This window comes from Aythya ferina (genome assembly GCF_964211825.1).
Source record: "Aythya ferina genome assembly, chromosome: 1".
In the NCBI taxonomy this organism is placed as follows: domain Eukaryota; kingdom Metazoa; phylum Chordata; class Aves; order Anseriformes; family Anatidae; genus Aythya; species Aythya ferina.
The window spans coordinates 134,638,649-134,779,062 of record NC_140296.1 but is presented as its reverse complement, the minus strand read 5'-3'; the positions used below and the strand labels follow the sequence as shown (position 1 = coordinate 134,779,062).

The window sequence follows — 140,414 nt, the reverse complement described above, 5'->3', positions numbered from 1 at the left end:
TAGCACTGGTGATCATTGCAAGACAGAATAACAGTGGTTTTATTCTTTCATTTTATTTGCTTTGTCTCAAATGACTATGTAAGTATTCAGGCAAGAGTTAGGCCCATTGAAGGCCATTGACTTTGTCGGAAACAGGAACCAATCCAACTTAGATAAAATATTTTACATTATGTAGATTACTTTGGACATACTCTGTCCATCAAAGAAAATGAAAACTAGCAGGCAATTGGCCTCTCCTCATAAAATAATCAACCATGTGTTTGTTATTCTTGGATGTCATTTATTGATGTGTAAAATGTACTCTTAATTCCATGGTCTTATGAATATTAAGATCTGTATTTCCATACTGCAATTGAGATGCATTTGTTCTGTAAATAAAGGTTTTTAATAGTGAGATCCTGTTTTATTCTTCATGATCATTTTTATTGCTGTATCCTTGTATCATTATAATTATTCTGATATGCAGCGCTAGGCAGTCTGACTGCCTTTCCCATTAAACTGTCTTGTGGACATATCGTCATGTATTGTAGGAGACAGATGGACACTGGGCATTGAGGAAGTTGTAATTTCTTAGGAAGACCAAGCCTCAGGAGAATGGGAGATGGAAATTAGAAGTGAATTTCAACAAAAACTGAGTTTTTCATCTAAAATTTTCAGTTAATTAGCAACTGGCAGTTACAACTGAATTCTAGTATGGAGTCACATCCTGTTCTTTTAAAAGGATTCTTTAGATTTTCAGTTCATTTAATCCCTGGTTTAAAGGATTAAATGAATCCTTAAAGGATTCATATAAAGTCTCTGAATAGAAGAGTTCTGAAGGCTTAATAATGCAGATGAAAATGAGAGAAGCAAACCGCCTTCTTGTAACAATTGCACGAAGCAGAAAATAAAGGCTGCAAGTATGTTTTTAACCAGTTTGTCTTACATGATATTTCATGACCTCAAAGGAAGTGTTCAGAGCATCGTTTCAAGCTCAGAATGTCTTGTCTTCAACATTTAGTGAGGAAAGCAAACAGCATCCACCCTAGACAATGGCAGGAATGGCAACTTTGACTGGTAGAGGGAATCACAGAATCACAGAATCATAGAGGGAAGAGAAGGAAGATGGCAAGTAAACCCTGTACCTGCCTTATATTACCTTATGTAACATATGCACCAGACTGGGACAGAAGCAGGCACAGCCTTAGATGTTTTCAATGCATGCAACAATCTTTCATGAAGACTTAAAGCAAGATTCTCATGACACAAAGTGCTGAGATGACAACACTGCAAACAGAGTGCAGTGTATTTTATCCCTCACAAACTGCAGCAGGCAAAGACCCATATATGCTACTCCAGTTCCCTCAGATTGTAAATACCTCCAAGCAACATGACCAAACATTGGAAATATATGAAGTAGAGCTGCTTGAAGGAATACCTCACCATATCTAGCACAACCAGAGGCTTGTGCTTTATAACTAGTAATTCAGGTATACAAAGGGATAGAACCAGCTTCTTTGGCTGCACCACAATTCACAGCCTTCCCTTCCAGCTCAGTGACTGTTTGTCTCAAGTCTCTAAGGGTCCAGCAGGTCCCTACCTGAGGACCTATCAGAAGCAGAACATGATTTTTTCATGGGGTGTGTAGGGGGCAGAATGAAAAATGTTGGAAGCAAATGTACGAATGCTATTTCTGTTTTTATGATGTGTATTGTGTGCTCAAAGCATTACTGCTAGTTAAGATTTGTACATTAAATTCATTATGGAAATTAAATATAAACAGTGAGATCCTTATGAGAATGAAAATCCTCCTTGTAGCATTTTTGCAATGCTTCACTCTTTTAGGAGTACTAAGGGAAGAAAAAAAGACTTTAACATCCTGAAGTAATTTAAAAAGCAACTCTTTTTGTACATGCTGTGTCTCCTTTCAAACAGCCAGTTTGTCTTCCCAGTGAGAAACAGGAAAAAATAGATCTATTAAGTTTTGCCTATATTACTACAGATTTCATGTAACCATAGAATGGTTTGGGTTAGAAGGAACCTTTAAGACCACCTAGTTCCAACCCCCCCTGCCCTGAGCAGGGACACCTCCCACTAGACCAGGTTGCCCAAAGCCCCAACTAATCTGGCCTTAAATGCTTCCAGGGATGGGGCATCCACAGCTTCTCTGGGCAACCTGTTCTAGAACCACACCACCCTCACATTAAAAAATTCCTTTCTAATATCTAACCTAAATCTTCCCTTTTTTAGTTTAAAACCATTACTCCTCATCCTACCACTACAATTCCCAACAAAGCATCCCTCCTCAGCTTTCCTGTAGGCTTTGTAGGCTCCCTTTAAGTATTGTAAGGCCTCTGTAAGAAGTACTTGCTCTCCCTGAAACCTTATCTTCTCCAGGCTGAACGACCCCAGCTCTCTCAGCCTGTCTTCACTGTCTTCATAGGAGATGTGCTCCAGCCCTCTGATCATCCTCGTGGCCCTCCTCTGGACTCATTCTAATAGGTCCATGTCCTTCTTGTGTCAGGGCTCCAGAGCTGAACGCAGGGCTCCATGAGAGCAGAGCAGAAGGGGAAAATCACATTCCTTGCCTTGCTGACCACACTTCTTTTGAAGCCCACAACATGGTTGGCTTTCTGGGCTGCAAGTGCACATTGGCAGCTCATGTTGAACTTCTCATCCACCAACACCCCCAGGTCCTTCTCCTTAGAGCTGTTCTCAATTCATTCTCTGCTCAGCCAGTATTTATACTTGTGACTGCCCTGAACAAAATGCCAGACCTTTCACATGGCACTGTTGAACTTCATGAGGTTTGAATGGACCCACCTCTCAAGCCTGTGAACGTTCCTCTGCATGGGAAGCCCTCCCTCCAGCATGTTGACCACACCATGCAGCTTGTTGTCATTGGCAAACTTGATGAGGGTACACTCACTCTCACTGTCCATGTCACCAACAAAGATGCTAAACAGCACCAGTCCCAGTACTGACCCCTAAGGAACACCACTCATCCCCACTTGGATATTGACCTGTTGACCACAACTCTTTGAGTGTGACCATCCAGCCAATTCCTTACCCATCAAGCGGTCCATCCATCAAATACATGTCTTTCCAATTTAGAGACAAGAATATCATGGGGGACAGTGCCAAATGTTTTGCACAAGTCCAGGTACATGAAGTCAGTTGTTCTTCTCCTATCCACCAATGCTATAACCCCACCATAGAAAGCCACCAGATTTGTCAGGCATGATGGACCCTTGGTGGAGCCATGTTGGCTGTTGCCAATCACTTCCTTATTTTCTATGTGCCTTAGCACAGCTTCCAGGAGGATCTACTCCATGATCTTGCCAGGCACAGAGGTAAGACTGATTGGCCTTTAGTTCCCTGGGTCTTCCTTTTTTCCCTTTTTAAAAATAGGTATCATGTTTGCCTTCTTCCAGTCAGTGAGAACTTCACTGGACTGCTACACCTTCTCAAATATGATGGATAATGGCTTAGCAACTACATCTGCCAGTTACCTCAGGACCTGTGGATGTATCTCATCAGGTCCCACAGACTTGTGTACCTTTAGGTTCCTTAGTTGGTCTCAAACCTGAACTTCTCCTACCCTGGGTGGTTTATCATTCTCCCAGTCCCTGACTTTGCCTTCTGGGGGCCAGGCTATGTGGCTGGAGCTCTTGTTGGTGAAGACTGAGGCAAAAAAGTCATTGAGTACCTTGGCCTTCTCTGTATCATGGGTGATCAGGTCTCCCATTTTCTTCTGGAGAGGGCCCAATTTCTCTAGTCTTCTTTTAATCACCGATGTACCTATAGAGTCTTTTCTTGTTGCCCTTGATGTTCCTAGCCAAATTTAATTCTAATAGGGCTTTGGCTTTCCTAATCTGATCTCTGCTGCTTATATTTGCCTGTATGAAACTCTCTGATGTACTAAGAACAATTTTTTAATGTGAGAAAGACAATATAGCAGATGCTTTTTGGCAATTGCCTGAATTCAGACACATATTATCTGCTGGCAAAACAGAAATTGTTTGGTTATATTGAAAGTGGCATACATTACTTTAAGAAATAAAACTCCAGTGCAGCAAGGAATTTAAACTTAAGCATAACTTTTTAAACACTTGAATAATGCTCTTAGCTGATCACAACAACTCTTGTTTATTGTGACAAACTGCATTGAGCATCTTCCTGAATGAATGCCCACTATACAGGAAGTGACACACTCTGTCTTATGATTCAAGTAATATGCTAAACTATTAAAAATGCTAGATGCCATCAAGTAAGCTGGCTAATAAAATTATTTGTTAGAGGCAGAGAAAGAAAAAAAATCAAAAGAACAACATGATGATCTACATTTTTTGTATTTTAGACTTGATTCTTGGACACATAGAAGATGGTAGCAAAATTCTTAATGAGTTTTCCCTCCTTCATTCAAAATGTGAGAAATACTATTTCTTATTCCAACTCAAGAATTTTCTGTGGTTTTGCACTTTATTATTTCCTAGATGTGTAGACCAAGAAACAGGCTGTTGTCTACTACCTCATATTGTTATACTGCACATGAATCTGACATTAGGAATTAATGTGCTGCCCTTACAGAAAATTACGATTATTGAGAATCAATATACACTGCAAACAGCAAACAATATAAGCAAATGCATTATTGTAGTGAACAAATTCCTAATTTTATCAGAAATCTTGTACTAGATTGCTACGTATACTATATATATATATATGTATTCATTTTCTAATCAGTCAGAAACAGTCTTAGGTGGAATTCAGAGTGCTGGTGTGATAACTAAAAGACTTATTTAAGTATGAACTGAGGCATGCTAATGATGGGCAGTGTGGTAGTATCTGGATAGACAGTGAATTACGAGATTTTTCACTATTTAGCCCTTCATTAGTAGATTTATGCTAATGTAACAATATTATTTTCAAAGTCCTAAACCTGTATAAATCTCATGAAGTTGAATTAAAAAAAAAAAAAAAAAAAAAAAGGATTAATTGCTATAAGAGCATTAAGATGAAGCTGATAATGTAAAATATACTCTTCTGAAATCCCTGGAATTCATTAAAAAATGTTATGCACTGTAGCTGTGGTGGACTGAATATTAATCTAATGCATATGCTTTGGAAACATCCATTCATACACAAAATCTCAGACGAAATAGTTGAAAACATTAATATAATCCTGGACATCAACATTCTTCTAGACCTTAAGTTGATTAGTTTGAGGTTTTAATAAATACATGCATTAAAGAACCACATACCTTTTTTGTTGAGTCTTAGCTGAACAAAGAAAAACAGTTGATTCTTCAAAAAAAAAAAGACATTCTAAAGACTTACACATTCTAAAGTGTCATAAAAGCCTTACTGAATCAGCAAATGCAGAGAGCACTATTCTGCTTGAATGAACAACAGAGCACATTTATAGAACAGTCATGTTTCCTGGAAAATCAAAAATCATTATTAAGATCAGATTGGTTTTGGACAATTTGTGTTTGTTTGTTTGTTTGTTTGTTTGTTTTTTCTCTTTCTAGGCTTTGGGGATGAAAACTTAAAACAGAAACATGAGTTTCTACTCACCCTGTATTGAATGTACAGCAGCTTAATAGTCTTAGAGAGTAAGAAAAGAGATGAACACCTAATTAAAATAAAGAAGTCAACATAATTTAACTGGAATCATAATTTTCTAATATTCCTTGTATGATACTTTATGCCCCAGTTTTCAAGGATATCAGATACAATTAAATATCTAAATGTACTGCAATTCAGTCAGATTTGGAATCCAGGCTCCCTGCCTTTTCTAAAAATATCAACTCTAAGTTATTTCTTTGATATCTGTGCAGCCTAGTAACACAGAATACTGCATGCCTATTGATCTCTAATTAGGTACCTTTTGTCTTTATTGTTTTTTAAAAAGAAACATGTTATTTGCACTTCAAATATTATGAGCATGAGTGCTCAGCATCTGGAGCTGAGAAGAAGAAATTCATCTGTAGATTCAAAACAAGTGTCCACTTAGCCTAGCATCTTTTTTATAGCCATAAATGGATACTCAGAGAAGAGCAAGAGAAGCACCAAAGCAGACTTGCCTCTCCCTTTAATAGTGCTTCAGCCTCCAGCATTTCCTGAGCTCAATTGAGTTTTTGTATTTAATAATCTTCAGTGGGTTTCTTTTCGAAGTGTTTATTCACTCTCCACCAAGATACACATGAATTTAAAGCATAGACAACGCTTAAGTGACTTAGGCTGTTTCATTTGATGGATTTCAGTTCTTGTCTGACAAGAGACAGTGAACAGCTGATCCCCATAGACTATATCCATGAAATTTAGGATTCTGTAGATCTCTGTCATCAGCCCCCTAAGTCACCATTTTTCCAAATTAAAAATACCTTGCCTCCTAATCCATCCCTTCAGTAGAAACTGATCCAGACCTACAAAACCTTTTTTGCCTTCTCTGAACCTTTTTCCAGTTTTAATGTACTCCTTCCTAAGATCAAGGGATCAGAATTTACACAGTATTCAAAACATGGTTGAACTACAAATGCACAGGGTGGCATAATGGTGTTCTGTTCTGTTTTCAGTCCTGGAAATGCCTAACAGTTGATTTATTTTTTGAATGTCATTGAGCAATGAATCAATGTTTTCATGAAGCTAAAGATCATAACCTCAGAATCTTGCTCTTGAGTAGTTACAGCTGGTTCAGTTTTACATACAACTCTAGAGCTGTTTTCACCATGTGTATCACTTCACATCTATCTACACTGAATTTCAAGTCCCATTTTATTACCCTCTTTATAAGTTCTTTACAATTTTCTCTTCTCCTTTATACTTTGAATAACTACTTACCTTGAATGACGAGTGTCTTTCACAGACTTCTCCTCATTGTTCACCTCCACTTCCAGGTTATTTGTATGTATGCTGAATACAGTAGATCCTAGCACAGACTACCAGTGACCAACGTCTGTTGCGAAATTGACTTTGTACTCTTATCCCCCTTATTTGATATTTGCTTAACTATTTAGCTATTCAAGGACCATCTTTTTTGTTCTATGGCTGATTGATTTCCTTAAAAGCTTTCAGTGAGGATTTCATTAAATGCCATTGTCCACAAATATATTGATCCTCTGAAAGATCACTCAGGTCTGCTAAAGCAGGACTTAGAAGCCGTACTGAGTCTCTTAGGTAGACCACGTTTAGTCAGGTTTCCACTAATTTTCCACATAGAACTTGAAGCAATTTACAAATGCTAATAAATTAATTAATTTCCAAATGCAACAGGTACTGTTTTTATAAATATGGAGGGGAGGAGGATGGCAATAAGGCAAAGAAATAAAAGCAGTGACTTTAAGGAGTGTCAGAGGATGCATCCTTGGCATGCTTCTGCTGGCCCAAGGTATAAATGATGGGGTAATACCTTATTATCCTGCTAGATTGACAGGACAATAATTATGGTTCAGAAAATCTGAAAATCCTTCTTGCTGTCTTGACACTTGAGGAACCCAAGTTGACTTATGGGCCAAACTAGTTGTAAATTAGCACCATTGTGCTAATGATGAGCTCAGCAAATAGCTCAGCAAAGCTACGCTTAAATTACACAAAGTTCCTCATCTATGTTTAGGCTGCCTGGTCTGAAGGGGAGAAAATCAGTATGTTGCGCCTTTCACTTTCTTATCCTAAAGTTAAGAAAGAAGTAGAATGTCTTGGTGCATTTAACTTTACATAGATGTGCAGTTGAATTTTATCTTCTAAATTTTCATACAGATTCAAGAAAACTTCGAGAGATTTTGTTATTCAGTGAGTGAGGTTCTTTAAAGCAAAAGCTGTCATTCTGTGCTTCTGAAACCCACATACACAGCTCAAACATAACATAATACCATCTTCCAGAGCAGAGAAATGGTTCTACTAATCTTCAGTCTGTGTTAGCAGTTTTGCTATAGCTTTAGCAATGGCCATAGCCATGCTAAAAAAAATTAAAAAAAAATAAAAAAAAAATAGTTTGTAAAAAAACAGTTTTTATGGTGTTAAAATATTAGACTTCTTACTGTGCAAAAGTAGCTAAAGCTATATTGATATTTATCAATCAAATTGGTGTACCACTATTATACCCTTCACTCTGGGAATACTGATTGGCTTTTACTTTATCAGAATGTACTACTCTATGAGTTAAAATCACAGGTTTTACAGCAAATGTACAACTAAATTAATCGTTCTTTTTCTTTAATTGATAAGAAGGGAAAGAAATAAACAAATAATTATGTAAACCTAGAAACCTGGAAAGCTATAGCTGTCTGACAAGCAAGCTCATATAGCTATTACTTGAACTTAGCCAAACAAAAGGTTAGTTAAAATATATATGAAAAATCTTCAAAGAAAAATAGAGCACTTCACTATGAATCTTTTTCCTCCTTCAAATGGTATGTGATTTAAAAATAACTGTGCTAACTAAAGTTACTTTTTAAAAGTGATACCCACAGTGAGTGTTCTACAGCCAGATGTACTACCATCTAACTTCCATATATCTCAGTGGCTCAAAACTCCTAGAAATCTCATTCTGAACAGACATATTCACCATAAAGTGAATTTAGGAGGAGTACAAGGACAACCAGCAGTAGTGGAGCTGCCACAGATTAGTGTCCTGGGTGTGGGCAACAGCTTAACATACACAGAAAAGACTGATTTCAGTTTATCCTGTTTTAATGAAGACTACTTTACTACAGATCTTCCGCAAAAATGAACTGATGCAGGAGGCAAGGAGTAAGGGACATGAGTTTGTGAAGATGTGTTTTTCATGTTTTTTGGTAATAAACAGTCTGGTCAGCACTCATGTGTGGAAACCATATGGTACACTTCACAAACACTCTGAAAATACTGCTGTAAAAACTATTTAAGACAGCAGGGAGCATGTTACAATTACAGCATTCTTACTGTATGTTTCAACAGCATGAACGAAAGAGGTAGCTATAGCAACAAGATGAAAATCAGAATATTTTAGGGGCAATTGCTGGGTCTTTGGCAATGGAAGCTGTGCATATGAGCAGAGAATTTTTTGCCCTTTAGTGGTTGTAATAGTAACAGATGTTACGATTATATATGACTATATAGAAAAAAAGTAACAGAGTGATAAAACTTCCAACTTACTGTAATCGCTTTAGATTGTAATGAGTTGTGGGTTTGATTTCTATACATGGCATCTCAGTTAAAAACATCTTTAGCATAGATAGTTTGTATAAAATCACAGCAAAACCCAATATCAATTCAAATGCATTCAAATAATTCAAGTGTTGAGGCTAGCGTCTGTTCCACACGCAATCTGCTGTAGAGCAAAGTAGGCATTCAGTAGCCCATAGCCTTTCATACCTAGATCTAAGAACTAGGTGGTGGAAACGTAATCCTTTGCTTTTAATGCCATTGTATGAGCACAAAGCCTAAGCTACAATTCTGTACCTATAGATATGCTTATAGCTAGACTAAACTGCTTAGCTGATCCTGATAATAGAGGCTTATCTCCAATGAAAGTTTGAAATATGATTTACCTGCCTCTTCAGTGCACCTTGTAATTGAGATTCAAGAAGCTTCCAAAAGAGAAGAATCTTCTTAATAGTGTTTTTAAAGTTCAGAATCCCATTGGAAATCTCTCTGTTCTCCATAAGAACACTTAAACTCCAAGTATGAATACTGTATCACAGTATCAGATAACAATTGTTCTCTAGACCATAGAAAACTCAGCTATAAAAATCTAACACATAGGAAAGTGATCATGAATTGCCTTGGTAAATAACGGCAAATTCCCAATGTGAACTGATGCTTCCCTGGGTACACTTGGGTTGTGTTACATTTTAGGGAACTAGTGAAAGGTGACAACGTACCAGATTGGTGTATTTGCACATTGGCAAATTTGAATTTCTTTTTTACTATTTTTTTTCTATTACCTTGGCACATTAGAATTCCCTACCTGCCACTTATTATTGCTCTATGTTACTCCAACTGCATTCCTGCTAGTTCCTTTTGCATTCAGCTCTCCTGCTTGATTTCTAGCTGGACTGGCATAATCTTCATAGATAAAAAGTCTTCTAGGGCAAACATGAAAGGCTAAAATCTAAAAAGCAGGAAACAAATGAGGTCAGATTGCCTAAATTACTTTTTAAAAAACTCAATTAAATTACTCTTTTGCTTTCCTAATGTAGTTGCACTACTGTCTCTTCTACATTCCTCAATTTGTGCAACTTAGACCAGATTCAATAGACACATGAATGTCCAAAAAACAATTAACTTCCATTAAGACCTGTGATGACAGGTACTCGGATAAAGAAGGATCCTATCTGATCCCAGTTTCCTACTTAATTAGATACCAGAGAATTCTTACCTAAACAAAGTAAAGCAATGGGAAACCAAACTAAGAATCAATCTTTGTATATTACTCAGAACTGGCTTACACATTGCATGCCTCAATAGTCATCCAAATGGTCTGGAAGTCACGCTTTGCAATTATATTGTACATAGCTGACATACGGATTCTCCATCGTTCCACTGAATGTCACATTGATATTTAGATGAAAAGATGTTTAGATATACAGATGAAAAATTTAACTGATTTTTTTTTTTTTCCTGAAATTTCACTTTAATCATAGTCAACTCTTTTCTCTTCCAAACTTCCACTTCCTTTCTTGTTTTCTTCTCATCATTTTTCCTGGACACTAAGTAAATATTAAGACAAGTCACACTAAAATATCAAAACTAACATTTGATTCCTGATCTTTTTTTTTTTTTTTTTTTTTTTTCCCATCACTATTTGAAGCAGATGTTTAAAAAGATACAAACTCCATTTGAAGTGTTTCTTGTGGCTGAAGAAATTATTTTTCCCCTCCTCATGTAATTTTTTTGGGGTTGAATATAGCTGTAGACTTTTCTTCAACAAGACCCGTGAAAGATTTTTTTTGTAAAAGAAAAGAACTAGTTACTCATATTAAAATTTATGGAAACTTTTCAATAAAACCTTTCCAATCATATCAAATATCATTGAAAATGCCTAAGGAGCACAGACTTATCAGGGGAGCCATCCAGATAAAGTCATGCAGAGAACTGCTGTATACACCTTACTCCATAGAGACCTGTAATTACATTCTGTATTCTTATTCTCACTTGCTAAACTTTGCCTGGTTAGAATATTATATTGTCTATCCAATTGCACCTGACAGCTATGAGGAGTGCAGCCTTCTGCCATTCCCCATAAGTTAATATGCCATATTAACTTTTCTGCATTGGAAACTTACAAACTTTTTCATGGTGATTTGCTGGATATCTTCACCAGGAAAGCTCTGAATGCTGCTGCAACTTCTTACGCTATTTTCTTTTTTATTTTTATTCTATGTATTTATTTATTTTAATAAATGAGCCAGGAAATGAAGTCACAGAATTACAGAATGCTTGAATTTGGAAGGGACCAAGAGGTCATCTTGTCCAAACCCCTTCTCAAAACAGGGTCACCTAGAACCTTTGTATAACTCACTCAAAGGAGGGAGATGCCACAATCTCTTGACAACCTGTTTTTAACTTGGTTATCCTTGTGGGAATAACTTGCTACATACAAAAGGCCAGCCCCATTCAAAAGTGGTAGTGTTCTATTTTATAATAAAGTATTAATGTTCATGCAAAAGCAGAAAAGCTAAAACTGAAAATTAATGTTGGCACTCAAGTAAGCCATCACAAGAATACACTGTTCATTCTACTTTGTATCTACTCAAATATTCATAATTATTAACACAGAGTCTTTTCTCAACTGAACAATTTCAGTCCTTGTTTGTTCTCTGTAAAATGAACATGAAGATATTTCTATATATTTGTACCATCATATCATTTGATAAAATTATAAGCATTCATCAGAAAATAAAGGTACCAAAGGCATCAAGATCCCACTACTGACTTGAATGATTTTGGATGAGGACATTTAACCACTTTAAACTAAGACTCATGATGTCTGTTCAATATACATCTCTCTTACAAGACAGATCTCAGTTTAATCAGGTGAATAAACTTGTATATTGATGCAGCACAACAGCTATTGTGCATGTATTTTCTCTAGATGTTCCAGAAAATACAGCTAAAAGTTCAAAACACAACTATACTTTCTATAAAGAACAAAAATACATGCGTGAAGACTTCTATGGTATCTAATTTGTGCCCAAACTACTCAGGCCTTAAGCTTCAGCATTCAAATCTCTTTCTCTTGCACATAGTCCTAATTCAGATCACAGTATGACAGTGACATGAAGCAAAATGATCAGAATTTGATTATTCTGTGCATCTAGGATCTCACATTTTAGCATATTAAAGCTATTAACATGGCTCCATTCTGAAGATAAACAACAGTTTCTAGACACAACAACAGCTTTTGTTTGCATAAATGCTTTTTGCTGAAACTGAACAGCATTTGAAAACCATACATTCTTTGTTTAATGTTACTTGCCAAGAATGAGAACATTTGGGCTACAAGCTTAGTGACATCATTGCTGAAGAATGAAATGACTTTCCCATCTACTTTAAAAAAATGGATGCTACATAATGTTTAAAAAAGGCAATCTTCATTATCTGTTTATAGTATGTAAATTTATAATAATTTATGTTTTCTAGAGGATACATCTATTTTTAAGAGGTCAAACAGATCATGTAGAAGGTAGGACTCATAATTTCTTTTTTGTCTGTGGGCATTAAAGAAAAAGGAAAAACAAGAGTACCATCACAAAACAGTTAGAGAAAAAGACCAAAACAAACTACTTATTCAATCAGAACATTGATTCATCTATTGTAAAGTACTGCCTTTAACAGTAATTTGTGCTATTTATTTCAGGTAGAAGTACAAGAAAGACAAAATAGACACCTTTGAAAGAATCTTCCCAAAGAATCTTCTTTGAAAGAATCTTCTATCATTGAACTACTGGTTTCTGAGCTGGTAAAACAAATGCGTAACATCTCTAATAGTTCCATTACCTTGAATGAAACTATACATGTTCTTAAAATACTTTAGTGATTTATCAGATGGTTGTCTTAATAATTAGCTTAAGCTTTGACACACAACTGTTTACACAGTAATTTTCACATCATATCCAAAGCAGTTCCATAGATTCTCATTAACCATATAAACAAATGATTTTAGATTTTATTAAACTGTCTTAAAGATTCTGTTTCATCACTATATGTGATGAAACTGCTTTCAGACATTTCCTTCTACAATTTTAAATGCATTGCCTTCCAATTTCATTATCTACCATGTACAAACTAGGACTAATTTAGATTGCATTTCTGTATGAATGTAGATGCTCTACTTTCAAGACTTGCTGTTTGTCAGAAGCAGTTGGTGTCCCAGTTTTCTTTAATATCTTTATCAATGATCTGGATGAGGGGATCGAGTGCACCCTCAGTAAGTTTGCAGATGACACCAAGTTAGGTGCGTGTGTCAATCTGCTGGAGGGTAGGAAGGCTCTGCAGGAGGATCTGGATAGGCTGCACTGATGGGCTGAGGCCAATTGTATGAAGTTCAACAAGGCCAAGTGTCGGGTCCTGCACCTGGGGCACAACAACCCCAAGCAGAGCTACAGGCTGGGAGATGAGTGGTTGGAAAGCTGCCTGGCAGAGAAGTACCTGGGAGTATTGGTTGATAGTCGGCTGAATATGAGCCAGCCATGTGCTCAGGTGGCCAAGAAGGCAAACAGCATTCTGGTTTGTATCAGAAACAGTGTGGCCAACGGGTCTAGGGAAGTGATTGTCCCCTGTACTCGGCTCTGGTAAGGCCACACCTTGAGTACTGTGTTCAGTTTTGGGCCTCTTGCTACAAGAAGGAAATCACAGAATCACAAAATTTGTAGGGGTTGTAGAGGTTGGAAGGGACCTCGAAAGATCATCAGGTCCAACCCCCCCTGCCAAAGCAGGTTCCTCAGAGCAGGCTGCCCAGGTAGACGTCCAGACAGGCCTTGAATATCTCCAGAGAAGGAGACTCCACAACCTCCCTGGGCAGTCTGTTCCAATGCTCCGTCACCCTCCGTCACCTTCACCATGAAGAAGTTCTTCTGCATGTCAGAAGAACTTCCCGTGCTCCATTTTGTGGCCATTACCCCTTGTCCTATCCCCACAAACCACTGAGAAGAGGTTGGCTACATCCTTCTATCCCCCACTCCTCAGATATTTATATACACTGAGGAGATGCCCTCTCAGTCTTCTCTTCTCCAGGCTGAACAGACACAGGTCTCTCAGCCTTTCCTCACAAGGAAGATGCTCCAGGCCCCGTATCATCTTTGTGGCCCTTGTGGCCCTCTGCTGGACTCTTTCCAGGAGATCCCTGTCTTTCTTGTACTGGGGAGCCCAGAACTGGACACAGTACTCCAGGTGAGGCCTGACCAGGGCAGAGTAGAGGGGGAGGATCACCTCCCTTGACCTGCTGGCCACCCTCCTTTTAATGCACACCAGGATCCCATTGGCCCTCTTGGCCACAAGGGCACAGTGCTGGCTCATGGTCAACCTGTTGTCCACCAGGATCCCCAGGTCCTTCTCCTCAGAGCTCCTCTCCAGCAGGTCGTCCCCCAGCCTGTCTGGAGCAAGTCCAGAGAAGGGCAACACAGCCAGTGAGGGGCCTGGAGAACAAGTCCTACGAGGAGCGGCTGAGGGAGCTGGGTTTGTTCAGCCTGGAGAAGAGGAGGCTCAGGGGTGACCTTATTGCTCTCTAGAGGTACCTTAAAGGAGGCTGTAGTGAGGTGGGGGTTGGTCTATTTTCCCATGTGCCTGGTGAGAAGATGAGGGGGAATGGGCTAAAGCTGCACAAGGGGAGGTTTAGGTTAGATTTTCAGAAGAACTTATTTACCAAAATGGTTGTTAGGCATTGGAATTGGCTGCCCAGTGAAGTGGTTAGGTCACCATCCTTGGAGGTCTTTAAAAGACGTTTAAATGTGGAGCTTAGTGATATGGTTTAGTGGAGGACTTGTTAGTGTTAGGTCAGATGTTGGACTAGGTGATCTTGGAGGTCTCTTCCAAACTTGATTCTGTGATTGTTATCACATGGCAGAGGGCAGGTAAGAAAGGTCCTCACAGACCTGATACCCACAGAGAACTACAGAAGTAGTAACTCAGAATAATACGAGACCTGCAATGGCTCAATGTGTGTGTGTATTGGCTTAGATGTTCAAGCCTATGAGATGCCTGATAAACTTGAAGCCCATTGTACCTATCAATTTTTTAATGATGTTTGTACCTTTCCAAAGTGACATACAATCTTTAGTATATTTAACCTGCTATAGTCAGCTCTTCTGCTTCAGTTGTCTTTATCATTTGATACAACAATCTTATGAAAGTAGTGCTGTGCAACAATCTCTTTAAATTTCAAGTGAGCACAGAAAGTAAGAGTAGGTCTAATTTATGTTTTTCTCTACACTATCATTCTCATTTTTCATGCTAGAAATATAAGAGGAGAAAGCATAAAGAATGTTCTTGTGGTCAGACGTGTGGAAGACCAAGTATATACAATCATGGTCTCCCTTGTTCTAAGCCTTTGTACAAAACTATTTTTTAAGATTCAAATACATACATATGTATTTTTTTCCTCCTTTCTCATCTCCAAAATCCCTCCCTCTATCTCCCTCCTCTTTTAATTTTTTTGAGAGGGTACAATCAGAGCCAAGCACAATGTATTAGACTGAATGCTACTGAGTTACAGGACTTGTTAATCTATAGTTTAGATATGGGGGAAGAGGGCAGTATCAAACAGTAGCTATAAACTTTCCCCCATCTGTCTGTACTCATCTTCAGGGTTGTTTTTTTTTCTTCCAGTGGTTGAAATTTCTAATTTATAATTTTCATTATTATTTTTAGGATGCATTATTACTTTTCAATGGGTTAAAGTATCATGCTGCTTATTGACTTTAACAGCAAAGTGTTCTAAAATAGTTACTATTATACAAAATTACTTCATAACGCATCTTAACATTTTCAGAGATGTGGACTAGGGAATGTATAATATTTATGCTATGTTCACAGGTTAACATGAGTTGCTCCTTTTCTGTAGAAATAACACTTGCACAATCACATTGCCCAGATTGCCTCTTTTCACAGTAACATTGAATCTCTTGCCAGTTTCAACCAAAATAAGAGGAAAATTTGCAAATATAGATTCCTTTGAATTTCACAAGTTTGGCTTAGAGGAAGTGGGAAAAAAAAAAAAAAAAAAAAAAAAACACACACAAAGTTAATCACACCATTTAAGGAAAGGATGCAGCAGAGGCTCAACATTTCTGCTGAAGCTAGCTGTGCAGCTACTCAGTCAGCACACCTGTAGTATCATAGAATGGTTTGTGTTGGAAGGGACTTTAAAAATCATATAATTCCACCTCCATTGATATAGGTAGGGACACCTCCCACTCCAGGTTGCTCAAAGCCCCATCCAACCTGGCCTTGAGCAATTCCATGATGGGGCATCCACAACTTCTCCAGGCAACCTCACCACCCCTGAGTAAAGAACTTTTGAATATTTAATCTAAATCTACCCTCTTTTAGTTTAAAACCATTCCCCCTTGTCCTATCACTACATGCCCTTACAAAGCATCCCTCCCCAGCTTTCTTGTAGGCACCCTTCAGGTAGTGGAAGAGCTCTGTAGCTCTGAATAAACCATATAATTTGTGGTTAAGTGACATTGGAGGGAGACTGGGAGTTTTATTACAAATATGAATTATGGTATGATAAGTTTAAATACCTCTACTTCATTAATCCATGAAGTATTTTCTATAACTGTGTCATAATACCTCAACGCCATAGTTCTCATATGGTAGAGATCTATCATACAAACTCATTTTTAAGTAGAAAGGCTAGCATCACTCAAATAGTTTATCTTGACATTTACTCTTATTATTTACTCTTATTGCAGAGTACCAGCAATCTAGTATTTAGTCCTAGAGTAGTTAGTTACATACTATGAAATTTTCCAACAAACTGAAACATTGGAATTAATACACATAATGCAACTGAACAAAAATTTAAATTCATAGTAGTAAAGGAAGATCAATAAACCCTGTGACAATGATTATTATACAGGAAACTTTGACAGCCAATCTTATTAACAAATAATACTAGAATAACTAGAGAAGTTATTTGCTAAGTTGGCCACACTTCATACACTTTTGTTGTTCGTTAGCTTTTTCTGATAAGCTGACATTTTGTATTGATCAAGGAGAGTGTAATACTCTTCTAGTATGTAGTAGGGCACTGATGAAGGAGACAATATGAATACATTTCTTTTTCCCCAAGCCTTTGGGATGTTGAGTCTTAGATTATTGTCTTCAGTGCATATAGGTTATATCTGACAGAAATGCAAAATATGTTTTCCTTAGTGTAAGGCATATTTCCAGAAGACAAAAATATCTGTACTATTACTTTAAAGCCTTTTCAGCCTTTCTCACGTCTAACAGAGGCTTTTTCTTTTTCTCCCTCCACTCTGATACATTTCCTCAAACTGAATTATTTCACAGTTCTGCAGCACATTTTATAGACAGGCTAAATTTAAAACTAAGGCTGTCTTTCAGACTTCAGATGGGAAAGAAAATTGCAAGTCAGAATAATACTGCTGAGAGTTCTTCTCTTTTTCTATACTAAAGATACTTATTATTTTGCTTAATTTATTGACATTAATATTAATTTATTAACATGAAATGTAACTTGAAATACATGCCCATTGTTTGCTTGTGTTCTTCCATCTCTATTGTATAAAGTTAGATAAGGGATGCAGAAATAAATTTGAAGATTTCTGTTTAATCTCTCAAAAAAAAGGATCTAGACTGCAAGAGGAGCAACCTTCCCAAATGTCCTTCTGTGTCAATTGAGCCTGTATAGAATATGTAATTTCTCATCAAACTGGCAGGTATAATAAACTAAATCAGGAATGAGCAAGGAAGAGAATGTAGTATGTGTGTGGCAATACCTTAAATATTTGCAAAATACTAATTAATCAATGCACCTTGTAAACTACTCCTTGGTCAGAATAACAGGGGCAAATTTATTTCAGAGAGAAAGAGGAGTTACAGGAAGTGTAGCCTTGCAGTATCTCAACCGTGGTACATGCTGCTTCTCATGTTTTCAGGGAGTGGTCTGTAGCTGTACAGGTTTTCACTTTCACATGATACCTGCAACCAACAAGATCCATATCACAACTGGAACCTTAGTGAACTCTATTTTCTTTATAAATTCATCTCAAGAGGCTCAAAAGTGCAAAGTCATTAGTTTCATAGCTTACTAATTTTCATACTGCCATCCTTTACAGTTCCTGCTTTTTTCCCACCAATATTATTGATTTTTATTTTCAATTCTGTTTCTTGGTTAGATATCTGAAAGCATAAAGGATTCTAGTAAACTACTGTAAAATCTGTTTTCCTTTAAGACAAACCTTCTTGGCACTAACCCCTGAATCAATGAAATTATCCTATGACCCTACAGAAAACTATGTTTTTTCCTAGTACTGACTGACAAGTAGTAATGAAAAAAATGCTGCTTTTTCCATTTGTTGACAGTTGCTGTTTTTTGTCATTAGTTAGTTGTCTAGCTGTAACTAACTTCAGAAAGTATGTTAATATTTTTCAGGAAACGTAAGTCCTTTATCTATATATTTCCTCTCTGCATACAATTTTGCTAGCTAACTTAAGTGCAGCAAGTACTTTTTGAAATGAAAACAGAGCTTCTTGAGCTTATAGATGAAGGTATTCATAATGACACAAACTTTTCCCTACTAACAACATTAGCACTCATGTTAATTTAGTGGCTCTTTGAAAGATTTATAGAGATTTTTTCCATCTACTTTTCATTTTAAACGTGGTTGTTTGTTTGTTTGTTGTTTTTGTTTTAAATTTGTGCATTTTTATTGTACTACCATTTCTTGATGGTTTGGATCTATTTCCTTTTCTTTCCAGAGCTTAACATGTAAACTGATTTCTTCCCAAGCCTATGTTACCAACTCTCTGCTCCATTTCAGTCTTTTATCTTTTCACGTTTCTTTCCCATCATTAGATATGTCCAATCTAATAAATGAAGTTCTACTAATGATGTCTTCTCCCTTTAATTTGTATAAAATATACCTAATGAAGGCTCTAGGTAGAACTTGGAAGGCAGGGAGGGAAGGGAAGAGGAAAACAGAAAAACAAGGAAAGATACTGAATGGAACTCTAGTTCCACTCAGGGGTTAGGTTTTCACATATTATAAACCTTTCATACATACATACATGCACCACTAGAGCTCATTTGTTTGAGCCATACATGACTAATGCTCTTAGTTTTGTAAGAATTTTTATACATCCTACTAACGCCACAAAATATAACAGCCAAGAGCCTTGAGACGCTTCCTTAATGTAGTTCATAGAAGAAATAAGCCCTTTCCCAGCTCTACACCAGCTGTGTAACACTTGGCTAGCCTTGGCAGAATCTCTCATTCTCTAGTCATTGAAGCTTTCAATGAAAAACACTTTTCTTTATAGAAAAACAAACAAACAAACAAACAAACACTTATGATCTTTGTCAGAATGAAGCCCAGTCATTTTTCATTTATTTAAAGTCAGCAGGAGCTAAACAGATGGCTTTGAAAATTGCCCTTTCATTTACATTTCTTTATGTGTATTCATCTACATGCAGACATTACATTCTCATACATATATATATACACATTCTCATACGTATATTGATAGGCTAAAATGGTAAGTATACCATTTATATATGTATACATATTCTCATACATATATACTGGTAGGCAATTTCAGTAATCCTGAGTCCACAGATTTAGGACCCAGAACTGAGCTGGATTTGGGTTTCTACAGTTATAAGGAGATCAGAATCTCTCAAGAATTTGTAAGTCAAACTTTTCATGAATTGAAACTAATTAGCCCAGCAAAAGCATAAACCTGGGAACTGACAGTGGCTCCTTCTGCACGTGACAAGGCAGATAGCGTCTTCCAGCTAGATGGTTTGTGGAGGCTGGTCACTGAGTAACAAATAGGTAAAACAATCAAAGTCCAACTACTGTAAGAAACTTCAAAGTAACGTAGCACACTTGTCACATACTACATTAGTAAACTGTTCACCCTTTCTACTGTTTTCTCACCCACTTTTTTAGTTATTTACTCATTCATCCTGTGCCAGAGCAGTGTTGTTGGTTTCAAGTATTCTATCCAATTTTCCTAACACCTGTTTTAATATCTCATCACGTAATTGCTAGTTATAACAATAAAATAGGAAATAATATTTTAATATTACCAAGGAAATCTTTTGTTTTAAAAATATTTAACATCTTTATGTAGTTGGCTATCCCTTTTGGTCAATTTCTCCTGCATATGCAGTATTTCCCAATCATAACTTCCTTTCTAGAATTTTCAATTAAGGATGGAGTACGAATTAAGATGTATTGATGGAACATCAGAAAATTTAATAAAGCTTAAAGCCGAGTAATTTTCATTTTTATATACTGGCTCACCAATAGATAGCTAGGACTTAGAGTAGTCTTTCTTTTTAAAACATATTTCAAGCACCACCACAAAGACAGGAAATATTCTCTTGGGAAAGCCAAAGTACATATTGGACTGCTGCTTTGTTTCAAGCTTGTATAAAGATGCATCAGGATCCTCAATACTTGCACTCTCCTTTTTTATTGAAAAATGTCATAATTAGGTTAGATCAAGTATTATTACAAAATAATTACTTTAAGTAATGCCTATTCAACTTTTCTAAGGATTGAAAGAAGAGGGCCTTTGGAGTTTAACTTAAGATTTTTTTGCTGTGCTAACTGCAATTGTGCTATTTCTACTGTGATGTCTAGTGGCTGCTGTTTATTTTCTGTGGTTTCTTTTACAGACAAAATTTTTGTGGTTTCTTCTGTGAAGAATTAGGATTGCTAATATGAAGCCACAGGAATTAGATTTGTCAAGGTCAAAGTTCACTGTAATTTTGCTAAACATTTGTGAGTTCGAGTATCCATAGAAAGAAAAATTCAAATAACAACGTCCTCCTCTCCCGACTATCAAATTCTTATGCAAATACTTCACTCTCTACTTACCAGTAAAGTATCTAATGCATACTTTTCTAGAACAGGGACATATCTATATTATGGCACTCACTTTTCATGGCGACTCTCTTGTATACATTTTAATCAATTCTCCTGGCTGGTAGTTAATCAGAAAGAACCATTGCTTTGAACTGCAGTAATGAATATCTTTCTGAAGCTAACTCTGTAAAATGCAGGTAATAAATACAATCAGTAAGGCATCTGCCTGCCCAGTGCAGTCACACTTAATAGCTTTTGTAACAAAGCTTGACGAAAAGAACACAGTATCTTTTAAGAAATACTTAAACCAATAGAAAGTATGCTTCAGTCCTACAGAAAATTATCCATATTCATGCAGAAAAAGCTACAAAAATGTCTTTAACAGCAGAAACTTACAGAACAATAGTGACAATGTAGTTGAAATTAATAAAAAAAGAAAAACAATAACCTAAAACAACCCTTAAACGCTGAATAATTTCCTATATAAATAAATCTCTGCTTTCAAATATACATATATATAATCCTGATCACATTTCACATTTCCTTTATATTTTCAGCTTGTGAGTAGAATGTCTGCTAGATAGTCAATTTCTCCTGGTTCCATGTGCTGCCACTTGAGAAGTGTTTCACTCCATTAGTAGTTGCAACACCGTACAATTGAAATACCACACACAGTTTACTGGAACAGACTTAACATTAAATTTATCCGTAATTTATATAGAGTATTTCCTTGCTTGAAGAATTTGAAGTACATTTTTATTGTATTAGAGGTCTGGGAACAAACACAATACTCTCAGGAAATAAGTGTCAGGTATAAGAAAGAATAAAGAACAGTATAATTAAAGTAATAAACAGTAAATAAAGAACAGCACAATTAAAGTAGGAAAAGAACTGACTTGGCTTCCCCCATTAAGTGCTTTTATTTGTTTATTAACATTACTAAAGTAATGGTAGATAAGAAGAAAGTACCACCACCATTTCACTATTTGCTTATGCAACTTGCCAAAATAACAGCAGCAATTAACCAATACTGAAAAGTGAACTCTTGCAAATCTGTATTAGTACACTGACTTCACACATGAACGTTTGTAGTCTATCAGGACTGTTCGTGCAGAAATTAATTACCTGTGATGATATGAAGAGAATTTATTTTACCCAATGAAATAATAAATTTAGTAGTGTAATATACTTAATTCTGATTGATTCAATTTAGAGGTTAATTTTACTCAAGTCAATAGATGAAAAATACTGATGACAAAGTTTAGTGAGGCATCATACTTGAGTCAAGATAACACTAAGAAATTATTTTGTAAGTCTGTTAATTCCTGTGGATTTTTGGTGTTCTGTTTGGACTTTTTTTTGAAGGAAAACCATGATTTGTTTTTCAACATGTTTTTCTTCGGTAGGTGATACACTTTAAACATCTTTCCTATGCTATGCAAACACATTAATGTTAATAGAAGTATTAAATCTTACTTTGAAGCTATCCTTCATTTACTGTCATGTTTAATTGCACTAAATTGTGATACTAGGTTGACCACAAAAAGAGTTGAACCTTGTCTATTCTGATCCTAACCCCACTAATACCTGTAAGACTATTAGAATCTTTTTTCTGAAGCTTTTTTTTTTTTAAATAAACTGGGGAAAGAGAAGATATTACATTATCACAGCTTAGTACCTCAGCCAAATATTCATGTAAAATATCAAATACAACAGCAGAGTTACTTTTTCTTGAACTTTTCATTAATTAATAAAACTGGGAAAATCCTGCATTCTTGGAAGAAAATGTTCTCATGTCAGTGGACAGTTTAAGAGGAGGTGGTTTTTTTTTGTTTGTTTCATTTATGTTTAGAGTGATACTGAGTGATGGGGAGACAAAATGGTAGGTGAACTTCACTACAAAGAACTCTTAATTGACGTATTGGCGAACGTGGGAGGAGAGAGGAAAGCAACAAAACCAAAAATATATTAATTTTGGTGGCCTTGAACTAGCCACTATCACTGAGAAAAAGACCTCTGAGTTACAGAATACAGTTCTATGAAAATGTTTCTCAGTGATCAACAATGGCCAAGAAAACACGAGATTAGGAATTACTGTGGAAAATAGGGAATAAAACAGAAAATGTCATTGACATAATCTTCTGACCCCACGTTTCAAAAAGGATATGTTGTAAAATTTGAAAAAGTACAGTAATGGGAAACAAGGACAGAGAAATCCATGGAATAGCCTTTTAAAGAGGAATAACTGAACAAACTAGGGATTCTTCGGCCTTGAAAAAGGGGAAGTTAAACTGTGATATAGCAGAAATCTTAAAAAAAAAAAATGTAGATAACACTTTGAAAAGATGAAGAAGAGCTGCTTCCTGTATTTTGATAAAAAAATTATCAAGCATGAAATGAAGCTAGAAGATGTCAGGTTCAAAAACAAACTGAAAAAGGTGCTGAGTCAGCAACAAGGCATCACAGATGCTTAATTTATGTGGATTCAAGAAATGCAAGACTGCTATCACAATTACTAGATGCAATGCCATCACCTATGGCTTTGAGTGTCCCTGAGAAAGCTTGCTGGAAGCTGGCTGGAATCTAATATTCCTGCCATCAGAAAGGATGATTGCTTAGTGGATGCTTGTTCTGCTGCATTTCTTAGTCCTTCTTTTGGGAGAGAAAATGGAAGAAAGGTAGATATACACAGAATTTCAAACACTTATTTGGTCATTCCTATCATTTCAAAGCAGTAACTATGCATTTTGCACAACATCACAAATAGCCAGATACACTGAAAAATACACTTTGTTTACATATAATTAGCTACCTCATGTTCCAATGAAACGTAAATTGGATTGGTATAAATCTTTTTAAGTACTATTAAAAAGGTTAACTGATCAATACATAAATGGGTCTATATGCAGTGTTTGCACTGCTGTAGCACAGATTTGAAATCAACGATGTTAAATGTTTCACAACAGTAGCTTTATAGCATCTGTTAAGCACACATATACGAAGACAGCATAATCCTGTATATTTAAGCAATTATACTATATTGGCATAATACACTATTAGTATATCGTAACTCTATCCATACTAAGGGCTGTTCCAACCAAACTATGCTGGTAAAAAATTGAGATGTCTAAATCAGAAGACCACCAGTACATAGACACTAAAGAGCTTTGAACTGATTCAATTCATTGATTGCCATAAGAATCTTCTATAGTGAGAATTTGCTTGTGTTGGATCTTCACTTGAGATTTAGGACAAAAAGTCCCCGCAGCAGGGAGAGATGACATTATTTCTGTTTTCTTTTCCTGAAAATAATCACCCTTATTTATATAATATATATATTTATAATCATAAATATATTATTTATATAATATTTATAATCACCCATTCAGCTCAACAAAATCATGGACACTTTGCATGTATATTCTACCAATACCACTTCACCTTTTTACCTGCATGTTTATGTTCATCTTTTTTTGTCCAACTTTTTTTTTTTTAATGCATTAATCTTGTTTATAGCAAAACTAAATGCAAATAGAATAAATATTTCACAATGAGCAAAATTGTATTACAAGGCAGTGACCTGCACATTAAATTTAATACTTGCCGTTGCAGCATGGAAGTTAAATATCAACATTGTTATATGCGATGTTCAATACAATGCTTAATGCCAATGTTATAAAAGTATAACCATGTAAAATTAAAAGCAAGTAGATATTGTTAAAAGGATACCACAGACATAACTCAGGAAGAGGAGATGGAACTAAATGATCTTTAACATGCCCCCCAACCTAGCCATTCTATGATTCTAAAGTAGATGAGAGAACAACTAGACCAGACAGGGAATAATCTAGTCCTGGCAGTATTAGCTGTGCAAATTTTGCTTGCACGAACATCCATAAATTTAATAGTATCAGAATATTTTTTCCAAAAAAAAGAAAAAAAAGTCTCTATACAAAGATCAATCTCACGTTAGTGATCCCTTCAAAGAAGGTAAAAAAAAAAAAAAAAAAAAAGTTAACCTATAACATAGTATCGACATTCAAAGAAATGTAAAATTAGTAAGAAAAAGGCCTGTAACATGAAGTTACGTGTTCCAGGGAAGACTACTGAAGAGTAAGAAAAAAACTTTTGTGCATACATTGCATGATATTATGAAAAATATCATTGTACAAAAATCTGAAGAAAAAAAAAAAAGGACTCAATTCAACCACTGTACATTGTTTTTTAAGCTTTAAACGCATACCTTTTCCCAGATTATTAATTCAAAGTATTACTAGTACAGAAAACTGTGATACAAGAAAAATTTTGAATACAAATGTAAACATGATAGGAACTAATCACCATTTTCCTCCCTGAAATCAAATCCTAGAGCCTACTCCTTACCCTAATTACTTCAGTGATGCTCCATGAAGACCGTTTAAACGTGTGGATGATTTTGTAGTACCAGCCTATTAAATAGGCTAGTCATAAGGACAATAATAGGAACTGAAAAGTGTTAGGAATGTCTTATTTAGTACTTGGATGTTTTTAAAAAGAAACAACAACAACAACAAAAACATAAGGTGGTTGCTAGCCCTCTAATTCCAACAGCTGTTATATTTATTTATTTATTTATTTAAATTTATTCCAACTAGCTATCCAAATCCTCATATGGAAGATACGGTCTTTTACACTGCTGTATTTCTAATAAATATCTATAAATATCAAAAGAAAAGAGGATCTCAGTAATGGAAATCAACAAACATTATCAAACAGTTCCTACAATTAATTAATGCTCTTTTAATACACCTTGTCTATTTATTTCAATATTCAGCAGTGACAATTACGAGAATGACATTTTAAAAGTACTTTTAAAACCTTCAGCTAATGGCTGAATACAACAGTCAACGTCTTGTCATACAGCCACACAAGATTTTAATGAGTATCACTTACTCAGGTAAGATAAGCCAATGTGTCTCACTTTGGTAAAAATAAAGCAAATTTGTATAAATAGCCGAAGCAATGGGCTCCGGGGCAGACGCGTTCTGCAGCGGAGTGGGGTATCAGACAGGCAGGGCTAATGTTTCCGGCACCGAGCCCACTCGAGAGAGCCACCAGGACCCGGCAGCCCTCGCGAGGGAGGTGAACGAGGCGATAACGAGGCATAGGCGGAGCCAGAAGTGCCCCCTCCCTGGCCGTTCAAAAGCCGCTCCTTGGGAGCGTGGCAACCAGGACGGGCAAACAGGGCGTAGCGTGTCAGTTCGCGCAGGAAGGGCAGAGCGTTCCCCCCCACCCATACGAACACCTCCTCTAACGGCGGTCTACCGCTAGCTCAGCTGCAACGGTGTACACCAGGCACAGCGCTCTCTTCAAGTCTGTACACACCCAGACTGACTGCCCGCTCAAAAATGCAGCAGTTCAGGTCTCCCGGTGCAGGGAGTGCCTGAGCCTGTTGCTACCACCTGCGGGGGGCAGAGAGACTGTGGGCGTGAGGTGCGAGCAGGTGGACGACCTGGTTCGCCTCGTGGCAGAACTCAAGGAGGAGGTCAAGAGGTTGAGGGATATCAGGGAGTGTGAGCGAGAGATAGACTTGTGGAGCGACTCCCTGCACGGCCTGAAGGGCAGGCACCAGGGTGAGACACCCCAAATGGGGGTTGACCCCCTGCCCTGTTGCTGTTGGGCCGAAGCAGGGGACCTAGGAGTTGAGGAGGAATGGAAACAGGTCCCTGCTCGACATCGCAGGTGATGCCCTCCCCCCCACCCCCCCCGGCCCCGCCTTCCCAGGTATCCTTACGCAACAGGTTTGAGGCCCTGGAGCTTGAGAGACCAGTAGCTGAGGAAGAGGTAGTAAGTCTAACCAGGAAGATGCCTAGGGCGAGGAAGTCGACTCCACGCCTCAGGACTGCCTCCACCAGGAGAGAAAGAAGGGTGATTGTTGTGGGTGACTCCCTTCTCAGAGGAACAGAGGGACCTATTTGTCGGCCTGACCCTACCTGTAGGGAAGTCTGCTGCCTCCATGGGGCCAGGGTCAGGGACATTGCCAGAAAGCTTCCCAACCTGGTTCGCCCCTCTGACTGTTACCCTCTTTTAATAGTCCAGGCTGGCAGTGATGACATTGAAGAGAGAAGCCTGAAGACCATCAAATGAGACTTTAGGGGACTGGGACGGTTAGTGGATGGGGTGGGAGTAAATGTGGTGTTTTTGTCCCTCCCTACGGTGGCAGGGAGGGGTACAGAGAGGACATGGAAAGCCCACCTGAAAAACACATGGCTCAGAGGCTGGTGCCAACACAGAAATATTTTTTTTTTGACCATGGGGCGCTTTACTCGGCACCTGGCCTGATGGCCGCAGACGGGTCCCTATCTCTAAGGGGAAAACGGATCCTGGGCCATTAGCAGGCGGGGCTCATTGAGAGGGCTTTAAACTAGGTGAGAAGGGGGATGGGGCTGAAACAAGGCTTCTTGGAGCTGTGAAGGGGGGAACAATGGCAAGGCTAGGAGAAAAGGCAGTGGCCCAACTGAAGTGCATCTACACTAATGCATGCAGCATGGGTAACAAACAGGAGGAGCTGGAAGCCATCGTGCGGCAGGCAGGCTACGACTTGGTTGCCATCATGGAAATGTCGTGGGACCACTCTCATGACTGGAGTGCTGCAATGTCTGGCTATAGGTTCTTCAGAAGGGACAGGCAGCATGGAAGGGGTGGTGGTGTGGCTCTCTATATCAGAGAGAGTTTTGATGTCGCAGAACTTGAGGCTGGGAATGATAAGGTTGAGTCCCTATGGGTTAGGATCAGCAGGAAGGCCAACAAGGCAAGCATCCTGGTGGGGGTCTGTTATAGCCCACTGAATCAGGATGAGGAGACGGATGAGGAATTCTAAAGGCAGCTGACAGAAGTTGCGAAATCATCAGCGCTTGGTCTTGTGGGGGACCTCAACTTCCCAGACATATCCTGGAAGCACAACACAGGCCAGAGAAAGCAGTCTAGGAGGTTTCTGGAGAGCGTGGAAGATAGTTTCTTGACGCAGCTGGTTAGTGAGCCTACCAGGGGAGGTGTCCCACTAGACCTTCTCTTCACAAACAGAGAAGGACTGGTGGAGGATGCAGTGGTTGGAAACTGTCTTGGGCAGAGCAACCATGAAATGGTAGAGTTCTCCATTCTTGGAGAAGCCAGGAAGGGGATCAGTAAAACTGCTGTATTGGACTTCCAAAGGGCCGACTTTGAACTGTTCAGGACACTGGTTGGTAGAGTCCCTTGGGAGGCGGTTCTGAAGGGCAGAGGAGTCCAGGAAGGCTGGGCGCTCTTCAAGAAGGAAATCTAAATGGCGCAGGAGCGGTCTGTCCCCACGTGCCCAAAGACGAGCCAGCAGGGAAGAAGACCAGCCTGGCTGAACAGAGAGCTGTGGCTTGAGCTTAGCAGGAAAAAGAGGGTTTACAATCTTTGGAAAAGAGGGTGGGCCACTCAGGAGGACTATAAGGATGTTGCGAGGCAGTACAGTGACAAAATTAGAAAGGCCAAAGCTCATCTGGAGCTCAACCTGGCTACTGCTGTTAAAGATAATAGAAAATGTTTTTATAAACACATTAATGCAAAACGGAGGACAAAGGAGAATCTCCAGCCTTTACTGGATGCGGGGGGGAACTTAGTTACAAAAGATGAGGAAAAGGCTGAGGTGCTTAATGCCTTCTTTGCCTCAGTCTTTGTGGCAAAACCAGTTGTTCTCTGGATACCCAGTACCCTGAACTGGTGGAAGGGAATGGGGAGCAGAATGTGGCCCTCACTATCCATGAGGAAATGGTTGGTGACCTGCTACGGCACTTGGATGTACGCAAGTCGATGGAGCCAGATAGGATACTGAGAGAACTGGCGGAGGAGCTGGCCAAGCCACTTTCCATCATTTATCAGCAGTCCTGGCTATCAGGAGAGGTCCCAGTCGACTGGTGGCTAGCAAATGTGACGCCCATCTACAAGAAGGGCCGGAGGGCAGACCCGGGGAACTATAGGCCTGTCAGTTTGACCTCAGTGCCAGGGAAACTCATGGAGCGGATTATCTTGAGTGTCATCACGCAGCACTTACAGGGCAACCAGGTGATCAGACCCAGTCAGCATGGGTTTATGAAAGGAATGGTCCTGCTTGATGAACCTGATCTCCTTCTGTGACAAAGTGACACGCTTGGTGGATGAGGGAAAGGCTGTGGATATGGTCTACCTTGACTTCAGCAAGGCTTTTGACACCGTCTCCCACAGCATTCTCCTCAAGAAACTGCTCACAGCTTGGACTGGCATACGCTTCGTTGGGTTAAAAACTGGATGGGTAGCCAGGCCCAAAGAGTTGTGGTGAATGGAGTCAAATCCAGTTGAAGGCCGGTCACTAGTGGCGTTCCCCAGGGCTCGGTACTGGGGCCGGTCCTCTTTAATATCTTCATCAATGATCTGAATGAGGGGATTGAGTGCACCCTCAGTAAGTTCACAGATGACACCAAGTTAGGTGCGTGTGTTGATCTGCTTGAGGGTAGGAAGGCTCTGCAGGAGGATCTGGATAGGCTGCACTGATGGGCTGAGGTCAACTGTATGAAGTTCAACAAGGCCAAGTGTCAGGTCCCGCACCTGGGGCACAACCCCAAGCAGCACTACAGGCTGGGAGAGAGAGGAGTGGTTGGAAAGCTGCCTGGCAGAGAAGTACCTGGGAGTATTGGTTGATAGTCGGCTGAATATGAGTCAGCCGTGTGCTCAGGTGGCCAAAAAGGCCAACAGCATCCTGGCTTGTATAAGAAGCAGTGTGGCTAGCAGGTCTAGGGAAGTAATTGTCTCCCTGTACTCGCCTCGAGTACTGTGTTCAGTTTTGGGCCCCTTGCTACAAGAAGGACATGGAGGTGCTTGAGTGAGTCCAGAGAAGGGCAACAAAGCTGGTGAGGGGTCTGGAGAACAAGTCTTACGAGGAGTGGCTGAGGCAGCTGGGTTTGTTCAGCCTGGAGAAAAGGAGGCTCAGGGGCGACCTTATCACTCTTTCTAAGTACATTAAAGGAGGCTGTAGAGAGGTGGGGGTTGGTCTATTCTCCCATGTGCCTGGTGACAGGACGAGGGGGAACAGGCTAAAGTTGCACCAGGGTTGTTTTAGGTTGGATATTAGGAAGAACTTCTTTACTGAGAGGGTTGTGAGGCATTGGAACAGGCTGCCCAGGGAAGTGGTGGAGTCACCATCCCTGGAGGTCTTTAAAAGATGTAGATGTTGAACTTAGCAATATGGTTTAGTGGAGGACTTGGTAGTGTTAGGTCAGAGGTTGGACTTGATGATCTTGAGGTCTCTTCCAACCTAGACAATTCTGTGATTCTGTGAAAATATAAGCAATTATTAATTATTTCACATTAAGCATATTCTCTACAATTCAATTGTGCCTTTTTTTTTTTTTAAGATCTAAAATAAATTTAATTTTTTGTATTCTGAAAGAGATAGAATGCAGCATCTTTTTTGTTGCAAATATGATTGATGATACTAGAAGTTTTCTGGGAAATTTAAGGATGTCTGATCTTACCCAGTTATTGAATTGTACTCTTACTTGAATTTCTATGTAAAGACTTATTCTCAGTGTAACTGGAGAAGTGTATCTTTGTAACTTCAAATAGTTTTCAAAAGTTTCAAACTAACTTCAAAGATCTTTCAAGAAAGGTAGTAGGTAAATACTTTTTACAGTTGTGAAGACTGTAGACACCTACTCAAGGAAGTTGAACAAATGAAGACAACAACAGCATGAACTTTTCAATGCTTCTTTATTCATTTTTTCTGTCAGGTAACTAAAACTTAAGTAAGGGGGAAAAAAAAGGAAGAAAAAAATAAAAGAATCAGAGCCTGAAATATTCAACACAGATCAAGAAAAAACTTTAATTAAATGAAAGCTATTGTTTTGTCTTCCCACCCCATTTGGTGGCCTTTATTTTAAGACAACCAAATCAACTCCCTAGTTTGATAACTTAATACACTACAGTACTTGGTAATAATATAAAGATAGCCAGCCATGTCTCAAACCTAGCCTGACAAATCAATTTTCAAATGCTGTCATATTAGCATCTCTTGAACACACCATCCCTTCTTAATTCTTTTAAGTCAATCTCATCATTAACAGTGCAGTGTGTTCCCCCTCAGATTTATCTACCAACTTTTCTGAATAGCACATTTTCAGTTCCTGTTTTCTAGCCACACCCCTTTTCTGTCTCACTTCTATCTATATCACAATTAGTTTCAGTTGTTTTAATAAACTAACAATGACATTTCTTCTTGCTATGGGTTATCGGGTACTGAGACATTTCTTTATGCATTTTCATGTTATACTTACTTGATCTTCTTTCACCACTCCACCTAGTGGGATCAAACATAACAGACATCTCACAACTTCTGTTATTACATGATTCAGAACAGTAAATAGTTGTATTAGCCTGATCCCATGGGGCCAAAATTTCAGCTAAGCAAATAGACCTGTTTGAATACAGTCCTTTCAAGAAATTCTTCCTTAAACAACTCAAAAATCCTTCTAATACTATCTACCTTGAGAACCTTGCTTTTCACAAAGTATTTTCACAAAGATGAGAGTTTACCTCTGCCTCAGTTTCTTTAAACATCTTTCCTAATTAGCATGCTGGAGTCATCTTCAACCTGTTTCACCAGAATTTGAAGTTATCACTTATCTTGATACAAAGAAGAATCAGTGGACTCTGTGCCAATATCATCAGGATGCTTCTACCCCAAGTTTACATCCCAGATTCTTGCAAACTACACGTTCTTATTTCAAGACTAACTCTCATAAACAGCATCTATTTTTATTTAGAACACACTATCTCTTAAAGGTCTTAAATGTTTATCTGAATATCTGCCTGTCTTTCATTCTTCCTGCTACTTTAGATCATTGACTTCTAACTCTCTTTCCAGTCTTTTGCATATCATCTCCTTCCCTCACAGATTTCTTTTTTTTTTTTTGGATATTCACATATCCATTTATCTTATGTAGTTCCTTACCTTGCATCTCCATATATTCTTCCCATATGTTTCACTTCCCCATTTTTCAAATACCAGTGCCTGGCTCTTCAATCGGTAAGTCAATTCTTTAACCATAAGGCAAACAAACTGTTTCCATGAATTACCCTACACACAGAGAACTTTTACTCCTTGTTTTTGTTTGGTGCATACCTACTTCCTCCCCCTCTTTCATCACATCTTTAAGCTCTCCCTACACTTTCCCTTACAAGCACATTGCTGTTTAGGTTTCTCCATTATGTCTAATGAATGATGGTGTATGTAGAAACACTTTTCTCCCATTTACTGTAATTCATTACATTTCTGTAACATGCCTCACTGCTATAATCACTTAGGTAAATATACACATTTTTTCTTCTTGTTTCTGCTGTTCAGGATCACTTTATCCTCTGCACTTCTGATCACCTTGTTCATTTCTTCCTCATTTTTTTTTTTTCCAATTTAAAAAACAAAACAAAACAAAAAAGCCTTACAACTTTACAACTTTCTACCTAAGCCATCTTTCTTCCCTCCCACAGAATGTGGCTAAGTTTCTGTCACCTGTGATCTACATGATCTATGTCAGGCACCGTTCTCTCTGAACGAGTAACTCTGATCAAGTAACATCACATTTTAAATTGATGCTTTTCCAGAAATTGATTTCTAAATACAGCAAAATATAATTATAAAAAAATATAGCAAGTATTCCAGTTAAGCCTCACACACAATGGTCAAACAACCTAACTATAGAATCAACTAGAACTTTTTAGAAAAACAATCATGTTTAAAATTTATTAGTGTTTTCCTGTTCCTAGCACAAATGTAGTCTAACAGGCTGTCCTCTAGTTCAAGTGCACTGTTTAAGCAGCATAGGGAATACATACAAATAATGAGCAGCGGCAGCAACATGAAGAAAGACTGCTCAGTTAAAAGATTTAATAAGTCTACATACTTCTATGTATTTCACATTGATGCATCTAGGATGTCATCGACTGGTTGTATTAAACTGTGCAAAGTACTGGCTTGTTGGGACATTTGAATATTCTTCTTCTTTAAGATAAATGTTCCTAGCAATAACAAAAACAAAATATGCAGTTAGTATGTTTTCTCACTGTATAGAAGAGAAACATAAAGATGTAAAGTATAAACTCAGAAATGCCCATAAAATCCAGAATTATTAGAAATGGAATTAAACGTAAGTCTATCTTCAAAACGTATACCATATCTTGATAGAGCAAATTTTATTTCTCCTCCTAAAATAACCTTCCAGATGTCTCACAGTGAAAAGCTAAATTAACACAATTCAGAATGTTTTGCTTGTATAACAAGAAAGCTCCAGGTACTGGATATTCTTTTGCAAGATATATGCATGCATTCATGGAAAAGGAGAAGAAAAAAAATCAGACTGGAAGATTAGAACACTGAATCATTTAGCTTGATTTTTGGTTTTCCTTCATATATTATCTTCCCACTTTCTCAGCACAGCAGAAACACCTACACACCATGTCCACTGGTTCGCTAAAGAATTACCTGGTTTTGTCATACATAAAGGAAAAGCTTCATATGTGCTGTTAGCCCTAACGTATCAGAAACTAGCAGTGCTTATTGAAGGCAGTTGATACCTACCCTTGTTGTTTCAGAAAACTAAGGTAAATTAAAGAAACACATTCTTTCAGAAGCAATAATATAATTTACTGTCCAACTGTATTTACTTGCTACTTTGTTATTGATATGAACTTAATCTGTTTTAAGTGGAACGCTTAAGAATCATAGAATCATAGAATATCCTGAGTTGGAAGGGACCCTTAAGGATCATCAAGTCCAACTCTTGACACCGCACAGGTCTACCCAGAAGTTCAGACCATGTGACTAAGTGCACAGTCCAATCTCTTCTTAAATTCAGACAGGCTCGGTGCAGTGACCACTTCCCTGGGGAATTCCAGCTATTATTCCATATACATGTATGCAAGTCAGTAACCATCATAACCTACACTTTGAAGGTTTTTTTCAACAGTTCTGAAAAACATTCTTAAGCTGAATTGTTGACTTTTTAAAAAGTATAAATTTGCAGTTAAGTTTATTAGAAAAACAACAAGCTTAATTAACGCAGAAAAGCTCTTCTAAGCAATTGCGTTAATAACAGTTGTGTTTGAAAGTAAGAAAACACTTTTGGCACTTACTTTGATTTTTGCTCCTGGGATAGCTCTGCATTTATGCTATCCAGAGCTCGGCAGCGTTCCCGACTCTGTCGTTGTTGATGCCGCCCTAAAATCAACTGTGCTCTTGCAGCCTGTATACTTCGCCTGTCCCATTCAGCATCTCTTCTGTGTTCTTCCTCTTTTAGTCTCTACAGGAGGGAAGAGTTTTGTTTTGTCTTTATTCAAAGGTGAAAAAGTCTATATAATGTTTTATTGGTAAATTCACTCCAACAACAAACTTGCTTGTCTTTACTGAATGTTAGGGGTAGTGCTCAAAATAGGGAGGAAAAAAATAAACACTTCCAAATAAGGTAGGAGCCCATGCATTAGGCAGAAGTAAAATACTTCAGATTAGGAAGCTGTTTTTTTCCAGGAAGCAAGACAAACTGACTCCTACTTCTGCACAAGGTAAGTAATTTAGGTCTGCTGCCTAGCAAAAATACTATAGTGTCAGTAAGTTCATCAGTAGACTACTGTTTCTCTCCAATACGTTAGCTCTCCCCAAACCAAGATCAGCACAATGGACTTTTCTTTCTTTAAAGAAGTTGTTGGCAGGAGTTAACACAACCTCCTGAGTTCAGAAGTTAGCAATCATCAGTATGGCTTACAATATTGCTGACTCAGTGCAATAACTGAGCCATCCACACCAGATGATAGATGCAAACCATTTTCTTTTCTGCCATCTCTCTGTTATACCCTCACTTCCACACTTTGTGTCTGACATTACAGCGAACTGACTCAAGAAACCAGGCCTGCAAAAACCTTCTCACCCTTCTTGGAAGGGCTCACGTTCTGCCACCTTAGCTATTTGAATGGGTTTAGTGTAGGATCAGAGGAGAGCCAGTGCAAGTCTCATAAATACACCCTTAGAGAAATGACAACTCTATTTTCAGCCTTAATAATAGAGTAGACAAGACATAGCATAACATAGGACATTGCAGGGATTCAAAAACAAAAAATTGAACACCTGTTCAATTCATTAAGCTAATTCAACCTCTGCACTAAATAAGGTTAGCAGTTTCTTACATTACAGTAACTGCACCAATATACTCATCACTGCAAAGGAAATACAGATTTCTTCATTCTGAATGCCTGCTTCCATCCACCTGTAAAGCAGCAATTATCATCAATATTTATTTTTTCTATTGTAACCCCATCCCAAAGCGTGACTCATAGTTGTGTAGGATGGTAGAAAGGAAGGTCTACTGCATTCAGAAACATCTAAGACTAAGAAATATGCACAAGTAGGTTCACTGGACCTACTCTCTTTGCCTTGCTGAAGTAACCTTGTCCATTAGGCTCTGCTGCAGCCTGTTCTGCAGTCATCCTCAGCTCCTGGCTCCTCTTCCCCTATGGAGCAGACCACACCTGCTCATCCCTTGCAGGCAGCTCATACTGTCTCAAGTCCTAAACCAAGCGCTGTGAAGCCTGGCCCTCAGGCTCCGCAGAACCTTGCTCCACTGCTGGGCCACCAAGGACCATGCTCCAAGACTCCTGGGCCCCTTAGCCCTAGGCTCCCCAGCAACCTACCTCCCAGTCCACTCTTGCTGCTCCCTGCCATTTCCCAACTCCTTTAGAGACATTGTGTTACGTTTGAATGATTAAAGTATCTCTGTTTTGTCTATTGTTCTGATTTTCCATCTCAAAATGAAATGTGCATAGTAAACAAATATATTTTCTTCTACACATATTGCTTATAACACTATCACAAGAATACACAATATGCAAATGAGCTTAAATACCAGCTTCTCCAGAACTTGTTGCTGTTGAGATGAACGGATTGCCATCAGCTGATCCTGATTCATTCCCTTCCACCGATCCGTAATCACACGATGCCTACCAAAGGAACTGATGGCTTGCTCAGGGTTTTCAGAAAGTAAGTCTCCCTGAAGGAGGCTGGAAATCTCATCCATGTCATCTTTCATTTTTTGATGTTTTTCCCGCTTCTTTCTCTCAGCTAGTTCAGCAGCCTGAAGGCAACAAAAGGAGCGTACTAATAGTTTTTCCAAGAAAAAAAGTTAACTAAAGGGATGCAATAGTTAGCACATCACAATAGTTTTCTTTTCAACTTGCATACAGTTGTCAACAGCATCACATGTGAACATTATGATCATGACCCTACTGGCTAATAACATTGAAAATCTAAAGGTATATATTTCTTTAATGTCAACAGATCTCCTTCTGGCAAGGGAACAGAGCACAGGGTGTCAGACCTGTTTCTTGCACATGCATCTTGACTGCAACAGACCCATCTCTCTAGTTTGTCCAAGACTGTTTCACACTCTGTTTAAGACCACTGGCTTGAGAATATTCACTTTGAAAGTGAAAAGGTAAAAAATGAGAGGCAGAATAGATAGAAGTTATTAACAACAGAGAATGAAGCATAGGGAAGCATAGAGATTCATCCCACTAGAGGAGACTGCTAACCTGGCTGGGTTTACCCCTATGTTTGTATTTATGGACTAAGTTTGTACGACAGCAGTTCTGCCAAGTATCAGGCCTGTAGCATACCATGTGGTGGCCTTTATTTGATACAGGCAAACATAGACAATGAGCCATCAGAGATTGGACAGAAGAAGAAATAGCAAACAATACTAAGAATTTATTGATCTAGGATATGGTACCATGGCTGAAAACAGCCTTATGGTTTCTATTAAAATAACAGAAGTATTTCATGTGCAAACAAACTAATAGAAGATGAATTCTCTTTTTCTTGAATGATAAATTAAGCTTAAATTTAACTTAGACTACAAAGAAAACTTTTATTTATTAGATGGCTGGTAAGTATTTTTAAGACTGAACACTAGAATAAGAAAAGTCTACATTTAAACAAATAAAAAAAATTTTGAAAAAAAAAATGAAGCAAACCAAACTTCAAGTGCCAAAATGTAACTTGAGATCTAGCTGTTACCTGCTCTGCCATCATAATCTGGAATAATAAATTAGAAACTAAATGTCACTTATTAATCTCACAGAAGTTAGTATAATTTTTACCAGAAGCTTAAGCAATTTTTTAATCCAAACATGTATGTTAATTAAGTTTTCTTTTTCTCCAGAAGAGTCAATAACAATTTGAGGGGAAGACTGCAATTACCAACAAAAAAAGAAAACACGAACACCAAAGATTTTTAAAGTTATGACATTTTTCAGTATCATGATATATATCAGAATACCTTGTTATGTACTTTTAGTTTATTGATACTACAAATTGATCAATTATTTTTAGTTCCAAAAATGCTCCAAAGTAAATTACATTTAACCAAAAGTCATTTCGGATGGACCTCACATAAATAAATACTAGACTATGATGAAGACTTATTGAAGTTTGTTCTAATTTTTATTTAGATCACCTTATTAATGTAATTCTAGTGTGATCTAGCAACAGATCCAAAATCCTTGTAATCCTAACCTTCTCAATAAGAGGGAGAGCCTAACATTTTCTAAGCTGCCTGGAATCTTCGTGGAAGAAACTCCTAGCTCTGTGCATAGCCATGCATATAGCACTACAAAAAAAAATGATTAATGACATTGCAAAAGAAATACTTTAAACTGGGTAAAATCTGATACATTTTCCATTGAGTCAAATCCCCAACAAAATGTAATTCATTGGTGTAGCATGAAAAACAAAAACAATCAAAAAAACACAGATGCACATATACATGCTCTTTCATCTATTTTAATTTGTGGTCCAACATTCATAGGGTATCTTCTCTACTACTATAATGCTTCCACTCTGTTGATTCAAGTCATAAACCAAAAGAAATTTCCATGAGAAGCATTTCAAGGCCAAGAGTTCATGTGCTTAGAATAATGCCAAGTTCTGCATGCACAAGCAACTAACTGCTGCCAACACAGCGCTAAAGGAATGCACCACAGCTTCTGAAGTCCTTATAACAAGTCACAGAGCTCACAAATGACCAGAGCAATCTATCCAGGGTCTTAGGAACCTGCAAAAGAAGCATAGATGAATAATGCAATTCCTTTGGCTATATTACACAGATATTTATGTCACAGTAGAGAACTGCACACCCAGCCCATTCAAGATGGGAACTTCTGCTTAGCAAGTACATGCAATGTTTCTTCATGCATGAAGATATGGTAAAAATGTAGAAACACTGATTGTTCTAGACACTGAATACCAAGAATAGGATGTGAGTGATAAAAGACATTTGTACAGCACATCTCAAAGAATGCTTAAAAACAGATCTACCATTCTTCTATATTCAGGCACACATATACTTAATTTCAGGTAAATGAATAAATAAAAAAAGGTTCCATGGTAAACATACATTATTTACTCAAAGCCTGAATAGGTATTTATTCGAAGTGGCTACTGGCTCTGTATGTGTTAGTAATGGCATAATGTCAAGTGAGTAAGGAACCAGAATAATTCCATCCTACCCTTCAAAAGTCCCTAACAACAACATTGTCAGGAAAACTGTCGAGCTATTGAGCTATTGTGGTGTTCCCAGGAATAAATTCTGTCTATATGAAATCTGCAAGACTGTTTAGAAGTCTATCAATATGAGTTAAAGATCCTCTGTTATCATGTCCTCTTATTTTCTTAGCATAATCTCCAAAATATCTTGGCAAAGATTCAAGTCCTGTGTCAAAGTAAGAGGACTGTCTGATTTCAGGAGCACAATCAGTGTATCTATCACTGCAATGCTGAACTGGGCATTCCCAAGTCTTCTTGTTCTTAGAGAGGAATCTCTTTGTTTTTGATTATTGCATAATCACATGTCAAAAGAATTGTAAATATATATACTCTAGTCAGAACTCAAAGTAATTTTAATTCCTGCTACCTTGCTTTCCAAATTGAAGTGTTTACTACTTACGAACAAATGATGTCAGCAGGAATAACTGACAGTTTAAGCTTGTAGTAACAGTTATATCAAGGACAAAAGCACCATTGGCATTTCTGGTAAACACATGCTTATTGTGAGAGAAAATCTGGGAAGAAAGGTAGCATTAATCTTATAGCCATAAAACAATTAAGTTGTTTACAGTCCAGGATCCTTCAGGACTGAGAAAAAAATGGTACCAGATATACTATTAATTCATTGTTCTGCTAATTAATTCCGGAATAAAATGATCATTAGCAATTAGCTTGTCAGCAATAAAGTCACTGTCAACAGTAGTACTGTAAGCATAGGAAGCTGAACCACTGTCACAGGGGGCAACACATCAAATTCACTCATGAAGACAGACTTTACTAAACTGAGATACCCTACTTTCAGTCAGATGCTAGGATTCTTTTCTTACTGACTAGAAAAATAACAAAGGAAAAAAAAATCCTGGAGTACATGACTTGTGTTTTTTTTTTTTGTCCCGTTCCTTCCCCTTTCTCTTTTTAAATTTCCCTACAGATACCAACAGCCTTAAAGACTAAAGATGATGCGCTTGGAGATAATGATTGATCAAAAGTCATATTCTAGGGCATTTCATCCTCTCTCAGGATGCATTGTCATATTACACTTGATCCAAATTACAGTAATCAAAGATTGCCTTACAGAGTGGTTTTGCACCACCACAGACTGTGCACTCACTCCTATGTCAGATCTAGCAGTCACATTCTAGACCACAGTTTGTTTTCTGTGAGTTTTGAGAAATGATCTAACACATCCTGAAGCTTCGTGACCATTAGATCCACTTCAAGAGACAGCTGAAACAAGTGCATGAAGCTTTGGTAACAGGAAAAGGGGTTCTTGTTTTGGAAGTCACTCACAGTCAGAGCAAATTATATGCAGTATGAGACCACACCCTCAAGTGGTGAAGGTCTTCAAATTGGCTACTCAAAACACTAGAATTGATGGAGGCTCCTGATCAATATATTTGAGGTCAGATACAGAGATTCCTTCTGTAAAATTCATTCTCAGGCTAAATGCCCTAGTTTTCTCTCTCAGGAAAAGGATGTACAGAATATCCCTCTGTAACATAGCTTTCTTTAATAAACAAACAAGTAGAAAAACAGGCCTGGCAACCTGAAACTTCTGTCTTGCATGTTTAACAAAGAAAAGCAGCAATTGTATCAGTACATCATTTCAGGGAAAATGAACGGCTCTTCTCAACCACTCTAAGAAAAAAAAAAAAAAAACACCACCAAAAGGCTGAAAAGTATACTATGGTATTAAAAAAAAAATAAACATAATTACCTACCTCAGGAGGAAAGAAAAAGAGATATCAAGACAACTCTGATCTGTACAATATAGCAAGGGACAGTAAAAACCAACTAAATAGAGATTGTTGTTGCCCCTGTCTCCATTATACCCTTATTTGGAAAAACAAAACACAAATGGGAAAAAAAAAGAACCAAAGAACATGTCTTCATATACATCTAATATGAATAACAGTAAAGTAGAATGTATAAGCCTAAACTTTAAAAATAATAAAAAAATAAAAATAAATCACACCACATGCATACTTATGCCCACCTCACTCCATTTCCCTAGCCCTGTCATAAACTCAGGAACTATTACATGGAACAAATGGATATGACAACGATTATTTTGGATACTACTGTAAACCTAAGCGCACCACCCACTTCAGGTACTTTTGCAGCTACTAATGTAAAATACTATTCAGTAGTCCTGATTTAAAGCAGTAAAACCTTTTTTAGTTACCTCCGTCTAACTACACATACACACAGACACACACACACATATATATATATAAAAAATCATGAAGGGCTCAAGCAACACTTACAGAAAGGCATGTATACTTATATTCTTTAATCCCAAAATACCATACTTTACATAGGTAATGTAAATGTGCCTTATATTGATGTGACTAAATAAAGTTAATTCAAACCAAATATGGTGTAACTGAAGTAATAGTGTCCAACTAGCCCTTTAAGCTGTACGTAGAAGCTGAATGCAGTAAGAGAATCTCTACGGTAAGATGAAGAACGGGACCGTGACAGATAATGGTACTAAGATAGACTAGAATAGAATAGTTCAGTTGGAAGAGACCTTCAAAGATCATCCAGTCCACTGACCGTGTAGTCCTGACCCCTTCAGGGCTAAGCAAAAGTTGAAGCCTACTATTAATAAGGGTATTACCTAAATACCTCTTGAGCACTGACAGACCTGGGTCAAACAACTGTCTATGAAGCCTGTTCCAGGGTCTGACCATTTTCATGATACAGAAATTTTTCCTAATGTCCAGTCTGAACCTCCCCTGCTGCAGCTTTTTGCCATTCCCTCATATTCGATGATTCTATCACCAACTGCCTTGACACGGAAAGGTTTTTGTTATGTTTCAGTAAGTTCCGAAGAACGTTTCAAAAACAACCAAGAGACACAGGTACACAGATATCAAGGAAGTACTAAAAACAACACTCTCAGGGCACTAACGTAAGCAATAAAGACTAAAAGCTACTGGTAGTAACATTTCCATTCAAGCAAAAAGAAAAGTAGGCAGAGAGCTTAGATTATCAGATGACTGAGATAAAACCAGAAGGGAAGCATGGAAGGCTTTTGTTGTAGCCCATTTTACAGACTAGAAGTTCCAGAAAGACTGGGGAGTTGTGGCTGCCTGCTAGTCAGCAAGCTGAGAACCAGAAGGGAGAATTTTGATAGCAGATAACTAGACAGAGGATAGCTAGATCCTTGCAGAGGACAAAGAAGTGAATAAATCCTGTCTTCTGAATCGACATTTAAAGTCAGCTTCTAGGAAACCTCTGTGAAAGCATCACCACTCATTGTACCTGTACACTGGTCATCTGACTTCCTTTCACCCACCCTTAACGAGACAAACAGCAATAACAAAGACCACCAACACAAATTTACTTGGCTTCTGTTGAATTCTTTAGTAACTGCACAGACAGCACGACGGGTTTCTTCTTCTGTTTGTTGTTGCTCCATAGTCTTTCGGTCAAGTTCAATCCTATTCTTGTCATGAAGATCATCTAAATTACATTAAAATGAAATTTATTCAGTTTTTATGGAAATAACGTGCCATATGACTAAGCTACTGGGAAGGGTGGGACTACACCTACAGTAAACTGAATTACACAAATATTTCCAAATCCTACCACTGAAGCTTTCCATTTTGGAATTTCAGTGACTGATTAAATCAGTTTATTTTGTGATCAATCTTGTCTTAACAGCTAGACAAAAAGTTAAACTGAAAAAAAAAAAGTATGTTAAGCATCACAAAAAAATGTTTCATGACAGGCTGAGAAAGAGAAAAATAGCAACTACTTTGTATGCTGTAGAAAAGCAAAGATTAGACAATTTGTCCTAGTATCATCAAGCATGTAAACTACAGATGTTTTTTTCAGAATGCTCTGATAATTCACTTGAGGTGTAAAACTGAAATGAAGTCTAGGTAGTAATAAAATCACCATGTTATTAAATACAAATTTCTGAATTGATATATTGAATGTATTAGAAGTTGAAACATAAATACTGCTGCATTTTTAAAGCCTAAATATTGAATACACTTAAATACTGCTACGCCAGAATCTGATGTAATATGCTTTACCACAGTAATGTCATATACACCTGAATTTCAGAAAAAGCAGATAAAAACCCTGTTATTTTCTGTCGATACCTAAAAATTTTTTATCAGCTAGTGCATTCTTCCAGTCTCTCTGTTGCTGAAGAGACCACTCTCTTAACTGCTCCTTCTGAAATTTCATCCTCAGAGAATAGTTTAAGTCTTCACCCATAAACTTCTGCAAGCCAGATACAGTACATCGAGGATCACTGTCTGAAAGTCGAGCAGGTCTATCCTTCTTTAGGGCTTGGGGATCAGACAAGTCAAATTCACGTCTTGTTTCTGGCTTCTGAAAATTCTTCTGAAAGTCACTGAAAGCCTTATTTATGTTTCTGATATCATATTTCTGTCGTTCTTCTAACATACACATGATCTTGTCATTTTGCTTAATTTCATTAGCTAGAGAAAAATAAGCACAATGAAAATATAATTCTTAGAAGCGTACATGTATCACTTAAGAAGGAAAATCAAACTTTGAAAAGGAATAAATAGAACACATATATTCCACATTTAATACGTTATGAAAATGTATTTTATATACAAAGCACTATACTAGCAAAAACTAGAATTTCTAGAAATCTTTGCTTATAAAATACTTTCAGTTTTTTAGGAATAAATTTTCTTATTAATGTTACAAATGAAATACGTTTGTGAAAGGAGACAATAGTAAGTACTTCCATAACTATGACATTAAATCCACCTATATCTTCAAGTGTCTAAACAATGCTATTTGTCTACATTTATTAAAAGCAAACATTGTAGATTCCAACCTACACAGAAATATATACCCGTTTAATCACGTCAATATGAAAGTGAGCTCCTACCTCAGATACTGAGGGAAACACATACTGTATCAATGTAAATGTATAAACATAAATAGGAGTACACAGAGGATTCAGTTTGTATGCCTGAACGTAAACAAAAGCCTATAATTGCACGCGCACCTATAGATAGATAAATTCAAGATTGAAAGAGAAATACTCTATTTGGAAATTAATACAAATGCTCGAAAGACATGGACGGCAAATCTGTTTACATTTAACTCTTCATAGAAATATCAGACTATCTACAAGTATACCAAGTTCTTCATTTCGTGCTTTTTCAGCTGCTTCTTGAATTTTCCTATCCTTGACCTGGGCATCCAACGCATCTTTATCAACCTATTAAAATGAAGAAAAACAAAACAAAACAGCTCTGTAGGAGATACTGTTTGAAGGATTAAAGGCAGGAATTGCTGAGCTCTGTTGCTTTACAGTTGTTTTAGATAAAATTTGCTTCCAGCAGAATACATATACATCACTATTTAATACATATAAAGGAATATCCAGAAATAGCAACATTCTTATTGGCTTTGTTTTAATACTGAAAGGTCTATCTAATCAGAACAAAACAGTACATTTATTTAATATGAGTATATACATACATTAGCTGCATTATACAGAACATAATTCCCCATTATAGTAATTATTTTGCCAGTCAAGATGACAAGAAGTTGAAATAGTTCAGCTTTGAAAAAAATACAGTTGGTTGCCTAAACGTACACTGAAGAATGAACAGGGAATGGGAAGCAATATTCCAGTCGTATCAGAGAAACAAGCTATGTTGGGGGCTTGATATAGTCCCCAAAATGCAATATTGGGTGCCGCTTGAGAAACACCCAGACAACTGCAATGAGCTGACTTGCTAAAGGATATTCAGTATAGCCCTGGATAGTAGTTGCTGAGCAAGGCAGTGTATCCTGTTTAGCCAAAAGAACTGTCATGTTTGCTGACAGAAGTGACAAATTCATATGCAGAAATCAGGATTTTATTTTTTACTGTCACTTGATGTATTTAAAAGCTGTATCAAATAACAATGATACAATTCTTTAAGAGCGTGGTACTCTGAAAGTCCTTGCCTGAAAACTATTCAGATCAAGATAGAGTGACTTAACAGATAACAGGTGAAAACACACATTTTTAATGCTGTAAAAGGCTTACTGACTACACCAATCAGGCAGAGAGGTAAATTTGTTAACTAATAAGGGTGAAACCATGAAGAATTCTACAGTATATCATTGTCAAATAATAATAATAATGTAATTTTTAAGAATGTAATTTTATGTAGTATAGTAGGCTTTAAACTCATTTAGAGGACTCATTTTAGAAACCAAGCTTTCAATATAACTATGGGATTAACTGTTAGCAGAAATTCAATTTAACTCCATTAGCAGTTACTGGGAATAATACAGATAAGTCAATGTTTTCAGCCGTGTGTCTGATTTCAGATTTACATTATCAGCTGTCTCCCATTTGAACACATTTCACTTGACGAGAATACATCCCTAAAAAGACCATTCCTAGTCACGTAAAGCTACAGATTGAACTTGTGCATTCCGGAACAGTAACCTGTCTAGCTGAAAAATTAGCAATTTTAAGACTGAGAGATGCAAATAGGATTAAAATTATAAATTCCATACTATGAACAGTTGGAAGCAGTTGATTTCTCATATACTTGGATTTATGCATAACAATTCATATACAAATGGAATGTGCTATTTTTCATTAGAACTATTCATCTGAACTTTTAAAAAATTACTCATTTACTGAGGATAAATTCTTAGATCTGTAAATGAAGAGAGATGTATCTTATTTTTCCATTTCTCAGATGAAGAAACATACAGAAGTCAAAGCAACTTGTAATAATCAAGGAAAAAATGTCTCAGTTCCCATTCTGCTTTCCAGTCAGTATGATTTCCACATTTTTAAGTTATTCACATACCACTTAAATATTTTTGCATCTATGCCAAACATTGCCTTGATTTTTAATTGAGTCATAGACAGCCACTCAGCTAAATTAAAAAGGGAATGAGAAAACAATGAATTGAAAGCCACGCTGGAAATACTGATAATACGATATCACTGAACTGCTTTGTTGACTCCTTGTGTTTTGAACTTGGCTTAATTTCAAACCACAGGAACAGCCCCTTCTGTCAGCAGTCATTGTTCGGCCAACAAATACTGAATGAAATTCATGATAACATGGACAGAGTTCCTCCAACTCCTCTTCCACTTTAGATGTTTGTCTCCTGTAAATGGATCTATCAAAACCTGTCTGGTAAGTTAGTTCTACAACAGAGTATTTGGGAAAGACCTTCAGATGTTGTAAAGAAGTATTGCTCAACAAACTGCACTGTGATACAAATTCTCAGCTAGTGAAGGTCAGCATATTTCACATTTAATTTTTAAGGCTCCAGAAAAGCTTTGCAGAGGAAAAAAAAAAGTTATTAGCTCCTGTCATTTACTTGTAGTGCTGGCTACCATGTGTGTCAGGATGCTTCGTCAAGGGGACAACCTGTCCAGTTTGTTAAGTGGGAACTGCTACTTGACCACGCGGGTGACTGTTGCATACAAGTCACAAGAATAAATCGGAGGTGCTGACAGAAATAATGTAAATTTATCCTTCCACTGACATAGGAAACATGTTTCAGTACTAGAGAGGATTTAGACGAAATCACTGCAACCCTACCAGCACAATGAAGTTAACAGATTGGATTTATTTCCACCAGTTCTAAATTTGGTTCTGCACTCATTAACACTACAGCGTATACTCATGATGTATGTATGCATCAGCAGAGTAGTCTAGAATAACTTACAAGCAAGATTTAAATTTATTTTCCCTTTTGGCATTCTTTTTTCCTGCACAGACACACACAGAATCTTAATGTGCGCCTTTGGCCACATCGTCGGAAAATTAAGTGTTGTAAACCCTTGCATGGACTCTTAAAATATCCTGGGTCGGAAAGGACCCACAAGGATCATTGAGTCCAACTCCTGGGTCCCCAAAGAACGCCTAAAATTTCAGACCACACATCTGAGTGCATTGCTCAAGTGCTTCTTGAATTCCATCAGGCTCAGTGCTGTGCCCACTGCCCTGGGCAGTCTATCCCAGTGCCCAACCACCCTCCGGGCACAGAACCTGTCCCTAACCCCCAGCCTGACCCTCCCCTGTCCCAGCTCCTCGGCCGTTCCCTCGGGTCCTGTCGCTGTCCCCAGAGAGCAGAGCTCAGCGCCTGACCCTCCGCTCCCCTCGTGAGGGAGCTGCTCTTGCATCGAGAGTTTAAACAGCTATAATATATAACTTAACCTCCTGACACTCGGATTGCAAGTAGCATAGCCGACCGAAGACAACACCCACTAGGGCGAAGCTCTCGCCACCACAGACTGAAGGGCGTTCGCCTCCTGGCTCGGCCAGACACGGACTCCCCTCACCCCGTGCTTCGGCCTCACCCCTATGGTCCGGAGCCGCGCGCTGAAGATGCGGCTCTGCCGCTGCAGCTCCCGCTGCCGTCGCCGCTCCAGGGCGGCCGCCGCCGCCTCCTGCGCCTCCCGACCCAGCCCCAGGCCGCTCATGGCGCCGGGCACAGGCGGCGGCAGCAACACAGCGGGTCGCTAGGGCAACCGAAGCCCCACCTGTTAATGGCGGCCGCTAATAACGCCTCTTAACGGCGGCGCTGTTCGATGCCTACTGAGGGGCGAGGCGGCGTGAGCTTTTCTTCTCCTCTCGGTCCCGGGACGTAACCTAATTAAAAAAAAAAAAAAAAAACAACGATTATTTAAATCTTGTGCGGGCGGTTTGTGGGCTGTGTGTGTCCCTGCAGGGATGGGCTACCTGAAGCTGCTGGTGATGAAAGACTTCAAGTCCTGGCGGGGGGAACAGGTCATTGGCCCCTTCATGAGGTTCAACTGCATCATTGGGCCCAACGGAGCAGGTAGCGGTGTGCTGCAGGGCTTGGGGGCAGACAGTCTTCTTCACTGTAGATACAAAGATAGAGGTTTTGGTTGCTCTGCTTGCCCACGTTTAGCTCTGGGGGCCTAATGAGGAGAAAGTGGTAGGTGTGTTGGTAGAGTAGTAGGGGCTGAGTGGATAAGGATGGCAGTAGCAGGTTGTTGAGTTGCAAGGTTTGGCCCAGGGCAAGGTAGACCTTGTGGGCCTGCTTCAAATCCCTTCACATACACCTTCTTCTGGAAGCTTCTGAGCTGCCATTGCTTCTTCAATTAGAGAGGTGGATTTCTAGTTTTCCCTATTCTTTTCCTGAAGTAAAGGCATCTTTAATGCTTAGGGTTGTAAAGTGTAGTAATGCAAAGACGCTTCTTGGTTAGAATATGTAGTCTTTGCATTATGAGTAAGCACTTCTGGAGGGGAGAGAGCAGCCGTTTGGGATGGCTGCTACTTTGCTTATGGTATTTTAGTCCACAAGAGCCTTTGCTTGTAGATGTGACTAAGCGTTGTTATGCACTGGGTGGTGGAACTTTTCAGCAGAAGCAAACCAAATTTTGAAAGCTGCATTTGAAAAATGGGATTTAATCTTTTATTTGACTGAGAGCAATGTGATATGCAGTGTGAGATGTCCTGATGAAGAACCACAAAGATGGGGATAGGTTTTGGTCTTAGTTCCCCAGTATATTAGTGATTTAATTTAGGATTTAGCTTTTAGATCCTTATGTTCCTTTTTTTCTTTTAATTGGAGTGTGTTCAATGAATCTAAATAGCTAGCTATTGTCAGTTAGCTTCATTATCATATCCTGAATCATCCTGACTTATCCTCACTTTTAAATATTTGCAAGTCTCAAAACTGCATATTTTTTTCCGGGCACTGTTTGAGGTGAATCTTATAGACGATTCAGGAAAAAATAATGGGAAAGTTGTGTGATATCTGAATTATATTTTATTCCTTCTATTTTCACTCTGATATTAATCCCTTTTTGATATTCTGGTAAATGAGTCAAATTATTGCTAAAGTAGCAAGGTTAAAGACAGATGCTAATTAAACTGTCAACAGAAATGATCAATACTAAAGGAAAAAGGATTCAATGAAGAGATTTCTTTTTTAGTCTAAGGAGTATTTTCAGAAAACTCTATTGTTGCGGTGAATGGATGTGGGAAAGTACTTGTGTTCTCCAGAACACCATAGTCCTAGGGCAAAGGCTATTGCTATGTGAAAGAGTCCTTATGCAGCAGAACTCTCTGACAGCATTATATAATAATTATATAATAGATATATAATAATATATATAAAGAAACTGTAGAATAATATATGCAAAGGAAACTGTGAGGATTATGATGTTGCTAGTTCAGTTTAATGACCTCTAGAAATGCCTGTGTAAAATTGGTTCAACTGGTTCTAGCAGGCTGGATGTAACAGTTTAGTTGTGATTTTTATTACAGATAGGCTTATCTGCTGCCAGTATGTTGCATCTTAGGAATGGATTTCTTTATTCTGTATAATATTATTTTTTTTCCTCAGTGGAATGCAGAATTAGAATTAATATAGAATTGTGTATCTACATGTGTTTTTTTTAAGTTAATTGTTAATCAAATCTCTTAATTTCTGCCATGTTAAACTCACTGTTTTATGTTTTTCATGTGTGTTGTTTTTTTTTCCTTTAGGAAAATCTAACATAATGGATGCTGTTAGTTTTGTGATGTGTGAAAAGATATCTAACTTGCGAGTTAAAAGTGTTCGAGAACTTATTCATGGAGCGCATGTTGGAAAACCAGTTTCTTCTACAGCAAGCGTAAAGATAGTATATTGTGAAGAAGATGGGGAAGAAAAAACATTTTCAAGAGTTATCCGTGGTACGTAGTAGATTCTTCTGGAGGTACATTCTGTACCTGACTGATAAATAAAAAAATGGAGACCAGGAATTTTAACTTTCAATTTCAAATGCCTAATACTCTGTCATGTTTGGTTAAATTGAGCCCATGAGTCTTGAAATACTTCTTACAGTCCATCAGCAGCATCTTGATAGCATTGAAAAGTGCACTGAAAAACTGCATGGAAAAAACAGTAAGGGCAAAGTTAAAAATTAACCAAACCATGAATATGCTATTTGCTCTGTACTTTTGATCTGTAGAATTTTCATTAGGAATACATATATGGTGTAGGAACTCCATAGTCTAGAAACTAGAGTGTGATGCCTTGCTGGAAGTACAAGCCCTTAAGCATCTGTTACCTTTTTGTAAGCATGCAGCTAGAATTTCAGTACAGAAGAGTGAAGTTACTGAAATGACTAAGGGAAAAGTTGAAATCCATTTTCTTCTTTGAGGAGGTTGCTCGGTTAGGGGGAAATATAAGCGGAATAATTTTACCTATGTGTTTTGTGTTATAGCCGTTTTACAGTGATTATTTCTTCTTTCTTCCTTTAGATAGTTGTTCTGAATTTATTTTCAATGATAAAACAGTCACCCGATCTACTTACATATCTGAGCTTGAAAAAATAGGCATACTTGTCAAAGCTAGGAATTGTCTTATTTTTCAGGTGAGCATTTAAGGTATTTTGTAAAGCAAACAAATTTCTGAGATTATTTTATATCTGTAACAGGTATCTATTTAATAGTCAAGCTAGTTTTCTAATTTGATAGACTTAGATAGTTTAAATCCAATAAACTTTATCCTGATCTCATTTAAGAATTGTAAGACTGTGAAATGTAAATTACGGATTTTTGTATACATGAGTGTACTAGTAAGAAAGAAAGTATTTTGGAAGAAATTCAGGACTTGGATGCTTAAAACTAAAGACTTCTAAACTAAAAATTAAAAAAAAAAAAAAAAAAAAACTAAAAATTAAAGAAAACTAAAGAAACTAAAGATTCTTAGATTTTGAAATGTTTATTTTATGAATTTAGAATTTAGTGCTAGAAAAAGATTATTGCATCACGTAACTTCCTTGTTAGTCAAGATAAATGAAAATTTATACGTCTGTGTTAAGATTTAGGGATTGAAAATGCTATTGATTTATTGCTTCAGAAGTATTTAGTGGTACTGGTCAGAAATGTCACGTGCTTATGATAAATACATTTCATGAGATTGTTTTCCTTATATTTACTGAACTATGGATGTAAAATTCCAAAGGAAGAACTAATTTTTTCCGTCTTATAGAAGGAGTAGGTATAGGTGCTTCTTGTGATAATACTTACTGTGGTGAGGGCATTTGCCCACCAATAAAAAAAAATAAGTCATACAGTTTACTGAAATTCCTTCAGATCAGCAAAGATTTGACTAGCTAATGTATGGATAAAAATTGTGCACCCATTAACTTTGGGAGTTAAAAAATTTTCTAGTGCACTGACTTCAGCTATTAAGCTTTTGAAACTGTTATTTAAAATCTTTCTTGTTACCTTATTTTTCATTGAAAATTACTTTCAGTTCCTTTAAAGAGACTAATGACATTTAATTTTGGCTTTCTGATACTGCTCACTGATTTGTTCAGGTAGATTTTGTTTGAAGGTGTTTCTGTTAGTCAATTACTGGTATTATAAAATTATGCAATCAGATGAAGTGGCTAGGTTGTAGTCCTTTTGTTTCTATACTTCGGGGTTGAATCTAAAAGTACATACTTACAATTATGCTAACCCTTAAAATATCAGGAGATAAATCTTCATTATATACTTATGGAGAAGAAATTCACATTACATAGCATAATAATCTGCAGGTTGTTTTTTGTTTGTTTGTTTGTTTTTTTCAATTTTGTTGTAGGGAACAGTAGAACTGATTGCAATGAAGAAGCCAAAGGAAAGAACTCAACTTTTTGAACAAATCAGTAATTCATGGCAATATGCTGAGGAATATGAAAGAAAAAAGAAAAAAATGGAGCAAGCAGAAGAGGATGCACACTTTAATTATAACAAGAAAAAAAGTATTGCAGCAGAACGCAAACAAGCAAAGATGGAAAAAGAGGAGGTAACTCAAATTGCCTAATTTTTCTGCATAATTTTACATCATTTAGGAATTTAGATATGTTTTTTAAAATTCACTTCATTCATACAGTATTTTTTCAATATACTTTAATATACGTAATTTTCTGTACTTTTAAGTATATAATTATAAAAATGTGATAATTTAAAGGGTAGATTTGCCAGGATAATTGATTTAAGGGTAAGACTTAGGTATCTGAGTTTTGATTAGTGCACATTACATGAATTATAGCTGTTGGTATGTTAGCCAATACCACTTTGGACTTGAAATTAGACTTCTGGTTATTTTAAAATCTTGTTTTGAACTAATAAATTTAATGTTGGTAGGCAGATCGTTACCAGATGCTCATCAAGGAAATGCATGAAAACAGGATACAGCTACAGCTTTTCCAGCTTTATTACAATGAAAAAAACATTGACTTTATGAAAAAAAGGTTGGATGAAAAGAATATGGAGGCTAGTATCAAGAAAGATTCTCTTGCTACAGCAGAAAATGAATTTAGAGCCAAGAAAAAAGTGCTTGGTGTACTAAATAGAGACCAACAGCGCTTGGAAGGAGAAATGAAGTAAGTTTTCCAATCAAGTTCTCTGATAGTTAAAGCACAGTCTTTAAGGGAATTGCTTGGAAGGCAGGCATTTCCTGCTGAAGCAGGTAGTGTGGTATCTCTATGCTACTATGGAAGTCAGTTCGTAGCAGTTAAAGTAATAACTAGATATTGGGGTCGTACCATCCTTCCCAAAGTTTTCAGTAATTTTATTATAGAAATAATGTGTTTGCCATGAGATTTTAGACTGTTGTACTTCACTGACATTTATATTTTCCATGGATATTAAAATAAAAAAAATCATCTGTGGGTATGTAGCCTTGCAGCTGGCAACCATTTTTGATTTGTATGTTTGTTTGAGGGGATGGTTTTGTTTTTTGTTCCTTTAGGACTCTTCAAGTGTCACTGGTTCAGCATAGAGCCCTCTATGTAAAAGCAAAAGAAAACACTTCCTACCAAATCAAGAAAATAGAAATGTCTAAAAAATTTCTGAGGGACAAGGAGAAATACTGTGATAAGGAAAAGCAGAACATAAAAGACCTGGAGATAGAACTGTATGAAACTGAGAAGGCGTGGAGAGAATTTGAGAAGAAAACTAAAGAGGAGATATTGCAGAGAGCAGCAGATATTGAGCTGAGAGAAAGTCAGGTGAATTGGGAGAACAAAAGCCAAAGTGTTGTTTACTAGTGAAGTCTGAAATCCACACTGATGAATCTGTGATTTCTAATGTTCTTGCTGTTGAGTTCAAACAAAAACAAGATTTTAGCTTTTATTCAGAGACTCTTAATCAGATAAATAGAAATGATGCTGCAGTCTTTTGGGGTACTGAGCTGTCTCCTTTCTGGTAGAAGGGGAAAAAACAGGCAGATTTCTGGGAAGTTCCAAGCAGTGAACAGTTCTAGGAAATCTGAATATTAGAAATGTCCTGTTCTGACATTAGATGTGGTACATATCTCAGGGTGTGTAGTCTTCTAAGCAATAGGAGAAGGTATTCTATTGAAAGAAGCAATGAATTTCAAGTGAATAAGAAGTTGAGAAGAGTTTGATGGAAACTTTCAGAAGAGTTGTAGGCAGGGACTTGCCTCTATGGGTTAGGGTTATAGCTGCATGTAATTATCCATGGTTAGGCTATTTTATCTGTTTGGGGTTGATTGGTTGGTGTTAGTGTTTTTCTTTCTTCGTGGAAGTCCAGAAAGTACAGTATGGGAGGGTAGGTGAGAAAATATCTTGTAGGGTCTTGGGCTGAGGGGATCCATTTTGAGAAATTAAATATTGCTGAAATCTGTTTTCAATTCGGAAAATGAAAACAAAAATGCAAACAAGATCGTGTTGTAATCCCACCCAATGTGGGTCAGAATCTAAAATTGAGATACTCAAAAGTGAGCTTATTTCAAGTTTTAGAAGGGAAGTACTGAATCATTTTACAGTAAATTCACATTTTAGAAAGCTATCTTTGCAACCATTTGGTGACAAAACCCTCCTAAAACCAAGTACTAGCTTCTCGTCTCCACTGTCTCTTCCTTAAAGTATTTTCTGATCAATTAATGGAGAACCTGAGGGATTGCTTATTTTAGCATGTGAATCTTTGTGTTTTGCACTTTAGACACATTTGTCAAATTAGTTGTAACTTTGCGGCATTGCTTAAAGTGTTGTTTCGTATGTTAACCTTAAAAGTATATATTTGATAATGTAGAAATGTTGTAATAAGAATGGTGTTATAGTAAATCTGCACAAATTTTGGCCTGTGCAAAGACTTCTGTGTTACCGTTTGCTGTAAAGTACTGTCAACTTTATGAACTTTCCTGGAAGATAAAAATTGTTTTAAGTTTAAATATTTCTTGTCTGTGGTCTTAAATAAGTGTAAGCTTTGAATTGACTCTTCCTTTAATATAATTGCTGATAATGGAATTAATAGCTGGAATGACTAAAAATTATTTGGCTTTTGTAATATTTTTTTAATAAGGTAGATAATTACTAACTGAGGATATAAAACCATGAGCCATCCCACTTTCAGTGGTGTGAAATTTTTTGTTATTTTCCCAGTTGGAGCGCTATAAAGAGCTAAAGGAAATAGCAAGAAGGAAAGTGGCTACGCTAACCCAGCAGCTAGAAAAACTTCAGTGGGAGCAAAAAGCGGATCAAGAAAGGATGAAACTTAACAGGAGAAAGAAAAAAGAAGTTGAGGTACTTGTATCCAGCTAGAATTACGTTTAAAAAGAAAAATGTTCTGTTTCTGTACCTGTGCCACTGGTTTAAATGTCTATATAAATACATAAAGTGCTTTATCGCAAATCCTTAGCAAAGGAGATTGATTGTGAGTGTTCGTGTAGTTTTCGTATTGCAACAAGTTTAACAAAATGACTTGTATATTTGTTCAGAGAATGGTTGCATGGGCCCATGCAACCAGATTTTATTTTGTGAACACTGGCTGTAGCATTTTACAGTTGCTCAGAATTCAGAAAACTCAAAAGTCCATCAGACAGGATGTTACCATTTCTAGAGGTCCTTACATCTAATTGTTCTAAACGTAAATTTGCTTGTATAGAAAAGCCTACATTTTACATGATAGCTTGAGGGTGTAAAGTCATTCTTGCCATCATATTTAAGTTAATGCTTGTACATCCATTTGCTGTTGATAGGATGCTTTTTTCATTGAAGCACTAGGTACCAGAAGAAACTATTCACTAACTAAAAGTGAAATTCTATTCCTTGTGCACCACAAATTCTGTTTTAGTGTTGAGAAGGACATAAGGGATGCTGAGAGTTCATAAAATGTATGTCTTACCATTCAGAGTTGGTATTACTCATGTGTGTATATATATGAAATTCCTATTAAAATAAATTGGAACTTTGTGCTTCTCTATTTTTGCATAACAATTCTCTTACCTCCTTTAAATATAGATATCAAAATATCATTAGTGTGCATTGCTAGTAAATGTTACATGCCTTTAAAAAATAGAAAGGAGTAGAAGGAGACCAATAGATTTAAAATTAGAGATGATAGAGATACATAACGTACTTTGAAACAAAACAATAGGTCACAAGGATTTTGGAAGTTATGACTTAATAAAATGTGTATTTTTTTTTTCACTTGATGTAGTATGTGTTTTTATTAAGTTTGAGTAGTTGAAAAGGCTTGTTTTGTTGTTGGTTTGTTTTTGCTAGTACTATGTTTTTGTTTGGGGTTAGGAAAAAGCTTTTATTCTTGCAAAGCACATTTTTTGTTTTAACACCTGTAATTTACTAACACTGTGTGTAAAATTATCCCACTGATGGTGTCGTGATTCTTTGTGCTGAAGAGGCTTTCTCTGAACTGTTGCCAAACATGAAAAGTACAGTAACGTCTCCAGCAAGGTAAAATTATTTTTGCTATTCATAGTGCAGCTTAATCTGCTATTGAAAATAGATGCTGTTGCGTCAGCATGAAATACTTACAAGGAAGAAAAGATGCATCTCAGTACTTACTTGGAATTAAGAGCTTTATATATTGCTGTGAAATAAATAAGTAAATAAAATCATTTGATCCTTAACACATTCTATATGTGATTTCTTAGGAAAACATTAAACAGACTGTGGAACGGATAGAAGAGCATAAAAGACGAATAGAGAAGTTGGAAGAGTACACCAAGTTATGCATGTATGTTTAAAAAAGTAAAAGCTAATTAGATTTCTTGTATGTTAACGTATTTTCAAATTCTTCTGCTGTGGTATTAATTTTTCCTGTTACTTTAGCTGTCAAATTAAGTAGGAAATATGATGACACCCATATGTTGTTTGAAACGTTATTATAATCGCTTCTAATTTCTTGTATGTGTGCAAATTACATCACTACACATAGGGTTTGGGGCTATTAGTGTAGAAATTCTGAGAGAGAGAATAGGGGCAGTGTTGTAGTTGTGCTGCTCTAGAAACAAGTTAATATTGACACTGTATTAGGAGCACAACTCAGTTCTTGTTCTGTTTTCTACCTGATTTTCACTCTTTGTGAAATAAAAGTACATAAGCCCTACGTTGACCAACCCGATCTAGCTTTGATGTTAGCCCTGTTCTCTGCAGGTCAGAATAGATACCTTCAGAGATTTCTCCCAGCCTGTTGTCTTCCTATGCATCTGTATCGTGCACTTTGGCTTAGCGGTGCTGTGTATGCACTGAACAAAGTTTTGCTATGGTCAGATAGCAGCAAACCCATTGCAACTGTGATACAAAATTATTTTAATTAAGTATTGTGTAGTGGAGTTTAGCAAAGCCTTAATGACTTTGCATTGGCATGAAGTGAGTCATAGTTTTGAATGAGAATCTTCAGTCCTTCATAGTTTTACAATATCAGACCTTTTATTGATGGTGGATACAATAATGGCGTTTCATATTGCAGTCATAAATTCACACTGGAACTCAATTTGGAAACCTTAGCAATAGCTTGTGCTATAGAATGCAACTCAGTAAGTGACTTCTTACAGATTCTAAAAGACTTCAATGATTGTTTTGTAGTCTGTGGCCTTGGAATGATTTTAATTTTGTAAACCAAAAGCTTGTATACATGAAACAGTAAACTGCTTTCCTCCCTTTGCTTTGGTTCAAAGTGAGTCATTGGCAGAGAAGAAACGTCAGGAAGAAACACTTACTGAAGAAATAAAAAACTCAACAATACGAATGGCTGAAGTGAATGAAGAATTGAACAAAATAGTTGGTGAACTGCAGAATGCCAAAATCGATTACCATGAAGGAAAGCGTCAGCAAATGAGAGCAGAGTTGCTGGAAAGTCTCAGAAGACTGTATCCAGATTCTGTGGTAATTGAATGACCTCACTTAGATGCCATATATTACAATTCAGAACTGAGAATTCTGCTTAAGACTGTGTAAGCAGCTAGAGTAAAGTGGACTCTCTTGTATGTTATGTTAAGCTTCAGGCCTGCTTCAGTGCACGTGGCAAAATAGTACTACTGGAAGAGGAGCATTTGCTGTCATTATTTTTCAGAGATTCCAGTAACAGACTAGTACTTGCATCAAAAAAGTTTTGATCGCTTGTGTGCTTTTTATGGAGTGTGACTTATTTTTTTTTTCCTATTCTAAACTGTGATTGTCTATACTAAAACATATTGACTTGCTTACTTTGAACAAATGAATGGGAAGATCAGCTCTAAGCCCATCTATCCCAGGAAGAATACTCCAGGTGCATTTGTTCCCATTTTTTTCCCCAGATTGTTCTCGATACTCCAGACTTCTGTTCACAAATGGTTTGTTTATCAAATACTATGCTTTACTTAAATCACCCACCGATAATGTCAGTGTTTTGTGTATTCTGAGTTATCACGAGATCTCAAGATATTTACCAAGATTGATTGAATGCTTTATGAGGCATGTCTACACCACTTTTATAGATACTTTTAAAGATAATTATTCTGACTCTGGAAGCAACTCCAAGTAAGAACTCTTTAATAAATCTAATCAACTGAATAGTTGCTCCCTGGGTATACCTCAGTATACTCAGTCCTTTTTGGTATGCATACTCATTTGAGATTTACAAGCTGGGAATTCCATTTTGGAAAAACAACAAAAAAAAATGTTTAGAAGTTGACATCTCTACTTCCTAGTGCAGCCATAATAACATAGTATTTTATTTTTTTCTCAGTTATGCTCTGCTTATTTGTCTTTGACAGAACCTCAGCATGTGGCAAGTGTTAGCTTTTTATAATACGTGCTCACAAGATGTTCAAAAAGAATCAGAAGAATGACTGCATGTCTCTTTTTGCTTTCTCTTTACATTGTATCCCTATATGACAAGAATTGGACCATACTGGTGATACCTTGCTCGCCTAGGGGAGAGCTGGTGTCCTAGGTGTTCTGTCATTTTCCTTCAAGAGCTGCAGACTTAGAGTACTCACCAATGCAATGGCTTTGGAAATAGAAAGTGGATAACTTAAAACAGCAGCATGTGAGGCAGCAGAGTTGCTTTGAGCTGCTTCCTTTGATGTATTAATTCTAGATTACTGAACACAATCCAAATTAAAGTCTCAGGATGAAAGGTCATGACAGGTTTCATCTGATTGATAGTCCACTAAGTCCTCAGTCAGAACTAGAGGAAATTTTGGTGTTGGTCTTTTGGATTTCATAGGCAAAAAAAAAAAAAAAATACAAATGCCTTATTGTTTCAAAACATTTAGTTCTTAAATCAGTGTTAAAGTTTATATTCTGGAAATATATTTTTTTTTAATGGTCAGTGAACGTTCCAGGTACTGGAATAGCCACCCAGCAATCTTGAGTCCTGCTGTGTAAAGGCCACATGGCACTTCTCATGGTTTTGTCTGATTAACATAGTGAACTTTGCAGCTTACTACAGTTTTTACAATTTTATTTTCAAAATGTCATTCCTACACTAGTAGTTCTAATTGGCAAGGTTACTGTTTTTAGATTGTTAGGCGGCTGTTATTTATTCCCATAGAAATCTGGCATTACACCTGGACTCAAATGCCTCTGTGTAGTTCTGAGTGTCTGAAACATCACATGCCTGAGTTGCAGACAGGAACATCCAAGTTGATGAAACTGAGGAAAATGAGGAAACTAAATGAAGGCGTTTATAGTGTTGTGTGTTATCCTTGCAATTATTCTTTTTGTTTCAGAGAATTGAAAGCATTTACCAAGAGAAGGGTAAAAGAGCAGATCATAGTAAGCTACAATTTGATCTGCTGTAAATTATATTATTTATACTATGGCATCAGATAATGCTATGGATGACCTATCACATACAGCTCCTCACATGCTCACATACAGTCTTCCTGTTATCATTTGATAATAAACATAAAATCATAGAAATGCAGGAGACCAGTAGCTATATGTGAACAAGCAGGAAAATTGTTCTTCAATAAAATTATAGATTACAATGTTCAGAATGTGCATTGGCTTTAATTTTTCAGGGAAAGTTCAACTGTAACTAAAATTACAGGAACAGAACTAAAGATCTTTAGGGAACATACACAGCAAAGAACTGAAGTTCTTGTAGGTGAGAGTTCTCATGGGTGGGAACAGCTGTTGAAAGAGCAAAAGCGAGTGTATTACAGAACTTGAAAGAATAGTTAGAATTTGTAACTGCTTTTTGGTAGTAGGTGGTTGTTTATTGCATCACAGTGATAATCTGATAATACCTGTATCTGATCATACTTTTTTTTTTAATATGTTTTGATCTGTGGCAAATAATCTTGTTATTGTCATTTAGATTTACTGTCATTCTGTGGAGTTAGTATGCACTTGGAATAAATTTTATCTCTGGAGGTGATACTTCAATATAAGGCAAAATAGGCTTAATTATTTGGACTGCACAGTACAAGAAAAGCAGTTTTGACTCTTTTTCATGCTACTATTATAAGAAGTTAACTTATTTTTTGAGTTGAAGCTACAGTAGGCTGTTTAGTCTTTCTTGCTGTCATTTTCCAGTTAGCCGTTCTATTTATATAGGATCTTATCAGTCAAAGATCTTATTGTATTAGGCACTTTCATTCCAGCCAAAAAAGATGCTTAGCCAATTTTACTATTGTCACTCTGTTGTACTTCTAAAAGTACATGCTAAAGATTGCAAGTAATGCAATAAGATGTATGTAACTGTCACCTTAGGGGAAGAAATTAAACGTTTTCAGATTTTGAAGTCATACTTTGCCATTTGGACTGATGACTACTAATTACATTTTTATTTCTCCATATTTTTTATCTTCAGTTTGGAAGACTGCTTGACTTGTGCCAACCTATTCATAAAAAATACCAGCTTGCTGTCACCAAAGTGTTCAGCAAATACATGACTGCTATTGTTGTTGCCACGGAAAAAACAGCAAGAGATTGCATTCGGTTCCTAAAACAAGAACGAGCTGAACCCGAAACTTTTCTTGCTTTGGATTACCTTGATGTAAGTACATTTTTCTTTTTCCTGTTATCAGCAACTTAATACACTTGTAAATCTTGATACTGTCTCCTTTAAGCTAACTAAAACAGGCTTAAGTGCTACAGTAAAGCAAACATGGTTTGAGAACGACTGTAAAGCTCAAAACATTACATGCTCTTGATGAGATTCAGACCCTTCTTCTGCCTATATATTTAGATGTTTTATGCCTTGTGAAGTATTATCACAGACCAGTTGAGGTTGGAAGGGACCTGGAAGTGTTCTTGTCCAACCACTCTGCTAAACCAGGGCCATGTAGGGCACATTTCCCAGGGCTATGTGCAGACAGCTCTTGAATGCTTCCAGGAAGGGAGGCTCCACGAACACTCTGGGCAGCTTAGTCCATTGCTCTGTGACCCATAGCACAGAAGGGCTTCCTAGTGTTCAGGTGAAACCTTCTGTTATCTGTTTGTGCCTGTTGCTTCTTGTCCTGGCACTGGGCACCTCAGTGCAAAAACCTGTCTCTGTTCTTTATACTGTCTCTACAGGTATTTGTACATGCTGTTGAGATCACCTTGAGCCTTCTTTTCTCCAGGCTAAACAGATCCAGGTATCTCAGCCTTTCCTCACAGGAGAAACATTCCAGTCCCTTTAATCATCTTAGCAGTCCTCTGCTGCACTCCAGTAGCTCTATATCTTTCTTGTCCTGGGGAGACCAGGCCTGGACACAATACTTCCCACAGCACTGCTGAGGGGAGGAAAAGGATAATCTCCCTTGACCTGCTGGCCACAGTGCTGTCAGTTGAGTCTAGGATACCATTAGCCTTCTCTGTTGTAAAGGCACTTTGCTGGCTCGTACTAAACTTGGTGTCTACCAGGACCCCACGGTCCTTTTCTGCTGGACTGCTTTCCAGTTTTTTAGCCCTCGGTGTGTTGCGGAGCATGGGATTATTCCTCCCCAGGGGCAGGACTTAACATTTCCCTCAGCTGAATGTCATGAAGATCTTTACTGCCTGGTTCTCCAGCCCGTCCAGCTCTGTCTGGGTGGCAACATGACCCTCTGGTCTGTCAGCTGCTTCTCCCAGTTCTGTGTCATTTGCAGACTTGCTGAGGGTGCGCCCTGCCCCATCATCCGGGTCATTAATGAAGATGTTCAGCAGGAACATCCTAGTGCTGACTACTGGGATACATAGCTTGTTACTGGCCTCTGGCCTCCTCCATTTCGAGCCTGGCAGTTCAGCCAGTTTTCAGGGCACCTCACTGAATGCTCATACGTCAACAGCTTGTCTGTGAGGATCGTGTTGGGTACAGGGTTAAAAGCCTTTACTGAAGTCCAGGCAGACAGTATCCACTGCTCTTCCCTCATCTACCAGGCCAGTCGTTTCATTGTGGAAGGCTATCTGGTGAGTCTGTGCTGACTGCTCCTGGTTACTTTCTTGTTCATGTGCCTGGAAATGGATTCCAGAATTAGTTGCTCCATCACCTTCCCAGGGTTGTAGGTGAAGCTGTTTGGCCTGTAGTGTTGTGGGTCCTCCTTCTTGGTCCCTTTTGAAGATGAGAAAGATGTTTGTTCTCCTGCAGTCCTCAAGCATCTCTCCCAGTCATCATGATTGTTCAAATGTTATTGAAAGTGGCCTTGCAATTACATCAGCCAGTTCCCTCAGCTCTTGTGTGTTCATCCCATCAGCCAGTTCCCTAAGCTCTTGTGTGTTCATCCCATCTGAGCCCGTGGACTTCTGTATTTCTGGTTTGCTTTAGCATTCACTGACCTGATCTTTCACCAAGGGCATGTTTTCCTTGTTTAAGCCTTCAACTGATGTCTGGGACCTGGTGTTCCTGAAGGTTGGTCTTGCTAGTATAGTCTGAGGTAAAGGAGGTCTTCTATCATACCATTTGACACCAGGTCCTCTGCCTCATTCAGCAGAAAGTGTGTGTTTTCTCTCATCTTTCTTTTGCCATCTATGCACTTACCGAAGCTCCTCCTTTGGCATCCCTGGACATACTCAATTCTGTTTGGAATTTGTTTTCCTTAACTGTAATCTGTGTGCTTGCGTAGTGCCTCTCTTTTCCTACCAGGTCTTGTGTCCATGCTTCTATCTTCTGTATACTTCTGTTTGTGTTTTGTTTTGTTTTGTTTTGTTTTCTTCCTTGTAGCCTTCCTGCCATTTTTACTTGACTTCCTGCATGTTGGTATAGACCTCTCCTGGAGGGAGGGGATCCTTGAAATTAACCAGCATTTGTGAGCCACTCTTCCCTTCAAGGCCTTGTCCCATGGGACTCTTCCAAGCAGATTCTTAAAGGGACCAAAGTCTACTATCTTGACATCCAGTGTCATCATCTTGCTTTTTGACCTAATTTCTCCTCTTAAGATCCTGAACTCTCCTATCACAGGGTCACTGCAGTCGAAGTTGCTTTCATCTTTTGCATCAAGACTCTCCTTGTTGGTATGAGGTCCAGCAGAGCACCTCTCCTCACAGATGCCTCCCACACGTGGGTGAGGAAGTTGTCTGTGATTTTCAGGAGCCTCCTATATTGCTTACGTCCTGCTGTGTTGTCCATTGAGCAGAGAGCTGCTTGGTTGAAGTCCCCATGAGCACAAGGGTCTGTTGAAAGTGAGGCTTTACAGGTTTCAGGACTGTTTTGTACACAGAACATGAAAAACAGATCTGTTTCTACTTTTGTAGTGACTGAGTGACCCATTATTTTGATTTGTACATCCTGTCCCCAGACCACTGAGATTTAGATATGGTTTGCTATTACAACGTGAATTTTAAACACTGCATGTTTGCATTACAGGTTAAGCCAATTAATGAGAAGTTAAGAGAGATAAAAGGAGCTAAAATGCTGGTGGATGTTGTACAAACTCCATTTGATCCACTGAAAAAAGTAATTCAGTTTGTGAGTGGGAATGGCTTGGTCTGTGAAACAGTTAAAGAAGCAAGACAAATAGCATTTGATGGACCAGTGAGGTTGAAAGTAAGAAGTTGAATTTTGTTCTATATGTTAGGTATTTAATGCCATTTAAATATTTATTCTATGTACATCCTACAAAATACTGCAGATAAACAAAAAATGATGCTGTGCTCTCTAGTCTATTCCCACATAAACAAATAGCCAGGTATTTTACATGCTTGCATTTTTCTCTCTATAGTAGTATATTTAAATGATTTCCTAGGTAAAGGAGGCAAATTAGAAAAGATTGTTAGTTAGCGTTCAGACTTGTTTCTTGACATAGTCCTCTGTTGATAAAAGGAAAGATAAGGAAAAATGGATAATCCTGTTCTTAAAATAGTTGATTTTAAAAATACGAATATCTTGATAGCTTTTCTGTGAAGAAATGCTTTAAAAAAATATTTTAAGAATCTGATAGTTGCAGATACAGACTGTAGACAGATGAAACAGCTTCTTTGTATCTTGCAGTTTTTTCTTTTTTTGCCATATCTCTATTTCTGTCACTGTCTGTGGAGCACTTTTATACACTTACTAAAGCTTTTAAAAATCTTGGTTAGAACAGCTTTAAGTTGAAGGTGAGCGTGGCATCTGGGTTGCTTGAAATTGAGATGACTCACAAAAAAAATGTTCCTTACTAAGACCGAAGCTTACTAAGACTGAAGTTTTCTGTTTGTAATGAGGTGGTCACTCTTCCAGGTGTAGAGTTTTCCTTCCATTATCACCTTGCTTGTTTTGCTCTACTGACCTGGCCAGAACCTGAATTACTAACATACAGGAATGTCTTAAACTTCTTAAATGGAAGGAAATCACAAGATTTCATTTCCTTTTCCGATCTGTTGTAATAATAACAGAATGTGACCCAAGCCATAAACAGCAGGCTTTTTTGTGGCTTAGTATATTTCATATCAGTGGGTTTGGAATACAGAGTCCAACGAGAATATGTTTGTCACTTGTTTAACTATGTTATTTTGATGCACTAGTTCACTGCTTTGTGTTAAGAATTTATTTAGTTACTTATTAATTTTTACTTGCAGACGGTGGCGCTTGATGGAACTTTATTTTTGAAATCTGGAGTGATTTCTGGAGGATCAAGCGATTTAAAATTCAAAGCCAGATGTTGGGATGATAAAGAAATGAATAAAATGAAAGAAAGAAGAGAGAGCTTGATTAATGAGTTAAAGGTAGGCCTCTTAAAGAGCACTTAACTGCAAAAGGCATAAAGTCTAATTTAATTTAAGAGTGGGAGAAATGAAGGTGATTCCTTAAGCAGTAAACAGGACATAGTAGTTGTTTATACTCTTCTAGTTTTTAGTAATATACTGTGAGTCCCTGTCTTCAGGTGGTGGGTTGGCTCATGTATCACAGAGGTGGAGAACAAGGACAGTGTTGTTAATATATATACATATATATAATATTCATATTCCTTCAAGGAAGAAAATGGGGTTTAAAGTACCCTACAACTTGTAGCAAAAAAAGTCAATACATTCTGCTAACATGAAAACATTTGCACAGACCAAAACCTGTCAATATAAAATGATTCTCAAAACCTCTAGTTATTGGGGGGGGGAATGAGGAGTCTGGGCAGAGAGTAGGAATTTGCAAGTCTGTGCTTTCTTTTAAGAAATAAATCTATGTGAAATGACACATGAGTGTGACCAATGATATCAGCATTTACTTTGAACGTGGCCGTTTTCAGTGAGGCTAGCGTTAAATAGTTAACAAACCTGAAAAACAAATAATTTCTCAATACATCAAATTTCATTTTAAATGCTTTTTCTCTTCTCCTGTTGTAATATTTTTCTAGGACTTAATGAAAATCAAACGTAAGGAGACTGATTTGAAGCACTTGCATGCTCAGTGTCATGGAACTCAGATGCGACTTAAATATTCACAAAGTGAATTAGACCTTATTAAAAAGAAACATCTTGCTAATCTCTACATGGTGTAGTACTAAGCCTTTATAATTTTCATGCTTAATCATTGTATTTTTGTATATATCTTCATAAATTGTGATTACCAGCAGTGATGTATTGCTTCCTAACGTAGGGTTTTTTACCTTAATTTGTTTCACATACAGCAGTTATGACTAAAGAATTACTAAAACGTATATTTTTTAAATGACAAAATAATCTAAATGAGGCTTTTTCTAAATTAGCAGAAATTCAAATTGATTTAAAAACTAAGTTTGGCCTATCATTTAGTAACTTCCCAATGTCTGGTTTAACTCAACAGACACTTAAATGATACTTATGTAATTTGCTTCTCTACTGTAACTATTGCATGTAAATTAGCAACAACTGTGAGTAAGTAGCATTTGAGAAGAAAATAGTATTTCTAACCAGAAAAGTACAGTTCATCTGGATCAGAAAGGTGTTAGTTTCTAGGAAGTTAACCATCCTGTTAAGAAAAATTAGCATCTTTTTCCCTTCTATGTAGGAGAAATCAAAGCTGGAAAGTGAACTAGTAAATACTGAGTCCCAGCATGATATGATAAATGAAGGAGTACTACAGAGAGAATTAAAAATAAAAGAATTTCAGAAGAAAATCAATGAGGTAGGTCCTTCTGTCATAGTCACACAGTTTATGTTGTTATTCTACAGAAACTTCTTTCTGTACCATATTAGAGTTTGGAAAACTTCAAACTTTTACAAACCTAGTCTACAAAGTAGGTTACAATTACTCCAGTAATCATCCCACCTTTTCTACCTTGGTCACCTACCAAGTGAACTGAAATGTCCTTACTTTACAGTTGGGTGTTAGTATGTATGAAGCATAGCTTCGCAAATCAGTTTCCTTAAAATCAAAATTCTGTGATTTACATGTGCCAAACACAAACCCAACCAAGGGAATGCATATACTTTGAATACTAGATGATGCTATGCCTAATCTATATGCTATAATTCCAGTTGATACCTGAGAAAATAATTCTGAGTTTGAAGAATAGGGGTTTTCTTCTCTTTCCCCTTCCTCCTCTGCTATTAAATATGATTTACTCTTTGTATTGAGCGTAGATGGTCTACCAAATTTCACAGCTTTAGAGCTGTACAGTACAAACTTCCAGTGTGGATCAAATCACAGAAAAATACTCCAGCTTTTTCATGTCTGAGAGTATAATTTCAAAAGTCTTATCTTACTTGTTCTGAGACTCCAGTGTCTAAGATTTTGGTAAGAAAAAGAAAAAATCATGTACGTATTTTAATGTAGAAAGATAAGTATAGAGTGTGATTGCATGACTAGACCATGACTACCTTTTGCCATGAAGTCTTCCTGGCTCACATGGGTCTGTGACAACATACACATACATGAAGCCCAATTTTAAACTCTCCGTACACCTATACACCTACAACATTTACAAATCTCTTGGTAATCAGCACTAAGCAGATGTCTGTAGAGGTATCTCTTCTTCTGGTATCTCTTCTTCTGGTATCTCTTCTTCTGGTATCTCTTCTTCCTTCTGGTATCTCTTCTTCCTTCTGGTATCTCTTCCTTCTTCTGGTATCTCTTCCTTCCTTCTTCTGGTATCTCTTCCTTCCTTCTTCTGGTATCTCTTCCTTCCTTCTTCTGGTATCTCTTCCTTCCTTCTTCTGGTATCTCTTCCTTCCTTCTTCTGGTATCTCTTCCTTCCTTCTTCTGGTATCTCTTCCTTCCTTCTTCTGGTATCTCTTCCTTCCTTCTTCTGGTATCTCTTCCTTCCTTCTTCTGGTATCTCTTCCTTCCTTCTTCTGGTATCTCTTCCTTCCTTCTTCTGGTATCTCTTCCTTCCTTCTTCTGGTATCTCTTCCTTCCTTCTTCTGGTATCTCTTCCTTCCTTCTTCTGGTATCTCTTCCTTCCTTCTTCTGGTATCTCTTCTTCTGAAAAAGAGATGATCCACACTTCTGGAACCCAAAGACAGATTAGGCATGTGCATGCCATCAGGAATAGAGCTCTATCTGTTTTCTAGAGCTGAGACCAGATCTTAGTGCTGCTAGAATACTTTATTCTGGACTCTGCAGGTCTTGTGTCTAGGTGATGACATTACACCACTATATACTTGAAAAGCAAATAAAGAGCAGCAGTGTAAAGAGTCCTTTTGTTGTTGTTGTTGGAAAGTGACAAATACCTGTGTTTTCTGTGTGCTTTGATTACACTGGGGGAATGAACAGAGCCCTTCTGTTGGAAGGGATCTATAGTGATGTAGTCCAATTGCCTGTCCTCTTCAGGGCTAGCCAGAAATTGAAGCCTAGTAATGGAGACATTGTCCAGCCTCTTGAGTGTTGACAGGCGTGGGGAATCAACCACTCCTCTGAGCAGCCCATTCTAATGTTGGACCACCCTCAGAGTAAAGAATTTTTTCCTAATGCCTAGTCTGACCCTCCCCTGGCACAGCTTTATGCTGTTCCCTCACATCCTGTCATCAATGACCAGGAGCAGAGCCCAGCACCTCCCTCGGCACTCCCCTCCTCAGGGAGCTGCAGGGAGGTCACCTCTTGGCTCCTTTTCTCTAGACTGGGCAACACAAGTGTCCTTAGCCTCTCCTCACAGGACATGCCTGCCAGCCCTCTTACCAGCTTTGTTGCCCTCCTCTGGATACTTTCAAGGGCCTTAATATCCTTTTCATATTGTGGAGCCCAGACTGCACACAATATTCACGATAAGGCTGTGCCAACATTAATATAGCAGGAGCATCATCTCTTTTGAGTGTACACCTGTGCTGTGTTTAATATATCCCAAAACGCAGTTTGCTCCTTGGTTGCCAGGGCACACTGCTGCCTTATGCTGAGCCTGCTGCAAACCAGCACCCCCAGGCCCCTGTCTGCTGAGCTGCTCTTCAGCCACTTGGCTCCCAGTCTGTGCCTGTGTCCAGGTGCAGCACCCAGCATTTATTCTTTGTGCCTGTTGTTCTTCCTGGGATATACCAGCAATGCATCTCCCAGTTTAGTATCATCAGACTTGCGGAGGATGAACTCAGCTCCTGCATCCATCAGTCCTAGATGTGAACCTCAGGAAACACTGCTGGTGACCAGCTGCCAGCCAGATGCAGCCCCAGTCACTGCGATGCTTTGGGCTGTACTGTTCAGCCTCTTCATCGCCCATTGTAGTGGCTGAGTCAGCAAATTCTTCATTGCACTGATTTTCTTCTTTGTTTCATTTTATGGTTATGTTTGTATTTTTAAGACCATTGTATGCTAATGACTATTGTCATTGAAGCCTACTCCTTCTCTGTTTTTATCAGCAACAGATGTTCTCAAAGATGTTACGTGATCTAACAGGTTAGATTTCTAGGCTGTCTTTTCTGTAGATAGTTCCGCCATCTCATAGCCTCAGCTCCCTCTCATTCCCTTCAGATGGTCTCCAGAATAGTTCATGCAGACAGCTGACATTCAAAAGGTTGATTATTGTGAAGAGATAGAAGGCATTCAGTGACGTAAATAGAACTAAAGCCCAATATAGTACCAAAAGGGGTTTCATAGTGTGTTCTGCTAGAATTCAGATAAGAGCTCTGGTGTTTCTGAAAAATAAGTATGTTATTCTCTACTGTTCTCTGAAAGCCACCTTTGTCATAGGTCTTGCCAAACACTAAGGAATCTGGTACATCCTTTGGAAGAGGGGTGGTGCAGTTAATCTGGAAATTCACAGCCCTGCACCCTGATGCTTATGTAGATGTACATATACACATATATGTACAAACACATATTCCTCACCACTATCAGGAGTTACGTGAGGTGCATAGTACATTATATAGCTTAAACTGATAAGAATGGGTCAGAGGCTAGAAACTTCCTTGAATTAATCTGTGACTGAAATTCTACATGTGAAGAGAAACCAAAATTACAGCGTATTGTCTTGGTTGTGGTACGGGCATGGGGGAGTGCACGTGTGTGTCATCCTCAGACACTGAGGAAGTCCTTAGTGTTTGCACCATAAGAATCACAAATCCAGGTAAATTTTCTTTTGCTTGTATTGAGGGAAAACAAACAAACAAAAAACAACCTTCCCCTCCCTCCAAAAAAAAAAAAATCTGCCTGTCTGTTTCCTGTGAATAATATTACTTGGTTAGATACAGCATTTGGTATCTGGTTAAACAGGGTTACAGACCAAAACAATGTAAACAGTTGGTTTTTGGTCTGTAAAGTTGTCTTAAAATGTTGTTCAGTCCATTGTTTTTGTTAGTATGTACTGTATAATTAGGAAATGGGAGATTCTGTAGCAGTTCTTTTGATGTGGCTCTGCTTTAAATGGGATGTAGCAATTAATATTTATGGATCACTTGAAAGCATTAAAGTGAAGAAATGAACTACATCAAGAAGCCTGTAGCTCACTAGTAGCTTGTATACCACTTAGTTTTCTTTCCTTCAGGTGAGTGGAAACCACAGACAAAACTATGGATGTTTATTATACTGTAATGACTTCAATTGCCTTTATAATGACCAGGCGCTGTCAAGAAGAGCTTATATGGGAGTTAACATTTTGCAGGTCATACACCTTCTATTGGGCATTTGTAGTGAAGGTGTTATTTGAAAATGTCAAGTACAGATTCTTAGTTCCATTTGTTGTTTCCTTGAAGTATCTTGAAAATGTAGTCTGTAGCATGAGATGATTATTTAAGTGTTTTCCTTCCTTGGGCTGCAAAACAGCATAAACATTGTGTTCCTTCTTTATTTATTCAAAGGTTGAAGATGCTGTTTTCAAGGAATTCTGTGAAGAAATTGGCATAGAAAACATACGTGTGTATGAACAAGAACATGTGAGACAGCAAGAGGAGATTGATAGAAGAAGGTTGTATTTGTAATTGAAATGTTAAAAAAAAAAAGTGTGTGTGTGTATATATATATACACACTTTTATATATATATATGTATATATATATATATATATATATATACATATCAGATTGTGCACATCAGTAAACAAGTAACTCCATCACAGGAGATACCCCAAAAGCCTATAAGACTGAAGAAGGTATATTACCATTGCAAGAATTAGCAGTGGCACTACCATGGTTTGGGTTTATTAGACGGTTACAGCCAGAGATGTTATGCAACAAACTTGAAGTTAAAATGTAGCATAGTTGCTAAGGCATAGTTATCTAAAATCCACATTGAGAAATGACAGTTGAAGATGATGTGAAGGCTTCGTCATGGTCATAAATCTTAGAGAAGAACTGGATGTAAAATGCAGTGATTCAGCATAGGAACGTACTATCAAGGGAAAATGGCATCTTAATTTTCTTACAGGTAACTTTCAACTCAAGAAGGAAAATGTCATAGGATCACAAATTTGTATCTTAAGGAATGAAAATGTTAAAATGAAATGTCTGCTTGTGGAGCAGGTATTTTCTGGCAGATAACAATGCATTTCCTGACATAGTTTATAGAAAGTACACTTTTTTTTTTTTTTTAACACAACTAGTGTGATGTCTAGTGCTGAACTCTATTTTCTTTTCAGCAGTATTTACAAAGAGACCTCTGGCTGGCTTCCAGTAATGTGGCTAAATGTGCCTCTTTGGCTAGAATTGCAGTGAGATAGTGCAGTACATTCTGTTGAAGTTAAAAGCACCTGACAGAAGTGATTCGATCATTTATTTATGTTGGCGAGAACGGAAGTAATGGTGATGTGTAGAAAGCTGTTAATATAATAGTGGAAAGAGCAGCTTTTTGCATGGCTGTATGCTACCCTGCACATATGGCTTTGGTTTTGCTTGTGTCCTAACTTGCTATCATTAGTCCCGCAAGCCTGTGCTAGAGTGCATTCTTACTTTGGCCTAAAGAGCCTGAAGCTGGTGTTGTCAGCCCTTTTGCCTGAACAACAGATGTAGCGCTGGTGGTACGTTACCCAGGAGCTTAAAGCTGAGAGACAGATAGTAACAGCTGAGAGGGAACCTTTCTGTGAGCAGCCACTTGGTTTTTACTTCATTAATTTCTCACAGCAGAAAGTGAGAAAGCTTCTTCTGTTGTACCCCTATAAACAAATACAGGTCTTAATTAAGAGAGGATGAGCATGGCTGAAGATGGCCTAAAAAGTTCTGGTCTCATGCTACTTAATTACTGCCTCCCAGCTGAGATAGGCTCTTTATAATTAGATACACGTATGTGTCTGCTGATGAGGCTTACTCCTAAGGCTGAACAGGGAGTGCAGGCATTGGACACAGCACTAGGGTAGCTTTTGCCCATCTCATCTCTCTATCAATTATCTTTATCCCTTAGGATAAAGGATCCTGAGATACAGGAACCTTTAGCATTAAATTTGATGTTGAATGTGACCACATTAGATCCTTATATTGTATTTGTAGAAGGATTACCACTGTATTTTTATAAATTCCAGTATATATCCATGATTTGGTGTAGTGAAATCTATGTATGCAAATTTCTGTGATCCAGTAGAAGATTCAAAAAAAAAATGCATATCTAAACAGTAGAAGTTAAAAATGTATCTTTTAATAATGTAAAATCACAGTTACTATCCTGGTTTGTAAGTGTTGGCTTGAAATACTGTACTTTCACTAGACTGGAGTTTGAAAATCAGAAGATGCGACTAAATGTTCAGCTGGAATATAATCGTGGTCATCTACAGAAATTAATAGACACAGTCAGCAAGCTGAGGGAAACAATTCAAAAAGATGAATTTGAGATTACTGGGCTACTTAAGGTAATGCACATATATAATATATGTGGGGCTGAGAGGACGGAATGCGCCAAGTTACAATTTTAAACATCACAAATTCTGTTGAGTAATTCTTCTAGTGCCTAATTTGGTCCTGACTTTGTAAGTTAAGAAACAAAAAAACAACAACAAACAAAACAAAACAAACAAAAACCACCACCAACAAAAAAAAAAACACAGCTGCACGTTATTCTTTTAACCTTGGAATAGCCTGTCATATTCGAATATTTATTAATTACTTAAAATAAATTCACTAAAAATAAAACTGGGATTACTGTTTGTACAGGGTTGTGTTCAGTTTATATGAAATGGCAGCATATGTCTACAGATAAAACTAATAGTATGTAGCTGAGACTCCAGCATATTTTATGATGAATAGTAAATAACGCTGGTGCTTTGCATCTTTATGGTGCTTCACAAATACAAATAGGCATAAAATAACTTAGTATGAAAGCCAATTTAGATTTTTAATGGAAATAATATGCATGAACTCTTCTTACATAGCATTTTTTGTTGTTTTTAATTACTTCAGCAAGATCATGTTGGTAATATGGAAAAAAATATTCATAATTAATTTTTATAGTATTTTGCTTGTTAAATAAACTGTGCTTATGGTGCACTAAAACAGTGCTTTGAATAAAGTAAAAACTGCTCCAAAGTGTGTGTGGGAGGGGGGAGGGGACGAAACGCATCATTTGACATGCACATTCTAGGAACTTTTAGAGAAACAAATAATACATAAGAAGATATGTATTTCTGATACTGAGAAAAACAATAGACCGTGACTCAGTCATGCACAAAACCCTCTGACTTGATGGCCCATGCATGTAATTCTGTTGAAATACATTAAATTCTGAAGATACTTTGTCCTGATGCTGTAATGGCAGCAGGTCTTGATCAAGTTGCCGTAGTGCTGGATTCTCAAGCAGTATGTCTTCATGCATGTAGCATTAGGTTTGCTATATTCTGGCACCTCGTTTCTAGCAATGTAGCAGTTGTATGGGTTATACAGGGGTAGACTTACCTAAAGTACTTCAATTGTGTTTTGCTCCTTTGCAGATACTTTTCAGAGATTCTTTCTTTTATGCAGATTGCCTCAGGATTTCTCTTCTAATGAACAATACTTTTTAAATGATTTCGGGTACCTAAGGTGTTGCTAAATATGTCGTACAAGTGCAGCAGATGGGTTCTTTTTAGTAGGGCTATGGGAATAACTGAGGAAAAGAGTAGTCCATGGGATTGTAGGAGTCTTAGGATCCCTGCCTTGTGTGGTGGCATTATCATCTAGTCTGGTACAGTCACAAATCTGGAGCTGGCCATGCCTAAGTATACAAAACAGCTGGATATTCTAATGTGTAAGATGGGCTTTTTTCACCATGCCCTTCAGACTGTGCTGCAACACATTTTGAAGTATTGTACTGGGTTTAAACATCAACTTTATATATAGCTGTATACTAAAAGGTTTTTGGTAAAAGGTTAAAAATGAAAATATTTTGATGCAGGATGAGGAAAAACATCTAAAAAGAGTGAACGAAATTGTGGAGGAGGAGCAACATCTTAAGGATACATTAAGTGCTCATAAATCTGAGATTATGAAAACCCAAAGTGAAGTTGAAGAATTCAGAAAGAAGTTGTTAACTCTTAATAGGTAATTATGAATTATATGCCTGAGAAAAATGATACGCTATAATCTTTAGAGGAGTTCTTGCGATGTCTGAATTTTTCATGTTCTGTTTTCATGTGAAAGATCATTAGAGACATGGTAACTGGCATTTACAGTATGCATGAGGTAAAAAGGGCTTCCACTTCCATATGTGGTTCCCAAAAGTAATGTGGATGAGATTACCTCATGAGAGCATCCCATAATGAGAATGTTATTCTACATAGTTTATATACATATATATTTTATATACCTAGCGATAGTTCTGAAGGGAACATGTTCAAAGATGTTAAACGCTTCTTGAAGTGTTTTACTGCAGATGTTTGCTGGTAGTTTTATATATTCATTCGGGTTGTACAGCTAGTTTACTTAATGAGATTTTTATTTTTTTCTGATTTTAGCGTTCCAATTTTCTCCAGTCCTATCAAGTGTTGGATACCTTAACCTAATGTTAATTTTTTGTCACGGTTTTGTCTTTATCCTTCTTTTAAGTCAACTGTTTCAGAGACAGTTTACATTTCAGTTTCCTCATGCTTGTTTATTACTAATGTGTTTAATGTTCTGTCTCTTAATCGTTAAATTTATGATGTTTAAAAAACATATGTTGACACAGACTTGTAGGATCTTGGTGCTTTCAGGTCATAAAGAGGATGGAGAAATTTAAGTACCACTTTATTTTTGATGGGGATTACAAAGGTAACTGTTTTTCATGCTGTTTGACTGTAGATGTTATTGGCAGTGATGTTGCTGCTCTTAATGGTTTTGTGCCATTTGTTTATGTAGGGAAGCTGCAAAATTACAAAAGGAAGGTGCAGCTATAGAAACCTCATTGGAAGATAAAAGATTAAGAAGGCATAATATGCTTCTTGAGTGCAAGGTGCAGGACTTGAAAATAAATCTCCTATTTGGATCACTGGATGATATCAGTGAAATAGAGGTACTTAAAATGTTTATGTAAGATAGATACCATGCAGGAGCAATTATCCAGTCTTGAATTTAATGATTTTTTTTTCTTACTTGCTTTCTGGTTGTCTCAAAGACTAATGCTAAAATAAATTAATTGCTTTGATATGATCAGGCCGCCTTCTTTCAAAGGAAGGATTTTTGTTTATTTTTGTCTGCTGAAATGTTGTTTGCAAGTGTTTCTGCCTGTGCTTGAAAAGTATTCCTGCACAATATCTAAAATCAGTGGTACAAATTGACCTGAAGGAGTATTCTAGATAGACATAAGATAGACAAAAGGTTCAAGTCAACCATAAGTAAATGTGGCATGTACATGGGTCAAGATAATACTTAGTTAATCATGTATTCATAACATAAATACAGTCTAAAATCTTCCTTTTGTCTTCAGTAGATACAGATACTTACAGAAATCAGGGATAGGCTAAAATAGAAATATTTCTGCTAGCAGGGGATTGAACCTTACTATTTTTCTCAGTCTTCCCTCTTTCTCCAGCTGATCTCTTGTGAGAAGAAAGGATACTTTCTCCACTATTGAAAACAAACAAACAAACAAAAAAACACGCACTATTGCTTTTGAGGGAGTTGTGTCTGCAAATTTGGAAGGAATCTTGTTGAGCTCATTCCTTAGGTGGTTTTATTGGATGATAGATATAAATGGGTGGGCCAGAAGCAAAAAGTGAAATAGGCGCTCATGTGAAGGGGAAAGAGATGAATTGATAATCATCAGAGTATGTAGGTAGCTCAATTATCAGTTTATGAATATGGAAGACAGAAAACAAGGAGGTAGGCAGTAGGAGTAACAAATTTGATTTCTAGGTCATAACATTGAGAGGACATTATTATATTTGGTTCTGAGAAATAAGTTTGGTAGGAAAGGAACTGACAATGATACGTGTTTCATTCAAGGGCAGGTAGCTGTTTAAAATTGAGACTTACAGAGTCCAGAAGATGCGCTGCCTGTGTTAAACAGAATTGATTTTTTTTTTTCCTGAGGCCAACTGAATAGAAGAAATGCCTTGACTTACACACTGCAGAGCCTTTTCTTGAAAGGGGAATGAGTTATTACAGAAAATTAAATTACTTCCCATCAAGAGATAATGGTAGATTTTCAGTGTGCAAATTGTTCCAAAATTGATTTCAAATATACTACTGCTGCTTTCATCTTAGCTTTAAACTGAAATTGGCAGATATTTTCATCTTTATATAAAAGGTGCATTTATTTCTTTAGATTTGTAGGATCTTAAGTTACTTAAGTTTTGTATGAGGGAGGAGCAGTGAAAAGGTTACCTCATACCCTCTTACAACTGTCTTGTCTTTTCCTGTCCTTTCAATGTATTGTTTAAAGAGTTTAAAACTTCACTTTTCATATTTCTGAACTGGAATGTCCACTGTATTTATAGCTGGGAACTGAAACGGAAGGCACTCAGACTACAACTATCTATGAGAGGGAAGAGGCAATTAAGATAGACTACAGTGGCCTAGCAAGTGATCTGAAGGTAATCTCTTGTTTAAAATAAACACAGTTTTATTTAAAATATTTTGTTGACATTTTAGTCCTCACCTTAGCCTTCAATTGAAAGATTTTTAAAACACTGGTAAGCTAAAGAGTGTGTGTTTGTGTTTGTTTTGGTTTTGTAATTGTACATAGCAATATATGGGATTTTTAGATAGCTTGGTTAACTACGTTACTAAATTTAATTTAACGCTTACTTAAACCATAAGAATAGAATAGAGAAATAGTAAATATAACCGATTTTTTTCCTTGCTCTTTACCTTCTGCCTTTAATTTCCACCGCAATAGGTTATGACACAAAACTCTAGAAAACTAGAGATTGGCTGCCAGAGGTGATGTGAGGGAGCTGCACCATCTTCTTTCTGTAGTATTTTCAGAAACTGAAACTTAGAATATTTCCCTCTGTAACAGTCACATATTCTTAGCTGGATTTTGTGTGTGTATCTGTTTCTTTTTAATCAGGAAAATAATTAAGCATCAGAGGTTAGGTGCAGAACAAGGAGGAATCTGTCATTTTAACTTATCTCAAAAAGTCTTCAAGATTGTGTCTTGAAAGCTTTTCTCAGAAATTGAGTAGTCATTTCTGCTAGTCTCCCTCTTATGTTGTATTTAAACATGGACTTCTATGCTGAAGGAAATTTGTCTGTTTTTAAAGGTCTTGTAGAACAATACTTAGGACCTAGTAAATTGATTCAGAGAGCTAAGATCCTGGGTTGAGTTTTTTGTTTAGTTGTGTTTCCAGATAAAACTATTAGATGAGTGGGTGCTTCTCCAGAAACCATGACTGGTTGTTGTATGTGTTGAAATGTCTTGGCCTAAAAGCAAATTTTATGTCTTTTTCGTTGGTGTTGTTTATTTCTTTAGGACCTAGAGTCTGATGAAGAAAGAGAGGCTCATCTGAACCAAATGCAGCAGGAAATGAAATCTAAAGAGAGTACTTTAATGAAGACAGCTGCTCCAAACCTGAGAGCATTGGAGAAATTACAGATAGCTCGGGACAAGTTCCAAGAATCAATGGATGGTAACACTGAGTCCTATTCATCTCTTCAGTGGCTGTGAGAGTTCTCGCCCTAATTAAAATTACTTTTTTTTCTGGGGTCAATCTTGGTGGTTTTGCTTCTTTCGGGCATTGAGGTATTTCCTGTGCTTAAGTGTTTATCCTCAGTTGTCTTTTTAATTATATGTAAGTAGTGTATTAAAATATATTTTTACAGTATTTTATTAAAATACAGTTTGCATGTGTAGCAAAGAATCACTTTGCACAAGCAATCACAAGCAATTTCTTTCTTAGCCAAATGGCATTATAAAGTATTTCTGCTTATTTTCTAAAAATGGCTAACTTCAACAGTAAAATTCTTCTATTTTTTCATAATTAAAAGTTTGCCCAGAATCACAGACATGAGCATCACTACCAAATTATTGGTGTCCTCAAAGAACATCACAGACATTAAAATGCTACCAAAACCAAGGAGTTCGGAAGCTGTAATCAGTAAACTCTGGTGCTGCTTAGACCAGCCAGCGTAAAGAGACAATTGGGAGGCAAAATTTTGTTGCTTAGTCCAGAGTAATGTGGCATAGAACAGACTGAATACATACCAACTTCATAGTTTTGGGGGCCAACAGTTGAAGTCTGGAAGGAAACTCGGTGTTGATATGCTGCTTGCATGTGCATTGGAACCTTTTTCTGAAGTATTTCCTTTGATGCTTGTTATGGGGTACAATACATATTTGTTCTGTGTATTTTCTTAGAGGCTTGTTACGGAATAATTTTAGTGTGTGTTTTTTTTTTTGTTTGTTTGTTTGGTTTTGTTTTTTTTTTTAATAGCTTTTGAGACCAGCAGAAAGGAGGCCAGAATATCCAAACAAGAATTTGAACAGGTGAAGAAAAGGAGATACGAGCTTTTTAGCCGGTGCTTTGAGCATGCCTCCATAGCTATTGATCAGATCTACAAAAAACTTTGCAGGAACGGTAGTGCTCAGGTGTGTCATGTTCTCTGGTACTTGGCTTAAAATGGTACCTGAAACTTTGTTATACAGAATAAGAAGACTTATTGTTTTTAGTATCCTTAAGACAGTTTCAGCTCTGAAGGAGAAACTTAAATAATAATGACTTGAGAATTTTAAGATCGGAGGAGAATAATACACCAGACAGTGCTTGACATCAGACAGATACGTGAGCTTGAAGTGTTACCAGTGACAAATAATTCAAAATACTTAATCATTAGTATCAATAATTATAAAAATAATCAATTAATATTTCAATGCTGTTTTTTTGTATGATGTTTTGAAACTTCTTATGTCCCTCTTAAGTATATTTTTAAAATGATAGACTTAATAGGTTGGTAACTTTTAAGGGATCTGTGGAAAAATTACGTCACAATTAATCTTTGCTATGGTTTCAATATTAATGCTGCAAGTAAAGAGGAAACACCCAAACACTTCTGTCACATCAGATTCAGTAGGTGGCTGAATGTTTAGAGTGCAGGCTTGAAGTTTTGTCATCTTAAACTTCAGATTTTGTTTTTCTTCAGAATCATATACTTGGTAAATGCTTTAAATTTATTAAATTTAAATTGGTAAATATTTAAATTTATTTAATTTAAATTAAGTAAATGCTAAAATATCTTTAAACATATCCTTTCTGCTTCTAGGTTGGACTGTATAGTCAAGTATTTCTTTCCTTATGATCACTGGTCCCATACCTTTTAACCTAGACTAAATAGTAGGCAGGTCTTGACTTTGTGTCATAAACCACGTACCATTTAGTTTCTGTCATACTTTTTAATGTTTTAGTAAAATAGCCGTTCCTTTAAAATAATAGTTGTAAATTTTAAATGTGGGAACTGACATACAAAGTATAGGAGAAGGCCTACCTATATTAAAATCTTTCTTCAGATAGCATGAACTGTAGTAGCAACTCAAAGCTAGATTTTATAAACTAATGTTTCACCAAAAAAATAAGTAGTTTTTGAACTATCTTTACTTCCAAGCCATAAAGAAAACTGTTTTCATAGTAGAGTTTTCATTAGAAAAATAAAAACTACATAAAAGGTTGAAAAACAAATTTATTTAGTAGGTAAAAGTTTGTAAGTAACAAATATGTGGAGCCTTTTCAAAATAATTTTGTTAATTAGCTTCCTTGCTTGTGCTTCATTAAGAGGAATGTTCACTGGGAAGTTTTATAGCACTGCTCTTCAGTATGGATGAACAAGTGTTTCCAACAAATGAAGCTGATTTAACAGCTTCAAACCTAGCTCACTCCATATTTAATCTTAGAAATACCCATCATAATAATTTTATAAATGTCATTAATATTGAAATGTATGCATTTCCAGGCATTCCTTAGTCCTGAAAATCCCGAGGAGCCTTACCTAGAAGGCATTGGCTTTAACTGTGTGGCTCCAGGGAAGCGATTTATGCCAATGGACAGTTTGTCAGGAGGAGAAAAAACTGTGGCAGCTCTGGCTCTTATATTTGCTATACACAGGTAAGAAATTCTTGTATTTTCCAAGTATTCGGCTGCTTAAGTTGCAAGAAGAAAGCATACTTATATATGCTACAAACCTGCTAATACAGTATGCAGTCACTTACTAAAATCCCTTACCTGTCATTACTTTTTATGAGAATTTTATGATAGTAACTTGCAAAGTAATCAAAATGTTTATTAATATTTTTGTACCTAAATGCAAAGTACTGTATTTTCTTTCACAGTTTTCGGCCAGCACCTTTTTTTATTTTAGATGAGATAGATGCTGCCCTGGATAACACAAACATTGATAAAGTAAGTTGGTCCCTTTTACCTTATCCTTTTATTTGCAATATAATGGTATGTTTTGCAGAAGGATGGCTACTTACTGTTAGAGGTTGTAGGGATAAAGAGATTGATTACACTGTGTTAACCCATTTCAAAATATGATATGTTTAGAACAGAAATAAATGTTGTATATGAGGTGCTTGACTAAGGCTAGGTTTAAATTCATAAATCTAACAGTATCTTAATCATTCTCAAAACTGAATTGGAGAAAATAGGTCAGGACTATGAAAGTACTCAGCATGAACGGGTGTGATAAAATCGAACATAAAGGTCATCCGTGACTGGGTTTGTTTAGTTTGAATTTTTAAGGACTTTGTGTTCCCTTAATACTAAGAAGCAGAAAGGAGCCTATCTGGGTGTTGAAAATCAAGTCATTCTATTACTGGAGTATTAATTTTATATATTTAATTTGATTGGCTTACTAAATATTTTCATCCTCATTAGCACCAATTAAGAGCTATCACTCCAGTCACTTTAGAATTCTTGTTTGATTTAAAAAAAGCTTCCAGTTGCTCTTGCTTCATTTTTTTTTCCTTTTGGTAGCAGTTAGTCACTAGAAAGAAAATTATGACAGAATACAAAGAAAGATTGCCAACTGTAGGTGTCAGTCTCTGGGAAGAGAAGACATGGTACACGGAGTCCTTGTTTAGGAGAGGAATCAAAAAGATCTCCACATGTACATGGATTTTTTTTTTATTATGGAAATATTCCTTTCTACTAAAAGTAAGAGGCATATTTCTAGCAGTATTAACAGTGATGTCAGTCTTGGTAGAACTTAATTAATGAGAGCAATTTTATGAACACCAAACAGTTTTGGTTTGTTTTCCTACTGGATCTAACTGTGTTGTGTCGAGTGCACTGCAGAGTTTGCTTGGAGGGTACCTCTGTAGTAAACAGCTTAGGAAGATCCATTAGTTGTGCCTGCTGGATGGAAGAATTCCTTCTCAGAGGTTACTCACCCCTCAAGCCTTGGGAGACGCCTTTTCCAGAATCTAAGTTCCTTAAAGGTTTCACAGGATCCAAGTCCGTGAGGGGTACCCATCATGTGCTACTTTTGAGGAGATGATGTATGCTGCATGTGTTTTAACACAGTTTACCATGTTTCAGCGATACTAGATCAGATGTAATAGAACTGTAATGAAGATATCTAAGCAAGCATTAGAGTTAGCCTGTCAATTACGTGATTGTTAATGAGATTACAAATGAAGTGATCACAAAACACCTCCATAATCCAACAGGATACTTCTCTAGTTACTAGCCTTTCACTCAGGACCACTATGGCTTATCACAACAGTTGAAGGTGATGTGTTTGGTTAAATACTAGTATTGCATTTTCTGGATGTTATTCTTAATTCTGGAGTCTTAATTCTGGCTGCTGAAGATTGCTACAGAGTTAAGCAGACTGCCTCCAAGTTCTCCTATTTTACCTTTCTCGTCAATTATGTATGCATTCATTGAAGTCTGTGGCTTCATTGGTAACGCTCTCTCTTTCCATAGAGACTACAAATTGTGCCTTAACGCAACTGATGATAGACACAGCAGTGAGTTTTCTGCAATTTGCCTCTCTCCGTAGGCTTATTCTGCTACCTCTGACAGAAGAGATGTCCACTTTATATCTTAGAATATGCTAAGCAATATTCCTTCTCAGAATGCTATAAACAATGAGTAGCCTAGTTTCTTAATTAAAACATATTTCTGATCTGATTAATTTACTTCTCTTTACATTAAAAAACACATTCATTGCTCACTAAGTATTTTCCAAAAGAGTCACATTAACAGTTGTTAACCAAACAGTTCCTGTCTGCTGCTCCTGCCACTGGATGTGGCATGGAAGGGGCTGGGAGAGTTTATCAAAGTGGCTGCTCTTTTCACATAAAGCAGGCAGCCTGTGATGGAGGCTGTAACTGATAGCTACTTGCAGAGTAGCTGCCCATATGATTCAGAACAAGGGTAACAAAATAGTGGTTTCCTAAATAAATAATTGTTTCATTAGTTTGAATATGTATCTAGAGCTGCCTGTAGGGAGAGTTAGACTATGCTCTAAGCATGTATGAAGTGTCTTAAACTGCAGAATGAGCAAAACCAAAATTCCCTTCCCTGCTCCCAGCGTCTTCCTTATCTCTTTCCTTATCAGTAAAATGCATTTTTTATTAGCCTGATACTAGAAAGCACCCAAATATTCACAGGCATTTAATATAGCAAGTGAGCAAAAATGATACGTGGAAATGTTATATGTTGCTGGTACTCTGTGGTATCTAGCTTTTATGCTTTGAATGAAGAAATCTTTTTCTTTTATGTTTTTCTGGTTTAAAGATTTGCTGAAGCAGATATTCAATAATCTTCTTGTAATTATATCATAAATTGAATGTTAATGATGTAATTCACTAAAGGCTGTTCCTCAAATAATATCTTCTACCACACATGGATAAAACTGTACAGATTGACTAAAAAAGTACTTGTTTTCCTTTACTATGTAATTTATATTATGGGGTGCTGCCTTACTCAGTCTCCAGTTTATAGCTTATTATTTGTACTTTTCATTTTGCAGATCATTGGGAAAAAAATTGTCACCTACAATGTGGACTAACATTAAATGAATACTAGTAAACAACCAGTAACAGCTTTTTCACATTTTTTTTTCAGATTTGGGAATTTCTACCTCCCTTCTAAATTCTAATACATAAAATAACTTCCATTGGCACTGATGTTCTTCTGTAGCTTTATTCATTGGAGTGAATGATTGTTATCAAAGCAGCAAATCAGAGGGAGGTTCTTAATATGCACTGTATGTCTTAAGACAGTTTTCTCTTTTTTATCTTCCTTATTTCACAACTGAATCATTGACTTCTGATGCTAATGTAGTTAAGTTCTTTCCTCACCATTCCGTGATTACAGTAATTACAGCGTGGTTTCAGCTGGCCAGAACTAACTTTATCATTTGGCTTCTTTCTAAAGGTATCAAGTTTCATTAGGGAGCAGGCACATGAACAGTTTCAAATGATAGTTATTTCTCTGAAGGAAGAGTTTTATTCCAAAGCAGATGCATTGATTGGAGTGTGTCCAGAGGTAAAAATTATTAAGTTTTGTTAACTAACACAAGCTGGTTTTGTTGAAGTACCAATTTACATGTGCAGAATTACTAGTGAATTATGTATGAAGTTGTTGCTGGGTTTGAACAATTTTGTTTTCAGATGTAACTGCATGTACTGATTTGATGAAAAGACCACTTTGGTAACTCAAGCTCATTATTGTATCGCAGTCATTTATGAAGTGTTTACTTCAAGTAACAGAAATGTTTTGAATTGTGTGATTCTTCCTCTTTTCAGCATGATAATGGTATGTTCAGTCAGGTACTGACTTTGGATCTTACCGAGTATCCAGATGACCAAGAAGAAATGGAGAAATATGTACACAGTTCTTTATAAAAATAAAACAAGGATAACTTCAGGGCCAGGTGATACGAAGCATGTTTACAGCTGACTGTTAAAATCTGAAAGTGGGTATTACAGATCAATAGATAAATGTTTACATTTAAAAAAAAAGTGTTCTAAAACTTTGAGGGAGTCACTCATTGATACAGTTTGTTAACAAGACAGAGGTTCTTATTAAGTGTGTGTTATTCTGGTAAGCAAAGCCTTTTCCTCAAAGGTAGGTTTTGTGTTTTTTTTTTTTTTTCTGTCTTAAGATGAAGGACTATGGGTTCACATAAGCGCACTGTATTACAGAGAGTAAGACTTTTTATGAGAAGAAATGTGTTTAGATTTATTTTCAGTGCCTGTTAACACTGGTCTTGTCAGGACCTTTACAGGTCTTTGTGTTGCACGTGCATCTGTTTGCTTTCAGATAGGATTATTTCCACTATCTTGGTATTTTAAAAAACAGGAATATAGCTAATGTCTTGCATGACTTGTGTGATGCCTTTAATACTTCAGCTGTCCCCTGATACCTTATGAAAAGAGCGAGCTTTACAAAAGCTTACCTTACACCTTTTTAGAGGTTTAATGCGACCTGGAGAAAACTTCCAAGGTATTGTACCCTATCCACAACAGAGAAGAATAAAACAGGTGTGAGGCAGCTGCCATAGAGGTAGCAGCCTTAGAAAAAGTTATCTGCTATTATTTTGCAGTTGAGCTGACAACTACCTGTTGTATAGCTGTCCTAGTGCCATCAATCTTGCTGGCTGTGCTTCATCTAAGAAACAGCAATAACAAAGTTGGTTACAGAACATTATTTGAGAGCTAGAATCAATTAATCTGGCCTGGGTTTTATCTTGGTGCATACTGAAGACCTTCATTTGGCTTATGCTTGCTCCTAATTATATCTTGTGTTCATATACTAACTTCCTGTAGTCCACCATGCTTATTACACACTTATACCTTGTAATGTCTTGCTTCTATAGTGCTTGTTGCACACAAACACTGGATGGTTGAGGTTACTGCATAAGGAAGGAATGAAAGATGAGCATTAGTGTGTTCCTATGGAAGGCATTTCAGTGACTTGAATGTGTCCACTTAACTGTAGAGAAATGTTTATCAAATAGTTAATGTTGCTGATACACTCCATTAAATAAAAATGATTTACTCTGAACATACTCTGCAAGTTTGTAACACTTATTTAAACATCTTTTAACAAGCATGGCAGTGCTTCTGTTGGATGAATAGAAGCACTATTCATTGGATGAAGGATGAATAGAAGAGCTACTGCTAATGTTTTTCAAAGATCTTTGATCCTGATCAGTCTGCATATTGCAAATACAGAAGCTTGGGGTTTTAACCATTTTTGCAGAACACATAGTTGAAATAGAAGAATACAGGAAAGAACTAAATGTTGGAAGAAAGGTAAAAGCTACGTATATTAGCTATTATACAAGACTGGCATGGTTGATTTTAAATATTAGAGTATGTACTAGATTTCCTACCACCTTATTATGTAGCATAAACAAAACGGGATAATAAATGGTCAAGGAGACTGTTTCAGTCAGTAAGTATCTTAGACCCATTTTAAAAAAGTACAAAAAGAACCATCTAGAGTAGACTCAGCAAACATTTAACATGTCCAGTTCTAGGGGTAGTTTCTTCACTGTACAGAGGTAGTAATTTCAATGAAGTTCTAAACATGTTACTCTTTTGCATAACTCATAAATCAAATGCAACAGCCTGCACCTTCTGTCCCTTTTGACTGTTTTAAACCCTGAGGTAGCTTTAAGGCAACCCTTTCCATACAGTGGCTAAAATGTAAATGGATGACAGTAGTCATGTGATAGGGGTATAACCCCCAGAATAACCCATTAATTACTTATCTGCTTTTCCAGATTCAAATGCAAAGCACTTGAGTAAGGAAAGGCTGTTGTACAAGTCACCATTGTCTACAAAACCAAAGAATCACTAATGTTCAGTTGCAAGTTGATCCTTACAAGAGGAAGGGAATGTGGTTTTCTAATGTGGATCTGATCTGAGGCACAGGATAAAGTGCTACACAATTTTAGGGTACAGCTTAAACTGACCTCTTAAGGACTGACTATTTATTTGTAAATTAAACTGATGCTTCAACCTGCAGCATAAGTGCTCTAATCTGATACATCATCGTCCAAGCCAGTATGCCTAACCACTGAAACTACACATTCATGCTGATTGGAGAGGGCAAGTTCCATAGGTTAGTCTTACCAGTAATGGTACACGAGGCTAAAAGACAATTTTCAAAAGTGATGTGTGCAGAAATGCAATGCCATAAATGAGAGGATGCATATGGCCACCTTTCCAGCTGGTTTAACTTTAAAAAAAAAAACAGCTGAAAACATGTGAACCGGTAGTTGGGTTCTTTGGGTTTTGGTGTAAGATAGTATTCTTAAGTATGGTTTCTAAATATGGAGTATTTTCTTCTGAGATAGGAGTGCATGTGTATTGTTTAGATTGCTTTTCTATGTAAAGTATCTTCAGAACTTTCATTTGCCTACTTCAGAAAAGGGACAAGGACATACCCCACCAAAAGAACTCTAACCATCTCATTAGTGATTAGTCTAGAAAGAAGCATGTGTCTTAGTTTCAAGCTTTTCATTTTGTAAACATACAGACTACAGAACATGCAGAAGTTGTTTTCCATAGACTAATGTAGTTTTGAAAAGACCTCTAAGATCAAGGCCAACCACTAACATAGCACTGCCAAGTCTACCACTAACCCATAGCCCTAAGCACCACATCTACACATCTTAAATACCTCCAGTGATGGTGACTCAACCCGTTCCTTGGGCAGCCTTTTCCAATGCTTCATAATTTTCAGTGAAGAAGTTTTTCCTAATATCAACCCTAGGCCTCTACTGGCACAACTTGAGGCATATTGCTTCTCAGTCAGAGAAGAGGCCAATCATCATCTCGCTACAGCCTCCTTTCAGGTAGCTGTAGAGAGCAATAAGGTCTCCTCTAAGCATCCTCTTCTCCAGGATGCCGTTGGCCTTGGCCACCTGAGCACACTGCTGGCTCATATTCAGCCAGCTATCAACCAATGCCCCCAGGTCCCTTTCTGCCAGGCAGCTTTCCAGCTAGCCACTCATCTCCCAGCCTGTAGCACTTCATGGGGTTGTGCCCCAGGTGCAGGACCCAGCACTGAGCCTTGTTGAACCTCATACAGTTGGCCTCAGCCCATTGGTCCAGCCTACCCAGATCTCTCTGCAAAGCCCTCCTGCCCTCGAGCAGATCAACACCGTGTGCACTGTCAGTAAGCTTGCAGTCTCCTTGTCCAGATCATTGATAAAGATACTGAAGAGAACTGACCCTATTACTGAGCGCTGGGGGACACTGCTGGTGACTGGCCTCCAGCTGGATTTTATTCCATTTACAACTATGTGGGCCCAGCCCCCCAGCCCTATGACTTTCACTTCCCCATACAACATCACGTGTGTTGTGCACTCTCACAAGGCATTACAGATCAACTCCACAAGGAACCTCAGAGAAACCTACCTGAAGCAACCTCCAGGACCCCCAGATATAAATGGGCTCGTATCAGCACAAAAATGACCCTGAATATGCTCTCCTGCAGACATTGAGGTGAGAGGCAGCTGACTAGAAAATGCCAGATCAGTGTTAGCAACTAAAGCAGTAATTCTGTCAGTCAAGTGCTGGAACAATTCAGTGCAAGGTAAAGTGACAGTAACTCAGGAAAGAAGTGAGCATACTGCCTAACTTTAGTCATTTGAGTAGTTCAGCTGTCATGGAAGTTACACACTAGAAAATGTCAGATACATGATCAGATACTACCCTGTTTTATTCCCACTGCATTAAGACTGTCCATTATCTGCTGAGATAACTGGCAACATACTGTGGTTAGACAACCACTAGAATATTTCCATGAAAATATAGTGCAAAAGGGTCAGTAAACCCCCATGCATGCCACTGTATTTTTCTTGATTTCCCTCCCTGTAAACTCATGCCTTAGTAGACTGACAAGTGAAAACGAATGCTTGTGCTAAAAACATAAAATAGGGAAGTTACTGTGATGTAGGTTCCATAAATGCAAAACACTTCCTGCTCAAAGCAGCTTAGAGAGGTCTGAATCTTGCAAACTTGTGCTGACAGACCCCCCCTGAAGAAATCAACCTCATGCAGCCTAATTGCAGATCAGCTGATGAGAAAAAGAATTTTAAGAAATCCTTCATTTTAAAGGCAACTAACAGGTAGTTCCATAGTATGCCAACAGTAATTGACAGATCTGAACAGCACCTCCATTGTGCTTCAAATCACCATATTCAGGCCAAACTGTTAAGAACTTGGTCCATCTGGCTTCAAAAACAGGCAGGTAAAACTTTTATCTATGTGCTGTTAAATGACCTTACAGATACAGTTTCAGTAGTTCACTAGTTCAGAAGTGCCTGCAGAGTGACTAGTATCACTCAAAATTTCACATGCATTACCATTTACATCCCTAGAAAAGAAAATGCTAAGACATACACGATTTTTATTCCACTTGAAACCATGGAAATACTTAGCTCAAAACCTTCAATGCAGAAATAAAACATCTGCTGTTAAAAACAGCAGATTTTAACTGTTTTGTGTGTGTTTTTCCCCCTCCCATTCAATAGTAGATATACCATTATCTGATTGCTTGATTCTCTTGGGAGAGTCAGTACCATTTTCTCTTAATTTCCTTTTAGCACTGTCCATACATGAAGTTCCTGTGGAAAGAGAGGGGAAAAAAACAGTAAGAAATAGTATTTTAATCATCCTACATACATGTAGTGTGAATGTGCATAAATACGTGGTTTTTGTTTTGTTTTGTTTACAAGCACTAAATATTTAAACACAATACTGGTCCACTAAGGTTCTTATACTTGGATTCTAACACCTAGTAAACATCTGCAGCAATTCAGTGACCCCAAGGCTTCTCCCAACACTGAGCTGTGGTACTAAGATATAAAACAGTAACTAGCTAATTATACAGCTGCCTTTTGAAGAAAATGAGTTTTCTGGTTTTGTGTGATAATGCCTGTGGAGTTCACAGGCAAGAAGCTTCTGTAAAAAGTCTGGAGCTGTTATTCAAAAAAGCAGTTTTAGATATAAGCTACTGCTGAAGCAGAAACAGCAAAGGTGAACAGTAAAAATTAATGGAAGGGAAAGGCCCTCAAAGTTATGACATACATCACCTAAAACTAGTTTTGAATTTTTACTATGCAAAGCTGTGTTAGGAGATGTTTAGCGTGATACGTATTCCAAAATACAAGTATAACAGGTGCTAAAATTACTTGTAAGGAAGGTGGTAACTAAAAGCTCCTTACTAACTCACTAAGTTGAACTGGATTAAGTTGTTCTGGTTTCTTCTCCACTGATGCCTGGTTGTGCATTCCTGAAAAAAGGGATTTATGACCTCATCTCAAAGAGGGATATGCGTAAAATCAAATTCCAAAATTCATCTATTACACCTGCCCATAAATATCTTGGGCCTTGCATAATTTTTTGGTTGTGGAAGAGTGGGGTTTTTCATCTCCTGCAATGCAGAAGACCCTTAACATACAATAATGAAGTGATACTTCTATACAATTTTGATCCATTGTAATCCTGACACTTGCTGCAGCAGCACAAAGATTTTAGAAATGCTATGATTTTGCTATGTTTTTAAGTTGAAGTGTTGTTTCAAAGGGATACTTTGCTATTTTATACAAAAAATAAAAAAGTGAATGTATTATTGCTCTGCTTCAGAGGGATCACAGAATTGTAGGGGTTGGAAGAGATCAAGTCCTATCCCGCTGCCAAAGCAGGTTCCTTAGAGCAGGCTGCCCAGGTAGGCATCCAGATGGGCCTTGAATATCTCCAGAAAAGGAGACTCCACAACCTCCCTGGACAGCCTGTTCCAGTGCTCTGTCACCCTTATGATAAAGTTCTTTCGCATGTTGGTGTGGAACTTCCCTGTGATCCATCTTCACAAAGGATCACAAAGATAATTGTACAACACTTCAAAAATTCACCTTTAGTATTACATACCTTACATGAATGTCATCTTTAAAAAGAGAGAATCTACATTTGGAAATTTAAGCCAAAACTCATTGATGTTAATATCTTAATTTGATCAGCGCTAATATGATATGTTTTTGATATGTTTGCTGGAGTTTGTCATTTTACTGACTGATGACACCCAGCAGTTACCTGCTACTATATGGAAAGAAGAGAAATAATCCGTTAAGTAGACTTTTACAACTAAATCAGAGAACTACACAGTTGTCATTTGATTACATTGTAAGTTACAGACTTATTTTTGTATCTCTGGTAGATAATGAAACTTTGTGAAAAGAAGAACACTGTTTATCCAACAGCGTTGTGCTGTCCACTCAATCAGCATCTAGAGGAGGGTGAGACACAGCAACAGCACAAGTTAGCATCCAGATATTGCACCTTTAAGGTAATGCCCCAAAATACCAAAGTTATATTTCTTTCATATAGCCTGACAAGTTTCTTGTGCTATTTTTAAAAATAGATTTTGCATAAGAACCCCGGTTTAAAATAAAAACACAAAAAAAGGAAGAAATACTTTTATGGGCAGTAAGAAATCACTGAAAGTTCATGAGTAGGGGAAAGAAAAGAGTTCTCTGCAGAATAAGCCCTGAAACAATAACAAAATAATATATTGTCAAGGTCTGTTATAAAACAAAAGTGAAAATAATGAAACCTGGCAGTTGGGTACCACAGGGAGTAGTTACATCTAAAATCAGTTTTCTTTGGGATCCTTGTAAATAAGTCCGTTGGGGACTTGTAAATAAGAACAAGAGTTAGAAGTCAGAGGTCCCTCTTCTTGGAAGTAGTATGCCAATCAGTAATCCCACTGAATGAAAAGGGCAGCATTATGGTCTGATCTTGCAGTCATTTCCAACAATAATCACCCTTTTTATTTCATATTTAGAGTTCAGTTACATATATTTCTCACACTGTTTTGAGCTCAATGGCTGCTGTGCAATATATTGGATAGTCTGGATTCCGCATACTCTAGATACTTCTCAGACTATGAAAGTATATGCATAACAATCAACATTAGCGTGGCAAAGACCAAACAAACTAGCAGGCTAAGGCTATTTTAGTGTCTGACATTCCACCCCAATGTATTTTTCAGTGTCTACACTGCAGACAGACCTTCCAAAACCTAGATGCTATAATACTTTTCTAGCTTTCATGGTCAGAAAAATCTAAGCCAGTCTAAATGGACTTACAGAAAGCCAGTCTAAATGCACTTACAGAAACCATTACATAGTTTGGGCTTTTACCTGTGATCTTCTTTTGTAGAGAGCAAGGACAAGATACCTGCTATGCACCACTTTGCAATAACTGTAGACAAAGCAGTTTCGCTGACATGATAAATAAGATTTTTGAAATGAGATTCTTCCCAAGGTTATTTTCCCCAGCTGTCTGAATAAGCCATAGTAGAACTGTCCTTGTTTGGAAAATGGTAAAGAAATCTCTCTCCTTTCCTTCAAATTGCTCTTTTTCTACTGTTTTATACTAAAGGCTCTTTATTGTTATGGCTTAGAGATTTTAAGAGATGAGAGACCACAGGATGCAAGGGAAAAGAAAAAAAAAAAAAGTGGGTAGAAGGATCTACTTGGTAAAACTTATCTTGTCTATGCATAGCTGTTACCTTCTGCAAAGGTATTGAATTATTTCCCATTCTAGCATAAAATACACTCTACAGAACATCATTTACTGTCAAAAAGTGGAATATTATTCCACAGTTCCTACTTTTCTTTCACAAAAGACTATGCTTACACTCAGGTACTCTAACACAGTCCTAACTGCGTTAAGCTAAATGCTACTGGGTGTACTGTTTACATCCTTTTCTCATTTAGTTTCCCACTTTAAGCATAATTATGAATTTTGGGTCAGTTTATCCCACCAATTATTACATATTTTTTAATTATCTTTTACTACTATGACACATATAATGTAATACTCAATATACAAGAATAGTCCAGACCAATAAACAAACAAACATGAGAGCGAGTATCTTAACCAAATACTACAAATAGACAAAAAGAACTTACAGAAATAAATGTGGTTACAACTTTGGCATGTGTTTCAGTTCTACAAGTCAATAATAAATGGAGATGTTCCACAGACCTAGTGCTAGTGACACACACTGTCATCATTTCAGCCTAACTGTTCAGATAACTGTACCTACTCTAAATTTTCTGAATTAATACATTACCTGGACTTCTGTGCTTGCAGATTTGAGTAGTCAGATCTTGTACATACTCTGGGAATTATTTAAAGCAGTCCCCATAAGATACTACTTTTATTCCATTCAGAAGCATATCTGCCTGGAGCTTAAAAAAGTGCTCTTCGTTTTCTTTAAGCACCAGCATGTAATGTTCTAAATCCACCTTATTCTTTACAGTATAAAGAAAAAGAGCTTGGAATATCTGATCACGTAGAGTCTCTCCACAGCCCAAAAACAAAAAAGACTTTGTTTGATACAAATTTTGGATAACTTCCTGTTCAGAAATATAAAAACAGAAGAGCTACATTTATTTTGACAGCCAAAAGATCAAAGTAAGAGCTTTTAAAATGCATCAGGCATAAAAGGAGAAGCAGAGCATCTATCACTATTGAACTGAATTAAGTATATATTTTAGGATTGCAGCAAACTGACATTTCATAAGCACTGTCTCTACAAAACAATAAATCCTCAAAATCAAAAGTTACCATAGAAAATTATGTACATATAAATATTTCCAGTAAGGACATTTTAAACAGAAAGAATAATAATTATAGAAGATTAGACTCCTGATAGGTCAATCAGTAAGTACAGAAAATTAATATTCTTTACCAAATGTTTTATTTCTCCAAACATGTAACACAGCATTAAGGATCCAAGATCTGGACCTAGTTATAGCTTATGCCCCTAAAAAATGAACCCAAGCTACCACATGATAAAATATGGTAAAGAATTATTGCAATGTTGTCTGATATTCTGGGTCTGGTGTTCTTCCTTAAGATAAATTCAAAGAGCTTTAGAACTAGCTTTAGAACTATGACATACAACTGGGGTTTTTAATTGTGACTTGCAAAGAAGCAGTATACAGGGGCATACACTGCCCTAAGAACATAACTGGCTTTCTGAATAATGTCATTTTTCTGTGTCCCAATTATTTAAGCTAGGGTTTTGTTGGATCATATAGGCTAAGGTAATGTGTATGAAATGACAAAAACAAAATAATTTGGAAACACACGGTAAGTATTTTAAAGATCACACAAACCATGACTTCAGGATCTTGAGTAACATCCTTATATCCTGAAGGATCTAGCACCATTCCACAAGGATCCATATACAAGCCATGAATATGAAGAACTCCATATTTTATATGACCTCTTGCCCACTGAAGAACCTAAAGAAAATTAAACATTACGTCTACTATAGTAAGATATTGCAAAAATATACAACTGTCCTAACATCTAAACCCACTTAAAGCAGAAGTAACTTCTGCATTTTTCCTGCAGCAAGAGTTTAATTTCATCCCTAAGCTTATTTTAAATTACAAAGAGGTGATTACTGATACTGAAGATAGTTGCAGCTTTTCAGTCCAAACAAGCATTCAACCAACAAGCAAATTCCAGCAATGCTGACAGAAAATATATGAAAAGCAAATTAATTATCAGCTAGGTGAAATCTTATTTGTGATTGTTACAATTATTTCATGAAAGTTATCAGTTTTTATTTTTCCAGGGAATGTAGGGAGCGGTTAATAAACGTGCTGCTGAAATGTCATTTGGTGATTTGTTATCAGATTATTCAGAATAAACAAATACTGAAAATAAATGTTAGTGCATCAGCTGTTAACTTAAAAGTATGCTTTAACAATTAAGAAGTTTTAGCCTTAACAGGCTTTACACAGGAAAACAATCTGTCAATGAAGACTCAGAGCTGCCTTCTCTTTTAAGTCATACCTTATCCTTATCTTTCAAGTCCAAAGACTCCATAGGTTTACCCTGTTGATGACCAAATATTTCAAGTAAATTGTCATAATTTGTAGTCAGAACCATTGTGCCTCTCTCCATTAGTCTCAGGATTGCTTGCAGAACAACAGGGTTCTGAACGTGTTGTTCTAAGTTATCAAACACCTCCATTAAGCAATCCTGGAAGAAGTTGGGCTTTGTATCCCCAGTACGCTGAAGAAGGAAAAAAAAATAAAAATAAAATAAAGATGAACACTTCATAAGTAGGACGTGTGACATGAATACCTCTAACAGAAAACCCATATTTACTTAATTCCAAAGCATTTCTTTAAAAGAGAAATAGGTGTAATAACCTAGGAACTTGCACAGCATATAAAGCATAAATGTTAGAATGTACAAAAAAAATCAGAAATAATCACAAATTATTCAGGTGCTCTTGCCTCCACTTTATACCACTTAAAAGTAATACTGTAGTTTGCTCAAGGAAGTTTGTAATGTAGGTACAGTAAAACCAAATTGTTTTGCTACAGTTAAATCCTCACTGTAAAAAAAAAAAAAAAAAAAAAAAAGCGACAATAAACATGAAGGTCTGCTGTCCTAAAAGCACTGTTTTTTTGTTTTTTTGTTTTTTTTTTTTTTGCCCTGAGTACCTGCTGGGACAGACACGACCATACATCAATTCTATAAAATGTACAGACTTCATATTCAATAAACACAGAACAAATGTCTACACCTCAAGCAGTTACTGCCTACCTACATGGAAACCTCATCTTTCTCAATATGCTTTTACTGCTTTGAAGATCAGCTAGTGTACTAAAATTATCATTCCCTAGATGTGAAGTTTGTGATATACTACTAGAGGGTGTGGGTTGTTTTGTGGTTTTGTTTGTATTTTTGCTTCCCAATTGTGAAAGAATTTCTTAAACATTAAATTTGCTGCAAAGCCTAACAGACTCTTCCCAAAAGGGAGGTTACTATTATACTTCACCTGTAGAGAAGCTTGTAATCCTCACCACCTGTTGCAGAACATCACATTTACATCACTCTGCTTGTATGTCACTAATTGGCAAAGACTTGGCAAACCTATTAATACACAATCTGAAAACCTCTGGGGCCTAGAATCAAAGGCTGAGAATCCAGGCATGTATGGACTGACTTCAGTGAAGTGTGAGCTACAGCAGTTCAGTTTGTGTGATCTAAAGCTGTCAATGGGGTCTAAGTCTACCTGTATTTTCACGGTCTCGCTACCTTTAGCAAGCAGAGCTGTAAGTTCCTCTTTCAATGGCAGGCAACATTATGGAGAATATTTAATAGTCAAGATTCTTGCTTGCATTAATTATGATGAAAGCTTACTTACACTAAAACACAGGTGTTTTGTTGTTGTTATTTTTGTTTGTTTTGTTTTTAAGCCTCTCCACATGTTCAGTTTACTATATGAGTATGAGCAAAATTTCAATTTTAAACAGTAAAATTTGAGTTTTGGCAAACAGGCAAAAATTTTAGTTGGTGACAAAGTAAAAATGTATAATAATTCCAGAAGTCAGCATATGTTATAAAAACACTCACTGGTGACATTTTCCTGATGAGATCATGTGCAACCACAAGCAGGTCTCTATCTTTGATCACTTTTTTACGAAATTCAGCCACGTCTCCTGGATGCAGCACCTTCAACTGTTCTGCTGCTTCAATTACAGCCTCGATGCAGCTTCTCCAGGAGCACAGCGCTGGGATTCCTGGTGCAACAGCAGCACTTACTCCAGTTCCAATTACAAGAAGAAGGTCCCGAGGCTGCTTTGTTATTAGGCTTTTTAAGAATTTTCTCAAAAGAAGCAAACAAAAAACACAGATCATTTTCTGCAGTTTAGCACATTTTCTATTTCTAACTTGTCTGAAGATTTCCTGTCACTCAAGAAGTTTGTATGAAATATTAACACTTGTGCAAAATATTGAACACCCAGAAGGAAGTGAGTCCTCCTTTTCTGTGCAGAAGCATGGCAGCAGTTAACAATCTTCCCCCCAAAGCTAAAATGGACTTCTCCCCCCACGTTAACATGCATAATAAAAGCCGTAAGATGACAGCAACTTTAAATCACTAATACTTTTGAGACCCAAAACAGTTGACTAACAATTTTCAGTTCACTGGGCTAGCCAGACACCATTTCAAACGAAATTTTGAAAAAGCAGTCAGAGGACTGCCCAATCATTTATTTAATGCACAAGACAGAAAGTAATTAGAACTATTAGAAATGGGAAGGTTCTACTATTTCAAACAAAACTTTTTTTTTTTCTAGATAAAAACAAAACAAAAAAAAGCAGTGTATTTATTCCCACTTATTCTCACGTTAGGACACACAAACATAAGAACAGTCATGCTTGTTCAGACCAAGGGTTTATCTAGCCCCCTGTTCTGATGCTACAGGTTACAGCCAAATGCACCTTTGAGAGTATCCCAGTATTCACTGAACAAGACAGCAGAAGAAACTACCACGAGAGTCTGGCTGTGTTTCAGTAATAATCCTGATGTTTATACAAAATAATTCCATTTAACCCCTTATTCCAAATATGTATTTTAGCACCAAGCCAGTGTAAAAGAACTGATGTTTCCTCACCAATTATTCTTTCCACCATTACTCTGCAAAGAAGTGTAAAGACATTTAAATCACTGTAGACAAACAAAGATTTCAGTAATAAAAAACAACATTCCCTTGACTTTCAAACCTACCTCTACAGTTAATTACTGTTAATCCAGTATCACAGTTCTTCAATACCTCTTATTTCACAATCACCTGAAACTAACTAAAACTGAAACATTTAATTTGAAATGGCCTCAGGCAAAGAAATTAATAATCCTGTTCATAATGGTAATGCTTGTAGCTAAAGCCTACAAAGAAAATGTTGTTGATAACCCCCTTGTCTTCCTGCTACATTGAGCAGGAATTGTTTCTACTCAGCAAGCATATTATTCATGCCCCAAGAACAAATTAAGCAAATAAGAAGCACATGGTTAGAGGAGAAACTAGTTTTTGAAGATCATTTCAAGTTGTCAAGTATGATGTTGTTCTCATACTTGACTTTCAATAATGTATTTCCATTATGTTTTCAGATTTTCATTAATAGTTTTGCAGAATAACTAGTCTCTGCAACACTAGTTACCTGGATTTTTGCTCACTTCTAATTGTTGACCTTTCCAAAGAATCCATCTCTGAGCCCTAAGTAAAAGTAAAATAACTCTTAATGCATCTACCTTAGAACAGCATTAGTCAGCATTTCTGTTTATTTTTATCAAGTATTTAAAATTATTAAAAAAAAAAAATAATAATCTCTATATCATGTCCCAGTTAAGCAAGACGAACTGCCACAGTTCCATGTTAGCTCAGCCAGTAGGTATTTTGATGCTAATGGAGACGGAGCTTTTAACACATCTTGAATTTAGATACAGGTGCATTTCAGTTAAAGTTTATCATAACCACAAAAATGTTAATTCATTTCAAGTAAAAGAATGCTTTTCTTAAAAATAAGTAAATGCACACACATTCTTGATCATAGAAGACCTAACTGCTAAAAAAAAAAAAAAAAAAAAGCAATGATTGAATAATCAAGACTTAATTTGTAATTATTATTAATTACCCTACCACACCAAAATATTTCCCCCCCCCTCAGAAGGATTTTTAAATAGAAACTTCTTTCTGTATCTTCTATACTATCACTTGAACTAGCATCCAGTCAAGATCCTTGTCCCAGAATTGTCAGATAACTGTTCCAAATTATTTATTATTTTTTTTTAGTTTAACTTCTACAAAACTTAGGCATCATTTCTGTTTGCAAACAACCATGTAATTTTCTGAAAATCTAAACAAACAGCAATTCATTCATTACAGTTTCAGCAGATTATGGAATGCAGAGCAGAAAAGTGCACTTTTTAGACAATATAAGCCAAAGAAAGAACAAAATATAAAAAGCATTATACTTTCAAAATTATAGACACAAATCTTATACCAAAAATCAAACTACTACAGGATCCCTCTGTAATGGTATTTGTGCATGCGGTCTCCTACTTTCCTATTAAAGAAATGAAAAATGTTCTTGAGAGCGAAAATTCTTTTCCCAAAACCAAGCTGATAGACAAAATATTAAGTTCAACATTTCATTAAAAAAAATAAAAAAAAAAAAAACACCTACAAAGCCAGTTTTCCACAGGAACCTGAAAGATCTCATCAGGTACTTCTAGAACAGCAGCTACACATTCAGATTTTAGAGTTCTGCATGTTCTGAACAACTCAGTGCAGCCTAAAACAAGTACTACATTTTTATTACCGTAAATTAAATTACACAATCAAAACACTAACATTATAGACACAACAAATAAAAAAAAAAAGAAAAAAAAACATACTTTTCAGATGAGAAGTTCAGCATTTATAGTTTTAATTAGTCTCCCTCTAGTAAAGGCTATTAGTAACTCCTATTTCTATGGTACATTTTGTTTAACACATGCCATATACATAAGCAAAGTCACAAATATTAAGCAGGCAACTACAATTCACACTGCAAACCCCTGTAAGTTTTCATCTTGTATGCATTATTCACGCTAACTGACCCAGAAGAAACAGAACCCTGCACAAGGATCTCAGCAATGGGTTCTCTGTAAGTCAGACATTAAATGAAATTCCTAATTCTACCTTCTAGTTCATTGAAGCTCTATGATATGTTTCAAAGGCAGAACCAGTTTGAGCTCTTTATTGAAAAATGCATAGTTAAAATGAAGAGAAACTCTGCTACCAACTGTAAATCTAGAATTAAGACACTCTGGAGTTATTCTAGGCTTTTACTGTTATCATCAACATTGCAATTGTGTCTCATACTCTGAAGTCCATAAGACCACAGAAACATTTGCTCAGGGCTTCACGTTATAAACACAACACATCAGATAGAGGAAAAAAAAAAAAAAAAAAAAAAAAGAAAAACAGTACCTAAATAATCAGGAATCTGATCTAATTCCTTTCACAAGTTAACAGCATTTAGGCAGATAACCCTGCATCTCTCCCCACCATGACGTTCATATTGGGCAGATCCTTATTTGTCTCTGTGGCTTCCAACACACGATTAGCAAGCTACTGTAAAACTACTCCTCCTCTCAAGAAGCTCATTCATCAGGCTAAGGTCCAAGATGTCATCTTTCTATAACAATCTTTAAGTATAGAAAACTTTCTTTTAGTCTGTCTCTCTCCAACAATCTTCTCAAGCCAATTTCAATCTAAAGCATAAGAATAATGTTGACAAGAGACTTTGGCTACAGTATCAAAACTTAGAAATCACCAAGTTTAATTATATTAATTCTTAGGTTTGTTTTTATAAGGACATACTTTCGTTTGGCTTTGAAACCCACCTTAGTTTGTGGCCGCCAAGACTGCAGACCCTAAATCCCCAGAAAAGCACCCTACCAGACCCTGTGCTTCCTACAGCTTGCCAACTCCAAAGCTCACCTGATGAAAGCTAATTTGGAAGCAGGAGGCCTAAGCCTGGAGATCATCTGACATGCAGACATCAACGTTTCTGAGGAAAGCATCCAAGGATTCTTTTCAAGTAGAAAAATCTTTTCTTGTGACAGTTATTTTCTCCACACTCCATTTGCAAACAGCATCCTATAAAAGCACTATACTATAAGCTAAAGAACACTACCATGCTTAATACGTAGAATAAGCAATCTCGAGCAAAATACTCAAAGATCTGGAGAACAAAATACCTTTCTCTACAGAAAATGTATGAGTTCCCAATGCAAAAACCCCTCATGAGGGAAATGGGACTCATTTACTTAGAAAAGAGACTGTTTCATTGAAGCATTTGGGAGAAGAAAAAAAAAAAAAAAAAGAAAAAGAAAAAAAAAAAAGGAAAAAAAAAAAAACTTGAACAACTACACGATTAACTTGCCCAAACGAACAAAATGCTATCACCACCTGGTGCTTTAGACCTTAGTAGTGGCTTTTACCCGGCTGAGGCTTCCTGAGGCAGCTCGGGGACGAGCTAGCGGCCGCCCTCCCCCCGCCGTGTTACGAACCGCAGCTGAACGGACGCAGCTCCTCCACCCGCCGGCTCCCGCCGCCGCCGCCGCCCCTCGGCCAGCCCCGCAGGCAGAGGCGGAGCCAAACACGGAGCCGGACGCGGAACGGCGGCTTTAACGGCCTGGCCGTGCCGGGCCGGGCCCTTACCTGCCGTTACCGGCTCTCTGCCGCCATTACGGCCGTGGCACCGCCCCGCCCGGCCCCGTGCCCTCAGGGCCGGGCTCTGCCGAAGTTTCACCCGCCGGTTGGGAAACAGCCGCCGCGGCAGCGAGGGGCCGGCCCGGCGCGGTCCCTACTAACACTGAAATGTATTAGGGTGATGAGAAAGCAAAACAGAAAAAAAAAAAAAAAAAAAAAAGACACGTCAGAATTACCTTCAGCAGATCTGATCAGGGATAGGCTTGATTCTGTGATGTGCTGGCAGCAGGTGGAATATGTTATCTGCAGGGACAGCAACACTGGGTGTTGTTCAAATACAGCTAGCTTGCCTTAGCTAGGCACATTCAAAAGCCAATAGCTAAAGCTCTCCTCCTCTTCAAATTACTTTTTTTTTTTTTTTAACTTCTAATCTCTCGAAGCCTAAAAACTCAATGTTCCTTCACCATGACTTATTATGGTGTTTGATTAACAATATTTACCTCAGTTCCACCATATTTTCTAGCAGCAGTGCCCAGCTTTATTTGCACGGCTGCATGTTGCACCTAGGGGTACTTTGAGCCCAAATTGTACCCCCAGATTCCAGTTTGAACTGTGTTGAAAACATGTCATTTTCTAACTCTAATTTCTTAACAGGACTTTTCAGGGATACCTGTGAAACCAGTTTAATGGACTTCTGAAGTCTTGAAGTACTTATGAGAAGAAGCTTCCTAAACATAGGGTGTAGATTTTTTTTTTCCTGTAGTCCTATTGTTTTGGAGTACAGTCAGGATTCAGGGGAGCTGTATGCCTGTGGAGTACAGTCAGGATTCAGGGGAGCTGTATGCCTGTATGATAGTATATGAACATTCTCTTTCATCTGTCAAATATCAGTGTTGTTTTGATATTCTGATGTAGATTTAGGAAGAATTTTGGTAAGGATGGCCAGTTTTACAGATGAAACAAACAAACAATAAGAAAACCCACACTGTTTATACTCCATAGCCTGTGATACTTTTGGCAAGAATATCTGTGTTTACCCCACTGACTTTACTCTTAGTTTGCATAAGAACACTGTGTCCTCATGAAATATTAATGTAATCTTCCCTAGACGTCATTTCTCACTTAGTCATATTTTATTGTTACTATATTGCACTGTCCATAGAAAGTCTTAACAAACATTTGGAGAAGCACGTTCGTAGTGATAAGAAAGATAGAATATAGGATCAGAGAGAACAGAAAGGGAGAAGAAAGAATACAGTCTAACCCATAGCCCAACCTGAAAATTTAAGATTGAGTGAGTTAAAGGAGCCCTACAACGCTTCTAGCTATTTTGCCTCTCACCATTCACTATTGCCAGTCAGAAAGGAATTTTAACATGATGGTATTTAGATGAAATATTGAAAGTCAATGATCTTGTGTTTAAGAAAAAAAAACAAACAAACAGGTGATATTCTGCTCAGAGACACCAGTGTGAAACCCAGCATCATTGTGCTTGGAATGCTATTTGACACTGCCTTGCAATAAAGTAGGAATGTATTACTAAATAATTTGCTGAATATCTTTGAATATTTTGCTAGCTGTGGATAGGAGTCATATTGCTAAATATTTTCCAGAGCTTGAGACTCAAGGTCAAACCACCTGTTGATTTACAATACTTAATATTCTTCTTTGTTTCACATTAATGGAAAAAGTAATATGAGAGGAAATATTTGTGAAGAAAAGCTCTTAAAAGTTTTTCCATTTTTTAGTCTGTGCGAATTAATCTCAAAAATGTTATTACCTTTTCCTGTAAGTCTTGCCCCTTTTATATTCTTAGACTACAATAACTATTATTTAAAAACAGCAGCAGTAATCACAACAATAATAAATTATATAAGCTCTAGATTTCACTTGCAAGTGGTTGCAAAAGTCACTAAGGACAAAGAATATCAATACTTTCCAATTAAATACAGTCCACATATATCCAGATAAAATAAAATAAAAAGGAGCTTTTGTATAGTTTTCCAAACCTACAAGGAGACAACAGTGTATTATTTTTTCATTACATTTTTCATTACATTTCCTTTCCCTTATGGCAGAGACAAGCAAACACTGTTGCAAGAATACTGGCATAAAGTTGGTAACAAACGTCACAGTTAAAAAAGAATGATAAAGTGTGTTGAAACTTAAACTCTCAAATTGGAAGGATTTTCTTCCAGGAAGCAACAAAGAAAGGTGAGTGGTGTCACTGTAACTGAGAAACTCAGTGACAGGTAGAATATGTTTTAAATTAAATAGCTACAGAAGCTTACCACTTGATTCAATCTAAGATCTATCTCTCCTATTACAGTAAATTCATATGTTTATCCAAATGTACCAAACAATATTTTCATTCAATTGCTTATTTTGGGCTTTCTTGCTGCTTTTGGAAATACTGCTTAAATTGATGTAATCAGGATAAGCAATGCAGCTGGTTGTTTTTGGCTAGAAGAGGCAATGGGTCTGGTTATTCAGCTGTGTTTGTATGCAATGAGATGTAATGTTGATTTACTTTTGACATCTTGCTGTTTAATAAGTTATGATAAAATAAATCCTTGCTTATATTATGCCAGATTCTTCTGATTTAAAAGAAAACAAGTAAAACTCTCAATTAAAATTTATTGAGCTTGCTGAGAAGTATCTTTAAGACACCGACCAACTCGTTTCTTAAGTTTATTCATAACAGGAAGCCCATATGCCCCTGTTGATTGAGATAAAATTCCTTCAACATGCACAATGGAGTGGCTAGTTACTCCCTGATAGTTGATTAGTCTTTTCTAACTCAGAGCTGGCTGGATCTTACTAGTTTGTCATCTTTGTAAACAGAAGAGCTTGTAAAATGCTTTGAAGAAGAAAGATACTATCAGAAATTCAAAGTATGTTTTCAAAAGCCAGTGTCAGTTCACTTGGAGTTTAACTATGATTGAATATAGAAATGAATTTTCTAAGGCAACCTTTAAATTGTTACTTCCAGAATTGTATGTGCATAAGACCTGCAAGATCTAGTGACAAGATCTTTGAAATAACCCAGTATGTAAATGCAAGTGCACATTTGAGTTTGCTTTTAAAATTGCCAAGTGATAAGCGCATCCTCAGTGACAGATGCTTACAAAGCTTTCCTTTGTTGTCTGCAGAGAACTCTTACTTAATAGAGCATAGCTACATGCAAGTTTTGCATTACTTTCCACCTACCTCTCTCACATTGTCAGTTCTTCCGTGTACATAATTTGCTAATGCTGTCCCATGCTTTCAGTGACACAGGGAAAAAATGACAAGCTGCATCTTCCTGGGGAAAAAAACTGTTGAAGTCTGTGTTGAATAGCAGTATAAGCTTTAATAGTAAAAGATTTTAATAATAGATTTGACTTTACAGTGAATACAGGATACAATCTCACCCCTTTTAGGATCAAACACAACCTGTTAAATTCATTTAACATGGCTTTTTTTTTTTTTCCAATAACAAATTAAAAGAGAAAATCCATTTTCTAGAGTACAGTAACATCAGCATTAGTGAGAGTATAATCATTTCAGTGAAGTCAAATATGGAAAAATACATTTAAAAAAAAAAAAAAGAAAGGTAAATGGTGAGGGAAATTAGCTCTGTTAGTTGCAGTCTTTCTGACCTTGAACTATTTATAACATAGACTGAATATTTGAAAACTGGGGAGTGTAACTGACTGGAATGTCCTTTTATAACACAGGTGGCCTTTTGCACCTTTCCAGGAAAAAAACAAAGGAGCCCTGTCACAAGGCCCATATCATTTCTGAATTGTGACAATGCATGAAGCAGTGCAGTGTGAAAGGGAGAAAAGCTCTTGCTAAGGAGAGACAGAATTGTAATAAAGTAGGAAAACCAAAACCAAATAGAAGACAATGCAAGAAAAAAAGGTAAAATGAAAGAAGACATGGAGACTTGAAAGAATGGGTTTAAAACAAGCGTGTTACTGTAAACACTGGTCAGAGAGAAGGCTAGGAAGTTGCAAATAATCAAATTTTGTCCAAATAGTTAGGCCTAGCTCCTAATTTGCGGGTATAGCTGCAGTTGTCTATATTCCTAATTCCTGTGCAGTCATGACAGAGTCTATAGGGAAACTGCAAATGTAGCATTTTAGTCCAGGAATGCAAGCCAAATCTTACTTAAGAAGCAAAGTTCTTTGTATCCAGCCAGCTGCCATGCCTTATACTCTGTACTATACCTAAAGAAAATGAAGGATTTAAACAAAATGAAGAATCCACCACCCTGCTGTTACATTTGCTTGGATTACCATCACCAACATATGAGAAACGTGTCATATATAATTTTTGGCGTGAGATATCTCAGTTAAAAATCTCATTTAAATCCATGATGTAACAATGTGTTTTGCTGTAATGTGTCATCTCGTTCCAATAAAGACTAAGGTCTTCATCTGTTAAAAGGCAGATACAGGCCTATGAGTCAGGGATATTTGGATGCTCATCTCCATTTTTTCATTTGAGAATCTGGGCCTTCACACAGAAACCTGTAGATACTATAACACAGAAACAGGACATTCAGGCAGGATTATCATAACAAAGTCTTCAGGCCTTAGTTTTATCCATATGAATTCTATGTAACAAATAAATTCTTGAAAAGGTATAATATGAAAGTCCTGCTTCATACAGAACTAGAACAGCTAATAAGTTACTTTTGAGTTTTCAAATTTTACTTGAGTTTATTCACTACTGTAAGAAATTCCTGTAATCAGTTTTCATTCTTTTATTTTGCTGTCTCCAAGCCCCCAATGAGGCATCAAAAATATTTATTAATTTTGGTGCCTAGGTATAGGTGACTAGAATCTGTTTTCTTCTACTTCCTTGCATTTTAGAGTGCCTTAAATATTCAAAGCACAGTTTCCACTGACTTCTGTGGTAGCTGGCAACATTAAGTATTTCTCCAAATCAGATTTGGATCCTCAAACTTTGTACCCTGGTAACAAAGAACAAAATACTACTCATTACAACAAACTTTTTTGTTGAAGTGGTTTTTCGAGATTAGCACAGGAACACTAAGATAGATGAAGAGACTAAACCTACCTCCTGAGTAGCGTTGACTGCCTTAACTTTAATATCATAAGTTTTCTTTCCCTGTTTGATGCAAAGCAGTGTTGTCATCTGACATACAGACCTGACTCATCTGCAGGGGCTGCAAGCGTATGGAAGAAATAATAACTGATTGTGTAATTCAGGATGGTACCATAATATCTATAAATAAGAGGCTAAATTAATATTGAAGAAATGTCCATAATACTGATTTCCACTCTTTTAACTAACCTGACTTTGCAGCCTTAGCATTCTTTTAACACTGTTTTGAGTGTAACTTCAGTGAAAGACAAACAAAATTCCATTATGTGACTTTAGGACTGGCAACTTTAGAAGCAATTCAAGGACCTTTGTCACTTAAGGGAACAAAGCAACTGATGAAAGAAAATTTAACGTGCTCTGAATACACAGACACTTGTAATGGGTGGAGCTCTTTCCCCATGGGTTTCACAGATAACAGGGGACAGCAGAGGAATGCTGAGATTCAGGAAACCTGGGCTCTCTTTGAATCACAGAATCACAGAACTGTAGGGGTTGGAAGGGACTTCAAGAGATCATCGGGTCCAACCCCCCTGCCAAAGCAAGTTCCCTAGAGCAGGTTGCCCAGGTAGGTGTCCAGATGGGCCTTGAATATCTCCAAAAGAGACTCCACAACCTCCCTGGGCAGCCTGTTCCAATGCTCCATCACCCTCACTGTGAAGAAGTTCTTTTGCATGTCAGTGCAGAACTTCCCGTGCTTCATTTTGTGGCCATTGCCCCTTGTCCTATCCCCACAAACCACTGAGAAGAGGTTGGCTACATCCTTCTGACCCCCACCCCTCAGATATTTATATACACTGAGGAGATCCCCTCTCAGTCTTCTCTTCTCCAGGCTGAACAGACACAGGTCTCTCAGCCTTTCCTCATAGTGGAGGTGCTCCAGGCCCCATATCATCTTTGTGGCCCTCCGCTGGACTCTTCCAGGAGATCCCTGTCTTTCTTGTACTGGGGAGCCCAGAACTGGACACAGTACTCCAGGTGAGACCTGACCACGGCAGAGTAGAGGGGGAGGATCACCTCCCTTGACCTGCTGGCCATGCTCCTTTTAATGCACGCCAGGATCCCATTGGCCCTCTTGGCCACAAGGGCACAGTGCTGGCTCATGGTCAACCTGTTGTCCACCAGGACCCCCAGGTCCTTCTCCTCAGAGCTCCTCTCCAGCAGGTCGTCCCCCAGCCTGTACTGATCCGTCTGGTTGTTCCTTCCCAGGTGCAGGACTCTACACTTGCTCTTATTAAACCTCATTTGGTTTCTTCCTGCCCATCTCTCCAGCCTGTCCAGGTCTTGCTGAATGCACAGCCTTCTGGCATGTCAGCCACTCCTCCCAGCTTTGTGTCATCGGCGTACTTGCTGAGGGCAGACACTATTCTCTCATCAAGGTCGTCAATGAAGATGTTGAACAAGACCGGACCCAGCACTGACCTCTGGGGAACACCGCTAGTCACAGGCCTCCAGCTGGACTCTGCTCCACCGATCACCACCCTCTGAGCTTGGCCAGTCAGCCAGTTCTCAACCTACCTTGCCATCCACTCATCTATCCCACACTTTCTCAGCTTTGCTAGTAGGATGTCATGGGAGACAGTATTGAAAGCCTTGCTAAAGTCAAGGTAGATGACATCCACCGCTCTTCCCCCATCTACCCAGCTGGTGATGCCATCATAGAAGGCAACGAGATGGGTTGAGCCCAACCCATGGATTCACCCTCAGTGAATCCATGCTGACTACTCCTCATAACCTTCTTCTCTTCCAGTTGCTTGGAGATGGCATCCAGAACAAGCTGCTCCAATACCTTTCCAGGGACAGAGGTGAGACTGACTGGCCTGTAGTTTCCTGGATCCTCCTTCCTGCCCTTCTTGAAGACCGGAGTGACATTGGCTATCCTCCAGTCTTCAGGCACCTCACCCGTTCTCCAGGACCTTTCAAAGATGATAGAGAGCGGTTTGGTGATCACATCTGCCAGCTCCCTTAGCATACACAGATGCATCCCATCAGGACCCATGGATTTGTGTGCTGTTTGCTAAGTGTGCTAAGTAAGGAAGTGTTTTATATTCTGTATTTTCAGTTTCACCCACACTATACGATTTCTGTTGTGTCTCAACCCGTCTGTTGGAGTCCTGTCTCTATGCACATTGATCCTTTGTCCCTAGTACCTTCCATGTTCCTCATTCTTCCTAGTCCAGTCTCAGTTTCTTTACCCAGCCAGCCTGCCCCTCAGCCTGAGGGAGAGCCACTGATTGCTAATACATTCAATACAGTTTCTTTGCCAGATCACATGTAATTTCCTCTTTCCTTATTCCTCAGCACCTAGCCTGTTCTTTTCTCACCCTTGCACAGTAAGGTCCTGTCCTACTTTGTCCCTTTTCTGGCTCCTTGTGCCCTACAAACCCCTTTTCCTTGAGCATCTTGGCTCCCTGTCAGACTTGTCATTGCTAAACCAGGCTCACTGCCAAACCACCCAGTCACAGAGTCCCTGTCCAGGCTGTCCCAGTGACAGTTCTTCACCTTCCCTGCAGCAGGACAGCTACCTTCTCAGCCCAGCTGCTGGCACTGTTGCTAATTAAGGTGAATAGTAGTTATCTTGGTGCCACCGGGGCCTGGCTGCAGAGTATGGACCTGCAAGGTCTGCCTGTCCCAGGATTGCCTATTGTTGCTGAGGAAAACTCAGTCTTCAGTCAGCAGGAGGAGGAAAGCCAGAGATTAAGTAGCTGGGAGTGGGTGGTTTTGTTTTTTTTTTTTTTTTTTTTTTTTGTTTGTTTGTTTGTTTGTTTGTTTTTTTCTCTCATTGGAGATGTTTTAGGAGATTAATCCCCTGTCCGTTTCTGTGTCAGTCTGCCTGAGAACCAGTATACATTCCCCAGCTGAGTGGCCAGGCGGCCATGGTCCCAGGAGCCACCTTTCTCCCCTGTGCCATCATGGCTCTGCCACCCCTTCCGCCCTGGGAGCCAGGAGCCCTGCTGCTCACCTGCCTCCCCTGTGGCTCACAAGAGTTACTTCACCCCCAGTTCTCCAAGAGATACCTGTAGATTTGTTCCTGTTTTGTCCTAAACACCAGAAAAAGAGAACCTACCCCCCTCGCCATTTTGTCAAGTAGAAGCTGACTACAAGGCAGCCAGGCCACCTCCACACAGGGCCCATAGAGGAGGGCAGGGCCACACATCCTCGCCGTCCTCAATATCCTCCCTTTGGCCTTCTGTGCAGCCAAATTTGTTGGCCCTGGTGCTGTAGGTGACAGCCATACTACCCCGTCCCTCTGGTGTCCCCAGCTGGTACATCCAGTTTTGGAGAGGCGGCACTTGGGAGGTGAGAGCAAAGTCAGAAGGTGGGAGGGGAGATTGCTAGGGCTCACCAGGGGCTTGCTTGGCCTTTCCCACATAGAAATATGTATTAAGTATGCTTTAGCTTGTTAAGGTTGGCCTTTATGAGGAGAAAATGGTAAGGCAGTTTCTATTCTGAACACATTCTATGTCTTTCCTCACCCATTCATGAAACTGCACATTCCTGCCACAAGACACCAAAGTGCTATAGGCACTCTTTTTCTCTCCTCCTTCTCCTTCTCCTTCTCCTTCTCCTTCTCCTTCTCCTTCTCCTTCTCCTTCTCCTTCTCCTTCTCCTTCTCCTTCTCCTTCTCCTTCTCCTTCTCCTTCTCCTTCTCCTTCTCCTTCTCCTTCTCCTTCTCCTTCTCCTTCTCCTTCTCCTTCTCCTCTCTTTTCTCTTCTCTTTCTCTCTTGCCTATTTAACAGGGATGAAACAAATGATTCTCCTTAGCCTTGCTCTTAGAAAGTGCTGAATTGTTTAAGTTCATTTTCTGGAGTATTTCTTGCCCTCTTGCAAAATGTCAGACAGATTGGTTAGACATTGAGTAGATCATAAAACAGCTAAAGATTAGGCCCCTTAATGGATAGGAAAACTTCACTATTGGGCCTATTATAAAAAGATATCCCATAGAGTAGAGACATGATAGAAATGCAAGATTATTTGTGAAGAAACTTCTGCCAGAAAACTCAATTAAATATTTTACCTGATGCCTATTTTCAGATGGTCATTAATAATATATAGATAATATGCAGTACATAGTGAAAATGCACGAGCTTCTGATGTCGGTGAGCATGCTTGGTACAGGTAATGCATGAAGCTGATGTGGAATATAACTTACCAAATCAAACTAGTACACTACAAGTAAAGAAATGTAAATGTTTCCTGGATTTTTTTCTTCTCAACTAAATGTAGTTAAAAACTTTATTTAGTTGTCTGTCATCCAACAGTTCAAAAGTGGTTTTAAAATTCTCCCAGAACCCACTGCTTCTGGGCTTGGATCCAGGACCTGTGGGATGAGTGCCAAGGGCACATTGTATCTGAAACAATATACACTGGTTCAGCTACAGATGATTCAATTCTGAGTGCAGACAATGCTTTGGAAGTAATGATTCCATCTCTTAGAAAACAATGCATAACATAGGAAGCATGCCAGGCGAATGCACTGCCCCAGTGCATACAGTGGGGGAATAAAAAAATGAATTTATGGGCTTGAATGATCAAATGTATGATACAGATGTTTGCCTTCAAGCAAACATTATACTTTTCATCCTCTGGGGAAGTATTCCCCTTGAATAATATAAGGGGAATCTTGCATTCCATTTACGATTATTATTTATTTATTTTTTTCTGATGCAGTAGTTCTGTACTAACAACCTGGTCATCTGTTTTCAAAAATCAGTCTTTTTCAGGTATGGGATCTGGGGCTTGCCTCAGTTGTGTGGAAGTTTCTCTGGTACCAAAAGAAGCAGTGTTGGGCTGCTTCACCCAGCTGTGCTCTGGGCCAGGTTTGCTCTCTCTTTCCAGATCAGATAGCACAGTGAGGTCTTGTTTTTACAAGAGGAGCTTTTAAATGTTGCAAAATGCAAATAAGGGCACAAGTATTTACACAAGTAGTTCAACTCTCAGTGCCCTGTGTATCTTAATGGTTCCTATGAACCAGAACTGCACACTCAGGCTGAAATAACTCTCTTTAGAAATGAACTCTGAATAGTGTTTTATGACTTGTAGGACATTTTAAACATTGGCATAATGTCCTGCAGCAGATGCATCTGTCAAATGGTATTTAGAGAGGAGTAACCTAAAGTATTATGATAATAATTCTTTGGAGGATACCCTCTTTATTACAGTTCATATGTGTGGCAACTCTACTGTATAGTTTATGTACTCTATTCATATCATAATTATTTTTAACTGTATAATTGTGCATTTGTGGACAGTTTATTTCTATTTTACAAGACAGATACATACTTAGTTCCTGATGCATACAAATGAGTATGTAAACTGTGTAATATCATAAAATTATACAATAATTTATGTTAGAAGAGACCTCTGGAGATCATCTAGTTCACCTTTTAAAGCAGAACCAATAGTGTCTTGTCTAATTGAGTTTTGAATATCTCCAAGGATGGAGAATCCACAAATTCTCTGAGCACCTGTCCCACTGTTTGACCTCATGGAGAAGTTTTTCTGTATGTTGAGCCAGAATTTCCTGTGTTCTAGTTTTTCTCTATTTCTTCTCCTAACACTTTTACCTACAGTAAAAGTCTGCCTGTCTTTGCTATACTCTCCCATTAGGTGACTGAAGACAGTAATAAGATCTTCCCCTCAGCCTATTTATCTCAAGGCTGAAAAAAAAAAAATCTCTCAACCTCTCCTTTTATACAATGCATACAACCCCTCGCTGGCCCTTCTGATTTGTTGTTCCTTCTCCCAGTGAGGGATCCAGAACTGGATGCAATGGTCCAAATGTGGTATCACAGATGCCAAATGTAGGAGAATTGCTCCTCTCAACCAGCAGGCTGCATCACTGCTCAGGATGTGGTTGGCAAAATGCTGGTTCATGCTCAACTTGTCCATTGACAGTATATATATTTATATATTTATTTTATTTTTGCAAAGCTGCCTTCTAATCAGTTCATATCAGGCTGGATTGTTGTGTTGGGTTATTCCATCTCAGGCTCAAAACCTGGTATTTGTCTTTGCTGAACTTCATGAAGTTCATGCCAGCCACTTTTTCCAGCCTGTTGAGGTCTTGCTGAATAGCAGTCCTGCACCTCAGTATATCAATTGCTCACTCCAATTTGGTGTGGTCCACAAGTTTGCTGAGAGCATACTGCATCCTATCATCCAGGTTATTAATAAATATTTGGGGTTTCATGCTGTTGTGTAATTCATTTGCAGTGTATTCTCCTAAAGCTATTGAAATAATCCCTGGATTGAGGTAACTCAGTGATAAGAAGAACCGGTGCTTTTCTCTCACCTTGCATAGTAGTAAAACATTCCAAACATTAACAACGAAAGTTTCCCATGACTTTTCACAAATAATAAAGAAAATCTGGAAGTAAAACAGAGTGAAAACTTTAATCCATGGAAGATGATGGACATTATACCACTAGAGATGTTATATTTTATACCTTTAAAAGTACCAGGTAGTTAAAGGTACTTTGTCCAGGTGAAGCGAAAGGGACACCATAGTGCATCTAAGGGACACCCACAGTTTGTCTTTGGGTGTCTCTTTTGTCTTCATCTGGGACTCCCTGCCTTTTACCACAGAGGAAGTGAGTTATCTGGGTCCTGCAGTGTTCATCCTCTGCTTTTGTTTATCAAGCAGAAGACAGTACCAAGACTGCCTGGGGCTTAGCTGCTTTGTGGCAGAATTTGGGCACCTCTGTGCTGTGTGTTAAGAATGTGTCTCTCTCTAAGATTTGTAATGATAGCCAAATTATGCTTCACCCACGCTTTTGCTGAGCTTTCCGCTGTGCCAGATGCTACCAGCCAGGATACAGGACTTGCCAAAGTTTCTCTTAAATCACTGGTTCACTAAATGTACATAACGAGTATGATTCATGAGTGACCAGAGTCACCAACAGTGTGAATATGCAGTTATGCCCATAGAAGGGATTTTGATTGCAAGTATACTTTCATAGGATTTTAAAAATTCACAGCCCAGTTTCATGTAGATGGACAGGTGGAACTCCCAGGTATTGAGCAGGTTTAGTTGACTTGGAAAGCATATAGAAAATGCTAAGAAAATTCTTTTTAAATATTTTATGATGTGGTTTTAGCTTCTTTAATAATACACCTTTACAAGTAAATTATTTGAATCCCTTTCTCTATTAACTAACTAATAGCTTTCCTTTAAACCAAAGTTCAGAGGTATTGCAGTTTGAATCAGGACATATTTGTGGTTATCTTTAGCTTATGAACATCATTCATTTTTATTTAACTCTATAAATAATGGCCAGAATAGAGGGGTAGGGGGGGAGAGAAAAACAAATGAGAGAGGTGGGGGAAGAATTGCTGTTTGTTGGAAGTCCAAATGTAATTTATCAAGACCAAAAAATATAGACTACTGTGTATTTTTTTCAGCTAAAAGATGCAAATGTCTAATTAGAAAATAAGAACAGTGAAATTACAACTAATGGTAATGGTAGACACAAGACAACTTTGCAAATACCATATTATTGTTAACTTTGTTAACTGTAACTTTGTTAATATCATATTTCAGGTATATAGCTTGTGTGTTTTTAATTTCAGCAACAATACAAGGTAAATTTGGATTATATTTATTGCTTTTATAACAGTCAGTAAATTCCATGGAGTGTCACAGAGCTTTTTTCCCTGGCATGGGCTGGACAAGCATCCTTTTGATCAGTATGGGTTATCTGAGTACTGCAGCTACATTTCCATTATTATTGTTCCCTTCGGTTTCTTGCTGTATGTTGCCAAGAACTTTGATATACCATTGCCATTTTATGCAAGTAATCACCAGTCACTGTCTTTAGCTAATTCTTAGGAATTAAAAACACTAATTTCCTGAAAGATAAACAACCAAAAGAGGTTAATTTTAAGTCCACTGCATGTGTATGGAATGTTCTCTGTATGAATTTAATGGTCTTTGGATCAAGCCCAAAGAAATAGTCTGTCTGTGCTTAAACATGCAAGTTCCCATTGAACTCAATGGACCTTCCATGAGTTAGATTGAAAATAGAATCCAATTGAGAATGGTGAATTGAAGTTGATATTTATACCTAATTATGGACCATGTATTATGTGAAAGTTAGTACAGAATTCTGCATTCTTGCTGTATTGCTATTTTAGTCACTCTAGCATCACAGTAACATTTTTCAACATTATTTTGCAAAAATGACTTGGCATCTTTCTTCCTTGAGATCACAGCAGCAGTTTTTTAGATGCAAGTGTGACTGTTACAAGATCAAAATAAGTTCTGGTCACTGACGAGATATGAGAATGAGATATACAACCACTAAATACTATTCCAGGTGAAAACTATCGGTTATTCAAGAAGCCTAAGTAATGTCAGCCAAAATATTTCAAGTGATAATGGATGCCTGAGACATTTAGGAGATTAAATGATACAGTAATTTGGCATATGAAGCAGGAAATTTCTCAGGTCATCCACAGCACATCTTTAAGACTGGATTTGAAGATGCACTAAGAACTTCAGCTTTCAAATATTTGTACGGAGCCTTTAGAACTGAATCAACAGAATAACTTGTTCAGCTACTCTGATGATCAGATACTTGAGACAACTACACCAAACTGTAAATTTTCCTACTGATTTGAAATATCAGGCTTGAATCATAGGCGGAAGATGATGATTTCTGACTGAAGGCTGTAAGCATACATATGTCCCCAGCGTCATATGTCCGTAGTCATTCTCTTTGATGAATTGGGGTGAACACTGTCACTGCATACACTTGATAAATTACACATCATCACTACCCAGTTTGCACTGTTTCATATTCTTCATAGTAGCTCAGAAGAACACTACTCTTCATATAGTACTGTTCTCAAAGCCAGTTCCTTTCTATTAGAGGTGCTTAGGGTCACAGTTTAGAGATAGACTTGGCAGTGCCAGGTTAACGGTTGGACTTGTTGATCGTAGAGGTCTCTGTATTGAAAAGTCATTGTCCTTATTCATTCTTAAGAACTAGGTTCAGGGTTAAACTTCTAATTGAATTGGGTTTAAAAGGCATACAAAAATACACAGAACCATTCCCATCATATCCTCTTGTAATTGCCTTTTATGCTATCAGTAATGCACGAATCTTTACTGATGTTTTAAGCTGAGAATTCCTTCCCTTAAGCCAAATTTGAGTTAGCCCCTAGGATTCTACTGTGCCTGCCAAGAGCAGAATCACCACTTCAGTGGGCCTGCAGACTGATGTTCTTCAATGGGTCTGGTTCTGTGTGCTCTAGCTGGACTCTAGCCAGCTGTGCTAATGCCAGGAGGTGGAAAGAGCCATGGGAGAAAACATGTATTGATAAACTGATCCCAACTGTGCAGAATCTTTCAAACCTTCAGCTAATCTCAACGGGATGTTGCCTGAGAATGGACTGCAGTCCTAGAGTGCATTCTGCTGCTAAGTCCCCTTGTATAAATGCAGAGAAAATGGACAGGCTGCAGTGGATTTGGCTTGTATTACACTGGCAAGTGTGGAACAGAGTCTATCCCAAAGTTACTCATACCATTAAGGAAATTATAACAGTATTTAAATAACTCCTTTCATCCAGAAGGAATTTACAGTGTTTTGAAGAATATATATATATCATTCCCCAAAGTCATAATACAAGAGCTATTTTAAAAAAAAATCAGTGGAAAGACTAACTGAATTCAGCTTGTGCTTCATTTTTGGCCATAAAGCACCAAATGACTAAGTGCAATAATGAAATGTCACAACAGTTGAAGACTGAGGACACCCACCGATTGTGTCTATAAATACTAGCTTACAGATAAACAAGGAAATTAGGCATTCCCTCAGAAACATCAGTCTCATAGCAAACCCTCATGTTGCACTTGTGTACTTCTGTTTCCTCTTTAGTCCTGAACGTGTTGATGTAGAACTAGATATTGTAAACAACTATCTTTTTTGCCTTCTTTTGTCAGGGAAATATAGGGAAAATTATTCCAAGTGCTTTTAAGCCTTCATATATATGCTGCTGAAGTCTGCCTGAACTGGGCAAAATGGTTATACCGCAGCACAAGCTTCTCCCATACTCTTGCAAGCTACTTTGGAAAAAAGAAATTCCTGTCCTGAGGCTAAATTCAAACACTGTTATTAGTAAAGAACCAGATTTTAAAGGATATCTTTTCAGTTGCATACAATAGTATTCCTGTCCTTTCTCATTCTTTGGTAGGTGTGCTATTGTTATGCAGTTTGAAAGATCAATATACCTTCTAGATGGATGTATCCAGAGTAATATTATTGTTTTTCACATGTATAATCAGAAGCAACAGACACACAGAACTATGTGTTTAAGAACTGCTACATAAAATTAGCAGCCCCCAATCAGCAATTTGGTATATATCGTGGTATAAAACCCAAATGCTGAAATGACCAAAGGGCACTTGTAGATACTGTCTGAACTGAACAGCCCTTCCAATTCCAAGGCACAGTACAGGAAGTACTCCAGCTTGTCAGCCTGGTGAGAGGCTGTTCTGGGGCTGTTGAGTTTGCATCATTGGAAAGAGAGACAGATTTACTTTCATTAAATAGAAGCAAAGCAGAAACATATGGAAAAAGGAAAAGAGAAGATGCTGATGCACATAATCTTTAAAACAACACTTTTTATCATGTGGCCTTTAATAAAAAATTCTGATTTGATATTATGTACTAAAGATGGTTGATGCTCTCAGAAATTAATAAACATTAGTTTGATAACTCACAGCAAATTATATTCAGCTAAAAGATCCATATCCTAGCAGAAACCAAAACCCCTTTTCTTTTTAAAATGAAACAGGTTCTGTTCAACAGAAAGCATTTCCCTTACAATGCTACAGGTGGTTTCAAGAGTAAGATTATCCAAAAATTTCAAGTCAAGAATCTCTACAGAAAATGTATTAATGGAAAGGAAAAGAGAAGTAGAACTAAAAGATTCTGAATTTCTCTGGTTACTGCTTTTTGAATGGAGAAAAATTGAGCTGAGTTTGTACAATTTGTATAACTGTAGAACTGCAACATTCTGCTAGAAGTGTTGCATCCATTTTCTCTTTTCCAAATATTGCATACTATTTAAATAAAGAATGGATTGAGAATATTATCTGGAATGAACCAAGGCATGAAGACTAATATAATGATGTCCTTAACGATTAGATATGAGAAAGCAATACATTACCCTGTGATCAGATTTGTATCCTTTCAGTTTCCTTTAGCACATGTGGAAGATCGTTAACATTCTGTGGATCAGCCAAAGATGTGGCAAAATCCATCCAGTATTCAAAAAGTTTTTCCTAGGGATGAGACATTAAAGTTTCTAGGGAGTCTTACTATGTTTCTTAATGTACAGTTTTAGATTATAGAGATAATGCACAAAATGTCACCAACTTTGTTTACAGAATATAAGTAATCTTTTCTGGAATCTTTGGCTGTTGTTCTATTAGAAGGCTTGAGGAAGAATAGATAGCAAATAATCAGTCAGCAAATAATCAGTTTTCTATTACTGACTGAGGCATAGACTTCTCCAGTAGAGCTCTAGGTAGGCAAAATGGCAGAAGAGGTCTGAAATGTCTGATTTTTATCAACATTACTGAAACTTGGCTAGAACTAGAAGTGTGCAGACAAAGCATTATATAAATATATTGATGTTGGATATTGAGGACGTGAATGATGGTAGATGACATGCTATCAACTGCAGTCAATTGAAACACTGAAAGCGTTCAGGTCCAGGTGTGATGGGGGCTTTGAGCAACCTGATCTCATGAAAGATGTCCCTGCCCACAGCAGAGGGGTTGGTGTAGATCTTTAAGGTCCCTTGCAACTAAAACTGTTCTATGACGGGAATGTTGCAGGATAAAAGTAGTACCTTACCTAGTATCCTAGATACCTATATTCTGCAAAGGCAAATGCATCCTGCAGCATTGATACATTTTGACAATATTAACAACATTATAGCTGTACATCAAAATATGTCCAGTTGTGAAACAGCAATACGGTGAGCTTGCATGTCACCCAAAGGCAGTCTTAATCTGGAGGAATTTACAGGATGTTTTAGGATGAAACAACAAACCTACAAAGGAATGAATGCAGAGTAATGCCTGGATTATTTTGATATTTGATAAACATCACAACAGCTAATTTAAGTTTGATGATCTTTAGTTGCAAAGTGTTTTGTAGTCTCCCGGTATAGGCTTTTCATGCCTGCAAAACTGTTGTCCAATGCATTATAATGATACCAGTGAGATACGCCTACCTCACTGCACCCCAGTTCTGGCTGCACCCCAGTTCTGGCTGCACAAAGCAAAAAACATTTGTGCAAACACAACAGCTAAAAATATCTGTAATATTGGGAAAGTTTTTGTATTTTAACTTCATGCCACTAAACTCTACCTAGCATTCAGCATACACAAAATTGTTGTATTTTAATCCAAACAATTTCAATTCGTTATACCTGGCCTCCGCTACTGTGAAGCCTGAATCCCTCAGCCAGACATATGAATGCATGAGGCAATCAGTACTCAGTTATTTTGCTTAGGTTAGCACGTAGCCCCTGCAAGCAAAGATGCAAAAAGTCAGAGCATTTCTTCAAGCAGCACTGTCAATGCTTAGATTGACAGTTGGCATACTTTATTGCATCAGTCAGAACTTGCAATAAACCATGTACAGAGGATGGTGTAGTTTACCGAGTGTAGCCAGTGGAGGATTAAATGCCATTTAAAAGCCATTTGCAACTAGTTCATTCTGCTGTGACTTTGCCATTGAAAGGTGTTACTAATTACGGTAGAGGATTTGCAATATACACACACTTGTTCAAATGAGAATGGCTCAAAACTCACTAACTAGTCTCCCATAAAAGCAGACAATTTATTGTAATATTTTTTGGCCACAATAAGCTTCAGCTATACATGAAAGAATTGCCAGCCTGTTACTATTTTTCACAGTCAGATAATGTTTAGCTGTTCTGTATAGAAAAGCATACTAAACATTAACCTTAACCAGGCAGATGTTATAAGATGGGACAAGATGCAGGAAAGAGTGAGAACAAAGCCGCTTACTTAAGGCCAAAAGCTCAATGCTAGTTCCTTAGGATTTAGATTTGAGAGGTTTGAAAGGTGTTCAGTGCCACGTTATTACAGCTTCTCTGAGTTGCTAAATGTATTGATTGCTCATTGGATTGTGACCTCCCAAAACCAGGGTAAGAACTGTACTTTAACCAAGTAGAATAGCAGCTGCCAGCAGTTATAATGCAGTAGCACTCAGATTTTTCCCCCCAAGTAGGCACGTGCTTCTAAGTAAAGCAGAAATAAGCTAGGGCCTGTCTGAAATAACAGTCAATGTATGCAGTTACAGCCAGCATTCCAAAACCATTTCCAAATTTGAAAACTAGTAAAAACACTTTTGATAAATTCAAAGAACAGAAACATAGTAATAAGGCTGTATATATTGTTGAGACCAATGTCCTTCATCTTAGTCCTGTTTCCAACTGTTAGGGGTAGGCTCAAAATGGGAGGGAGTTCATTGGTGCCTGATAGACCTTCTCATTGTGTATGCATTACTGCATTGGCTGTTGCAGTGACATAAGCCAAGACATAAACAATGTCTATTACTAACATACAATCAATTAAATAATTTGCAGAATTGCTTACAATAAGAAAAAGTAGGTTTGGAGACGATGACCTCTTCCCCTCACCCTGGGGAATATTAAATCATAGAATCATAGAATATCCTGAGTTGGAAGGGACCCTTAAGGATCATCAAGTCCAACTCTTGACACCGCACAGATCTACCTAAAAATAATAAATAAAAAAATATAAATAATATAAAATATTTTTTTGTGATAAATTATGCACTTGTTTTGTGAAAGTAAAGCAGAGAAGACTTGTTTGAAGCAGCAGAAGGCCTTGTCTTCTGAACACACCTCATTCAAGAAACACAATGTACTGTTTCTCCTGTTTCATGTCTTTGCCATATTTATGCTCATTTATCCCCCGTTAAAAGGTTATTTTTATTTGATATGCTACAATTTAGCAATCTGCTTCTGTATGCCTCACAAAAATCATTACAGTTGGCACAGAAAAGAGTCTTTAGTTAACCCAAGACTCACATGATTCACTGTTATTAAAGCCATGTTTTAGCAGCTGACAGCCCCAGGATCAGCAAAACCACACAATCAAGGGAGTGCCTGAAACCAGACATATTGTCTAGCTCTTACCCTGTCCCACTTCTCTTCCACATCCAAGTTCCACAAACAAGTTGGGTCACATAGCTGCTAGTGGCGAACTTCAGCTTTCAGCTGTACTGAATCTCAGTGCAGTCAGTCCTTCTGCTAATGAACCTGAGGCAACTTTCTGCTGGGGCCTCAGCTGAGAACATGCTGGGGTGAGGGATGCAGACACAATTTAATGTAGTTTGCCAGTCAGTCCTGAAGACCAGTATTAGAATCTCAACCTAGAGTATAGGTGAAAACATTTACCACAGCTGCATCCTAGCACTAGTTTTTCTACAGCACAGTTTGGTTTATTCATTGCAGCATCCAGAGAAATACCAGATCCAAATAAAAAATAACAGAAGCAGAGATCACAACTACAGGCAAGTTAATGCCATTAGGTTTACATTTTCCTCTGCGCAGAACAGCAGGCATGGGTCAAAGTCTCAGAGCTGCTCTTGAAAAGGGATCTCAAGTTCAGCTTGTTCATCATCATTGTGTGTAACATTGTTAAAACCTGAGTACAACATAAAAGTGTTAAGTGCAAGCAGAACTTCAGTTCCTGGACTCTCTCCATAGATGGCATTTTTCTTTTCCACCACAAAACAGCACTTGCAATCAGCATTTTCAATACATTTTGTGGGGTCACCTACAATACCTAGAAAACATCTAGCAAGTATCATAGTTCAGTTTTGTCTCATTTCTGTTGGTGCTGTAATGGAAACCTATGTAAGGGTCAGAAAATATCCTTTTGTTTTATCCATATCATATTTGAACAAAAATGCAAATAGACTTGGCAACAATTCATGAAAAAAATTGATGTAGTCTTTTTGCATCTGCACTCTTTCAAAAATTAGGCAATGCCCTCCAAACCTTCCATATCTTAAACCTGTGTACTGAAGAAATGCTATTAATCTCTTATATTTTTTTCCTGTGTGACCAGGATGAAAGTCAGGAGCCTCTGATAGGCTCCAAACAGGAATTTCCATACCATTTCTTCAGTAAGGAGTCAGAAGCAGAGGAGAAAAGTCAGTATTTAAGTCAGTGAAAATACCACATGGAGAGGCAAAAGTAGTTGTGAACACGTTCTGGTATTCATCGTGGCTGCTGTTTTATCCATATAGAGTCCTGTTAGTTCACAGCATAACAAATGGGCACTGACATGCAAGATCTTGCAAAAATCCAAAGCTACTCCATTCACAGCCCCCCCTGCTTAAGAACAGGACTGCCTAGAAAGGCCTAGAAAGAGTATTTTTAGAATTGTCATCTTCAGCAAAATGTTTGCCAAACAGGACAAGGATCTCTTATGTACTCTGATGCTCAGCATTGCACGCCTACAGCTCATGCTGCCTTTTCCTCCAGATATCCCTTGCTTCCAGATTACCCAATAGATGGATGGGAAAGCACCTCAGAACAGTGTTTAGAGCAGCCTCTAGGCAGCAAAGAACAGGGAAGGCAAGGCACCAATTTAAACACAAACACACAAAACAAACATCAACAGAAAACCACCCATAGCATTCCTGGTACTTTGGCATCCATTATTTCCCATCAGCAGGCACAGCAACCACCTTAAAGTGCTTTCTCCCACCTCCCTGTCAGCCCAGCCTGAAACCCAGGCAGCAAGCAGGCAAGCTTTAACACGCTGCACTTCAGGACAACTGAACAGAGGGACCTCACATACAAATCTCTTGGGCCTAAGTTTTGCAGTCACCAGAAGCTGGAGTCTCAGCACTCCATCCTGACAGTGTTTCACTTTACACAAAAAATGTTAATTTTCGTGCTCTGAGGAGAATAAGTCCCACTCCCTGAAATAAGTTGTGGTACAAGAATTGTCTAGTTGTACTAGTGACAGTAAACTACCTGTGTTGAAAGAGTTGTTACTCATTTATAAACTGAGACAACTAATTTAAAGATAATTTAGAAGAACATCAATAATAACCACTTACAGCTCTCTGCTTATCACCAGAAAACACTTGCTACAGTGGGACAGTTGCTTATACCTCCTGAAGAGGGCTTTGAAGGTGAATCATCATAAGTCATTTACAGAGACAAAACAGTGTGTAAAGAAACTGGCACCAATGGGGGAACAAAAAAAGAGTAGCACATAATTTAAATCCGATGCAAAACTTTATTTCTACTCTCCAACTGATCATAAAATGAAGAAACAGAGAAATAGTTCAAACGACCCTCCAACTCCCCCCAACCCAGATACTAAGATGTGAGGAGTTCTGGCTTGCTGCTGCCTAAGGTAAAGGTCAGGAATGAGGCCAACCCTGAGTGCAGTGAATATACTCATGTTTTTTCCACTGAAGCAGTATCTCCCCGTTACTAGCCCATCAATAGATTATACTGAGCTCTGAAAGAGCACACATTAATTGAAGTAATTTTGTTTGCTATTAACCTTGTAAAGCTGTTTGAGGGTATTTAAGTACTGGAGATGAAAATTATTCTGCTACATACAGGGCAATTGGAACTTGGTTGCTTCTTTTTAAGGAAAGAGAGAAAAGAATGGATGACTTATGACAAATGGTCACCAAAATCCTGAGGAAGCAGGTACCTTTTGTACCCTGTTGTCTACCTTTTAATCCTTAGTTTTCTCTAAGAATATCTTTTTATCTAAGAACATCTTTTTCTAAAGCAGCCTGTTTTTCTTTAGTTTCACAGCAGTCACTATAGAGAAAGGTTGAGATACAAATGGCTGCATCATGTTAGTCTGATCATGAGAAGCACATCAGAAGTCTGCAGACTCAACATGAGAACACGTACAAGACAACCTGTCATCACACCACTGAAGTTGAAGGATCTCATTAATCTTCTTACTTCAGACCACGTACCTGATGGGTGTTGTAAAAGCCAGTTAGCTAAATGCAATCTCATTAGGGAAAGACAGGATATCACAGACTGCATTATTATTTTTTAAAATTGTCCTTATTTCATCCGTGTTATTCATGTGCAGTTGCATGTTTGCATACTGTAGCAGTGGACCAGTGTTGAGTCCAGTAGGAGACAGTCCTGTAGGTCTAACACCTGTAACAATTCAATTGTGTTTCCAGCTTGACATGAACCAGGTTTTTCACTCAGAGCTCAGCTGTGGTCTTGATTCACTTTGTTGAACAGTTGGAGATGTGCCCTTTGTCTCTTCAGAAGCATCTTCTGATCTCCTAATATGGAAGTGAAAGGCTTTAAGTTCCAGCAGAGACTAAGTGGAGCCTACTGTCAGAACATTTTGCAGAGGCCAATTGCTACTTAAATCACTTAGTATCAGAGAAGCCTATGGATTTTATTATTATTTTTAAGATAATCTGCAGTATTTGCTTTCCACATTGAATACAGAGTACTTGCATTATTTTCAAGTAAAAGAGTTAGATTTTTATTATCCCTGAAACCCAGTTTCTGAGATTTGATTAATTCTCCCAGCTTAGGGATCAACCAGGCTGCCTTAATTTCCTGAGGCAGGGGACATAGAAGTCAGGAACATGCATAGACTAATTCAGTTATACAGCATCAGGAAGACCTCAGTTATTAATTCAAAGTGGTAACTTCTTTCTCCTGTGGAAGAGGTAAAACAGTTAAGCAGGCACTAATTAGCACAGTATGTGATCTCTATGAAGACCTGAACTCCTTAAGACTGTTTCCAAACTCATTAATAAATGGAAAGCTGTCATATGTAAAAGAATACATAAACTTTAGGTATGTACAGCTCTACTTTCCCCCCCACCCCCCAGCTGTCCTTACTGAAGTCTGACAGCCAGTGAGTTTCGGTCTACATGATAATTATGAGAGGCATCGATCTTAGCCTCGGTAGGGAAGATTATGACAGAAGTAGCCTTTTTCCTCTGTTACCAGGTCCAAAATTAAAAGGACATCCTCTGGTACATCACCTTAAACATCGCTAGCAACAGCAGCTTGGAACTAGGGGCAAGAAGTCTGATTACTAATGTGTTAGGTACTCTGACTAGAAGTTGCAAGGTGTAGCAGTACTTACATAACAGCAAAAAACACAGAAGCAAGAAAGCCAGTAAGCAGAAGGAACACCAAAACACTTAGAATTGATGTGATGACAATCATGCCTCCACTCCTTCGACCAGGCCAGGTATCAATTTTCATGGGAAGTTTGGCTAGAAAAATCATGGAAAGAATGCTGCTATGAACTATTTTTCACCATGTGTGCCCTTACTAAATGAGGGAAAACTAGTTGTTTTGGAGAGGAAAATGGATGACTAAGTGATTTGTAGGAAAAAGTTTTAAGACAATGTCAGCATTTAGAGGTTATTAGCTTGGCTCAGCAGGTTAGCCAGGGTGGCAAGTACCTGCATTACCTAGAAATTTCTTCAGCACAAGATACCATGGCAAGCACCAAATCATAAACTGTGCATACAACCTTTATCAGAGAACTGTTCTGAAGTATACAAAAGAAGCAGATCAGTATTCCATATTAAAGTCTGCTACTCCAGTGCTGGACAGCTGACAAAATTGCTGAAACTGTAGGAAAAGACTAGACATTGCTCACTAGAAGAACAACATTGTCCTAAGGCAAGTATGGCTGCTCAGAAGACCTGAGCAGAGCCACAGACTTACCTCTTCTGGTTTTGATTGGATCAGACCAAAGAGTTTGATCTTTCATCATACCTTCAGAGTTATCCACCAACACGTATTTAAACCTGTGGGGGGAAAAAAGCATTAAATTAGGTATTTCAAAGTTTGAGTTGCCTTTCTATCATTTTGTAAGCTACCAGATTAGCTAGTCAGACTCCAGTTTTTGGAAAAGCATTCAGCAGAAACAATCAAAGGTAACCAGCTTTTTTCCAGAGACCTTATAGGGAACAAACAGAATTAATAATAGAAAAAGTATTCTGTGCTATGTCACGCAGAGCTTGTGCTCCATTCTTGTGAACCTTGACAGATGATAGCTTTCCAAAAACAGTTTTTCCCAGCTTGCTATTCCCTGTTGTGAAGGGCCTCATTATTTAGAACAGCAAGTGGTTTTGATTTCCATATGGAAGTCAAAGATTTTGTCCAACAATAGAAACCTTTGGCACTTTCCCTGTTAGAGAAAGCATTGAAAAGACAGGCTAACAACAGATTTGGCAAAGGAATTAAGTTTCCATCCTGCAATAGTTTGAGTTTACAGAATTGTCCCACGGAGACAGAGGAAGCAAAACAGTTCTGAAAACCTGCCCATAATATTTTGTTTCAGAAGCATATTCAGTCTCCACAGCTTCATGTGACTGCTGCCTTTAATATAGCTTTTAAAGAGCAGGCAGCAGCAAACCAAGTGTCACAGGTGACAGCTGTCAGGGCTCCCAGACTCTCCTGAGGGCCAGCTTCCCCAGACAGCAGGGGTCAGATGAGCCTGCAAGCCACCTGGCTCTCACTGTGAAGTCTCCAGTCACATCATGGACTTCCTGGACAGAGCTGGAGGCCACTTAGAGGTCTGGCTCCCCAGAGCCCCATCAAAACAAAGCAAGCAGGGCCAAGCCCGTGTCTGCGGTTTGGCAGACTCATCTAACACAATACACAGTGAATCATTCTGACATCATTTTCCAGTCAAATCCTTTTCTTCCAGCAGTTTCTGATCAGATGCTCCAGCTTCAGTATAGAGCCAGCAGTTCACATGTGAATTTTTCTACTGATCCATTAATTTAACCTGATAGAGCTCACCCCAGCAAGAGCACCACAGAACACCATCTGCAGGGTGCTGGACCAAAGCTAAGCCAGCCTCACAACTGCCCCTGCAATAGAGAAGTTCTGGTAGAGAGAGGTAATTCACATCATACTATTTCAAAGGTCTACAACAGGGTAAATTTTGCTTCCTATTGAGTACTCAGAGCAGCAACCACCATTTCAGAAACAAGAATTATACCTGTATGTAGTGTCTGGGGCAAGCGGTGGGTTACAGACCCCTAGGAAGTTCGGGTCATACAGACAAGTCCCATCGTCCCCAACTCTGAAGAGATATTGCTTCAAGACATCAGGAGCTTTGTTCATGCCTCCTACATCAGCAAGCCTGGGGGGCACTGCACAGTCAGGTACATCGAAGAAGGCAGCATTGTAAGGTCCGAGATGTCCCCCGCTTGTTTGCTGGAACGTGCTGCCCAGGGGTTTGTTACTGTCATCAGTCACGAGGGAGCTCATCACACTTGCTGTGGGAGAGGTGGTTTTTAACAATACTGTTAGAACTAGATCAGCCCTTTCCATTCATCCTGTGTTTGACTGCTTGCTCTTCTATCCAGAAAAAGCTCAAGCAGGAAGCCAGAAATCTACTGCCAGTCTGTGCAGTGATCTTACCCCTTCCTCTTGTTTTTGAAGCTTTCTACACTTGTCCCTCAGACAAGTCCATGAAGGATGTATGTAGAAGGTCTCTCTTCGCCACCCTCCCCAAATTCGTCTTTCCCAAGAAGAATCTGATGGAGCTTGGTGGCAAAGGCTGCCCTTCCACCACAGCCTACATGCCTCCAGTAAGTCCTGCCATGTCAGATTTAACACTATAACCAAGCCTGAGTTTCTATAGGACCACAACTCCTCTATCCTCTGGAACAGAAGCCCTGAGACCTTTGGTTGCATAGCAGCTGCACCTCTCAGAACACCACAGTATGCAGACTCACAGCCCTGCATGCTGGAGCAGATGCATTCTCTACACTTCTGACCAGCCAGACATGCCCATGTTTCCAGACAGCACAACACCAAGCCTGAAAGTCTTCACAGCATCAAGGAAAGCGTACATCCGCACCCAGCTCTACAACATTGTTTGGAAAGCTCAGTTTGAACTCAAACTTTTCCTAATATAAAGCCAAGGCACAAGTCTCAAGAGATGTTCCCAAGTTCTGCAACTGTGAGTTGGTTTATTCTGGGAGCTCCCTCCAGCTGTTCAGTGCTGTCAGTAGTGGAAGATGGCCAGTTTTTCCAAAGCTGCAGTATATTGGGAACTTCTTAAGTTTGTAAGCACTCTGCTGTGCTCCTAGAGCAGCAACTGCTTGGTCATGTGAAGTTTTTAGTTATGATCCAATGCAAAATTAAATCTGCTTTGAAAGCGAAGTGTTTCTAGCACAGGTTCAAAATCTAACTTCAAGGTCAGTGCTCAAGCTAGTTGAGCAGAGAGGTGCCAGGGCTCAGAAGACAATAATGTATAAGTGAAGACTAGCGAAAACATGCTGTACTGGGGCTGGCTTCCCCAAATTATAAAATTTCGTATAACTAGGCCTCCTCACTCTCCCAATCTCCATATCTCTTAGCCTGGCTGTGGTGAGCAAGCAAACACTATTTTCTAAACAAGTTCAGGTTTTTGTTTGTTTTTAAATTCTTTAGGTAGATCAAGTTTGATAGTGAACTAACAAGAAAAGACCTAAAGATTACATTAGTCATTCAGAAATTTGCTAGACCCTCAGCTGTTTGAAAGCTGATGCATTTCCTTACTTGCAGAGCTGAACTTAAGATTTAATTTTCTTAACATCCTAAGTTTTCCCTCTCTCTGCTCCAAAAGCCTTCAAGGGTGAGCAAATGTGTTTTTCTGCAGACCAGAGAAAAATCCAAACAAAATTCCTTCCAATCTGCCAAGTAACAAGTTTGCATCTGCTTGTTTTAAAAGCAGCAGCAGAGATTTCTCTCTCTATAGCCCCCTTTGCAGAGAGATTCAACCATCTGTGCAGAAAGCTTTTGCCACAAAACCCATGGAACACAGGGTAGCTGACGTAGTTTTTAAACAAAAACATCAGATACAGTTGCCTATTTGTAGGTAAGACTGGTATCAAGTCATCGTAGCCTTTTATATCCATACAATTCACTTGTATGATCTGCTTCAGACGTACAAAAATGCACGCTTCATTCATGGGAGGCATCTCAGAAGGCAGTGCCCTCACATCTGTATCTTGTTAAGTCTGGCTAAGTCTTCTACTAGTCTGAGGCAATAAGGAAGCCTCTTCCATTCAATTTTATTTTATTTTTTTCCTAAAAGAGCAACACTCAGCAGTGGAAGTTTTAGACTGCTTTGGCTCTTGACCAGTTTCTCCCTACTGCCCACTAAGATCTCTTCTCCATGCCCCTCAGAACAGGAGGTTGTTTACAGCCTTTGCAGACAGTTGTATGATACAAGGAAATCATTTGTCTCTGTCAGCTTACAGAGGAGCTCTATTTGGTGTGCAAAGCAGTCTGCCAGAACAGCAGGGATCAGTGAGGGCAGCTTCTTGGGCACTGCCAGCAGTGTTTCATTGCCAAGCAGTTATGAAATTCATTTTATGAATGAACCCATGGGCCAGGCATCTTTGACCACAAGCCTAGCATGACTTTTATTTTATTTCTCCCTCCCCCCCTCCTCTTCCCCCCCCAAAAAAAAGACAAGTCCCTGTAAGGGCTGGCAACCTTAACTATGAAGCAAACAGCAGCAAAGCAGTTACACAGCTTTTTTTCAGCAGATTTACGTGGGGGAGTTCAGGCTTTCATACAAGATATTCATGTTTAGACAAAGGTATCAGACAACGGACCACTTGGCTTTGTTAGCAAGATCTGGGCAGACTATTTATAGTTGATAATACTGCTCTGCACCTACTAGGAATCAGCTAACACCAGTGCTAACTGTTGTTATCTTTAATCATTTTGATTGAAGTCATAATTTATTTTTTATATATTTTTTTATGCTTATAATACACTTTTTTTTTTTTTTAAGGTCTTATTATAAACTTAGACCAGGCATTCAACCTGCACATAGCTTTCAGCTGTGTATTTTTCTCTTTCCCCTCATTCAGACTCACTCCCACCAGATCCTGAAAAACCACATGCAACAGCCACATGAAGTAATTATTTTCCAGAGAAAAAGTAATGCTGGATACTCACCTGATTCCTTCATTACATACAAGTAGATGGTATAAGATCTGTTTGGATACAGTGAGCTATCAAACATACAGAAAGGTTTCTCTAGAGAAACTGTGGTAAGAGTGGGATTATTTGTTGCAAGCTGAGGGTCTCCAAGCTGAGGTTTCAGGCTCTGATCTGGAAGAAAAAATTACCAAAAAAAAAAAAAAGAAAAAAACCACACTTCAAAATCTTTCTCTACACAGGTCCTAAAACAGAGTTAACACCCAAAAAGAAGCAAAAGCACCCAAGTGAGACAGAAAGATAAGAGATGCAGAGAGGAGCACCAAAAGAGAAGAGATTGCAGAGAGGTGCCACTTACCTGCAGACAGCAATCCCAAGCAGCAAAGGACTAACACAACACAACAGCTACACATGCCTGAGCCCTGCAGGGACCAGTCACAAAAAGAAAACAAAGGCTAGTAAATCTTTTAGTTCCTGCTGAAGATCTCCCATGCCCACTCCCTCCCTGAAGTCGAGCACACCTGCTCCTTTTCACAAGCTCCTTAGGATAAGGAGCTCAGCACCTCCCTGTGTGCTTATCGCCCTCCTTCTCAGGTGGTGCCAACCACCCCAGCTGTTATCTGCTCCCAGGTGAGAGAGGGAGTTACAAGATTTTTATCTGTCAGCGGCGCTATGAGTGTCAAGATAGTGGTTGTTTTTTTTCATGTGCATAGATGATGGGTGTCTTTTTTCTTTACCTTCTTCTCCCTAAAAACTTCTGAAATCTCTCGTGTAGAGAAGGTTTAGGACTGAATATCTGCATCCTGCATTCAGTCTGTATCATGGATGATTCTGATTCATAACTCTGCCTTCTCTATTTTGTTTCCTGGGTTACATCTTGAAAAACATAAGCCTTCCAATTCTGTTTCTGGATAACCTCAGTGGGATTCAGAACATCTACATGAATAATAATCCATTGGGAAAGCTGAATTGCACCTGTTGTGCAGAATTGTTTATCCATTCCTGATGAATGTTGTTATTATGGATGGTCTATTACATAAGAGATCAGATTACAAAACTAATAATTACCTGCTAAAAATGGGCCAAGGGGAAAAATACCAGCAAGATTTTACAGAATAAATAGAGCTACCTTGATGCCAGTGAATCAACTCCAGATTTACATTAGTATCACTATTTTTAGATTAACAAATCCATCTTCTTTATGAATATGCTATGAGCCCCTGAAATCTGATTGAAATATGTAATCAAATGATTATAGCATAATTTCCTCTCCATATGTCTCATTTTATTTAAAATTCTGCACACCAACTTTGTTGTGTTTGGTTTGACTTTTTCTTGCATCACTTCTTAGGGAGAATATTGAACACAGGAGTTAGCCCATATTTGTACTGCTATAGGGTAAGGATGAATATTATTATTATTCATTCTCAGTTTGCAATGAACTCTGAGGCTGTGCAGGCAATACTCAGGTAAACCAGGTTAAAAATACTCATGTAAATCAGAAAAAAAAATCTTACCCCTTCTTCACCTTTAATTCCTGGGAAATTGGTTTTTAACATTTGCACTAGGAGGGTTAGTTATACAAACTTGGTATTCATCTGCTCAAGAGTATTTTTGTCCCTTAAAGCACTAACAGTGTTGCACAAAACCTGGGAAGCTTCTGACTCAGAAGTAAAAGCATGGCTTAAAAACAGTGGAATCTCTTTCTCCATCACAAAATCAGTACTTTCTCCAAACAGTGTTTCCTGTAAAATCAGATTCTGAATTCCTTAGATGGTAACTATTCTGGAGCAATAAGCAGTAGTCTTTTCCCTTCTTAAGACAGAAAAGACACACATTATTTGTCTAAGTTAAATACATAAATCAACACCAGGATATATTGGATGTCAGAGAAAAAGAAATATTCTATTTCATGGCATGCAAGCTACTTACGTGTGGTACAGAATACCCTTCTATGCTTTATATCAAAGTGCTGCTCCCTCATTCACTTTGGAAAGGGTCAAAACAGATGGAAAACAGCAAGAATATAAGTTTTAAAAATCAGCAAGTTAAGGCTCAGGATCACAATACAAAATGTGGTTCAAAGGTATTTTTTTTTTTTTTTTTTTTTTTTTTTTAGATTCACAGCCATCAAGCAATAAATTCATCACTCAGGCAAATCTCTGCATGACCTTCTTGGAGTTTTGCCTGGATGAAGACTGTGGTATACTACTCCTTGGGCTGGTCATACAAATTGTCACTCCTGATTAATTTTACAGCTGTCAGAAGTATGTCCACAGAATTACTCATCATAGAAAAGTGAATCACCTTTTAAAAGGGTTACAAGATGACAATTTTAGCTATTATTTTTCATGAAGCTATTTTCTCAAGCCATCATGATTTAGCTGAGTGAGTACAAGGCCATCCTGTGCTGTGGTGGAATTCACCGGCAACACATGAGGGGATGGATAACATTGCCTGTGACCTGAGATTTTAAAATGGTTGTTTTGGTCTATGTTCAAAAGATTCTCAAAGGTAGGAAAATAACATGACAATAAGTTTCCTCAGCTCCATCAGTGCCAACAGATGTGGCCTAAATTAGGGCCAGATTCCATCCTTGCTTACACTCATTTTAACTCCACTGCATTCAGGGGGCCTGGTCTGGATTTTTACAGGATGTTACCATGAACTTAATCTTACTATAATTATAGGGTTCCCTAAAGCAAGCATAAGAGAAGAAAAAAATGTAAATTTCTGTGTCTGTTTAAGTAGCAATGCCAATTTCCTTTCTTTTGTTACCTTTTGGACAATTCCGTAATAATTCACAGAAGCCTCCAGAACCAGTTTGGATTAGTGGAGGTACGAGAAAAAAAAATGTGTGTAACCCTAGCTTCCCAGTGCTGTGTGATGCCCATTAGGAGCTGGGGAGGATAGGGTCCCAAATGCCTTGAAGCGTATGGAGTCCTCCAGGATCTAAAGTCCAAACCTTCTTTACATGTTCAACTGTGGACATAGTGGAGATAACCCTCCATGCTCCACTGTGCTCCATCTCTCTGGTCCAGGCTAAAATTAGTGCACAACTTGCAAGCAGAGCTCCATGTAGAGAAATTATAGTGCTTAACAAAGAGATTAAAAAACTTGGTGGTGACGTCTACAAGTCAAGAGATAATCTAATCCAAAGAGTGAGAAAGACAAATAAAACTGAACCCATTTCAAAGACATTTGACCATCATCACTGGTTGTCTGCAAAGCTATTATTAGCTTGCAATTTCCTGCAAATATTCTGGTGGGTGTAAATCTTGAGGAAGGAGCAGAAAGAGGAGAGAAGTAAAGCCTTTGTGAATTAATTTTTAAAAAGCTTTCCATCAATAAGGGAGATCTGAAAGGGAGTGCAGAGATGGTAAAAGAAAAAAAAAAATGTTGATGAAACAGGTGATCAGGGGTTGGGAGAGTGGTGGAGAGCCAATACATAAAAAATGGGGAAGTACAGAGATACAACAAAAAAAGTCTTGAAAGTGAGGAAAGGTTGGAATGTGGTATAATGGAAGAGTTTCTCCTTCTGCCCAACCCCTCCAGACCATCTGGCAGATCCATAACCACCTCTGCTGCCCAGTCTTGAGCATCACTGGGCCTGCAGAGGCTAACTGCAAGGAGAGCAGCTGTAGTGCTGCTGGTCTGAGAAGGACATTTGTCCATTTGAGAGTCATGCTGAAACCCAAACATCAGTTCTCCGAGGTTAATAAGCTGCCACCACGGACTTCAGATGTGGTTGTTCTGGGGGCTACATTGTTACAGGCCGTATCTGGAAATCCTGGCAATGGAAACTTTCATTTATTGCTATATAACTATCAGTCACTAGCACACTCTATTTATATCATAGCGCTGTTGGTAAAAAGGTGAAATTTTCCATCTACCCAAAGCAAAAAACTCCTCACTGAAGCAGGAGGTGAAATATTTTTTATGACATTTCTCTCTCAAAGTCATCCCAGAATATTTTGAGAGTAAGAGACTAATATCTCAAGCTCTGCTGCACAAAGGCCACATGGATGCTTGGTACCCTTGTGCAGTTCTGTAATTTCTTTGATATGTCTTTGGCTTCCTGGAGAAGTATTTCTGTCCTTTGTTGTTGCCACAAGGGACATACACTTCAGATCTTGAAATCTACACAACTAGCAACATAGACTCAGGATTCATTTTCAGGGGCTCTCTTGCTCTTTTCCTAATAAAGCCCCTTAGCATTTATGGATCTCAGGATGAGCCTTGCAATGTTAAAAAGGGACCAAAGTGATGGAGATAAGCCCCATCCTACATTCACTCTGCACAGGAAGTCTTACGTGCTGAGTGGGGGTCCCCATCTGTGCAAAGATCTGAGCAATATGACTCACTGAGCCATTGATCTCCTTAAATCAAACATCTTTCACGTGTCCATATGGAAATAGAGAGGTTCAGTTATAAAGATGAGTTCGTTGAACTTATTTTATCATCTGGTGACAATTAATTCTGTGCAAACCTGGAAGATGAAGCAGTAGAAACATCAGGACTGGGAAAGCAGCTTTCTACACAGGAAATCAGGGCCACACCATTGTCAAATATAAATTGGCATGGCTCCATTGAGATGAATTTTTTACTAACAGAACTGGTCCCCCCAGAAATCATGTACAAGACGTTATTGTTGCAGCAAACCCCAGACAATCTCAGAACAGTGGAACATCTGCAGCTTGGAGGAGCCAGGGATTAAAATGGAAGGCCCCTTTGTTACACAGAAGTTAGTGTTTTCTTTGCTGAGGAAATGTCTTATCATCTACAGATATCTGCTTGAACTTTAATCTGTTAGTGCTGAGAACCACTAAGAAGTACTTCTGTTTAAGAAATTCCTGGGCTTACGTGATGGTAGAGATGTCCCTAATAAAAAGCAAGCACCCTTTGTTTGCTGCAGCCTTTTCAGAACTGCCCCTTGTGAGGGATCGTTCATGCCAGGCAGGTCCATATAGGTCAGTCCCACACTTCTGCATTTACAAATGGTGATAATAATAGTTTTCTGCTTCAGTGAATCCGCTGTTGGTTGAGGAGCTTGTTCTAACCAGCAGTTACAATGAGGAGTCACTGATGTAGAAGAAAGGGAAGATAAAATGTCATCAGCTGGATAATTGTGTTATATCTATGACCAAGTGATATGGTTTTTGATGAAGAACTAAGCAAAGGTGACAGAGGATGGAGCTGCAAAAGTAACTTCACTGTGTTGGCACGACATCAGTGAATGTGATGGCTGGTGAAAGGAAGCAGCCCTTCCCACATGGTGTAATCTCCCACCTTTGTCCTCAGGATGGCCCAGAGTATTTGTATGATGGAGTACTTTTAATTTAAATTAAATTAAAAACTTTACTCCAAGAGTGAATTTTAATGGGATGGAACTTAATTAATATTTGAGGTTTAGGAGGGATCTCTGTATAAGGGCTGGAGTGTAGGCTCTTTACTCACATAGATTCTATTAGTGCTTGGAACACCCCTCTAAATCTAGAGTCCTGAAATGTCCCTTCACGGAACCACTTGAGTACCTTTGACACTCGGCTGAACTTCAGCGCAGTGGCTGTGGTTTTAAATGAATGTTAAGTACAACACAACCAGGCTCCTGTGCTGAGTAGTGTGCCAAATTCCACTGCGCTCACACCCATGTAAAAGTTTTCTAACAAAATGATGAATTATATCAGAATTGTATGATGAATTATATCATAATATCATAATTGTACATTGAAAAAGCCTTCCATGAGGATTTCCTTTACTCACTGAATTGTAACTCCACCAGTTTATTAATTGTTCCCAGGAGGAAAAAAAAATATATGCTGCTGTGTCTGCAGTCTACAGGTTGTAGCCAAAATACTTTAAGCTCAATTCTGATAGATGCTGTTTGAAGATTAGAGCCAGATAAGTGCTAGAACAGAACTACCCCATAGAAAAAAGTGTATAAATTAATTATATGTTGCCTAGTCTGGATCTTCATTCTTCAGACAATATCACAGAAATGCCCCATTCTGTTGCTTCCCAAGAACAGTAAATGTGTTTTGTGAAACAATTCTGGTATCCAGGTCCCTGGTCTTCATACCTGTGGTTCCATTGCAGACTATGCAGGGAGATGGAGTAAGCTACAAGGAGGACACTGAATGTCCATCTGCTGCTAGTCAGAATTTGTTCCATACAGTGCTCATATGCCTGGCTACCTGTAGTTCTCTATAAAATCTACGTATAGGTTCCTACTGATAAAGTTTGAATGATCCAGTTTCAGGTCTGTTCCTCTTTGTATATTATACAAACTGTTCTTCTGAGTACTGACTTCTTGTTCAGCTCTTGACTTGAATGAAAGCTGTAAGAACTTGTCAAGCAGGAATGCTGCCAGTCCTGTACTGAATAATCTGTAAGCCAATGAACAGCAGCATCAGAAGACTGCTCATTTAAAGACCTCATACTCATGGTCTAATAACATGATATACATGTACAGTAACTTCTCAAAGCCCCTTTAAAGGAATGTCCCAAATGTATCACGATGCACAAATACATCTGGAATATGACTAGACCAAGAAATTTGTGGAAAATTTGCATTTGGGGAAATCTTGCATTTGGGAAGAAGTGTCATGATGCAGTCAAGTACTGTGAATCACAATTGCCTTTAGAGAAACACTTGACCCAAACTGTGTTTGTATGGTTTCTAGTTTAACACACTGTTTATAGTTTCAATTTAATATAAACTGAGGTACTTTACAGTTTTTCTACAGTTCCTTTAAGACTATCTGTATGTTAGATATGCTTGACTGTAAATAGCTTTGGTCAGTGACTGAAGGCTGAAGAAATGCCAATTTTATACTACAAAACATTTGCAAAAATCCATCCCAGGGTAATTTCTGATGTTGAAAAGTGAAGCAGCCACTCAAGAAACAATACTAAAAAAAATTAAGAAACTTCTCCTGATTCATGTGCTTCTGATGATCTGAAGTTTCAGCTGATTTTACTGGCAAATATAAGTTAATAATTGATCACAGGCAGGATTCAGTGTAAATAGTTGCTGGAGGAGCGATGCAATAGATAAAGCAGTATTAGAATTTCAGCTATGCTGGTGTGAGTTCCTTTGCCATCAACAGGGATAAACCCACAGTCCTTAAAGAGAGGAGAAGTTAAATTCCAATTTTATTAAAAAAAAAAAAAAAAAAAAAAAAAAAGGTTATCTGAAAAAAGCAAGCATTGCTTGCTTTAAACTGATATGTACATGTGAAAACAGAGGCATGTAAACTACAAGGACTTGTATTACAGTAGTAAAGAAAACCCAGGTCTCTACTCTCATGGCTCCTAATCCAATACCTAATAGACTGAGCTAAGTTTTTTTACTTAACTTGGTAGGCAGAAGCTTGCTTTTCTTATATAAAGCTACTTAAACCTTCTCTTTCTCCTTTCAAGGTGCTCTAAGTGGGATTCAGTAAGCAATATTTTGTTATAACCTGCTTTCTAAACTTCATTTCTAATTGCCTATCTTGTCGTCATCTCCAGTCTGCACACAGCTGCAGTCCACTTGTTTCAGCTCTCAGTTGCTAATTACTCCCTCAAAGAAGAGTTATTTGGTGGCTAGGATGTGGGTTGAGGATCCAAAAGATTATGTGGGGTTAGGGACTCCTTCTGAAAACAACCTACTCAATTTCTGTTTTTCAGCTGCCCACTTATAAAATAGGAATAAAGTTATTCCTCTCACAGCTTTTGGTTTTCCTATCTATTCAGGCTATATATGTTTTGGGGAAAAGATTACTCTCTATTATATATATGTACTGGCTATTTTAGTTTTTAAAAGAAGAATTAGGCTTCAGAGTAATACAATTCACTAGTCAGCTCTGGGTAGGCAGAGAATACAACCCTCAAGCTCACTTTCAGTTTCCAAGTGTGTACACAAAACCTCTGGAAAGAAAGCCCTCAATGAACAGCTTGTTATATGTACAAGCTATCAAAATAATTTAAATACATCTGGCTTGCAAGAATGAACTTTACATGAACACAGCCTACATAGATATTCCTGATCAGGGGCTGAGACCCAGCTATTTTTTTTCTGCGTACACACCATTTTGTAGCATGACAGGGCTTGGTACTTGAGCAAGCTGTTTTCATTATTGCCACATACCACGAGCTCAAATTCTAGAGCTCAATGTTTAATCTATGCATATAACAATATGCACGTCCTCATAGACCAGCTGATGAAGTGCAGACTGGGTAAGTGGACAGTAAGGGGCACTGGAATCTGGACAAGTGGAGCATTGTGACTGGCAGCATTAAGTCCATTTGGAGGCCAGTCAGTAATGGTGAACCCCAGGAGAGGAGACATGGGCCAATGCTATCTAATATCTTCATTAATGACCCAGGTGATGGGGCAGAGCACACCCTCAGCACATCTGCAGATAATACAAAACTGGGAGGAGCTGCTGACACACCAGGGCTGTGCTGCCTTTCACAGGGAGCTGGACGAGAAATAGACCAATAGGAATCTCATGAGGTTGAACAAAGGAAAGTGCAAAGTCCTGCACCTGGGAAGGAATAACCTTATACACCAGCACACAGGATACCAACAGGCTGGGAAGTAGCACTACAGAAGAGGAGCTGTGGCCCTGATGGACAAAAAACTAACCCAGGCAGGACATGCCCTGGTGGCAAAGGTGGCCAGCAACAGCATGGGCTGCATTAAGATCATTGACAGATTATCGACAGCAGGTCAAGGGAGGTGATCCTTCCTCTCTGCTCAGCACTGGCGAGACGTCAGCATCACTGGGCTCAGTTCTGAGCTCCCCAGTACAGGAGAGAGATGTAGCAACAGACATGAGTCCAGGGAAGGGCCACTAAGAGGGATAAAGGATTGGAGAACCTGGCATAGGAGGCTTCCTGAGTGCTGCAGTTGTTTAGCCTAGAGAAGAGAAAGCTAGGGGGACCTGGTAAATGTGTGTAAATATGTGATGAGAGAGAATCTATAGCAAGAAGGGAGACAAAGAAAGAAACGTGGAAAAATAGCACCAAATGAAGATACTGTATGCTGTACTATGGGGTGTCCATCAGCAATGTAAACAATAGGCAGTGAGAAAATGGCTTGCTCTAAAACTCATTCAAATTTTTAAGAAAAGCTATGTCAGGAAGGCTATAAGCCAAGTATGATGTGAGTTCTATTCCTAAGTATATTGCAATTATGATAATCAGCAACCGCGTCAGATTAGAAGATGCCCATGTGGAACTATGTAGACTGAAACTGCTGTAATTAGACCAGAGACCAAGCAGACTGCCTGGATCCCAGAACCATGAACAAAGTGTGTAAAACTTCATTTGCAGACAAAAACACCATTATTCATCTTTAGACCTCCTTTGTGATAAAACTAAAGCAGATGATATTGAGAGCATAGATTCACCAAGGGAAAATTGCGTTTGACCAACCTCGTTGCCTTCTATGATGGCATCACCAGCTGGGTAGATGGGGAGAGAGCAGTGGATGTCATCTACCTTGACTTTAGCAAGGCTTTTGGTACTGAAGTTGATACTCCCACAACATCCTAATAGCAAAGCTGAGGAAGTGTGGGATAGAGGAGTGGACAGTAACGTGGGTTGGGAATCGGCTGACTGGCCAAGCTCAGAGGGTGGTGATCGGTGGAGCAGAGTCCAGCTGGAGGCCTGTGACTAGCGGTGTTCCCCAGGGGTCTTGTTCAACATCTTCATCGGCCACCTTGATGAGAGAATAGTGTCTGCCCTCAGCAAGTACGCCGATGACACAAAGCTGGGAGGAGTGGCTGACATGCCAGAAGGCTGTGCATTCAGCAAGACCTGGACAGGCTGGAGAGATGGGCAGGAAGAAACCAAATGAGGTTTAATAAGAGCAAGTGTAGAGTCCTGCACCTGGGAAGGAACAACCAGACGGATCAGTACAGGCTGGGGGACGACCTGCTGGAGAGGAGCTCTGAGGAGAAGGACCTGGGGGTCCTGGTGGACAACAGGTTGACCATGAGCCAGCACTGTGCCCCTGTGGCCAAGAAGGCCAATGGGATCCTGGTGTGCATTAAAAGGAGCATGGCCAGCAGGTCAAGGGAGGTGATCCTCCCCCTCTACTCTGCCGTGGTCAGGCCTCACCTGGAGTACTGTGTCCAGTTCTGGGCTCCCCAGTACAAGAAAGACAGGGATCTCCTGGAAAGAGTCCAGTGGAGGGCCACAAAGATGATATGGGGCCTGGAGCACCTCCACTATGAGGAAAGGCTGAGAGACCTGTGTCTGTTCAGCCTGGAGAAGAGAAGACTGAGAGGGGATCTTATCAATGTTTACAAATATCTTAAGTGCAGGAGACAGAGGGATTTGGCCAACCTCTTTTCAGTGGTTTATGGGGATAGGACAAGGGGCAATGGTCAAAAAAATGGAGCACAGGAAGTGCCTCCACACCAACACGCAAAAGAACTTCTTCACAGTGAGGGTGATGGAGCATTGGAACAGGCTGCCCAGGGAGGTTGTGGAGTCTCCTTTGGAGATATTCAAGGCTCATCTGGACACCTACCTGGGCAACCTGCTCTAGGGAACTTGCTTTGGCAGGGGGGTTGGACCCGATGATCTCTTGAAGTCCCTTCCAACCCCTACAGTTCTCTGATTCTGTGATATCTGCACCTCTTTTTCTATGCTGGGTTGGGGATTAATAGCAAACATCCACATACAGTGTCTGCTAGAGTGTATTCTGATCCACAAACCTTGAAAATGAGGATGGAAATGTATTAAATAGACTTTGTCAAATGCATATGAGCTTTTTCACCTTTTTCAATCTAGCTGTAATTCTTGTTCTACCAGGCAGACCAGAATTGTTCATTGCTGTCTTTTGCCTTTTACATTTTCAAGACATTTTCCCCTATCTTTGTTGTTAAATACTCAAGAGCAAATCACAGCTTCAAGAGGCCATTCCTGTTTGGTGGAATTATTCTATTTCAGCAGACATAATTCTGGAAGTTCAGCATCCCAGGTCATTATAAACATTAAGGAACCATGTGCTCCTCTAGCCTCATACTTTTAAAACTGGGCATGAAATTTAACCCAATGTCTTCTTTCACAGTAACTAGCACAATGAATGTATCATTGGTGACTGGATAGAAATAATCACAGGTAATCAGTAAATTGCTGGGATTTACCAGCTTCCAGCTTGTCAGCTGAGCCATGAGAGATGGGTGTTGTGGTCTCCCAGCCATTGTGGAGGAAAATGAGTTAACTTAAACCACTTAAGCTGCCATGTTTCATTACACAGCTGCAGCAGTGTAAAAGCACATTATGCTGCCAGTCAATACATCTCATTTGATGAATAATAGAGCATTAAAACAGGGGAATCTGAGCATTTATACATACAGATCACACATCAGTCACACTGGTAACTTGAAGAGAAAGGTTTGAGCAAGCTTAATTCATCTAGTCTTCAAGCTTAAAAAAGGATTATGTTTAGTTCAGCACTTACCCAACCCAATGACTTCCTATCAGTAGCACTGCTTTTCAAGTATCCTGTCTGGTAGTGGCAAGACTTAGGCAGATACACAACCAAACTAAACCAACCAACCAAACAAAAAGCTCCAAACTCATACTCAGAGATTTCCTTCAGGAAAGCTTAATTTGTATCCTTGCTTAACTTCATATAGCAATTCTTCTGTTAACAAAGAATTGCACATCCCAAAGACGATTGCTTATTATAGATCTTTATTCCACCAAGCTTTCTGCAAGTGGATTTATAATCATATAGACCTAAAGTTTTCTCTTTAGAGTCAGTTCTACAAAATGCAGAGGATGTATGGGATACAACACAGATGATATTTAATAAGAACCATCCAGCATCTCAGGCATCTGCAGCTGTGTTACACAGACACAATCCTGCTTAGTCAAAGCAATTTTTCTACTAAAAACCACCTCTAGTGATACATGTACTCACACTGACATGCTGGAATTTGTACAGCATGTTTAATACAGGTTTAACATTATCATGTATGGCTTTCTACATTAAATACTGAAGTACCTCACTAATCAGAGCAGCAAAAATACATTTTAAATAATATTATCTAACTATTTTTATAAAAAGTCACTGCCACCATTCCAGCTGTGTTACAGAGTAGCAACAGATAGCTATCGTCTAGAAGGATAACATCATAAATTCAGTGTCATAAATATGATTATAGAGCTAATACAGTAAGCCAAACCCAATGGAGCTACCCAAGTTTATACCAAGTGTTACATCTGTACAATCCTCCATGCAGTAATCCTTCTTAATAGACAGTAGGCTCCTTAAATGTTCTGCAAACAATGAGAGGAAAAGACGCAGGGAAGGGGATGGCAAATCTGTGTTTCCTCCAAAAAAGGTTTGACGAAAGACATTATACAGCACATGTGAAGGAGACAGATTTCTCAGCACGCGTAAGGAACTTCTGTGAAAACTAATGACTGCCAGAAAACAAAACATCCAAGAACACAGCATATATATAATATGTAAAATGCCATATAGAAAAAAGTGCAAACAAAGGCTTCCTGAGATGAAGTGTTACTCTGCATGCACAAACCTTTCCTTGAGGAAAGAGTGAAAAAGCAAATACATGTAAACCACACATGCCAGATGTGCCTTGCATTCCTTAGTGCCACTAGTAATTCTTTAAAAAGGACTTTTGAATAGGACAAAAAGGAACAGAACAGAAGTTGATGAAGAGACTTGAGGGGAAAAAAAATGGTAGTGGATATGTTTGAAATCATAAGCATTAGACCCAAGCTAAAAGGTCTGTTATGCCAGAAACAAAGAGAGAAAGTGCTCCATGACCAATGTGAAGAGACAGCCAGCACATACCAAGTCAAGCAAGTTTTTCTATATTTTGTCAGAGTACCTTACACATCCCAAACATGGGGACCTGCTCCTTTTAAGCAACAAGAAGAAAACAGAGAAGCAGCAAATGCCTCCTAAGCTGCACATCTGTGAGCACTGTCTGGCACTGAGGTTCCCTCTGTGTTGCTTTCTGCTGTCAGGGTGACACTGAAGCAATGCTAAGCCTTCAGCCAGGCTCTGGGAATGCCACCTGTGCCAGTCCGTGCCGCATACAAGCAGTGCTTCTGTTGGTCGCATTTCAAAATTATAAGCAAGTCGGTCTGATGGTGGGAGAGAAAAAGGAGAAAGGGCTTTTTTTTTTTTTTGAAAGAAAAAAAAAAAAAAAAAAAAAAGAAGAAAGAAAGAAAGCTGCAACAGCAATTAGAACTAACCACCACCCCCCCCCCAAAAAAAAAAAAAGCACTGAGTT

At 38.1% G+C, this 140,414-nt stretch overlaps 4 protein-coding genes and 1 long non-coding RNA gene across 23 annotated transcripts; 1 reads left to right on the top strand and 4 right to left on the bottom strand.

The window, feature by feature from the left end:
* Positions 1-17,981: 17,981 nt before the first annotated feature.
* Positions 17,982-26,130, bottom strand: LOC311423179. Its single transcript, XR_014685598.1, has 3 exons — positions 25,962-26,130; positions 21,103-21,213; positions 17,982-18,132 (listed from the first exon to the last, which is right to left on the bottom strand). It is a non-coding gene; the product is annotated as an uncharacterized lncRNA (long non-coding RNA).
* Positions 26,131-30,791: 4,661 nt separating this feature from the next.
* Positions 30,792-47,104, bottom strand: RIBC2 (RIB43A domain with coiled-coils 2; the record flags this gene model as incomplete). 4 transcript variants are annotated; one of them, XR_014685581.1, is made up of 9 exons in its annotated part: positions 30,792-30,806; positions 31,340-31,362; positions 32,966-33,080; positions 34,194-34,360; positions 35,954-36,181; positions 42,002-42,120; positions 42,768-43,112; positions 43,792-43,873; positions 46,982-47,104. XR_014685581.1 is itself a non-coding variant. In XM_084496746.1 (8 exons), the coding sequence occupies 7 exons, from the start codon at positions 47,102-47,104 to the stop codon at positions 32,999-33,001; spliced, it is 1,146 nt and encodes a 381-aa protein (XP_084352872.1). In that variant the 3' UTR covers positions 30,814-31,362; positions 32,966-32,998. The 4 variants fall into 4 exon arrangements, 3 of the variants coding, with proteins under 3 accessions (XP_084352872.1, XP_084352871.1, XP_084352873.1); XM_084496746.1 differs by lacking the exon at positions 30,792-30,806 and having other exon boundaries at positions 30,814-31,362; XM_084496745.1 differs by lacking the exons at positions 30,792-30,806; positions 31,340-31,362 and having other exon boundaries at positions 31,932-33,080.
* A 124-nt stretch (positions 47,105-47,228) lies between these two features.
* On the top strand, positions 47,229-87,164 carry SMC1B (structural maintenance of chromosomes 1B). Of its 5 annotated transcripts, XM_084496700.1 has the most exons (25): positions 47,229-47,463; positions 49,143-49,331; positions 49,902-50,014; positions 51,232-51,435; positions 51,777-52,015; positions 52,384-52,642; positions 54,038-54,178; positions 55,549-55,631; positions 56,575-56,782; positions 59,700-59,885; positions 62,655-62,834; positions 63,845-63,991; positions 64,615-64,752; positions 65,247-65,363; positions 69,461-69,567; positions 71,294-71,435; positions 72,953-73,098; positions 73,894-74,047; positions 75,474-75,569; positions 76,451-76,607; positions 77,412-77,566; positions 78,922-79,073; positions 79,298-79,367; positions 82,356-82,466; positions 82,727-87,164. In XM_084496700.1, exons 1-25 carry the CDS (start codon positions 47,355-47,357, stop codon positions 82,823-82,825), a joined length of 3,702 nt encoding a protein of 1,233 aa, XP_084352826.1. In that variant the 5' UTR covers positions 47,229-47,354; the 3' UTR covers positions 82,826-87,164. The 5 variants fall into 5 exon arrangements, with proteins under 5 accessions (XP_084352826.1, XP_084352828.1, XP_084352827.1 ...); XM_084496702.1 differs by lacking the exon at positions 64,615-64,752; XM_084496701.1 differs by lacking the exon at positions 82,356-82,466.
* Positions 83,037-99,198, bottom strand: FAM118A (family with sequence similarity 118 member A). 12 transcript variants are annotated; one of them, XR_014685586.1, is made up of 9 exons: positions 99,028-99,198; positions 95,978-96,033; positions 94,391-94,643; positions 92,816-93,037; positions 92,128-92,256; positions 91,077-91,389; positions 88,165-88,232; positions 87,481-87,564; positions 83,037-83,591 (listed from the first exon to the last, which is right to left on the bottom strand). XR_014685586.1 is itself a non-coding variant. In XM_084496785.1 (7 exons), coding segments are annotated over exons 2-7 (720 nt in total). In that variant the 5' UTR covers positions 96,025-96,033; positions 99,028-99,198; the 3' UTR covers positions 87,331-87,563. The 12 variants fall into 12 exon arrangements, 6 of the variants coding, with proteins under 6 accessions (XP_084352911.1, XP_084352916.1, XP_084352912.1 ...); XR_014685587.1 differs by lacking the exon at positions 91,077-91,389; XR_014685590.1 differs by lacking the exons at positions 83,037-83,591; positions 88,165-88,232 and adding an exon at positions 98,305-98,463 and having other exon boundaries at positions 87,331-87,564; positions 91,077-91,362; positions 99,028-99,159.
* Positions 99,199-120,443: 21,245 nt separating this feature from the next.
* On the bottom strand, positions 120,444-127,768 carry UPK3A (uroplakin 3A). The gene is made up of 7 exons (XM_084506771.1): positions 127,665-127,768; positions 127,502-127,565; positions 127,162-127,317; positions 124,199-124,478; positions 122,914-122,996; positions 122,321-122,453; positions 120,444-121,496 (listed from the first exon to the last, which is right to left on the bottom strand). Exons 2-7 carry the CDS (start codon positions 127,554-127,556, stop codon positions 121,409-121,411), a joined length of 795 nt encoding a protein of 264 aa, XP_084362897.1. The 5' UTR covers positions 127,557-127,565; positions 127,665-127,768; the 3' UTR covers positions 120,444-121,408.
* Positions 127,769-140,414: the final 12,646 nt, after the last annotated feature.

Bases quoted from the DNA above. Each gene is read 5' to 3' on its own strand.
- UPK3A (XM_084506771.1), bottom strand. From the start codon at position 127,556: ATGTGTAGCTGTTGTGTTGTGTTAGTCCTTTGCTGCTTGGGATTGCTG. The intron at 124,479-127,161 runs GTGAGTATCCAG...CCTCTCCCACAG, and splicing joins GTATGTAATGAAGGAATCAG to CAAGTGTGATGAGCTCCCTC. The intron at 122,454-122,913 runs GTAAGTCTGTGG...TGATTTTTCTAG, and splicing joins TCCAATCAAAACCAGAAGAG to CCAAACTTCCCATGAAAATT.
- FAM118A (XM_084496787.1), bottom strand. From the start codon at position 96,024: ATGGATTCTTTGGAAAGGTCAACAATTAGAAGTGAGCAAAAATCCAG. The intron at 93,038-94,390 runs GTGAGTGTTTTT...TTCCTTCTTCAG, and splicing joins TCATCAGGAAAATGTCACCA to CGTACTGGGGATACAAAGCC. The intron at 92,257-92,815 runs GTATGACTTAAA...AATTTTCTTTAG, and splicing joins ACTTGAAAGATAAGGATAAG to GTTCTTCAGTGGGCAAGAGG.
- SMC1B (XM_084496700.1), top strand. From the start codon at position 47,355: ATGGGCTACCTGAAGCTGCTGGTGATGAAAGACTTCAAGTCCTGGCGG. The intron at 50,015-51,231 runs GTGAGCATTTAA...ATTTTGTTGTAG, and splicing joins GGAATTGTCTTATTTTTCAG to GGAACAGTAGAACTGATTGC. The intron at 79,368-82,355 runs GTAAGTTGGTCC...TTCTTTCTAAAG, and splicing joins ATAACACAAACATTGATAAA to GTATCAAGTTTCATTAGGGA.